The 144179-nt window shown below is 43.6% G+C and overlaps 1 protein-coding gene across 5 annotated transcripts; it reads right to left on the bottom strand.

The window, feature by feature from the left end:
* Nucleotides 1-37721: 37721 nt before the first annotated feature.
* On the bottom strand, nt 37722-139601 carry LOC117438190 (spindlin-Z). Of its 5 annotated transcripts, none has more exons than XM_034073665.1 (7): nt 139280-139601; nt 131515-131592; nt 111265-111487; nt 69470-69518; nt 43517-43770; nt 42350-42583; nt 37722-41396 (listed from the first exon to the last, which is right to left on the bottom strand). In XM_034073665.1, exons 3-7 carry the CDS (start codon nt 111314-111316, stop codon nt 41197-41199), a joined length of 789 nt encoding a protein of 262 aa, XP_033929556.1. In that variant the 5' UTR covers nt 111317-111487; nt 131515-131592; nt 139280-139601; the 3' UTR covers nt 37722-41196. The 5 variants fall into 5 exon arrangements, with proteins under 5 accessions (XP_033929556.1, XP_033929559.1, XP_033929557.1 ...); XM_034073668.1 differs by having other exon boundaries at nt 111289-111487; XM_034073666.1 differs by lacking the exon at nt 131515-131592.
* Between the last annotated feature and the right edge of the window lie 4578 nt (nt 139602-144179).

Raw genomic sequence — 144179 nt, 5'->3', positions numbered from 1 at the left:
TGGAAAATGATGTAATCCATACGTAACCTCATGAATATGTATGTGTGCCCAAGGGCTATATAAGGATGGCTTGTGTAGCAATAAGGGAGACACACGCTAGGTGGAGAGATCCCCCGTGTCTCTCGGCGCCGGAATAAGGAATACCTGCTTGTCAACTTGAAAACTTTGTTGGCGAGTTTGTTCCTGGAGTTTTCTCCGAATCAGGTGTGTCAGCCACTCCTCTTAATTTAGTGTCATCAGAGAACTTGCTGAGGGTACACTCATTTACCTCATCCAGGTTGTTGATGAAAATATTAAACAGCACTGGTCCCAGCACCGACCCCTGAGGGACTCCACTAGTCACAGACCTCCAGCGAGATTCTGCCCCATTGACTACAACTCTCTGCCTTCTTCCTTTCAACCAGTTCTTGATGCACCTCACTACCTGATCGTCAAGCCCACACTTCCTTAGCTTATCTCTGAGGATGCTGCGGGAGACAGCATCAAATGCCTTACTGAAATCAAGAAAAACCACATCTACTGCTCTACCATCATCCCTCCACCTAGTCACTTCCTCATAGAAGGCTATAAGATTGGTCAAACATGACTTCCCCCTCATAAAACCATGTTGGCTGTTCTTAACGACCCCCTCATCCTTGATATGCCTAGAGATGGAGTCAAGAATAAGTTGTTCCATCACCTTTCCAGGGACGTAGATAAGGCTGACCAGTCTATAATTACCCGGGTCCTCCTTCCTGCCCTTCTTATAGACTGGCGTGACATTTGCCTTCCTCCAATCCTCAGGCACCTCTCCCGTTTCTCACAACTTACCGAAGATGATGGAGAGTGGCCTAGCAATGACCTCCGCCAGCTCCCTCAGCACCCGTGGGTGTATTCCATCCAGACCCATCAACTTATAGATGTCCAGATTGCATAGCTGGTCCCTAACCCAATCCTCATCTACCAAAGCAAACTCCTCCTTTGTCCTGACTTCTTCTGGGGCTATAGGAATCTGGGGCCCCCAGGGAGAGTCTGCAGGAGTAAAGATAGAGGCAAACATGGCATTCAGCACCCCTGCCTTCTTTATATCCTCTGTCTCCAGGGCACCCACCTTGTTCAGCAGTGGGCCAGTATTGCCTCTTGTGTTAGTTTTATTCGCTATATATTTGAAGAAGCCCTTTCTATTGTCCTTAACCCGACTAGCAAGACTAAGTTCCAAGGAGGCCTTAGCTGTCCTAATTGCCTCCCTACATCCTCTAACAACTGTCCTATATTCCTCCCAAGTGGTCAGCCCCTCTTTTCATAATCTCCATTTCCACTTGAGTTTGCCCAGCAGCTCCTTGTTTAACCACGCTGGTCTCATAGATCCCTTACTTGATTTCCTACCCACTGGGACGCTCTGATCCTGAGCTTGGAAGAAGTAGTCCTTGAATGCTGACCAAATATCATGAGCCCCTTTACCACATAGTACCCTTTCCCATGAGACTTCCCTTAGCAATTGATTGAAGAGGCCAAAGTTGGCCCTTCGGAAATCCAGAACTGTGGCCTTGCTAGGTATTCTATTCCTCCCACATAGGATCCTAAACTCCACCATCGCATGGTCACTGCAGCCGAGGCTGCCATTGACCATCATCACTTCAACCCAACCCTCCTTGTTGTTGAGTATTAAATCTAGCAGCGCTCCTCTCCTAGTTGGTTTGTCCACCATTTGCATTAAGAAGTTATCGTCAATGCACTGGAGGAACCTCCTAGACTGTGAATGATCGATTGTGTGAATCTTCCAGCAAATATCAGGGTAGTTAAAATCCCCCATGAGGACTAAGGCATGTAGTCACGAGGCTGCTTTCAGTTGCCTGTAGAAAGCCTCATTAACTCCTTCATCCTGATCAGGAGGTCTATAACAGACCCCCACAACTGTATCACACGTACCAGTCTGTGCCTTAATTCGTACCCACAGACATTCCACTTTCTCCTCATCTGCCCCTGGACAGAACTCAATACATTCTAGTCGCTCTCTCACATAAAGAGCAACTCCACCACCTCGCTTTGCTGACCTATCTTTCCTAAAAAGGACATAGCCATCCATGACCACATTCCAGTCGTGTGAGCTGTCCTACCATGTCTCTGTAATTGCCACTAGATCTCAACCTTTAGACCGCACACAGACTTCTAAGTCCTCCTATTTATTTCCCATGCTGCGTGCATTGGTGTAAAGATATTTCAGGGAGCGAGCAGAGCACGCTGATGGCACTCTCGAGATGCAGGAGGCCTTCTGGTCTTCATTAATAGTAGAACAATGCCCCACTACTTCAGCTAAGACCCACTTGCACTTTGAATCTAACCTGAAGCTCTGTGAGTGAGCTCTGCTAACTCTTGTCCTAGCACCCTTTTTCCCCTGTGGGACAAGGTCTAAACTATCCTTTCCCACAAATGAACAATAGATTGATAGTCCTCCCTAGCCCGCCATCCTTCAAGCCCTAGCATGTTTCTCTTGGGCTTGTCCCTAACAGGCTCAGTTAAATCCCCTCCCCCCTTCATATCTAGTTTAAAGCCCTGTCAATAAGGCCTGCTAAGCCCTGCCCCAAAACCCTTTTCCCCCTCTGGGACTGGTGTATCCCACCTGCCACCAGCAAACCAGGTGTCTCATATAGCAGCCCATGACTGAAAAACCCAAAACCCTGCCTTTGGCACCAGTCACGTAGCCATACATTAATCTGCAGACTCTTCCTATTTATCTCTTCATCCTTGCTTGTAACAGGTATGGAGGCAAACGGCACTTGCGCTCCAGACCCTCTAACCAGCCGTCCCGGGGCCCTGAATTCTCTCTTCACTGCCCTTGCCCTCCTTGTAATAATTTCATCACTGCCAACCTGAAAAACCATCAGCGAATAGTAGTCAGAGGGCTGCACCAGATCAGAGAGTTTCTTTTTAACATCTGTAATCCGAGCCCCAGTTAGGCAGCAGACTTGTCCATACTATCCCACACACCCTGCCACTTATGACTGTACAGCATCAGGGAAAATCTATTGATCCTCCTCTGTAGTCGTCTAACCCTAGACAAGACCTATATCCGGCTCTGCTTAGCTTTCGAGATCAGACGGAATGGTCATGGATAAAACACACTGTGCATGCGTGACAACATGGTGATCCCCATCACAGTCAGCAGACAGGTCTCAAGGGTACCCAAAGGCCATTCAAAACCCTCGGAACTCTCAAATGATGCTGTAAATGTTTTGGCTGGGGAGCTAGGATTATAAAGGAATGTCTCCTTCATACGTTGACCACCCTAGGAGGAAAAAAAAGATGTGTAGTTGCTAAACACTTCCATTATATACCTCCTAAAGTATAGAGGTTGTGATCACACTGGGAACGCAAGACAGATCAGTTTCATGATCAATGAGTCTATTGCATTACAAGTCATTACCATAATGTACAGTGAAACAAGAACCTTAGTCCAAGGCCCCCGGCCGATAAACACTAACACAGCAAATACCAGCTGTAAATAAGGCATGACAAGCTGAAACTCCGAGATCAAGAGCAACAACTTTGAGATCCAATAAATCAGCATTGTGATCATAGAATCATAGAATAGTTAGGATTGGAAAGGACCTCAAGATCATCTAGTTACAACCCCCCTGCCATGGGCAGGGACACCTCACTTATTACAAATACAATTAGACACACTCTGCTCAAACTTGTCATTATCTCAATCCATCGTGCCCCAAGTGGGGCATCAAAAAGAACCGTAGTGGTTTAAGCTCAGCTGGCAACCCAGAACCATGCAGCCACTTGCTCATTCCCCCCCTCTTGCTCCCCCCACTCCCAGAGGGATGGGGAGGAGAATCAAAATAATGTAATTCCCATGGGTTGAGATAAGAACATTCCAGTAATTGAGGTATAATACAGAACTACTACTACCAGTGTTAGCGTAAGAATGCACACATCACCACCAGAATGGTTATATGAGGTGCTTTATTGCAGTGCTGGGAAACCAGGGGCACTTGCCCAAATCTGGCTTCGACCCCGTCACATTGCGCTTGCAATTTATACATCAAAATTTTTGCAATTAATGCATATTTAACATAAATTGCTACCTTAACTAATACATATGCATCACGGATTGCCTCATCAGTCTATTAGGACATCAGCCTCATCTGCGCTTGCGCAGTCCCCCTCTGGTGGTCGTCCTGATGAAGTAAGGAGTCTTCCTCAGATGAAGTAAGGAGTCTTCCTCGCTTTGTCCTTTTCACCTGTCTGTTCTTTGGACAGGCCCCAACCATCATGTGGATGCCAGTATTCTCTTGTTTTCATGCGGCTGCCTCTGGTCAATCTGTATGTTCTGCTGGGATAAGGTTTTACACTACTTTCTTAAATCCACCCATGCCTTAATTACAACTAAGGTACAGAACAGCAAAGTTACAACTAAGGTACAAAACGATTAACTGAGGTACAGAATAGCAAAATCAAAGGCCTACTATTGCCTTGCAAACTTTCAAATATAATTATTTCTAACAAAAGGCCTACTATTGATTTGCAAACTTTCAATATAATTATTTCTAACATTAAATTTCACCCTTTCTCTAACACCACCACCAATAATAATAATGATAAGGGAAATAACAAGGGAAGAGAATACAGCCACTCACCACCCACCGACTGATACCCAGCGCAACCTGAGCAGTGATCTAGCCCTTCTGGGTAACTGCCCCCAGTTCTACATCCTGGACATGACGTGCTGTGGTATGGAATACCTCTTCGGCTAGTTTGGGTCAGGTGTCCTGTCTCTGCTTCCTCCTGGCTTCCCCTGCTCCCTGGCAGAGCATGAGCTTCTGAAAGTCCTTGGTCAGAGTAAACATTACTGAGCAACAACTAAAAGCATCAGTGTTATCAGCGTTGTTCTCAGGCTGAATGTCAAAAACACAGCACTACACGAGCTACTAAGAAGGAGAAAAATGACTGCTACTGCTGAACTCAGGACAATGTCCTAATTCTTTTCTTCCTGCCTCAGATTCAGGATCAATAGTAGTATATTTATGCATAGCCTCTTTTAATCTTTGCACAAACACAGAAGGCGATTCATTCATTGCCCACAGCTTGTTTTAAAGGTGCAATCAGAGTTTCACTTTATTTTCCCCTAGTTTGCCCTGCTACAGGGCTAAATTCTTTAGGCCCCTCTAACATCTCCCTTTCTGGTGCCTGTGCCTGTGCTTGTGCTTGTGCTTGTGCTTGTGCTTGATTCTCATTGTCAGTACCTTCAGCAGTGTTATTCACAATACCCCTTCTCCAGGGGGGTTACCATCAAATCTAAATCCTTCTCCACATTCCTAAAAAGTTTAGTGCATAACTGTCCTATGCTGCATGAAGAGCAACAGCATTTAAGTAAATTTTTCAGTCTTTCTCCAAGGACAATACTAACAGGTCCTGGGGTGCAAGATTAAAAACGCAATCCTTTTGCCTTTGATTTCTCAAGGTGAAAACCATTTCCGCATAAGTGACTTCATCCCGCTTTCCTTCTCATCTCAAGAATAATTATCAATTGAAACAAAGTATTATAATTAATTGTGCAGTTCACAGGCCACTTTTCCCCAAAATCCAGTTTGTACAATGGCCACCACTGATTACAGTATTTTACCAGGGTCTCCCAACTAACCAAACCACCTGCGGATTCACCAATTTGTTTCCAGTGATGCAAAATGCAATCAAGTGGGGACCTTTTCAGGATCCCCCCCTTTGAAGGCAGTGTTATCCATGATCCTGACCTCCACCCAGATATCAGTGTCCAGACAATCAGAACCAGATTACCTTAACCACTGAACAGGGTATACCCTGCGACTAATGGGGATAAGGGACCAGAAAGAATGCATCTTTATAGAGAGTCTTACTGAGGTCCTGAGTTGGTTTTTAGATCTGGCCTTGAAGGATGTCAGAGATGGAGCATTTGCCACTTCTTTGGGCAACCTGTTCCAGTGCCTTGCCACCCTCACAGTAAAGAACTTTTTCCTTATATCTATTCTGAACTTCCACTGTTTTAGTTTGAACCCATTACCCTTTGTCCTGTCACTACAGGTCCTGATGAAGAGTCCCTCTCTTGCATCCATGGAGGCCCCCTGGCTTCCAGGCCTTCCTGCCCCATTTCCTTCTTGTAGGGATGAAATGCTCCTGAGCTTGGGGTAGGTGATTTTTGAATATCAGCCAGAAGTCTTGACCCGCCCTGCTTTCTAGGCCTTTATCCCATGGAACCTTATTGAGCAGGTTCCTGAAGAGGCCAAAGTCTGCTCTCTTGAAGTCCAGGGTACTGAGCTTGCTTCATGCCCTTCTCACTGCCCTGAGGAACTTGAACTACACCATCTCATGATCACTACAGCCAAGGCTGCCTTGGAGCCTCACATTCCCCACCAGCCCTTCCCTGTTGGTGAGCACAAGGTCAAGTGTGTCATAATTCCTTGTTGGCTCCTCTATTACTTGCAAGAGGAAGTTGTCTTCCAGACAGTCGAGGAACCTCCTGGATTAGATATTGAGGTGGTTGAAGTCCTGCATGAGGAGAAGGGCATGCGAGCGTGAGGCTGCTCTTATCTGTCTATAGAGAACTTAATTCACAGAGTCCTCCTGACCAAGCTATCATGGGTCCTGATGAAATCCACCCACAGGTTCTAAGGGAGATGGTGGATGAAGTTGCTAAGTCACTGGCCATCATATTTGAAAAATCATGGCAGTCAGATGAAGTTCCCAACTACGGGGAAAATGGAAATATAACCCCTACTTTCAAGAAAGGGAAAATGTAAAACCTGGGTAATACAGACCAATCAGTCTCATCTCTGCCTGGCAAAATCCTGGAGAAGATTTTCCTGGAAACCATGCAAGTGCACATAAAAAAGAGGTTGTTGGTGACAGCCAACATGGCTTGACTAAGTGCAAATCATGCCTAATTTGGTGGCCTTCTATGACAGGGCTACAGAACTGATGGATAGGGGCAAAGCAGTTGACATAGTCTACCTGGACTTGTGCAAAGCTTTTAACACTGTTCTGCATTACATCCTTCTCTCTAAACCAGAGGGACATAAATTTGATGGATGGACCATACGGTGGATAAAGAATTGGCAGGATGGCCACACGCAGAGAGTTGCAATCATGTCTATTGCTCAATGTCCACATGGAGACTGGTAACAAATGGTATGCCTCAAGGAATGCAGTTGTGATCAATCCTATCAGTAACATGGACAGTGGGATTCAGTGCACCCTCAGCAAGTTTCCTGACAACACTAAGCTATATGGTTCAGTTGATACGCTGGAGGGAAGGGATGCCATCCAGAGGGGCCTTGACACACTTGAGACATGATCCAGTGCCAACCTCATGAAGATAAGCAATGTGAAGTGCAAGATCCTATACCTAGGTCGGGGCAATCCCAGGCACAGCTACAGGGTGGGTGGAAAAGTGATTCAGAGCAGCCCTGTGGAGAAGGACTTGAAGGTGTGTCATGGTTTGAGCATGTTTTGAGGGTGTTTTTATTCAAGGTTTTTTTTTTCCAGCCAGGTGGAGGAGGGGAGGCCGGGAGGAAGGAGAGACAGGACACCTGACCCAGGCTGGGCAGTGAGGTATTCCATACCATAGCACGTGATGCCCAGGATGCATACTGGGAAAGAGAAGGCTGGAGGGGAGAGCTCAGGAGGAAAATGGAGGAAGGAGCACGCGGTGCTCAGCCGGGCAGGGTGGAGTGAGTTATGGGTCGGTGGCTGGTGGGGTGTTGTATTCTTTTCACTTGTTGTTTGCTGTATCATTATTATTTGTAGTAGTAAATGGCAGTAGGGGTTTTGTGTTATGCCTTAGCAATTAAACCGTTCTTATCTCAATCCGTGGGGGCTACATTCTTTGGATTCTCCTTCCTAACTCTCCGGGAGCTGGGGGACCTGGTTTAAACCACAACAAGGTGTTGGTCAAGGAGAAGATGAACATGAGCCAGCAGTGTGTGCTTGCAGCCCAGAAAGCCAACCGTATCCTGGGCTGCATCAAAAGGAGCACAACTGGCAGGTCGAGGGAGGTGATCCTTTCCCTCTACTCTCGTGAGATCCCACTTGGAGTACTGCATGCAGTTCTGGTGTTCACAACATAAGTGCCCTCAACATAAAAAGGACGTGGAACTGTTAGAACAAGTTCAGAGAAGGGCCACGAGGATGATCAGGGGACTGGAGCACCTCCCGTATGAAGACAGGCTGAGAAAGTTGGGGCTGTTCAGCCTGGAGAAGAGAAGGCTGCGTGGAGACCTCATAGCAGCCTTCCAGTATTTGAAGGGGGCCTACAGGGATGCTGGGGAGGGACTATTCATTATGGACTGTAGTGACAGAAAAAGGGGTAACGGATTGAAACTTAAACAGGGGAAGTTTAGATTGGATATAAAGAAGAAATTCTTTACTGTGAGGGTGGTGAGGTACTGGAATGGGTTGCCCAGGGAGGTTGTGAATGCTCCATCCCTGGCAGTGTTCAAGGCCAGGTTGGACGAAGCCTTGGGTGATATAGTTTAGTGTGAGGTGTCCCTTCCCATGGCAGGGGGGTTGGAACTAGATGATCTTAAGGTCCTTTCCAACCCTAACTATTCTATGATTCTATGATTGTAAGCTTCTGAAACAAGTCCAGAGGAGGGCCACGAGGATCATAAGGGGCTGAAGCACCTCCCGTATGAAGACAGGCTGAGAAAGTTGGGGCTGTTCAGCCTGGAGAAGAGAAGGCTGCGTGGAGACCTCATAGCAGCCTTCCAGTATCTGAAGGGGGCCTACAGGGATGCTGGAGAGGGACTATTCATTAGGGGCTGTAGTGATAGGACAAAGGGTAATGGGTTGAAACTTAAACAGGGGAAGTTCAGGTTATCTATTAGCTTTTTACTGTGAGGGTGGTGAGGCACTGGAACAGGTTGCCCAAATAAGTGATAAATGCTCCATCCCTGGCAGTGTTCAAGGACAGGTTGGAATGGGCCTTGGGCGGCGCAGTCTAGTGTGAGGCATCCATGCCCACGCTAAGGGGCATAAAGAGGTAGATGATCTTAAGGTCCTTTCCAAACCTCACCATTCTATGATTCCATGATTTTATGACTCCATGATTCTATGACTATGGCAAGATATTGCTGCCTGGGTGGAGAACCTGGTGATGAAGGTAGATGCTCACGTACCCAAGACTTGGGCCACTGAGGAGCACCAGAACAACCAACAGGTGCATCAAGCTGCTAAGATTGAAGTGGCACAATTGGATTTAGATTTGCAACATAAGGGTGAATTAATTTTACCCTGCTGAGCCCATGACACCTCCAGCCATCAAGGCAGAGATGCAACATATAGATGGGCTTGTGATTGAGGGGGGGACTTAACCATGGACACTGTTTCCCAGGTTCATGAATGTGAAACATGCTTCAATCAAGCAAGCCAAGTGATTAAAGCCTCTGGTTTACAAGTCTGAATTGCAAATATTTATAGGACTTGAAGACTGACTATATCACACTCCCACAAATCTGTCAAGGCAAGTACCATGTGCTTACAATGGTGGAAGCAATCACTGGATGGCTGGAAACATACACTGTGCTTTATACATTGCCTGGAATATGATCCTGGGTGTAGAGAAACAAGTCTTACAGCACCATGACACCACAGAAAGAACTGAGTTTGACATTTGAATGCATTTCCAGAATAACCTCACAGACACTTGGGCCACCGAGTGAGCGTATCACACCCCCTATCATGCACCAGCTTCTGGGAAAATTGAATGGTACAGTGGGTGGTTAAAAACTACACTGAGAGCAATGGGTGGTGGGACTTTCAAACACTGGCATACACATTCAGCAAAAGCCACCTGGTTAATCAACACTAGGGGATATGCCAACAGGTCTGGCCCAGCCCAGTCAGAACTTTTACATGCTGTAGAGGGGGATAAAATTCCTGTAGTGCACATAAAGCATCTGGTGAAGGAAACAGTCTTGCTTATTCCTGTTTCACGCAAAGGCAAACCCAGTCTTTGGATTCCTTTTGCTCAAAGAGCTGGATGTACTTGGTGGTTGCTGTGGGAAGATGGGGAAGTCCAGTATGTATGCCAAGGGGATTTAATTTTGTGTGAAAGCAGACAATGAATTAAATTATATACTTTCAAACTACTATATAACATTTCTATGGCAGCTAAATGACTATCTTTGCCACTCCTGACTTTGAAAAACACACTGTCATGACCATCAGCAGAGAGTCATGAAAAGTCAGCAGTGGGAGTCTCCCAGTACTGTCCTTAGATCACCAGCAACTGAACCTGACTTCCTTTCAATCATCATGGAATCATGGAATCATAGAATAGTTAGGGTTGGAAAGGACCTTAAGATCATCTACCTCTTTACGCCCCCTTCCATGGGCATGGATGCCTCACACTAGACTGCGCCGCCCAAGGCCCATTCCAACCTGGCCTTGAGCACTGCCAGGGATGGAGCATTTACAGCTTATTTGGGCAACCTGTTCCAGTGCCTCACCACCCTCACAGTAAAGAATTTCTTCCTTATATCTACCCTGAACTTCCCCTGTTTAAGTTTGTACTCATTACCCCTTGTCCTATCACTACAATCCCTAATGAAGAGTCCTTCCCCAACATCCTTGTAGGCCCCCTTCAGATACTGGAAGGCTGCTATGAGGTCTCCACACAGCCTTCTCTTCTCCAGGCTGAACAGCCCCAACTTTCTCAGCCTGTCTTCATATAGAAGGTGCTCCAGTCCCCTGATCATCCTTGTGGCCCTCCTCTGAACTTGTTCTAACAGTTCCATGTACTTTTTATGTTGAGGACACAGTACTCCAAGTGGGGTCTCACAAGAGCAGAGTAGAGGGGCAGGATCACCTCCCTTGACCTACCGGTCTCACTCCTTTTGATGCAGCCCAAGATATGGTTGGCTTTCTGGGCTGCAAGCACATGCTGCTGGCTCATGTTCAGTTTTTTGCCTACGAACACCCCCAAATCCTTCTCTACAGGGCTGTTGTGAATAATTTCTCCACCCACCCTGTAGCTGTGCCTGTGATTGCTGCAAACCAGGTGTAGGACCTTGCATTTCACATTGTTGATCTTCATGAGATTGGCATTGGCCCATGTCTCAAGCATGTACACGTGCCTCTGGATGGCATCCCTTCCCTCCAGCATATCATCCAAACCACATAGGTTAGTGTCATCAGGAAACTTGCTGAGAGCGCACTGTGTGGCACTTAGTTGCCATCTGGGTTTAAACCATGACACTTATTTTAAATGGATTCCCATTATCTAGCTTTGGTTGAGCTTTTAGATATAATTTGTTTCCCATAGTTCCTTTCCTCCAACTTCTCTTTCTTTAGTTTTCCATCCTTCACCTTCCCAGTACAGGAGCCACTGAGTAGCTTCAGCATATACCTGATAGAAGCTAGTATATATTGTGCCTGCGACCCACTCAGCAGGTAGCACTGCCACCAGAAGCTCAGACCACTGAGTTGACCCCCTGATTTCCTGTGTTTCAGCTCTTTCTGTCCTAAGGTCATAAGAGTGTTAGAAAAAGGGTGAAATTTAATGTTAGAAATAATTATATTGAATGTTTGTAAATCAATAGTGAACCTTTGATTCTGCTGTTCTGTACCTTAGTTAATCGTTTTGTAACTTTGCTGTTCTGTACCTTAGTTGTAATTTAGGCATGGGTGGATTTAAGAAAGTAGTGTAAAACCTTATCCAAGCAGAACATACAGACTGACCAGAGGCAGCCGCGTGAAAACAAGAGAATACTGGCATCCACATAATGGTTGGGGCCTGTCCAAAGAACAGACAGGTCAAAAAGGACAAAGCAAGGAAGACTTCTTACTTCATCTGAGGAAGACTCCTTACTTCATCTGAGGAAGACTCCTTACTTCATCAGGACGACCACCAGAGGGGGACTGCGCAAGGGCAGAAGAGGCTGATGTCGCAATAGATTGATGAGGCAATCCCTGATGCATATGTTTTAGTCAAGGTAGCAATTTAGGCTTAATATGCATTGATTGCGAAACTTTTGATGTATAAATTGCAAGCGCGATGTGACGGATTTGGGCGAGTGTCCCTGGTTTCCCAGCACTGCAATAAAGCACCTCATATAACCATTCCAGTGGTTATGTGTGCATTCTTACGCTAACAAGAGGACAGCCCTGCCCTTCCATTTCCCTTTAAGCCTTTGTGCTGATTCACCTGTGAACCAAAGATCAGACCAACCCTTGTAATCTTTGTGTAAATCAAGTGGGGGTGGTGCATCTTTAATGGATGAGGGTGACGTACCATATGGTTGTTCAGCACCCTCTTGCCACTGGATATTATAATCTTTTAATTTCCCTGTAAAACCAGATTTCCCCTCAACTTAGTCATGATGTGTTATGTACATTACAATTATCTGAATTGTTATAGAGTCTGCATTTCCCTGTGGAACAGGAATAGATACCTTTAAGAACAGGGAACAAAGTTTGAATTTCTAAGTGTGTGCCTGATGATATGGATTCAGTATCTAATAGGGCTGTGCCAATACAGCTGCTCACCACCTGCTGACAGATACCCATCCCATCTCCAAGTGGTGATTGGCCCTTTCCACCCATCTGCTGAGCATGACATTCTATGGTATGGAATTCTCCTTTGGCTAGTTTGGGTCAGCTGTCCTGGTTATGCTCCCTCCTGGCTTCTTGTGCACCTCATTTGCAGAGTATGAGAAACTGAAAAGTCTTTGACTTAGGATAAGCAAGTGCTACTTAGGAACAAGTAAAACATCAGTGTGTTATCAACATTATTCTCATCCTAAATCTAATCCCTGTAGCAGCTAGTAGATAAAAAACTTAACTCTATACCAGCTGAATCCAGGACAGACACATTGGTATATTGCTGGCTTGTTCAACCTGGTGTCTACCAGGACCCCTAGGTACATTTCTGCAAAGCTGCTTTCAAGATGGTGTGTCCCCATCATGTTCCTGAGGTTATTCCTCCCCAGGGGCAGGAGTTGGTATTTCCCCTTGTTGAACTGCATGAGGTTCCTCTCAGCCCATTTCCCCTGCCTATCATTGTCACTCTGGATGGCAGACCTTCTGGTATATCAGCTAATCCTCCCAGTTTTGTGTCATCACCAAACTTGCTGAGGGTACAACTGCCCCATCATCTAGATCATTAATGAAGATTTTGAACACATTCAGCCCCAGTATTGACCCCTGGGGTACATTGCTAGTTACTGGCCTCCAGCTAGACTTCATGCCACTGATCACCACCCTCTGGTACTCTGGGAGACAAGTTTCAAAGGCCTTACTTAAATCTAAGTAGATAATTTCCACTGCTGTCCCCTCATCTACCAACCATTCATTCTGCTAGCCAGGGAACGAAGAACTCATCTACACGAAGCAGATAAGCAGACACTTCTTTATTGCAGTGCTGGGTGTTAAGTGGAATTTCCACAAATCAAGCACACCCCATGCCAATTTCATCATTACATTTACACACAAAAAATTACAAGGTAGTACACTCCCAGTTACAATGATTGCTTAGTGATTTGCATATAATTATAATATCTACTGTGTCAGTCTCTTCTGTTACTACACTTACATGAAGTCTTCACCTGGGCAAGAGTCTTCTTGACCTATGGGTGTGTTTTTTAGTATTATAATGAAGGCACTTTACTTCAGGTCACCTTAACAGTAAGTTTTGTTGCCAAGTTGGCTGGCTAGTTATCTATCTTGCCAGGTTGTCAAATAACTCATCCTATATACAATAGACCCTAGGTGCTCTGGTTATGGTCTAGAGAGTAAGGACTAAGGCTAACATGATCCAGAGAAGAGAGACTTCAAGCAGTGCAGCGTCGGATTTCAAGCAGCACAGCAATCCATACATCATTGGTTAATAAATGCTAACATGATGCTAACTATCATGGTTTAAGGCCAGCCGGTAACTCAAAACCACACAACCGTTCGCTCACTCCCCCCTTTCTTCCTACCCGCTCCCAGAGGAGAATAGAAAGAATGTAAATCTCACGGGTTGAATTAAGAACAGTTTGGTAACTAAGGTATAATGCAAAACCACCACTACTACCACCACCAACAATAAAGATAAGGAAAATAACAAGGGGAGGAAACATAAAACTAAAAGGGGAAAAGGAAAACAATAAACACAAGTGATGCACAGTACAAATTGCTTACCACTCACCAACCGATACCCAGTCCAACTTGAGCAGTGATCTGGGCCTTCCGGGTAACTTCCCCAGTTTATATACTGGGCACAACGTGCTGTTGTACCTTTGGCTACTTTGGCCTACTTTGGGTCAGGTATCCTGTCCCTGCTTCCTCCCGGCTTTTTGTGCCCCTCCTCATTGGCAGAGCATGAGACTAAAAACTCCTTGATCAGCGTAAGCATTGCTTAGCAAGAACTAAAAACATTGGTGTGTTGTCAGCACTGTTCTCAGGCTAAAGTCGAAAGCACAGCATTGCACCAGCTACTAAGGAGAAAAATAACTGTTACAGATGAACCCATGACACTAACATAAAAGCTAACTTATTAAATTAAGATGTTCCTATAGCTGTTTCACAAACACACAAAATGTAGAAAGCTTCAGTAAAACTTAAGATAATCTGCAACATTTCCCCCCTTTGAAAGTTTTTAAAATAATTTCAATGCTTTCATTCTAACATTTAAATATTTATTTTTATAATTAGGGGCTGTAGTGATGGGACAAGGGGTAATGAGTTCAAACTTAAACAGGGGAAGTTAGGTTAGAGGTTTAGGTGAGGCACTGGAATGGGTTGCCTAAGGAAGTTGTGAATGCTCCATCCCTGGTAGTTTTCAAGGCCAGGTTGGATGGAGTCTTGAGTGACACGGTTTAGTGTGAGGTGTCCCTGCCCATGACAGGGGGGTTGGAACTAGATCTTAAGGTCCTTTCTAACCCTAACTATTCTATGATTCTACGATTCTATGATTTTATGGTTACTTGTTGTGAGTCATTATATGTTAGTGGGAGTCTTTGGAATTGATTCTTGTTCATCTTGTTGTCTGGGCACTGCTTGGATGATCATTCTATTAAATGCAGTCTTGCTGTTTATTTGCTTTTTAAAACAATAGAGGATCAAAATAATTTTAAAAAAAGATTATCAACAAGAGTAATGCAGTGCTAATCAGTGATTTTATCCATGAACTCAAATTCCATCCTAATCTCTTGAAGATTTTATCTCTCCAATTTTCTGTACATCTTGTTGAAGCTTTTGATTATTCCCTTCTACCTTTTCCAATAAGACCAAGTCATGCTCCACATCAAGTCACATTTGAAATGTGTATACAAGGATCAATTCTATCTTTCAAGTATCCACAAACCCCATGCTCTTTAAGTAAGAGCATATCCAAAGCCATTCTATTTTGTAAAGTCATCCTTGAAGTTGCCTGTAATTGTAAATTCAAGTCCTTAAATCCTTTTCTGGTTTCATTTGCTAGCCTTTCTACTTGTCCCATTAGTTGATATATCTATTCCCTGTACCTATATATTGCTAAAGGAGTCAGCAAAGACTCTAAAGCCCAACCAACTTTCACTCCAGTCAAAGGTTCATTCCATTCATCTATTTCTGACCTCTTCACCCTTACCAACTTTAAAATTTCTAATGCTCTTATAAAAATAGTTCTTTTCCAGATTGGACCTGCCTAATGTTATTTGGCTTTACCATCTAGAGGTAGATGAGTTGTCCAGGTCCCATCGCTCATTGTCCATACTAAGTGTCCTGGGCTTCGGAGTGCAGATTTTTTTACAACTAAATATTGTTTCTCTTTTGGGTATGTATGTCTCAGTCAATTTGAGGTCATTCCTAAGGCCCCTACATAAGCATCCATATTTTAAAGGAGCAGCTAAAGGAGGAATACCCTGTATTCCCATATCAGAGGTATTACAATTATATACCTGTCATGGTTTAAACCAAGTCCCCCAACTCCCTGAGAGTTAGGAAGGAAAATCCAAAGATTGTAGCCCCCACGGGTTGAGATAAGAACGGTTTAATAGCTAAGGCATAACACAATAATAATGATACAGCCAATAACAAGCGAAAAGAATACAACACCCCACCAGCCACCGACCCATAACTCACTCCACCCTGCCCGGCCGAGCACCGCATGCTCCCTCCTCCATTTTCCTCCAGAGCTCCACCCCTCCTGCTCTCTCTCTCTCCCAGTATGCATCCTGGGCATCACGTGCTATGGTATGGAATACCTCATTGGCTAGCCTGGGTCAGGTGTCCTGTCTCTCCTTCCTCCCGGCCTCCCCTCCTCCACCTGGCTGGAGCACATGCTCAGAAAAGGCCCTGAACAAAAACACCCCCAACACATGCCCACCACCAAGCAACCACTCCCAGCCCAGAAGTCAAAACACAGCACTGCACCAGCTACAAGAAGGAAACATGACTGCCATGGCTGAACCCATGACAATACCTTTTCACACTTCCACCAAAACACTAGGTTTCTCTTTTCTCATGATGAACTACTACTATCATTTACATTTGGCCAAGTTGCAAAAGTCATTCCATCCCAAATAAAACACCAAGGTGCCTTAACCATGTATTGATATTGAGATAAAATGGCCAAACATAGTCCCAATTTGCCTCACTCTTTCGTATCTGATGTGTCTTACTGCATTTCCATTCCATGATCATTCGACTCACTTTTTTCTTTCTTTTTTTCATCATAGGAGCACCAGTCTACAGTCTTATATCTCCCTATTTTGGTAAAAAAATAATTTAACAATTTTTCACAGTCAGCCTGATTACCTGGGGATTTCCATTGTTTCCGAATAATTTCCATTTTTTGTTGCCATTCAACCACAGATTTTTGCTCACAATGTGTAGTTTCATTTTTTCCTAAAATTGTCAGATCCATAGTTAAAATTCCCCATGGGATTGATTCATCTACTGCTCTTGAAATTAGTAAACAAGCAGTAATTTGTGACACATTTTGCAAATTAGTGAACTCTTTGATTAATCCTAAAATCAAATTTTTGTCCTGGGATTTTCTTGGGAGATATATCAATTGGTCTGTTTCTATTTGCCTTTTATTTCTTATTTTCTTTCCTCCCATCTTTTACCCAGTTCACTTGCCATCTCATCATGTTACCGTAAAAGTTGGACAGAGAAACTCTCTAAGACTCAATTTGGAGTTTTAGAAAGCAGGCATTCTTTATCGCAGAGCTGGGCACACAAGTGACTCGTTTCTCAAAAGTGAGCGCGCCCGTCACTTGCCAACAGTCGCTATGTATTTACCATACTCATATATATTCATAACTTTTCCAGGAACTAATAATATTTTCATCCTAATTACACATGTGCTTTCTTGCTTGAGGGGGGGGTCTGTCATGTCCGAGTGGACGGTATGTGAGAGAAACGTTGTTTTTGTATTATTGGGGATGGGGCTTTGTAATATTAGGGCTTTACAATATTGGAGCTTTAAGATCAATATTAAGGCTTTGCAATATTAAGATTTTTCAATACTGGGGCTGAGGCTAAGTCACTAAGGAAATGAAACAAAGGGTTTGAGATATAATTCAAAAAGGCACACTGTGGTTAAAGACTATCATGTTGTAGATGAAAGACACTAGTTTAAGACAATATCATAGAATCATAGAATAGTTAAGGTTGGAAAGGACCTCAAGATCATCTAGTTCCAATCCCCCTGCCATAGGCAGGGACACCTCACACTAAACCATATCACCCAAGGCTTCATCCAACCTGGCCTTGAACACTGCCAGGGATGGAGCATTCACAACCTCCCTGGGCAACCCATTCCAGTAACTCACCACTCTAACAGTAAATAATTTCTTACTTATATCCAATTTAAACCTCTGCTGCTTAAGTTCCAACCGGTTACCCGTTGTCCTATCACTACAGTCCCTAATGAATAGTCCCTCACCAGCAACCCTGTAGGCCCCCTTCAAATGCTGGAAGGCTGCTATGAGGTCTCCACGCAGCCTTCTCTTCTCCAGGCTGAACAGCCCCAACTTTCTCAGCCTGTCTTCATATAGAAGGTGCTCCAGTCCCCTGATCATCCTTGTGGCCCTCCTCTGAACTTGTTCTAACAGTTCCATGTACTTTTTATGTTGAGGACACCAGAACTATGCACAATACTCCAAGTGAGGTCTCACGAGAGCAGAGTAGAGGAGCAGGATCACCTCTCTCAACCTGCTACTCATGCTCCTTTTGATGCATCCCAGTATATGGTTGGCTTTCTGGGCTGTGAGCGCACACTGCAAGCTCATGTTAAGTTTCTCATCCATGCCCAAGTCCTTCTGCACAGGCCTGCTATTTTATTCTTGTCTTCAAACGAAAGAGTAACATCCCCAGATTTGGTCAATAATTCAAAAAATGAAGTATTTGAATTTATTCCTCTCTCTTCTGGGTCAGGGCAATCCCAAGCATAAATATGGGATGGGCAGAGATGGGATTCAGAACAGCCCTGCAGAGAAGCACTTTGGGATGTTGATCATTGAGAAGCTCAACATGAATTTGCAGTGTGTGCTTGCAGCCCAGAAAGCCAGCCATATACTGGACTTCATCAAAAGCAGCATGGCCAGCAGGTCAAGGGAGGTGATTCTCCCCTCTACTCCACTCTCATGAGACCCCACCTGGAGTACTGAATCCAATGCTGGGGCTTCCAACATAAGAAGGACATGGACCTCTTGGAACAAGTCCAGAGGAGGGCCACAAAGATTATCATAGGGCTGGAGAATCTCTCCTATGAAGACAGGCTGAGAGTTGGGCTTGTTCAGCCTGGAGAAGGCTCCAGGGAGACCTTATAGCAGTCTTCAAGACGTACAAGAAATCTGGAGGGGCTTTTTTATATGGGTATGTAGTGATAGGACAAGGGGTAATGGGTTATAACTTAAACAGGGGAAGTTTAGATTGGATATAAGGAAGGAATTCTTCACTATGAGAGTGGTGAGATACTGGAATGGGTTTCCCAGAAAAGCTGTCGATACCTCATCCCTGGAAGTGTTCAAGGCCAGGTTGAATGAGGCTTTGAGCAGCCTGGTCTGCTGGAAGGTATCCCTGTCCATGGCAGGAGGGTTGGAACTAGATGACCTTAAAAAGGTGTGGGAATTCTTAAAGAGCCAAGGCCACGTAATGAGCGATCCCGATAACCTGAGCCTTATTACTGTAAAGTAAGAAGATTCTTGGCAGGCATAAGCAAGGTCAATTGTCTTGTTATGCCTCTGTAATTTTCCACTGAAAACGTGCAGAGAATGATTTCTGCTGATTCGGAGAAAACTCCAGGAACAAACTTGCCAACAAAGTTTTCAAGCTGACAGGCAGGTATTCTTTATTGCAGCGCTGGGAGACACGGGGGATAACTCCTCCTAACGTGTGTCTCTCTATTACTGTCATGGTTTGAGCATGTTTTGAGGGTGTTTTTGTTCAAGGTTTTTTCCAGCCAGGTGGAGGAGGGGAGGCCAGGAGGAAGTAGAGACAGGACACCTGACCCAGGCTAGTCAATGAGGTATTCCATACCATAGCACGTGATGCCCAGGATGCATACTGGGAAAGAGAAGGCTGGAGGGGTGAGCTAGAGGAAAATGGAGGAGGGAGCACATGGTGCTCGGCCGGGCAGGGTGGAGTGAGTTATGGGTTGGTGGCTGGTGGGGTGTTGTATTCTTTTCACTTGCTGTTTGCTGTATCATTATTATTTGTAGTAGTAAATGGCAGTAGGGGTTTTGTGTTATGCCTTAGCAATTAAACCGTTCTTATCTCAATCCGTGGGGGCTACATTCTTTGGATTCTCCTTCCTAACTCTCCGGGAGTTGGGGGACTTGGTTTAAACCACGACAATTACTACATAAGCCATACTTATATAGTCCCTGGGCATACATACATATTCATGAGGCTACGTATGGATTACATTATTTTCCAGAAAGCTCCCCGCATGCATACAGAACTGTGGTGGTGGTCTCTGAGGGTCATTTACTTCTTCCAACAATCTTCATCACTTCTGGCAGCCTTTGAAGCACGCGCAGTAGATGATCATACCAGTTTAATTGGTTCACTAGCACCAGAGACATAATAATCCCCCTATCCTCCTACTTATCAGTTAGTTTACCTGTAGCCCATCCTGGACACCTGCTATTCCCAGATACTCCTTATCCCTGTGTCCTGTTTTTCTAGACTGTTTTTCTTAAGACCACATCAACTATAACGATTTATCTTGTGCCAGTATGTTCTCTATCTGTACTCTATTTTTTCTATGTATTATGCACCTCAGTAATTTTCCACTGCTACTGTTACAAAGCCATTGAACTTAACATTGCTTAAAACTAATTCTAAAGGTTTATAAATTCCATTTTGTGATTTTCTGTTCCCCTTGTTTCAATTCCCCCCTTTTTCTGTCCTTTTACAAATTCTTTTGCAACATCTTATATATTACCATTACCATCAAAAGTCCTTTGAAATAATTTCCCATTTCTACTCAGTGCTTAATTTCATTCCTTTTCCAATCTTCATAATTTATCATAGATAGTTTACAGCACCAGAGGGAACATTGTATCATACCACAAGTAAACAATATTAAAATAATTAACATCCATATTCTTGCAATCAGTTGCCTCAACCAGGAGAGATTAGGTAACCATGTAGTTAACTTTTTTCATATTTCTTCGAAACCATTGGAGGTGTCATCCATGGCCGTCCCATGAAATATCTTAGTTTGTTTCCAAATTTCCTCCAGATATGTTTCAATTCTGCCACTTTGGTCTATGTAGGAACAACAACTTTCATTGATTATGGAACAAACTCCTCCTTGTGATGCCAATAACATGTCTGGAGCCATTCAGTTTTATACTACTTTAGATAGGCTCGTTATGTTTTGTTTTTCTGCCTGCATTATATCAATATCTTTACTTTCCATTTCCTCTATGGTTGCTGAGATATTTACAATTGCTTTCTCTAATTCACTTACTCCCAAAGACGGAATAAGCCCTCTCACAAAACTATGAAATGGAGTGTGCCATTCAATAATAGGGTTAAACCTTTGCTTAATCCGTTTAACAAAACTTCTAATCCAGGTTCCGGAAGGATACCTGTTGATAATAGTAAAATTGGGTATTATAGCACCTAAGGTGCATGCACCCTTCCAGTTGGGGGTAAAGTTTTATAAGCATTTTTTCCACATAACCAATACCATCCTTTCCCTTTAGGAATGGGCCACCACTGAACTACGATACCATCTATATTAATAGTGTAATTGCAATTTGAATGGTGACCTACATCTGTGGCATTTAAGCAAGTATAGTCTCCTACCCTGGTTCCTGGTGTAATACATCTTTGTGCACAGGTGTAATATTTATTGCCTGGATTAGGATTAACTATTCCAAATTTTAACCTTTTACTTGAATACAGATTGCTAGTGTTCACCCACAGATTTGTCCACGAAACAGTGTTAGGAATTGGAACTCCAATTAATGGGAGTTCCAGGCTTTCTCTTGATTTAGGCAACTGTGCACACACCCGACAGTCACTACGATTAAAACTTCAGTAACATTTTGCGTTAATTTCAGGTATAAATTCTGGTCTCAAGCTTATGCACCAGTTATCATATGAGTCCAAATTATCACCGACGCAATTTCATACGTAAGAGTACTGAAGGTTCCATCTGCCACATCTTCTCTGGTTCTGGTGCTTTCTTTATTCTTGAATAATGTATCCAAGCAGGTTGTTCCTTTATCTTCACTGCTGTAAAGGTGGTCAGTAATATCTGGTACAGTCCACTCCAGTTCTCCTGTAGAGGATCTCCTGAAAAATTCTTAACATAAACCCAGTCTCCAGATCTGAAAGGGTGAATCGAATAATCCAAATCTCTTGCTCTTGTCCCTGCTACTCTCTTATTTATCTCCTCCAATTCCTTTCCCAGATTGACCAAAAACTGTCGGAGATAGCCTTCTGCCACTTCCTGAAGACTTTCTCCTTTAAACTGGGACTGTTATGGTCTTCCACATAGAATTTCAAATGGGCTAACCTCTTCTTTCTATCAGATGGTTTATCTTTTCTAAGTGCCCACTGGCCCAAAGCCTGTATGGAACATATACTTGCCAATCAATTTCCAATTTTTGCTAATTTCTTGTAACAAGTTTGCACTAAACTGCAAACCTCAGTTGGAAGAAATTGCTGCTGGTACTCCAAAGCAAGGTATTATCTCATTAAATAATGTTTTAATCAGTTGTCTTGCATTATTTATCCTACAAGGGAATGCTTCTGGCCAGCCAGAAAAAGTATCTGTTAACCTCAACAAATATCGATAACCCCCTTTTCTTGATAATTCAGAAAAATCTATTTGCCACTGCTGTCCCAGGCAACTTACTCTCACAATTGTCCCAATTTGATTTCTATTTTCAGTTTTATGCTTATTCTTAAGACATAGCTGACATTGTTTTGTCACTGATTGAACTGTGTTGTATAGATTTCTTCCTACAATTTGTTTGTCTAAATATTTATATAAAGGGTTGCTACCCCAATGAGTTTTATTATGTTCTCCCTGAACTAACTTCCAGAGTTGGTTATAGGAGATTACAATTCGCCCATCAGGTATCTGAACCCAATCCTCTTTATTTTCCTGTCCTTTTAGATCCTCAATCAATTTTTATCCTCTTTTGAATACCTAGGTTTAGATTTTTCAATTGTTAGTTTGCCATCACGGATTAAGGACATGATTTGTGATTGTTCAACTGCTCGTTTGGCTTCAGAATTGGCCAAATTATTTCCAATTTCCTGATCAGAGTCACCTTGTTGATGTCCTTTACAGTACATAACAGCTACTTCTTCAGGTAGCTGAACAGCTTCCAGTAATTGTAGAATTTCTGCAGCATGTTTGTTCAAAAGTCCTCATTCTTTCCAGATAGCACCATGTGCATAATCAGTCCAAATATTTATCCTTTTGTCTTTAGCCAATTCCAGGGCTCTCATTAATGTTATTATTTCTGCCTTCTGGGCAGAAGTGTTCGAGGGTAAAGGTTTAGACCCTGTTACCTGTGAAGTGGTGTTAATGGCATATCCTGCCTTTCTTTTACCATTTTTCATGAAGCTACTACCGTCAGTAAACGAAGAATCAGCGTCTTCCAGAGGTCTTTCTTTCAAGTCTGGTCAGCTCAAATATACAGTCTCTATGGTGGCCAAGCAGTCTTGTGTTAGTGGTTCTGTCGATTGTTCCTGCAAAAGGATGCTGGATTGACAACATTAGTGACCACACTTTCTATATCATCTTGTTCCACAAGGGTGGCCTGGTATTTAAAAAACATGAAGGAGACAACCAGTGGGCTACTTTCTGTTCCAGGACTGCTGATACAACATGGGACATTAGCACAGTAATTTTTGTCCCAAGGTGAATTTGCGAGCTTCTTCAATATTCATGACAACTGCTGCCACAGCCCTTAGGCATCTGGGCCATCCTTTGCTTGCTTCATCCAGCTGTTTTGAAAAACGTCACTGCCCTTCTGTAGGGTCCTAGTTTTTGAGCAAGGACCTCCAGAGCTATTTCCTGTTCTTCATAGGAATATAGCCAAAAGGATTTAGTTACATCCGGAAGTCACAGAGCTGCAGCTCTCATTAGCTCTGTTTTTTAAATTTCTAAAATCCCCCTCTGCTGAATTAGTCCATTCTAAAGAGGGAGGGTTTCCCCTCAACAGTTCATATAGTGGTCTTACCAGAATACCATAATCATGGATCCAAAGTCTGCACCATCCAGTCATTCCCAGTAATGTCCGGAGCTCCTTGCCAGTTGATGGTTGTGGAGTCTGACAGATGGCTTCTTTTCTAGAAGCTCCAAGCTCTCTCTGTCCTCCTGTTATTTCATTTCCTAGGTAGGAAACTAGGGTTTGGATTAGTTGGGCCTTTTGTCTGGATACCCAATAACCATTCAGTCCCAGAAAAGTTAATAATTCCACTGTCCACTGGATACATTCTTCCTTTATTTCTGTAGCAATTAATAGGTCATCCACATATTGTACCAGAGTCCCCATCTGAGCAGGTGGCTTCCATGATTCTAGTTCTCATGCTGACTTCCAGAAATTGCTGGACTGTTTTAAACCCTTTAGGTAATACCGTCCAAGTTAATTGAGTTTCCCTTCCTGTGTCAGTATTTTCCCATTCAAAAGCAAATAAATTTTGGCTTTCTTTGGCCAATGGTAAGCAAAATAAAGCATCCTTTGAGTCCAAGATGGCAAACCATTTCTGATTATTATTCAATTTAGTCAATAAATCATACAAATTAGCTACTACTGAATGAATATCCTATGCAGTTTTGTTGACTGCTCTGAGATCTTGAATCAATCTACAGCTTTTATCATCCTATTTCTTTACTGTCCAGAATATTATATTCCAATTCATATTCAATTAATAATATATTTTAAAATTTATCAATTACTCTTTTTTTTTTTTAATTCCCTTTGATCTTCTAATTTTCAGGGATATTGTTTTAATCTAATTGGGCAGGCCCCCCTTTTTATTTCCACTTTAACAGACAAAGCATTTTTCATCTTACCTGGAACTTCAGATGCCCATACTCCCAGATATACCTGATTAAGGATTTCTTTTATTTCAGGGAGGTCCTCCTGTTTGCTTTTCTGTTGAATTAAAGATAAACTCAAAAATGCAATTAACTGTTTGTTTGTAACTCTAAATTCCATTCTGCCTTCTTTAAATGTTGCTTCTCACCCTAAGAAAGATTTTAGAGAATTTTGCATGCATAAAAATTTATGCATTCCTATTTGCTTTCCCAATTTGTACTTTAAGGGTTTCAGAAAGAATGCCTCGGGTCGTTTGTGAGTTGGGTTTTTTTTTTCTGTTTTTCTTGGTGGCCAGTAGCTCCCACATCTGTAACAAATTCCTTTCTCTCAGATTTAACACTGAAAAAGTTGCTCCTCTCTCCACTAAAATTCCACTTTATTTCCTCTAGTTCCTACTTTTAATTTAACCAGTGGATCTGCTAGGGTAGATTCCCCAGGTCCCTGTCAGTCTAGTTCCAGTTCAGTCGCTGGAGCCACACCATGGCACTACCCCCTCTCCAAGGGCAGTCTCACTTCCAGCGTCCGAACTCTCCCCCCCAGTTTCAAAGCAACCACCGCAGCTGTGGCTATAGCACGACCCAGCTTTTTCTTTTCTACCTGTTCCCGATTACTATACGCTCTCCAGGCTTCCTCCTGTCCACATTTATTCAACAACCCCTCAGTCCCGTCCGTAAACATGTCTTTTCCCACTTGTTTGCCTGCACCAGCACCCAGTATCCCACGCTCAAACACAGGAGCTGCGCGAGCTCCCCCCTCCTTTCCCACTTGGGTTTCCTTTTTTTTTTTCCTCACAGTTGCTCACCCTGCTCTGCAGGGGCTGCAGATGCCTCTGCAACAGCACTGCTGGTTTAACCCTTTCTGAACTCGGAATGTGCATCTGCCGCTTGGTGCCAGTGACAGTGATCTCTTGCACCTTACAAATATCAGAGAGGAGAGATGCAGAGGGTGCTCCTCCCGAAAGTACATGTGATAGATAATTTTACAGCCTATCTTCCTGATTACTGTTTTTTAATTTTAAACATCTTTCCCCAGTATCACAGGCTGAACAACAGCTCTCCATCCATCTTAACTTTCAGTTTTTCCCTGTCCTTTTCCAAAGCCAAAATTAAGGGATCTGGCGGAGCCATATTAATTTTGCATTGCGTCTCTTAAAGTGAAAAACATATCGGCATACATTACTTCATGTCATTTTCCTTGCAGCCTCAAAACAGCATTAATTGTAACAATGTATTATAGTTCAGGTTCCATTTTTAGACCATTTTTCCTGATCTTCCAAAGTATACAAAGGCCACCATCACTTACAATATGTTTCAAAACAGCTGGACAACATTTTCTTATTTACCGAGCCCCCAGGAGACCCTCCCAGTTCTTTCCAGTGTGCCAAAATGCACCCTAAAGGACTCTTTTGCATGATCTCTTCATTTTCCATTATCAATCTCTCACTCACACACACACAGGATCCCACAGACACACTCCACACAGTTACAACACTTGAAACAGACAGAGACTAAAATTCTATCAAACAAACCACAATTAATAACACAGTTATAATATCCTGTCACCAATACCAAAATCACAAGACCAAAATCCTTAATGTCACAAGCCACAACAAGATCCAAAACCATTTCCACGAGGCACCCCCTGCATCTTGCAGGACCCAAACCACAAGAAGCCCCCTGCTTCTTCAGGGTGTATACCAGTAAAATCCAAAGCCTTTTCTACAAGACTCCCACTGCGTCTTGCAGGACCCAAACCACAAGAAGCCCCCTGCTTCTTGTGGGTGTATACCAAATGGACGCTAGCAGCCGAGTATACGCCTTTACCTACGAGATTTCTTATCTCGATTTACGGAAGGCTTTCAAACCTTGCGTACGCATACCAAACCAACCCAATTACCAACGTAGTCTTTATGCAAGATGCCCCGTGCACCTTACAGACTATAGAAAAGAAAAGAATACCTTTTATGAAGATGGTCCTTTTCTGCTCCCGCAGTGATCCGAATGAGTTGAGGGGTCCCTCCGGGAAAAATTCCCGAGGGCCCTAGGGAGCCCTGTCCTCAGCGGGTCCTGCAGCCGAGCAGAGAGGGTCCCATCTGGGGTGCCAAATTGATTCGGAGAAAACTCCAGGAACAAACTTGCCAACAAAGTTTTCAAGCTGACAAGCAGGTATTCTTTATTGCGGCGCCGGGAGACACGGGGCATAACTCCTCCTAACGTGTGTCTCTCTATTACTACACAAGCCATCCTTATATAGTCCCTGGGCATACATACATATTCATGAGGCTACGTATGGATTACATCATTTTCCAGAAAGCTCCCCGCATGCGTACAGAACTGTGGTGGTGGTCTCTGAGGGTCGTTTACTTCTTCCAACAATCTTCATCACTTCTGGCAGCCTTTGAAGCACGCGCAGTAGATGCTTATACCAGTTTAATTGGTTCACTAGCACCAGAGACATAATAATCCCCCTATCCTCCTACTTATCAGTTAGTTTACCCACAGCCTATCCTGGACACCTGCTATTCCCAGATACTCCTTATCCCTGTGTCCTATTTTTCTAGACTGTTTTTCTTAAGACCACATCAACTATAATGATTTATCTTGTGCCAGTATGTTCTCTATCTGTACTCTATTTTTTCTATGTATTATGCACCTCAGTAATTTTCCACTGCTACTGTTACAAAGCCATTGAACTTAACATTGCTTGAAACTAATTCTAAAGGTTTATAAATTCCATTTTGTGATTTTCTGTTCCCCTTGTTTCACTGCCAAGGTTGTCGTTTCCCACTGTATTTTTAGAGTAAGGTATTTAATTGCAATTATAACAAGTTATAAACATTAGCTTTGTAAATGGTAGTAACCTCTAGACTAACTAATTAGAGCTCAGTATCCAAGGCTGTTACATAAGAAACAGGATTTCATCAGGTGCCGCGGCCAGGTGGAGGGGAGAAAACACCGATACGATGTAGGTTCACAAAATGCTCCGTTTATGGATTACAAGGCTGCTCTTAATATACTGTCTTACACGCGATCACGCATTACTTGATTGGCTGCTTCGCTTTGCCCACGAGGGATACACGCTCCCCTTTACCTCTCCTGATTGGTTTCACACCTTCGCTTCAGCTTAGCGTTACATCATGCTTTTGCAATTACTGGCATCTTGTTATTGCGTTCCTGTTTTGCTGATCTTGACACTTCTTCTTCTTTTAACCTGGGGTCATAAGTTCACTTTCTCACAGCTTGCTGTAGGCCTGTTCAAGAGCCCATGCTCGACCCCCAACAATCAGGTCCCATGGACTTGTGTACATTCAGGTTCTTAAGATGGTCTCGAACCAGATCCTAATGTACAGTGGGCCCAAGGTCTAGGTTTTCACAGTCCCTACGTCCGCCTTCCAAGACTCAGGTGCTGCGGTCAGAGCCTTTGCCAGTGAAGACCGAGGCAAAGAAGCCATTCAGAACCTCAGCCTTCTACAAGTCCTGTGTAGCCTGTTCTCCCGAAAGCTTCCGGAGAGGGCCTACATTGTCCTTAGTCTGTTTTTTAGCCGCTACATACCTATAAATTCCCTTCCTATTATCTTTAACATCCCTTCCCAAGTTTAGCTCCAATTGGGCCTTAGCTTTCCTAATCCAGTCCCTAACTACCCTGGACAACATCCCTGTATTCATCCCAGGCCACCTGTCCTTGCTTCCACCTTTTATAAGCCTCTTTTTTCCTGTGAATTTTTCTCAGCAGCTCCTTATCCATCCAAGGAGGTCTCGTGCCCCTCCTGCTGCACTTCCTTCTGGTCTGAATGCAACATTCTTGAGCCTGTAGCAGGCGATCCTTGAATATTAACCAAGAGTCTTGGTCCCCCTTGCCCTCTAGGGCTATATCCCATGGAACCTTGCTAACCAGGTTCCTGAAGAGCCCAAAGTCTGCTCTCTTGAAGTCCAGGGCAGTGAGCTTATTGCATGCTCTTCTCATTGTCCTGAGGACCTCAAATTCGACCACCTCATGATCACTGCATCCAAGACTTCCCTGGAGAGTCACATTTCCAACGAGCCCTTCCCTGTTGGTGAGCACGAGGTCAAGCAGGGCACCTCTCCTCGTCGGCTCCTTTATTGCTTTCAGAAGGAAGTTGTCTTCCACACAATAGAGAAACCACCTGGATTGCTTGTGCCGGGCCTTACCGTCACCCCAACAGATGTCAGGGTGGTTGAAGTCCCCCATGAGAACAAGGGCCTGTGAGCGTGAGGCTTTTCCTATTTGTCTGTAGAGTTCTTCATCCACAGGTTCCTCTTGATCAGGCTGTCTGTAACATATCCCCACAGTAATGTGTCCCGTCACCGATTTCCCCTTAACCCTGACCCACAATCTTTCTGTTAACTGATCACCTGTCCCCAGACAGAGTTCCATACTCTCTAGCCTATCCCTAACATAAAGGGCAACTCCCCCTCCCCTCCTACCGGGCCTGTCTTTTCTAAAAAGCCTATAACCCTCCATTCCAACACTCCAGTCAAAAGAGCCATCCCACCATGTTTCTGTGATGCCTATTATATCATAGCCCCGTAGATGTGCCCACATCTCTAATTCCTCTTGTTTATTCCCCATGCTACGGGTGTTTGTATAGAGGCATCTGATCTGAGCTCCAAATGAAGCCGGCTCAGTGTCTGGAGCGGCTAGAATATTACTACATTGCTCAGACTATTTATTATAGGTGCTGGCAACTGACTGGGTGTGTTGGGATGGAATGATGCTCCCTTCCCCCAACACAACTAGTTTAAAGCATCCTTGACAAGTCTGGCAAGCCTCCCAGCAAAGCCACTCTTCCCTTTCTTTATCAGAGCAGTTCCACCAGTCCCCATTAGGCCTGGCCTACAAATGTTGGCCCCATGTCCAAGACACCCAAACCCTTGACTATGACACCACCCTTTTAACCATTTATTAACCTGGCCAATCCTCCTTGCCTTTGTAAGGTCCTCCCCTGTGTCTTGGAGAATTGTCAAAAAGACTATCTGAGCTCCAGAACCCCTGACCACCTCTCCCAGAGCTCTGTAGTCCTTCTTTATACTCCTCAGCCTACTACTATCTATATCCTTAGCACCCACATGTGTCACTAGAAGCGGGTAATAGTCCATGGGACTTACTAGAGCAGGCAGCCTCTCTGCAACATCCTTGATCCGTGCCCCAGGTAGGCAACACACCTCCCTTGCAACCGGGTCAGGCGGACAGATGAACGCTTCTGTCCCTTTCAAGGCAGAGTCCCCTACTACTACAACCCGCCGCTTTTTCCTGGCGGCACCAGTAGAGATCTTCTGTACCAGTGCACCAGCCGACTCTTTCTGATGCAATATTCCATAATGCTGGAAAAGATGCAATTTACAGGTTGAAGATCCTAAAGTACATAGACAGCCTTCTACCTGTGCCCAGTAGGAGCATTTTTGCTATCTTGCCCAAAGTAATTTTCCAGAAGGCTCTTAACTCTGATAACAGGCTGCTCCAACGATGATTCTGAGCCAAAGCCACAGGAACAGATTACTGCAAATGGAGCACAGTGAAGAGGCAGAAAGTCAGGTTTAGGATGCAAGGACATGGAAGCTCTACAGCAGAGTAGATTTGCTGTGTGCATATATAAGGAGTTAAGCTTTAAGGAATCCTCAAAACCTAAGTTTTCAATACTCACAGTGAAACCACATCACAATCTGCATTTCAGATTTTTCTTCTGAGATGGATTTTTACCTACTTTAAAAGAAATAAAAGACTTAGAATGGGATAGAACTCCCTAAGTACCACTGAGCATTGAGATAGAGCCTTCCTTACCTGTGGTTAACTCCCTTTCAAAGACTGAGCTATGCATGGGACAGGACCAATCATAATCTGGCCCAGGGATTAAAGGATTATTGTTTCTGAATTGAGCATTTAACTCTCCTTATATCTATGGTAGAGAGCCTTGTAAAAAGCCATCAGTCAATTCACTTGCCATTATACCTTGCTGGACACTGCTTTCTCACTGTTATCCCACTAGTGAGAAATATCCAATAGTTCTTTGACAGTTATTTCTGCTTGTTTATCCTGTCAAGTAGCCATTCAATGGCTAATCTCAGCCACAAAAAAACTACAACAAATAAGATAGACAAATAAACTTGAAATACCATTGATTATTTAGAAAATGTTTATCAGAGATATAACCAAATATTTTATGGGATAGTGGAAATATAGATGAAAGAAGAATCCATGGGATACAATTTTCTCTCTTTAACAGCACTGTGCAGACCTTCTCTTGCTCTTTAATGATCTCAGTGGAAAAAAAGTCATCATCACCACTTTTCTTTGCAATTTGGATCCTGTATTGTATGCAAAAGTTCTTACTCCATAAAGGAACATCTGAACATAATACAGGAGGTGAAAGATAATTGAGGGAGATGACTTCATGCATCACAAATTTACTACAGTGCATTTTTTTAGCAATGATCATGAATATTCCTTCCTTCCACACTGTCCTGGGTTCAGCTGTAGCAGTATTTTTTCTCCTTCTTAGCAGCTAGTGTAGTGCTGTGTTTTTGACTTTAGCTTGAGAACAGTGCTGATAACACACCAATGATTTTAGTTCTTGCTAAGTAATGTCTACTCTGATCAAGGACTTTTCAGTCTCATGCTCTGCCAATGAGGAGGGGCACAAGAAGCCAGGAGGAAGCAGAGACAGGACACCTGACCCAAAGTAGCCAAAGGGGCATTCCATACCACAGCACATCATGCCCAGTATATAAACTTGAGGGTATTATCTGGAAGGCCCAGATCGCTGCTCAGGTTGGACTGGGTATGTTGGTGGGTGGTGAGCAATTTGTATTGTGCATCACTTGTATTTATTGTTTTCTTACATTCTTTGGATTCTTCTCCCTATCCCTCTGGGAGTGGAGGGTCGGGGAAAGAAGGGGAGGAGTGAGCAAGAGGATGCATGGTTCTGTGTTACCAGCTGGGTTTAAACTATGACACACACATTACTATCATCTATAAATCTTAGGCAATTCAGCTCTCCCCTTTCACACTAACATTATTTTTGAACTGTAAAAATTCTGATATTGGAGCACATGTGAGGTTAATTTGGGCTATTTGCCTACATAGTTTGACTATTTTTTAAAATATTAGATGTTCCATATGCTTTACACTAATTCTATGGAAGCCAAAATGCTACACATATTCATCTGTGTATAGTCTTGGTTTTTAATATGAAGTTAAAGGACCAGCAGAATGTTATTTTGATTTATAGCAGTCATTCAGGAAATAATTTTATTAAGGGATGTTAAGAGCGTAGGCACCACCTCCAGCAGCTCTGGCCCAGGACTCAGGGCTTTCTCCATCCTGGCCAGTGAAGCCCAGCCTGGTTTGCCTGGGATCTCTGCCCAAGCTGGGGAATGCTTTCCCATTTGCAGGTTCATCCACTAGCAAAGATGAACACATATTCCAAAGACACACAAACACATGCAGACTGACACAAAGGGCACTGACACAGATGGTTACACAGGCTGCCACAGACAAGACACTGTCTTCAACAGCACCTACATACAGGACCCACATAAACCAAACACAGACAGCCAAGTCCCCTTCCTGCTCTTCGTCTGGTAGAAATAGAAGGTCACTAGTGAAGACACACACACGATGCTCTGTAGATTCACAAACACATGCACATTCACATGTCCCTTGAGTCCATACAGTACCCTTGCCCAGATCCCAGGCCCTCTTACCTGCTTCACAGGTTCAAATTCAATGGCAAGTCCACCTTGAAGTTTGCTAGGGAATTACACACACACATAACCATGCACACCAAGTTTGTGGAAGATAAAGACACTAGGCTCACACATGCTCTGACATGCAGTCCTGCTCCAGCTTCCAGCTGCTGATGTTGAGCCCCTCATTTGCCTCACTCATGATTTTTCATAGTAGCTTGTTTTTGGGATGCATCTCCCCCCACCAGTGGCTGGAGATTAAAGACCCCCACTCCAGTAGCTGGCCCTGAGACATTCACTTGCTCCAGTATCTGGCTAGTGACAGATACTGGTGACAGATGGTGTGACTCCAGTAGCTGGCATACAGTCCACTTACACCAGTTGCCAAAAAGTAGTTTGCACCCCAGGCACAAAGTCTGCAGGACTCTCCTTAGATTCGGAAATGTATGTCCCCTCAGCTACTGATGCTAGGACCCTCACTTGCTCCAGTAGCTGACACCACAGGTTGCAGGGTGCCTACATCCCCAGTCTGACTCCAGGAGCTGGCACCAAATTCCACTCACACACACACAAAGAGGTCTTACCAATAGCTGGCACTTAGTCCACATTCCTTGTGTTTGACCAACCTTATAGCCTTCTATGAGGAAGTGACTAGGTGGACGGATGATGGTAGAGCAGTAGATGTGGTTTTTCTTGATTTCAGTAAGGCATTTGATACTGTCTCCCACAGCATCCTCAGAGATAAGCTAAGGAAGTGTAGGCTTGATGATCAGGTAGTGAGGTGGATCAAGAACTGGTTGAAAGGAAGAAGGCAGAGAGTTGTAGTCAATGGGGCAGAATCTAGCTGGAGGTCTGTGATTAGTGGAGTCCCTCAGGGGTCGGTGCTGGGACCAGTGCTGTTTAATATTTTCATCAACGACCTGGATGAGGGAACTGAGTGTACCCTCAGCAAGTTCGCTGATGACACCAAATTAGGAGGAGTGGCTGACACACCAGAAGGCTGTGTTGCTATTCAGCGAGACCTGGACAGGCTGGAGAGTTGAGCGGGGAGAAACTTGATGAAATTCAATAAGGGCAAGTGTAGAGTCTTGCATCTGGGGAAGAACAACCCCATGTACCAGTACAGGTTGGGGGTTGACCTGCTGGAAAGGAGTGAAGGGGAAAGGGACCTGGGGGTCCTGGTGGATAGGAGGATGACTATGAGCCAGCAATGTGCCCTTGTGGCCAAGAAGGCCAATGGCATCCTAGGGTGCATTAGAAAGGCTGTGGTTAGTAGGGCAAGAGAGGTTCTCCCCCTCTACTCTGCCTTGGTGAGGTCACATCTGGAATATTGCATCCAGTTCTGGGCCCCTCAGTTCAAGAAGGACAGGGAATTGCTTGAAAGAGTCCAGCGCAGAGCCACAAAGATGATGAAGGGAGTGGAACATCTCCCTTATGAGGAGAGGCTGAGGGAGCTGGGTCTCTTTAGCTTGGAGAAGAGGAGACTGAGGGGTGACCTCATCAGTGTTTACAAATATGTAAAGGGTGGGTGTCAGGATGATGGAGCTAGGCTTTTTTTCAGTGATATCCAGTGATAAGACAAGGGGCAATGGGTGTAAACTGGAACATAGAAGGTTCCATGTGAACATCAGGAAGAACGTCTTTACTGTGAGAGTGACAGAGCACTGGAACAGGTTGCTGTCCTGGTTTGAGCAGTAGCAGTCATTTTTCTCCTTCTTGGTAGCTGGTGCAGTGCTGTGTTTTGACTTTCGGGCTGAGAACGGTTGCTGATAGCAAGTATGTTTTGAGTTACTGCTTGGGTGTTTGGTTTGTTCAAGGCCTTCTTCTGAGCTCATGCTCTGCCAGGGAGGAGGGGAGTTTGGGAGGAAGGAGAGACAGGACACCTGACCCAGGCTAGCCAATGAGGTATTCCATACCATCGCACGTCATACCCAGGATGTAACCGGGAGAAGACCCGGAAGGGCTGGAGCTGGGGGGATGGAGGAGGCATCGGTCGGTGCTCGGTCAGGCAGGGTGGGGTGAGTTATGGGTCGGTGGCTGGTGAGGTGTTGTATTCTCTTCACTTGTTATTTGCTTTATCACTATTGTTTGTAGTAGTAGTGGCAGTAATGATTTGTGTTATACCTTAGCAATTAAACCGTGCTTATATCAATCCGTGGGGGCTACATTCTTTGGATTCTCCTTCCTAACTCTCCGGGAGTTGGGGGAGCAAGGGGGGGGGAGTGAGTGAATGAGCTATGTGTGGACTTGATTTAAACCAGAACAGTTGCCCAGGGGGGTTGTGGAGTCTCCTACATTGGAGATATTCAAGGCCCGCCTGGACAAGTTCCTGTGTGATGTACTCTAAGTTACCCTGCTCTTGAGGGGGAGTTGGACTAGATGATCTTTCGAGGTCCCTTCCAACCCTTGGGATTCTGTGATTCAGGTACTGGAAGGCTGCTATGAGGTCTCCATGCAGCCTTCTCTTCTCCAGGCTAAGTAGCCACAACTTTCTCATTCAGTCTTCATATGGGAGGTGCTCCAGGCCCCTTATAATTGTCATGGCTCTCCTCTGGACTTGCTCCAACAGCTCCATGTCCTTCTGTCGTGGTTTAAGCCCTGTTGGCAACTCAGAACCACACAGCCACTTGCTCACTCCCCCCCCCCTTCTTCCTCCCCCCACTCCCAGAGGGATGGGGAGGAGAATAGAAAGAATGTAACTTCCATGAGTTGAGAACAGTCCAGTAAGTAAGATATAGTAGAAAACTACTACTACTACTACTACTACCACCAATAATAATGATAAGGGAAATAACAAGGGGAAAGAATACAATTGCTTGTGATCCACTGACCAATACCCAGCCCGAACTGAGCAGCGATCTGGGCCTTCCGGGTAACTCCCCCCACTTTATATACTGGGCATGACGTGCTGTGGTACAGAATACCCCTTTGGCTACTTTAGGTCAGATGTCCTGTCTCTGCTTCCTCCCAGCTTCCTGTGCCACTCCTCCCTGGCAGAGCATGAGACTGAAAAAGTCCCGATCGGAATAAACATTACTTAGCAACAACTAAAACCACTGGTGTGTTATCAGTGTTGTTCTCAGGCTAAAGTCAAAACCACAGCAATGCACCAGCTATTAAGGAGAAAATTGACTGCTACAGCTGAACCCAGGACACCTTTTGTTGAGGACACCAGAACTGCACGCAGTACTCCAAGTGGGTTCTCATGAAATAATAAACAATTTATGAATCACCACAAATTAAAGCACTTTATGCTACTTTAAATACACATTCAAGTTAAATCAATGGAAATTTGCATAGGCACTATTTTGGCAGGGGAAAGGGCTCTTTTATTTTTTACAATGTCCTGCTCAGGTTTATGAGCACCAGGCAGTCTTCTTCATTCCTTACCATCCTTGGAGGTTCCAGGTACCTGGCCAAGCAGATTGTAATGACTCTGGCACAGAACAGGGAAGTGTATCAGCACACAGAGCACAGTCTATAAATCAAACAGTTAAAAGTCCCATTGGACTTGAACCAGAATTGCTGCCAGAAAGCATAACTTGTGATCCTCCAGTGGTCAGGGATACCTCCACTGTCATCTGCTTCTACTAAGAATTGAGTGACTTGCATTATTTTGCATATTTTGAGTCTAGATTATGATTCTTATATTGATATGGCAAGTCACGTATTCAGATTTGACTAGATCTGCAGATGGTCCAGGTGATTAGAAACCATAAACTAAACTGTGCTATAAAATAAGTGCTACACTACTTATAAACTACTTATAACTACTTTTATACTATAAAATTGTGCTACACGGATTCTGGTTATTAAAACACATGTGCTACTCTGATCACAAGATTCTATGCTGATAAAAAAATTCTGCTAAAAATATAGCTTTAATTGTAACTACAACTTAGTGTCATCATCATTCTGCCAAGGATCCCCCAAAAAACTTGTCTGTCCCCATAGTGGATGGCTGCACACAAAGACTTGCGGTCAATGGTACAATGTCCAAATGGAGACCAGTAACAAGAGGTGTCCTGGTGTTGGAACTGATACTATTCAACATCTTTGTTGGCAACATGGACAGTAGTATTGAGGGGTGGAGGGAAGGGATGCCATCCAGAGGGACCTTGACACACTTGAGACATGACCCAATGCCAGCCTCATGAAGATCAACAATGTGAAGTGCAAGGTCCTACACCTGGGTTGGGGCAATACCATGCACAGCTACAGGGCGGATGGAGAAGTGATTCAGAACAGCCCTGCAGAGAAGGACTTGGGGGTGTTGGTCGACGAGAAACTGAACATGAGCCAGCAGTGTGCGCTCGCAGCCCAGAAAGCCAACCATATCCTGGGTTTCATCAAAAGAAGTGTGACTGGCAGATGGCAGGGAGGTTGGAACTAGATGATCTTAAGGTCCTTTCCAACCATAACTATTCTATGATTCTATGATTCTGCTGCTCTGCTCTGCTCTCCTCTCGTGAGACCCCACTTGGAGTTCTGGTGTCCTCAACATAAGAAGAACATAGAGCTGTTGAAGCAAGTCCAGAGGAGGGCCATAAGGATGATAAGGGGGCTGGAGCACCTCCCATATGAAATCAGGATGAGAAAGTTGGGGCTGTTTAGCCTTTAGAAGAGAAGGCTGCTTGGAGGTCTCATAGCAGACTTCCAGTATCTGAAGGGGGCTTATAAGGATGCTGGGGAGGGACTCTTCATCAGGGAGTTTAGAGATAGGACAAGGGGGTAATGGGTTCAAAAATAGGGGAAGTTCAGGTTAGATACAAGGAAGTAGTTGTTTATTGTGAAGGTGGTGAGGCACTGGAACAGGTTGCCCAAATAAGTGATAAATGTTCCATCCCTGGCAATGTTCAAGGACAGGTTGGATAGAGTCTTGAGCGACATGGTCTAGTGTGAGTTATCCCTACCTATAGCAGGGGGGTTGGAACTAAATGATTTTAAGGTCCTTTCCGACCCTAACCATTCTATGATTCTATGATTGTTTTCTTCACTTCTCATCACCTAGAGGTTTGGATAATTCTAGGTATCTTTTTTTTCTTAATTTATTAAAATAAAATTTAAATTTTAGTTAAGTGCATTAATTCAAAGCAGACAAATCTATCAGATAAACACTGACAAACACTTCTACTGTTCTTTGCTGCTGAACTACTACTAACAGTGTGAGATATAGTGTGTTCTGGAAATAAGAGGGTCCCTCACAGACTTGCATAAAGCTCTGAGGAGGAATTTTCCTGCTTTGGGTGAAATACAATTTAATCGTTAAACTTTACCTCAGTCAAATTCCATCTTATCAACATTGATATTTACTTGGCAAAAAAGAAAAAATTAAAAAAATTGTCATAGCAAGAAAACTTATTTCATAGGGGAATGTATTATATCAGCATACATAGCTCAACTTTAAAATACCAAGTTCTTTTTAATTAATACCAAAGAAACTGCTTCTTCACAATCTGAAGTCATATCACTACATTTTGCTCATGAGAATAAAATTTACAGTCATGAGTTGCACATAAAGGATTTATTTTAAATGCTTTAAGGATAGAGTTACATCATAATTATAAAAATTACTTACAGAATTAAGTAACAGACTTAAAGTGTTCATACTTCTATATGCAGAGAAAATTAAAATAATGAAGCCAAGCTCTAAATATGAAGTCGTTACCTAATTTTAAAATGTGAACACGAAGACCTTTGAACTATACACATACCAAGAACCATCCTAATTTCACTGATGTAAAATACAAAAAGCACAGCATTTTCAAGGAACCAAAAACTGCTTTTTCCAAAATTCTTTTCCCCTTAAGCAACTGCAGTCTATTGTATCTGAAGATAAAGCCTCCATTTAAAAATAATTAATTTAAAGATGGTTTATACCTATTGCAATAAGTAGAATTTTCCCCAAAGTATTTCAGTCTTTATGTAGTCCAACTTAGTTTAGGGTTTGGCACTCAAAAAAAACCTAAAATTAATGTTTTACTTATCAATTATGATTTTATTCTTGAACAGAATGCATGCACGGTCCCTTCAAATGCTGTATGACACATACAAGTGGAAAATTACCTTCCATTGGAACTATGTTCGCCTCACCAATGCATTTAACTCTACTAACAACCATTCAAACAGCATAATAAGAAATTTCACAAAAAACTGAACACAAAATAAAATCAGAACAAAACCCAAACATTATAACATGCAACTTCAGTTTGCTACATTGAACATTCTAACGTTCTAAGCATGCAAAAAAATAATGGTCTGAATTTAAGATTTATGGGTATTTTTGGGGTTTTTTTTGTGTGTGTTTGGTGGTTTTTTTTTTACCTTTTAAAAAGTTTTACATGGCAGCCTGACATCATGCACACACACAATATACAACAATACTACAGCAGATAAATGAGAAAGGCCAATAACCTTTATACAAAGATCCATGGCTTGTGCCATCACAAGACCAATGATAAATTTGAAAAGTAATTTGAACCCCTAGAACAAGGGACCAACATGTAGTAGTTTTTAAGGTAATACAAGCACTGCATGCAGATCTGAAACATGAGCCTAAAATAAAGCCCAAAGCAGATGGCAGGGAGTGGAATTAGTCTCAAATCTCAAAAAGGTGGTGTAAGCTATTAAAAAATAGCCACAAAACCAATACCACTCCCCTTAAGAAAAAAGATGAAAGGAAAAAAAAAAACCCATGCAACAGACAATGGGGACATCTAAAAACAAACAGAAAATTTGATCGTGTATAGATTATATTTCAATTGTGTATTAGAGTGGCTTGCATAAAACTCACAAATGCAAGTCTAATGCTAAAAATGTTCCAGTAGATGCAAACCTCAAATATTTCAAAACAAACCTTGTATTCTTTAGATGTAAACCCCAAAATTCATTGTACTAAGTTATTAATGTATGTTGTATGTAATCAATACACTCATTCTTGTGCCACAAATATCAACTTGGGCTCATGGAGCCAGGCTCAGCTTTGAGATTTACATGCAGGACTCTTAAGAGTCAATAGAAAGCACATAACAGATCTGCAGGATGAAAGCACTGTGTTGCAAATCTGCTCACTTTGTTCAAAACAATAAAAATTTACTGACTCAGGTACTTAGTGCTTAAAGACTGGATTGAGAAGCTGTGAACTGAAAGATAATAGCCTGCCTTTGGTTGCCCATGATGAAATACAGGACATACATAATGCAATATAGTAGAAAGGGACAAAGAATTGAAATACCATATTTACACAGTATTACCATTAACATCATAATGAGGCACAAGCCTTAAGGCTAAAATATGAAATCAAGGAAAAAAATGGACAGAAGGGGACTTAAACCACTGAGTCTTTGATATCAATACCCACAATAGAGGTCAGACCTCTGATCTCTGTCAGTACCTCTCCTGCATCCTTCCACTAACAGCATAAAGTTGGATATCTGTATTCCTTCTTTCCATCAATAGTGTTGACTATTCACATTCTTCACATATTGTATTTCTGTGAAGGAGTGTTTTGAAGCTTGTAGAACTCTCCTTTAACATGACAATTCTGTTGCTGTGTTGATCCTCATTACAATTCTGATGCTTTTGAAAGTTGCTACACTTAAAAAAAAAATACCCTAACCTTGATTTACAACTATCTTACAAGATTACAGTTGTGATTCTGCTATTGTGGGCTGCAATTTACATCCACATTCTAATGCAGATGAATGAATCACTGAGACTGTCGATAGCTCCCCTTAGTACACCACTGGCATGTAGAACTCTAGTGCTCATAGAATGAAATTCATGTTAACAGCATACCTCAAAGCAAGTACAACAGGTTTAAACTGGAGATTTGTCTGGACAGCCCTTACATGGAAAAGCCAGAAAAAGAATATATGGCGAAGATGCCTTCTTGAACCAAAAACAAAACCCAAAACAAAACAAATGAATACAGCAGACTGAGCAGAAGGCAATGAATATTTCTCCTCTAAAGAAGGTCTTCAGTGTAAAAGGACCCCCCACCCTCATAAGAGTGTATTTACCATGTAAAAGATTAACTACTATTAGGTTTTAGAGTCCACACTCAAACATCCAGGTTGCTAGGTTAAGTGAGAGACTACTGATTGCCAATGTGTAGTCTAAAATCTTAAGTAGCATATATACTGTTAAACTTGTGGCACCAAGCACTTGGGTTCTGCTGAGAAATGTGTATAACAAAACAGAGTACAACATTTGGAATTAAAGGCAGCTTTGTTGTGTATATTTTACTGGTTTCTACAACTTGTAAACAAAGGTCCTTAACCTGTATTTTCTAATTAACTGTTTATACAGATTAAATATATTTTTATAGTTTAAAGCCTTTTCACTGAAAGGTGCATAAATCAAACACTTGATATCCTACTGCCCTGTGAATAGTAAAAATGCACAAGTATTTCCATGTACTGGAAGCTCTTAAAAAGCTTAATTTGAAATAAAGCGTAGGAACACAGTAGATTGATGTTACTTGGGTTAGGCACTCCTTACTGCTGAACAAATTGTTTAAACCTTTCAGAAGAGTCACCTCTGTCCCAACTCAGAAAACAAGGACTGCCAGTAACCAAGAAATTAATGTTACAAAAGAAGGCATATCAAAAATAGCAAGCTACACTTGCATGTGGCAGTTGAATAGGTGAGTGCAAGGTTGAAGAAAATGTTAAAATATATAAGAAAATCTAGATTACAATACTAGATTGACTTCACACAGCTTGAATTTTCAGCTGTTCTTAGCTTTTAACTCCCTCCCACCCAAATATATCGACTTCCTTCAAGAAAAGGAGTTCTCTTATGCAAAATGTGTGATGTTCACATAAATTTGTATCATTCAGAACAAAATAGTTTTGCTGATAGAGATCATGGGTTCACAGGGACATTTAAGCTTTCATTTAACTGAAAAACAGTCAAGTCTTTGTGTCTACAAATTTTATATTTAATAGTTCCACAAATCTGGCAGAAGTTCATGATGATGTCTAGGATGTCTTCACCAAATCATAGACATAAATATGGAAATCATCATCAAACTTGATGAAATAGACAGATGGTTTGGCTTCAACTTGATGAATGACCATGCCAGTCCGTTTTGAGCCATCTTCTTTGGCATATTCCACTTGTTTGCCCACCAGGCTGTCCACAACTTCACCTGGTTCCCGTTCTGCAGGAGGTGAATCATCTGTAATATGAAAATACAATGTACTTTGGTAGATATTTATGGATTTTTTCCAATTTACAAAACTTCAGAGCTGCTTTTGAAAGTTAAGAAACAGTCACATGTTTAAAACACAGAGTATGTCTAAAATGAGCTGTTCAGACAAGCACCTAACTATTGCCATGCTTCCAGAAAGTACAGTCACAGATTTTTTTTTATTTTTTGGGGGGTAATACTGTCTTCAATTTTATGAAGTAAAAATATAGCATTTCAATTGGTTAGAAAAGTAAATATTTTGACATGAAGGTTTACACACCAGTTACAGAACGTTTGTAGATACTGAATTTAAGCCCCAGCAGAACAAGACACTGAGTCTGTTTAACAGAAATGCAGGTGTGCTAGAACTACTTCTCCCCGCACACTTTATCCAAAAAGTCAATAAACATTCCATTACAAAAAGAGCACATATTTTCCAAGCTAAGTGTAACCTCCTTAATCAATAATTCTGTTAAAAGGGTTTTGGATTTCACACTAGAATGGATACTATTGAGAAGTTTATATTATTTGCTTTTCTAGCAAAATCTACCCAGAAGTGTCCTTAAGGACACAGAGTAGTAGATAGTCTCAGGAAAAAAAGAGTGCATTAAAAACTTAATTCTTAAATATGAAAAGCATAAGCCTTTTTTCTGTTAAAAAATCTAAGTGTAATCTCTTCCACAATAGTATGCATATATTTATCAGAATTAGGAATTATTATGGAAAAGGATTTTCCAGTATTTACTGCATATTTCACCACTGATTCAAATAAAATATTTCAGAAGTTGTTTAATACAGATGTATTTTTTTTGGTGCTGTAACCTTTGATACTTAAAAAGATTCTTGTTTGTCAACTCTCTTTTCCATACATAAACCATAGGCCAAACAATAATACAAAGAGATGAAGCTTCCTAGAAGAAAAAAGTAACTGGCCTACTTACTGGAATCAGGCATAATGCGAAGGTCACCTTCTTTATAATCGTCTAATAGTTGGTACATGTACAAGACAGGATCTTTCTCATAGGTAATATAAAACCATGTGTTCATAATAGGAGCTCGAGCCAAGACCATCCCCCTCCATTCATCTTTTGAGCCATCCTCTGTCTCAAACATATGTTCCACAGCTTTGCCAATCATTGTGTCTGCCAGGTGGGCATCACTAATTCGAGATGAAGCTGAAATGGTAGCAGTTCATTATCATTCAGTATGTCCATTCAAAAGTACAGAAATAGTATTTGCAAAAATAATAATCTTTATCCAGATTCATGAATAAATTTGTTTGAAAGTTAGTCAATTCACATATAGAACAAATATTGCCCATTCCAGAGAGCTGAAGACCAAAGAACTGCATAACTTTAAAAATTATTTTAACATGTTAACTACCCTTATTGGCATTTTACATCATTGTACAGCCCCCCCAACAATGCAAGGTAAAGGGACAGTAATATAGGTCATAGCAAAGAACAGTGTCTGTATTTTAAATATAATATATTATAATATATAAGATAAGATAATGAAAGTGTTTGGTTTGGTTCCTCCTAACCCCATTCTAGAGACTGCTACTGATCTCTTTGCAGTCAGGAAAAACAAGAAGTTATTCCATTCAGAAATAAGCAATTACTAAGGAAAACTTTGAACTTTACCGTTTGAAAAAATCTGCAGTTTAAAAATTCAGTGCTAATTCTGAAAACAAATAAAGCCTTGTTACTAGTCAAGTTATTTCATTTTTTTCCTCTCCATTTGTATTAATACCTAGGGAAAGCACATGAAAAAATCTCCAACCAAACACAAAATTACTCTCTAACACACAAGACAGCACAGCTGGACATTTCTCAGCTGGCTCAGAATTTAAATTTTAATAGAAATATCAATGTTACATGTACATAAGCTTGTTAGGGATAAGATTCAGTAAGAAAAAATACAGAATTTACTGCATGCCATTTAAAGACAAAAGACAGCCCTATGCACTCTGGTATCATCAAATCTTTGCGTAATCAACAAAAATTAAACAGAACATTTAGATTATCTGCCATGTGATGAAAAGTAATTTAAATAATAAAATTTAAATGTTCTGACAACATTTGCGCACAAAAGAAAAAACCTCTTACCAACTCTGTCTGGAAGGACTTCAAGTGCTGAAACTCTTTCATCTTTGTGCAGTTCTAGTCCATATACACAATCAAATCCATCATACTTAATAAGATAGAGAGAGGGATTTACAGGAACTTGATCAAGAACTGTGCCCTTCCATTGTGTTACAGGTCCACTCCCTTCTTTCCAGCCATGCTGTATTCTGCAGCCTACAATGTTTCTTCGTGGCTGAGAAATAGGTTTACTTGGTCCAACATTGTTTCTATGCTTTCTGTACACAGATACAAACATAACATTAAAAAAGTACATACTAAAAATTTTACTTTGGACAAGAGCTTTACGCTGGCAATACATTATTATATGTTACTAAAGATACACCAAATTCTAACATGTACAGCTTTGTGCACATTATTCAAATTAGGTTATAAAGCATACACATTTTACTGGAAAAAGAAAACAAAACAAAAACACAATGAAAAGTAGTGGAACACTTATCAATATTTTGTATAAGCTTGCTTTCCTAATAGCAGTTTCTAAAACTAGCTTGCTTAAGCCAACAGGACTATTTTAGCCATTGATACACTAAACATCAAAGGTAAAACTTGTTAAAACCCTAAATCAGATCTCAAAGAGCAATGCTACCTAACAGTAGTATACTTTTGCTACTTTGCTGCTCTCTGCAGAACAGTAAACATAATTCCTTTACTCCAGGAGGAAGTAACCAGTGGAAACATTAATGGTTGTTGACTAAAATTCTTCAAAGCATTTGTTTTCCGTAACCTGTGTTGTCACCTGAAGGAAATTTCACTTCCCTCTGCACTTACAGGTATCTTTGACCTCAAGTGTTTTTAAAAACACATGATAGCAACAATATTCTTCTAACATTCCATTTTAATACAACTCAGGAAAAACAATATGCAAAGGTCACAGAAATAGAAGAGGTACTCCTTAAAGCAGATAATAAATTAAATATACTTTTTACTCTCCCTTTAATTCAACCTGCAGATTCCTTCTGGTGAAGGTCAGTTGCTCTGTTAAACAGTCATGTAAGCTATTTGACAGTTTTAACCCACTAGAAGAGTGTTACACAAGTTTTATTCTACTCAGTTAAAAAAACAAAAACCAACAAAAAAAAACAACAAATGGGAACTGACAGTTGTGAATACAACATATGAAGAAACACATGAACATTACAAAAGTACACTGGTGATAAATGTATATTATCTTTATCATGTTACAATATGCATATTAATTCCTAAAAGAATATTTAGAGGGTTGTCTGATAAAAATTCTCACGAATATTAGCTAATTCCAAACTAAATTTCTGGATTATTTACCAGTTATAGTACACTTCATTTAAATGGCAATAAAATATACACTTCACTAACACACTTAAAGTAACATCACTTGCAGAAAACAACAGCCATCCTTAAATTAGTGACAGTGACAAAAGAGAAATGTCTTCAGGAAAAAAGAAAGCTCACAGAGCAACCCATGTACGACAGAGATCCAAAGGACACAAATAGTAATCATATCAGTAAAGTATCATAATTAGTCTTAAAGTACAATAAAACCAGTATATAAAATCAGTAATGCTAAAGTTATAATCACAACTCTATTAAAACTAATATGTACGATTCCTTCAGCATTTTGTCCCAGCTCCAGACTTTCATTCTCCATGAAAAAAGTAGCAGAGTTCCACAGTATCTTTTGGCAAATTTAACTTTTGTGATGATTTAAACATATCAAAGAGGTCAGTCTGCATTCATAATCTGTGTTATCAAAGTTAGAAGTAATGTTAAGAAGAAATGTTAACCTCTCCCAGTTAAGAGGCACTCCCTTGCAAAGTTGGTTCTACTTTTCCACGGAAACTTGAACACATGATAAAATACTAGTTCTTAGAATAGAATCATAGAATAGTTAGAGACAAGGATGTCATGTGGGACAGTGTTGAACACTTTGCACAAGTCCAGGTAGATGACATCAACTGCTCTACCCCTGTCCATCACTTCTGTAGCCCCATCATAGAAGGCCACCAAATTGGTCAGGCAGGATTTCCCCTTAGTGAAGCCATGTTGGCTATCACCGACCACCTTGTTGTTTTTCATGTGCCTTAGCATGCCTTCCAGGAGAATCTGCTCCAAGATCCTGCCAGGCACAGAGGTGAGACTGACTGGTCTGTAGTTTCCTGGGTCTTCCAGTTATCCCATTCTTAAAAATGGGAGTTATATTTCCCTTTTTCCAGTCATCAGGAACTTCACCTGACTGCCATGATTTTTCAAATATGATGGACAGTGGCTTAGCAATATCATTCGCCAGCTGAAGTAATGAAAACAGTACAGAAATATAAAAATTTTTAGGTAATAGGAATAGAAATGGGAAATTACACAGGTGTACCATATTCAGAGAGTGATGGGTGGAAGCTCATTTTAATTATAGGTTTCAAATTTAGTCTCATGCTAAATAAAATTAAGTTTTGTGAAATTCCCTCCAGATTTCAGGGGGAGAAAAAACTACATGCTTGCAATTAAAAAACAAACATCACCACCACCCTAACAAAAAAAAAAAAGAAAAAAAAAGTCCTATTTCTAGTGTTTTCCCTTCCAGCAGTTGGGAAGAACTAGTGAAACATTTATCTATACACAAACCCTTAACACTCATGTAAATTATGTAGGACACAAATGATATGGAATAAATGGATGGAGATTGTGTTTATTCTGTCTGGGACTGAGTTAATTTTCCCCATAGCAGCCTTCACAGGGCTGTGCTTTGTAGCTTGCCAGTGTTATGGCTACTTCTGACCAGTACGTGCACTTGTCACTAGCCTTTACTTGGACATAAAGTAGTCCATCTGTCAAATCCACGACTCTCCAATTTAGATACAAGGATGCTGTTCAGGACAGCGTCAAATGCCTTGCACAAATCCAGGTAGATTACATCAGTCACTCTTCCCCTACCCACCAATGCCATGGTCTCATCGTATAAGGCCACCAAATTTGTCAGGCACAATTTGCCCTTAGTGAAGCCACACGGGCTGTCACAAATCGCCCCCTTATTGTCCATGTGCCTTAGTGTAGTTTCCAGGAGGATCTACTCCATGATTTTCCTGGGCACCAAGGCAAGACTGATTGGCCTGTAGTTCCCTGGGTCTTTCTTTTTTCCCTTTTTAAAAATGGGGGTCATGTTTCCTCTTTTCCAGTCAGCAGGAACTTCACCAGACTGCCACAACTTCTCAAATATGATGAACAGTGGCTTGGCCACTTCACTGGCCAGTTCCCTCAAGATCTGTGGATGCATCTCATCAGTTCTCATGGACTTGTGCACCTTCAGGTTCCTTAGATTGTCTTGAACATGATCTTCTACAGCAGGCAGTTCATTCTCCTAGTCCTTGCCTTTGCCTTCTGCAACTAGGAAAGTATGACTGGAGCTCTTGCCAGCGAAGACCGAGGCAAAAAAGCCATTGCATACCTCAGCCTTCTCCATGTTCCAGGTAACCAGGTCTCCCAGTTCCTTTCAGAGAGAATTCACGTTTTTCCTCATCTTTCTTTTAGGACCAATGTATGTATTCAAGCTTTTCTTGTTGCCCTTAACATCTCCAGCTAGAATTAATTTTGTCAGGGCTTTAGCTTTCCTCACCTGATCCCTGGCTGCTCAGACAGCTTCTCTGTATTCCTCCTATGGCACTTGTCTTTGCTTCACCCTATGGAGGCTTCTTTTTTGTGGTGGACTTTGTTCAGGAGTTCCTTGTTTTTCCACACAGGCCACCTGGTGTTTCTGACTGACTTGCTCTTTGTTGGGATGCATCACTCCTTAACTACACACAGTACAGTCAAGGTAAGACTGCACCAACACCAAATACAGTAAGATAATCAACTCCATTACCCAGCTGATGCTACTGTGTTTGATGCCCCCCAGGATGTGGACTGCCCTTTTGGCTGCCAGGGCACACTGCTGACTTATGTCAGCTTACTGTCAGCCAGCACCACCATATCCCTTTCTGCAGAGATGCTCTCCAGGCACATTGCTCCCAGTTCATACTTGTGCCCGTATCCTGGTTTCAGCTGTAACAGCTATTTTTCTTCCTAGTAGCTGGTATAGTGCTGTGTTTTGGCTTTAGTTTGAGAGCAATGCTGATAACACACAAATGTTTTTAGTTGCTGCTAATGAGACCAAGTCATTAGGCCTTAGCTGAAATAACTTCACTTTTTAGCATGACTCAGCACTTAAACACAACTGCACTTGCTTAGCAGGGGGCCCCTCTGCAGGTTCTTGCCAGCTTTTTACCCAGGAAAGAATTGGGTAGACCTGGCCCTTCTTGTAGATGGGCATCCAATTTGCCAACCTCCAGTCAACTGGGACCTGCCCTTCTGGTGAGGCATGATAAGCAATGCATTAGAACCTGGGCCTGTAGACAGCTTGCACTGCTTCTGTAAATTGCTTCTAAGCAGGGACATCCCTAACGGCAAGATGTGATAATTAAGTTCAAATTGGTAACTACCTTCTAAAATGCTTTGGAGAGAGCAAAAAACATAAATGCAGTTACAAGTCAAGCAGCAGATACATATACTTGCAGTTCAAGTTTTTCTTTCTCTGAAGGCTGTACTAATGGACAGCCACTCATTTCCAATTGTAGTGGTTCATATAAGCAAGAAATTTTATTTTCAAATTAATATTTTAAAAAAACCTTATTTTTGCTTGCATCTGAACATGTAATAAGAAAGAAAATATAGCTTTCTAACTGACTACAAATAACAGAATCAAAAAATGGTCAGCCTTTAAATATCATCTAGTTCCAACCCTTCCACCATGGACAGGGATTTTTTTCTCTAGCCCCTTTACCAGCCTTGTTGGTCTTCTGTGGATCCACTGCAGCACCTCAACATCTTCCTTGTAGTGAGGGGCCCAAACCCGATAACAGTATTCAAAGTGCAGTCTCACCAGTGCCAAGTACAGGGGGACAATCACTTCCTTCTGGCTACACTATTTCTGATAGAAGCTGGGATGATACTGGCCTTCTTGGTCACTTGGGCACACTGCTGGCTCATATTCAACCAGCTGTTAAATAACACCCCAAGGTCCTTTTCTGCCAGGTAGCTTTCCATCAGCTCTTCCCCAAGCCTATAGTGTTGTATGAGGTTATTGTGACCCAAGTGCAGGACCCAGAACTTAGCTTTGTTGAAACTTATACAGTGGGTCATTGAGCCAGCTTGTCCAGATGCCTCTATAGAGCCTTTCCACCCTCAAGATCAACACTCCTACCCAACTTGGGTGTTGTCTGCCAGGTTACTGAGAGTGCATGCAAACCCTCTCATGCAGATCATTGATAAAGATATTAAACAGAATTGGCCCCAGTACTGAGCCCTGCGTAACAACACTTGTGACCAGCCTCCAACTATATTTAACTCCATTCACCATAACTCTTTGGGCCTGGCCATTCAGCCAGCTTTTTACCCAGGAAAGAATTGGGTAGACCTGGCCCTTCTTGTAGATGGGCATCCAATTTGCCAAACTCCAGTCAACTGGGACCTCCCTGGTTAGCCAGGACTGCTGATAAATGATGAAAACTGGCTTGGTCAGCACTTCTTCCAGCTCCCTAGGTACCCTTGTGTGGATTCCACCTGGCTCCATAGACTTGTGTGGGACTAAATGGACTGTGCAAACTGCCATGCCATGCCCTTGCTGATACACAACACCCTGGTGTCATTGACTCACCCTGGTCATTAGCACTCCCTAGGGGCTTCTTTTATAAGTGAGGACAGCTTGGCCACCCTTGCTCTTGGCCCCACCCAGGTTTTTTCAGCAGCTGTCAGGTGAGCTGCAGGCTCCTAGCATCTCTCAGCTCCCCCTGAGGTTCCCCCAGTTCAGGAAACCCCACTGTGCACCACGCTAGAGTGGATCATGCTGACACCAGAGCTGCTTGCCTCAGCAACTATTTATCTTGAAGGCATTAAGCTGATAAGTAAAATCTTGTTACATGGAAAAGTTTTATTAGCAGATCATGGAAAGTTCAAAGAAATTTAGAAAATAGTCAAATGAAGCAGAGTAACAATGGTCAATATATTTTTTATATTTCATGGTGCCATGTAAAAAGGTTATAAAAAATAGAGCCTAAACAGTGATGTTATTACAGACTGCCACTAACAAGGAACTGCATGATCAGAGAACTGTTATAAACTATTTTTGCTCAATATTCAGACTATGAGGCACATTACTAAAGACAGAAATTTTAAAGTACTTTCTGTACTCCTTCAAAAGCCATCATTCAGTTGTAAAATTAATTTTCTTAGGATTACAAGTGTATTGGGTATACATGGCAAGGTTTGGTAGCAGATACACACACACAACTACACCTGCAGGGGTGGCCTCTATTTAAAGAAGTCAGGGGCTGCCCTGTGCCAGACACAAATGGTTCCAGCTGGCTTGGCAATGGCCCCATTGCAGGGCAAAGTTGAGCCAATTAGTGAAGTTGGCAGTGCCTTTGTGAAAACATTTAGGAAAGGGCAAAAAAAACCCACTAGACAGGGAGAGGAGGGAAAAAAAAAGAAGAGTAGTGTGTGTGAGGGGAAGTGTGAGAAACAGCAGAAAGAATACAACACCAAGTTCAGAAAAGGAGGTATTCCATGATGCTAGAGCAGATGCCCACACTGCAGCCTCTGTAGGACCCATGCTGAAGCAGTTGGATATTTCCTGAAGTAACTGTGACACATGGAGAACCCACAGAGAATGCATGCCAGAGCAGAGTTTTCCTGACAGGACTGTCTCCCCGGAAGAGCCCATGCTGGAGCAGATTTTCTTGACAGGAACTGCAGTTTATAGAGAACCCATGCCAGAGCAGGGGAAAAGTAAGATCAAGAGGGAAGGAGTGGCAGAGCACAACTGTTATGTACAGACTGTAAACTCCCTTCCCCGATTTCCCCTGCACCACCCTAGAGGTGGTGAGTGGTAGAGGAGTCTGGAGTGAAGAAGTAAAGTTGAGCATGGGAAAGGGGGGAGGAAAGGTGTTATCAAGCCTGTTTTGCTCATGACAGTAAATGGTAAGAAATCTCCGTCTTTATTTTGACCCATGAGCTTTTACATTCTATTTTCTCCCCCTGTCCCACTGAGGAGGGGAAGAGAGTGGGTGGGTGGGAGACTGGCCCATAGCCAAGTATAACTCACCACCAGAAGATAGTTTAGTGTGATTGAAAATTTACAGGGGATAAGTACAGTGGTAGTTAAACTGCAGATAAAAACTTCAAAGTCCTCGAATTGCCAGCTACAAGTAACTTGAAGAGCATAAGATTTTATACTTACGCTGTTTTGTGCATTCTTTTCTTACACACCAAGGCTGGAAAGGATGAGAGCCAGGAGACTACTGACTGATCTGATACAGGTCAGCTTCACATACACAAAGATCATCACTACCCACTGAACACTCAGAACTGCCCTTTTGCGTCTGACTTATAACCATGGAACTTCCTTCAAAAAGGGTCAATAGATAACTATAATTTTAGTTAAGAGTTCAAAAGATTAATCCACACAGTCCATCTTATCCCTTCCTCAGTTACTCAACCCTGTGTCCTGGTTTCAGCTATAACAGTTATTTTTCTCCTTAGTAGCTGGTGCAGCGCTGTGTTTCGGCTTTAGTCTGAGAACAATGATAATAACACACCAATGTTTTAGTTGTTGCTAAGTAGTGCTCACCCTGATCAAGGACTTCTCAGTCTCTCATGCTTTCCAGTGAGGAGGGGCACAAGAAGCCAGGAGGGAGCAGAGACAGGACATGTGACCAAAACTAGCCAAAGGGGTATTCCATACCACAGCATGTCATGACCAGTATATAAACTGAGGGAGTTGCTCGGAAGGGATTGATTGCTGCTCAAGGATGGGCTGGGTATTGGTCATTGGGTGGTGAGAAATTTGTATTGTGCATCACTTGTGTTTTCTGAATTTTCATTTCCTTTTTTTTTAATTTTTTGTTGTTTTCTATTATTATAATCAGCATTGTTATTGTTGGTATTTTATTACCCCTATAGAATCATAGAATAGTTAGGGCTGGAAAGGACCTCAAGATAATCTAGTTCCAATCCCCCTGCCATGGGCAGGGACACCTCACACTAAACCATATCACTCAAGGCTTCATCCAACCTGGTCTTGAACACTGCCAGGGATGGAGCATTCACAACCTCCCTGGGCAACCCATTCCAGTACCTCACCACCCTCACAGTAAAGAATTCTTCCTTATATCCCATCTAAACATCTGCTGTTTAAGTTTCAACCCATAACCCCTTGTCCTATCACTACAGTCGCTAATGAAGAGTCCCTCTCCAGCATCCCTGTAGGCCCCCTTCAGATACTGGAAGGCTGCTATGAGGTCTCCACACAGCCTTCTCTTCTCCAGGCTGAACAGCCCCAACTTTCTCAGCCTGTCCTCATACAGAAGGTGCTCCAGTCCCCCGATCATCCTCGTGGCCCTCCTCTGGACTTGTTCTACCAGTTCCATGTCCTTTTTATGTTGAGGACACCAGAACTGCACACAATACTCCAAGTGAGGTCTCACGAGAGCAGAGTAGAGGGGCAGGATCACCTCCTTTGACCTGCTGGTCACGCTCCTCTTGATGCAGCCAAGGATACGGTTGGCCCTCTGGGCTGTAAGTGCACACTGCTGGCACATGTTCATTTTCTCATTGACTAACACCCCCAAGTCCTTCTCCGCAGGACTACCATGAATTTCCTTTTTCCCCAACCTGTAGCTGTGCCTGGGACTGCGCCGACCCAGGTGTAGGACCTTACACTTGTTATGGTTAAACTTCATGAGGCTGGCATCAGCCCACCTCACAAGCGTGTCAAGGTCCCTCTGAATGGCATTTCTTCCCTCTAGCGTATCAACAGAACCACACAGCTTGGTGTCATCGGCAAACTTGCTGAGGGCACACTCAATTCCATTGTCCATGTCTGCAACAAAGATATTAAACAAGACCGGTCCCAACACCGATCCCTGAGGGACAGCACTTGTTACTGATCTCCAGCTGGACATTGAACCGTTGAAAACAACTCTTTGAGCGCGACCATCCAGCCAGTTCTTTATCCACTGAGTGGTCCACCTATCAAATTGATGTCTCTCCAATTTAGAGACAAGGATATCATGTGGGACAGTGTCAAACGCTTTGCACAAGTCCAGGTAGATGACGTCAACTGCTCCACCCCTGTCCATCACTTTTGTAGCCCCGTCATAGAAGGCCACCAAATTGGTCAGGCAGGATTTTCCCCTAGTAAAGCCATACTGGCTGTCACCAAGCAGCTTGTTGTTTTTCATGTGCTTTATCATGCCTTTCAGGAGAATCTGCTCCCAGATTTTGCCAGGCACAGAGGTGAGACTGACTGGTCTGTAATTCCCCACGTCATCCATTTTCCCCTTCTGGAAAATGGGGGTTATATTTCCCTTTTTCCAGACGTCGGGAACTTCACCTGTCTGCCATGATTTTTCAAATATGATGGCCAGTGGCTTTGCAACTTCATTCGCCAGCTCCTTCAGGACCCCCAGATGGATTTCATCAGGGCCCATGGACTTGTGTGGTCTCGAACCAGATTCTCTCCTACAGGGGCTCAAGGTCTAGGTTTTCACAGTCCCTACGTCCGCCTTCCAAGACTCGGGTGCTGCGGTCAGAGCCTTTGCCAGTGAAGACCGAGGCAAAGAAGCCATTCAGAACCTCAGCCTTCTCCAAGTCCTATGTAGCCAGTTCTCCTGGAAGCTTCTGGAGGGGGCCTACATTGTCCTTAGTCTGTTTTTTAGCCGCTACATACCTATAAAATCCCTTCCTATTATCTTTAACATCCCTTGCCAAGTTTAGCTCCACTTGGGCCTTAGCTTTCCTAACTTGGTCCCTAACTTCCTGGACAACATCCCTGTATTCATCCCAGGCCACCTGTCCTTGTTTCCACCTTTTATAAGCCTCTTTTTTCCTGTGAATTTTTCTCAGCAGCTCCTTATCCATCCAAGGAGGTCTCCTGGCTCTCCTGCTGCACTTCCTTCTAGTCGGGATGCCACACTCCTGAGCTTGTAGCAGGTGATCCTTGAATGTTAACCTATAGTCTTGGTCCCCCTTGCCCTCTAGGGCTATATCCCATGGAACCTTGCTAACCAGGTTCCTGAAGAGCCCAAAGTCTGCTCTCTTGAAGTCCAGGGCAATGAGCTTGCTGCACGCTCTTCTCACTGTCTTGAGGACCTCGAATTCGACCATCTCGTGATCACTGTATCCAAGAGTTCCCTGGAGAGTCACATTTCCAAAGAGCCCTTCCCTGTTGGTGAGCACGAGGTCAAGCAGGGCACCTCTCCTCGTCGGCTCCTCTATTGCTTGCAGAAGGAAGTTGTCTTCCATACAATAGAGAAACCACCTGGATTGCTTGTGCCGGGCCTTACCGTCGCCCCAACAGATGTCAGGGTGGTTGAAGTCTCCCAGGAGAACAAGGTCCTGCGAGCGTGGGGCTTTTCCTATTTGTCTATAGAGTTCTTCATCCACAGGTTCCTCTTGATCAGGCGGTTTTTAACATATCCCCACAGTAATGTGTCCCATCACCGATTTCCCCTTAACACTGACCCACAAACTTTCTGTTAACTTAAATATTTTAATTTATTTTAGTTATTAAACTCTTTTTATCTCAACCTGTGGGTTTGATTCTCCCCCCCATCTTGCCCAGGGTGGAGGGGTGGGGGGAATGAGCAAGTGGCTGCATAATACTTAGTTGCCAACTAGATTTAAACCATGACAGTCCTTTTTGACACCCAACATGGAGCACAAATGATTGAGATAATGACTGATCTGACCAGAGTGTGTTAAAACAAATTTGTTATAAACATTCACTGTATTAGTTTATTAGTCACTGGTCACAATGTTGATTTATTTCCTCTCAGAGTTTGTTGCTCTCAATCTCAGAGTTGGGTTATGTCATATCTTACTTGCAGTATGAATTCCCTGTTTTGATATTTATCACCCTTGGGATCAGGGCTAAAGTTTTCTTTTTGTTGTACTTAATAATAATGGTTTGTGATACGACAGAACTACTGGTCATGAAACTGATCTGGTATGTATTCTCAGTATTGCCATCCCCTCCATACTTTGGGAGCCATTTAATGAGGACTATTAATAATCATACCTCTCCCTTTTTCTCCTATGAGAGCCAACCAAAGGAGGACATATTCCCTCACATCTCATCCACTAGGCTATTTACAGCAGTGTTTGAGAATTTTGAAAATTTTGAATATTCTTGGAATGCTGAAACCAGCCTGGCCCTATTGCTAGGAATCAGGATGTTGTTGAATACGGCTCAGATCTTGCTTAGGATAAAAAACTACATGTGGATACTCCAGCCCATAAGAGAAGCACTGCGGCTCTAAGGAGAAAAAGAGGAACACAAACTCCAGTGACAAGCAGTTTGGCTACTTCAACCCCTGTGAAGCACACTGTAGCTACTCAAATTGCAGAGGCAAGCACTATGGCTACTCAAACCCCCAGCAACAAGGATTTAAGTCTGTGAGAGAGACTGCTCTGAAATCAGACTTCGCTGTCCATTGCCTTAAAGATTGGTTTGAGAAGCTGAGATGGAAACCCACCTATCTTTTGTCCCAGAGATAGGTGGGAGGAGTTAAGATTTCAATATCCATTGCCTAGGAGAAGGGTGTGAGGAGCTGAACTGGGACTCCACCATCCATTGCCTGAGGGATGAGTGGGAAAGAGCTAAGACTCTTCCATCCATTACCTGGAGGACTGGTGTGAGGAATTGCTACCCATTATCCCAAGAATTGCTGCAGACAGGTGCAGTTGAATTGCTGGCTGCAAGACCAGAGAAACTGGTTCACCAGGAACATGCAATAAATGACATGGAGAACAGAGGTACTCCCCCCAACTCATTATAAAAAGGGGAAAAGGTAGTCACCAAGAGGCACATCACCAGGGAGCCATTGCCATGAGGACACCTCCGTGAGGACATGCTCTACCGATGACTGCTACGGATCCTGAGGGACACCCTCCATGAGGCATCACCACGAGGGCAACTCCATCAGGACACCTTCATGGGGAACTTTTAAGGGGACAACTCCAGAAGGACACCTCCACAAGGACACCCACTTCCAATGACTACTATGGTCTCCTGGGGGACACTCTTCTCCGATACCAACTGTGAACCCTGAAGAACCACCACCACTGACAACGATGACAAAGGAACCCTGGGACACCACTGGATCCATGGTGGTCACTCTCTCTCTCCGCACCCCAAATCCTTGCTTCATTTTCCACCTTTTTTTCCAATCTGTCCTATTCCTGTCCCCTTCATTACAATAATTTCTCTTTTTTTATAATAACTGTCTTTTTGTAACTTACTAATAGATTACAGTACTTGACCTTGTTTGCATCTTAATTTCACTCTTGGGATAAAGAACAGGGCCTGGCATTGGGGTTTTCGCCAATCTGAGACAAGGAGGCACAAAATCACAAAATGAAATATAAACCTTTATAAATAAGTAGAAATGGTTTTAAGTAATGTTAAGTTTTATGGCTTTGTAACAGTAGCAATGGAAAATAACTGAGATGCATGATTCACAGAAAAAAAAAAGTAGAGTGCGGCTAGAGAACATACTGAGAATTCTTGTATAAGATAAACTGTTGTAGGTGATGTAGTTTTAGGTCCTCATGAACTTAGTACAAAATAAGTGTAAGAAAAACAGTATAGAAAAACAGGACATGTGGATGGGGAGCATCTGGGACTAGCAGGTGTCCAGGATGGGCTGCAGCTAAACTAACTGATAAGTAGAAGGACAGGATGGTTGCTATGTCTGTAGTGTTAACGAACCAATGAAGCTGGTGTAAACATCTACTGTTCATGTTTCAAAGGCTGCCAGAAGTGATGAAGATTGTTGGAAGAAGTAAACGACCACCACATTTTTGTACGCATGCTGGGAAACTTCCTGGAAAATGATGTAATTCATATGTAGCCTCATGAATATGCATGTATACCCAGTGATTATATAAGGGCGGCTTGTGCAGCAATACGGGGACACACGCTAGGTGGAGCTATCCCCCATACCTCCCGGCACCACAATAAAGAACACTTGCTTGTCAACTTAAACTTTGTCGGCAAGTTTGTTCCTGGAGTTTTCTCCGAATCAAATCGGATGCTGACAGAGCCACTTCAATCTCCACAATGTCCTGGGTTCAGCTGTAGTCATTTTTCTCCTTCCTAGTAGCTGGTGCAGTGCTGTGTTTTCGACTTTAGCTGGAGAACAAGGCTGATAACACACCAATGTTTTCAGTTGCTGATAAGTAATGTTTACTCCGATGAAGGACATTTCAGTCTCATGCTCTGCCAGTGAGGAGGGGCATGGAAAGCAGGGAAGAAGCAGAGACAGGACACCTTACCCAAACCAGCCAAAGGGGTATTCCATACCACAGGACACCTTACCCAAACCAGCCAAAGGGGTACTCCATACCACAGGACATCACGCCCAGTATATAAACTGGGGGGAGTTACTCGGAAGGCACAGATAGCTGTTCAGGTCAGGCTGGGTATAAGTCAGCAGGTGGTGAGCAACTGTATTGTTCATCACTTATGTTTATTGTTTTCTTTTCCTTTTCCCCTTTTAGTTTCATATTATATCCCCTAGTTACTTCCTTCGTCATTATTATTGGTGTTAGTAGTAGTAGTTTTGTATTATACCTTAGTTACTGGACTATTCTTATCTCATCCCGTGGGAGTTACATTCTTTCAATTTTCCTCCCCATCCCTCCAGGAGCAGGGTGGAGAAGGGGGGGGGGGGGGGGAGTGAGCAAACAGCTGCATGGTTCTGAGTTACCAGCTGGGCTTAAACCACGACACACAACAAACACTGTAGCTATTCAAACTCTGACAACCAGTACCACGGCTACTCAAACTACAGCAACAGGCACCACAGTTATTTTTATCTCCATAAAAAGCACTGCAGCCACTCAAGCCCAAGCAGGAAATATGGTGGCTATTCAACCTTCAGAGACAACTACTGCAGCTGTTATAATTCCTCTGACCAGTACTGCAACAACTCAAACCCCAACAACAAGCACAGCAACCACTCAGACCCCCGCAATAGGTAATATAACTGAAGCAGAGAACCAACCCATTTAGGTATCAGCTGCCCCTATATGCAAGAGGAAATGGAAACAAAAACCACTTGTTTAGTGAAGGAAAAAGAAGAAGGGCCATCAAAAGAGGAACCATCACAACAGAGGAAGAGGCAGAACAAGAGCTAACTTTTTGATCCCTGTCCTTGACTGAGCTGCAGGATATGCACAAAGATTTCAGCCGTCATCCAAATGAGCACATCATCATCAGCTCTGATGCTGGGACAATGGGGCCAAGAGTTTCGAATTAGAGGGTAGAGGAAGCCAAGGAGCTGGGTTCACCTGCTAGGGAAGGGGGAATTGACAAGGTGCTTGTGAAAAAGAAACAAAATCTCAGCCTCTGGAGATGGCTCATGTTAGCTGTGAGGGAAAGGTATTCCTACAAGAAAGACATTATATGTCATCCAGGCAGGTGAACAATGGTTCAGATTTGGTCGGACAGTGAAAAGCCACCCATAAATTCAAATTAAGACAAATGTACACAACCCATATGGCAGAAATTTACACTGAGTGTGCCATCACCATATGCCAACTCACTGGCAACAATAAGCTGGAAGGAAGGAGCAGCACCAACATTGGATAAAGCCAGTCGTCAACTCTGTGAGTCTGAAGACAATCTTGCCCCCTCCATCATTTCACCTATGGAAAAACTGTTCAAGGAATTCCAGCAATTCAGAGGTGATATATCCAGCTCTCCACTTATACAGTCCCACATCTCAGCTATTAACAGTAAGCCCCCCTTTAGTCAACAGGGAAGACAGAGAAGGTACAAGCCATGGGCTAACCTATGGTTGTACCTGTGGGATCATGGAGAAGACATAAGACAGTGGGGTGGAAAACCTACCTCAATTCTGGAGGAACGGGTCTGTGAACTATAAGGAAAAAAAACTAAGAAAGGGGATCCTCCCAGGAAAGTTGCTGCTCTAATTTCTGGTGGGCAGTTTCCCAGATGGAGTGGAAAAGCTGATTTTACTCCAACTACTACGATAAGGAATTCTAATCCTGTTACACAAGATGTAAGTGAAGAATCTTATGATCACTATTAGAGGGGCCTTGACTCCTGCCAGGTGGAGAGGGACAACTGGGTTTACTGAACTGTGTAGATCAGATGGCATGACACAGCAGACTCACAGAAGTATAAAGCTCTAGTAGACACCAGTGCACAGTGTACCCTAATGCCATCAAGCTATCAAGAGGAAGAACCCATTTATATTTCTGGAGTGACAGGGGGATCCCAACAGCTGACTATATTGGAGGCTAAAATCAGCCCCTCCAGGAGTGGGGGGAGGAAGAAGCGGGGTGAGGGAGCAAGCAGCTGCCTGGTTCTGAGTTAACAGCTGTGCTTAAACCACAACAGTTTTTTGTGGCACCCAACCTGACGCTCAAAGGGTTGAGGTAATGACAGATCTAAACAGAGTGTGTCTAATTACATTTGTAATAAGAATTTATTGTTTCAGATTAATAGTCACTCATCACAATGCTGATTTATTGGCTCTCTAAGTTGTTGCTCTTGATCTCAGAGCCTCAGCATGTCATACCTTACTTACAGCCAGTATTTGCTATTTTATTGTTTATCAGATGGGGGGCTTGGCCAAAAGTTCTTGTTTCACTGTACTTTATGGTAATGACTTGTAATACAATAGACTCGTTGATCATGAAACTGGTCTGGCTTGCATTCCTAGTGTGGTCATCACCTCTATACTTTGGTAGGTATATAATGGAAGTGTTTAGCAACTACACATCTTTTTTTTCCTCCTAGGGTGGTCAACCTATGAAGGAGACATTCCCTTATAATCCCAGCTCCCCAACCAAACTGTTTACAGCATCATTTGAGAGTTCTGAAGGTTTTGAATGGCCTTTGGGTACCCTTGAGACTTGCCTGCTGATTGTGATGGGGATCACCATGTTGGCACACATACAGAGTGTGTTTTACCCACAACCATTTCATCTTATCTCGAAAGATAAGCAGAGTGGAGTTTGGGCCTTGTCTAAGGTTAGACAATGATATAAGAGGGCCAAGAGATTTTCCCTGAGGCTGGACAGTCATGAGTGGCAGGGTGTGTGGGACAGTATGGGCAAGTATCTAGGCCAGTGGGTCCCTCCAGGGCTTTGGAACTTCACCACTGACAAGTGCAAAATCCAGAAAAACTAGTAAAACACTTAGACAAGGTGTGCTGTCATCCTAGCAACACCAGAGAGGGACAAATCATGGGAATGTGCTGAGGCTTGGCTTATGCTTACAGAGACTTGTTCAACAGTATCCAGCATCATCAAAGGGAAAAAGATGTCTCTGGATAAGATGGCAAAGCAACAGATAACACAGCTACTCCAGCTCCAAGCACAGCAGCTACACCAACCCCAGCGACAAGTACAGCAGCTACCTAAACCCCAACAGCAACAAACAACGCAGCTGCTAGTGCTACTCAAACCCCAAGCACAGCGGCTGCACCAATCTCGACAACAGATACTGCATCCAATCCAATCACAGTGATAATCACTGCAGCTAAACCAGAGGACCAATTCATGCCAATATCGGTTGAACCTGTACGCAAGGGGAAAAGTAAACAAGAGGCACAAAGAGCAACCCGTACAGTGAAGAAGGATCAAGAACTAATGCATGCAGTACACGGGACAGCACCTGATCAAGAGTTACTGCATGAATTAGAGGAAAAGAAATAAGAAAAGGTGACTTCTCGACCCCGGACCTCAACCGAGCTATGGAATATGCAAAAAGATTTTACACGTCAACAAGGGGAGCACATCATCACCTGGTTGCTCCAATGCTGGGACAATGAACTAGAAGGAAGCCAAGCATCTGGGATGACTTCTAGGGAAGGGGGGATTGATAAAGCAATTGCAAAAGAGAAACAGTCCCTCAGCTTTTGGAGGCAGCTCTTGGCAGCTGTGAAAGGTTTCCTTACAAGGATGTTATGAGTCATTCGGCCAAGTGGACTACCTTAGACAAAGGCATCCAGTCTTTGACGGAATCAGATAATCTATCACACAAAGCCGAAAGCTGGGGATGCACCCATAGATGCAGATGAAGTTGAATGTACACAACCCATGTTGCGGAAATTTACACGGAACACACCATCATCATATGCCCATTCATTGGCAACAATAACCTGTCATGACGTAGTACCACCAACAGTTGATGAACTGACTCATCACCTCTGAGAGTTCGAAGAGAATCTCATCCCTTCCATCATTTCAGCTGTGGAAAAACTGTCCCAAGAGTTCAAACAACTGAGAGACGATCTATCACATGCTCCTCATGTGCACCAACACGCATCTCAGATATTAACAAAAGGCGTCCTACTTCTGGAGAGAGAAGACATAGAAGGTATAAGCAGAAGGGCACCCTATCTTTTCACCTGTGGGATCATGGAGAAGACGTGAGGAAGTGGGATGGAAAATCTACCTCAGCTCTAGAGGAACGGGTGCATGAATTGAGGAAAACAAAGGTCAAGAATGATCATCGCATGAAAGCTGCAGCTTCAGTCTCTAGTGAGGAGGTTCCCAGATGGAGTAGAAGAACTGATTTTCCTCCAGCTTCTGTGATACAGAAGACTAATATCTGTCAACAAGATCTAAGTCACCAAATTGTGATAACTATTAGAGGGGCCCTGCCTCCAGCCAGGTGGAGGTAGGAGACAATAAGATATACTGGACTGTGTGGATCAGATGGCCTGGCATATCAGTCCCACAGAAATATAAAGCTCTATTAGATACTGGTGCACAATGTACCCTGATGCCATCAAGCTGTTGAGGGCTGGAATCCATTTATATTTCTGGAGTGACAGGAAGATCCCAAGAATTGATCCAGTACAGAAGGCTGAAATCAACCTGACTGGAAGGAAGTGGCAAAAGCACCCCATTGTGACTAGTCCAGAGGCTCCATGCATCCTTGGCATAGACTACCTCAGGAGAGGGTACTTCAAAGACCCAAAAGGGTACCGATGGGCTTTTGGAATTGCTGCTCTGGAGACTGAGGAAATTGATAAACTGTCCACCTTGCCTGATCTCTCAGAGGATCCTTCTGTTGTGGGGTTGCAGAAGGTCAAAGAACAACAAGTGCCAATCGTGACCACAACAGTGCACCAGGGGCAATATTGCACCAACCGAGACTCTCTGATTCCCATCCATAAGCTGATCTGTAGACTGGAGGGTCAGGGAGTGATAAACAAGACCCACTCACCCTTTAATAGCCACATATGGCCAGTGCAAAGGTCTAATGGAGAGTGTAGACTATCGGGGCCTGAATGAAGTCACACCACCATTGAGTGATGCCATACCGGACATGCTAGAACTTTAGTATGAACTGGAGTCAAAGGCAGCCAAGTAGTATGACACAACTGATATTGCCAATACATTTTTCTCAATTCAGTCCAGGTTCTCAATTTTCTCAATTCTCAGTCCAGATCTTCCTCCTCTGCCTTGCTGGGAAATGCTGCATGATCTCCTGCATCCTCCTGGGGCTGGGTGGGCGACTTCTGGGGGATGCTCTCGGCCATCGCGGGGCTGGGCTCAGCCGCGGGGCTCGGCTCCTCTGCTGCGTGCTCCTGCTGCTCAGCTGCTGCCTCTTTCCGCTCCTCCACCGCCTCCTCCTGCTGCTCTACTACTGCTGCTTGATCCCCGGGGCCGCTCTTCCGGGCCGCTTCGGCTTTCACCGGCTCCCGGGGCTGCTCCTCGGCTCCCCGCAGCCTCATGAAGATGGAGACAAGGACAAGGGCAAGGACGGTGAAGAGCAGTGGGACGACCAGGTACAAGTCCACGGCCACGTCCATCCCGCTCCGCTGCCGGAACCCCCCTGTATTACAAGTCATTGCCATAAAGTACAGTGAAACAAGAACCTTAGCCCAAGCCCCACACTTGATAAACACTACCACAGCAAATACAGGCTCTAAGTAGCTTAAACCATTCTGAAACTGTGAGATCAAGAGAAACAACTTTGAGAGCCAATAAATCAGCATTGTGACGAGTGACTATAAATCCCGTCAGATCTGTTGTTATCTCAGCCCCTCGTGCCCCACGCTGGGCACCAAAAAGAACTGTTGTGGTTTAAACCAATCCGCACAGCTCGTGAACTCACTCCCCCCCTTATTCCCCCAACTCCCAGAGCGTTAGGAAGGAGAATCCAAAGAAAGTAGCTCCCACGGGTTGAGATAAGAACAGTTTAATAACTAAGGTATAACACAAATCACTACTACTACTACTACTACAACTAAGTGAAGAGAATACAACATCTCACCAGCCGCCAACCCATAACTCACCCCACCCTGCCCGACCGAGCACCGACCGATACCTCCTCCAATCCCTGGAGTCCCAATCCTTCCGGGTAGCTCTCAGTTACATCCTGGGCATGGCGCGCTGTGGTATGGAATACCTGTTTGGCTAGCCTGAGTCAGATATCCTGTCTCTCCTTCCTCCTGGCCTCCCCTCCTCCCTGGCAGAGCATGAGGCTCAGAAAGTCCTTGGACAAACCAAACATTTTAGCAGTAAATCAAAACATTGGTGCTATCAGCACTGTTCCCAGCCCGAAAGTCAAAACACAGTGCTGAACCAGCTACCAAGAAGGAGAAAAAATGACTACTACTGCTGAACCCAGGAGGGCATGCTAGGTAGGGCACATGAAAAACAATAAGGTGCTTGGCGACAGCCAGCATGGCTTCACTAAGGGGAAATCCTGCCTGACCAATTTGGTGGCCTTCTATGATGGGGCTACAAAAGTGATGGACAGGGGTAGAGCAGTTAATAGACTTGTGCAAAGCATTCGACACTGTCCCACACAACATCCTTGTCTCTAAATCGGAGAGACATCAGTTTGATAGGTGGAACACTTGGTTGATAAAGAACTGGCTGGATGGCCGCACACAAAGAGTTGTGGTCAATGGCTCAGTGTCTGGCTGGAGACCAGTAAAAAGTGGTGTACCTCAGGGATCAGTGTTGGGACCGGTCTTGTTCAACATCTTTGTCAGTGACATGGACAGTGGGATTGAGTGCTCCCTCAGCAAGTTTGCCGATGACACCAAGCTGTGTGGTTCGGTTGATACGCTGGAGGGAAGGAATGCCATCCAGATGGACCTCAACACGCTTGTGAGGTGGGCTGATTCCAGCCTCATGAAGTTTAACCATGCCAAGTGCAAGGTCCTACACCTGGGTCAGAGCAATCCCAGGCACAGCTACAGGTTGGGCTAAAAGGAAATTCAGTGCAGCCCTGCGGAGAAAGAAGGAACTTGGGGGTGTTGGTCTATGAGAAAATGAACATGATCCAGCAGTGTGCGCTTACAGCCCAGAAAGCCAACCATATCCTGGGCTGCATCAAAAGGAGTATGACCAGCAGATCGGAGGTGATCCTGCCCCTCTACTCTGCTCTCATGAGACCTCACTTGGAGTATTGTGTGCAGTTCTGGTGTCCTCAACATAAAAAGGACATGGTGCTGTTAGAACATGTCCAGAGGAGGGCCACGAGGATGATCAGGGGACTGGAGCACCTCCCATATGAAGACAGGCTGAGAAAGTTGGGGCTGTTCAGCCTGGAGAAGAGAAGGCTGTGTGGAGACCTCATAGCAGCCTTCCAGTATCTGAAGGGGGCCTACAGGGATGCTGGGGAGGGACTATTCATTAGGGACTGTAGTGACAGGACAAGGGGTAATGGGTTGAAACTTAAACAGCAGAGGTTTAGACTTGATATAAGGAAGAAATTCTTCACTGTTAGGGTGCTGAGGTACTGGAATGGGTTGCCCAGGGAAGTTTTGAATGCTCTATCCCTGGCAGTGTTCAAGGCCAGGTTGGACAAAGCCTTGGGTGGCATGGTTTAGTGTGAGGTGCCCCTGCCCATAGCAGTGGGGTTGGAACTAGATAATCTTAAGGTCCTTTCCAACCCTAACTATTCTTTGATTCTATGATTCTATGTATTCACCAGCTAATAAGAAAGAAACACAAGCTTTCTTAGGTGTTCTGGGGTTCCGGAGAATACACATCCCAAATTGCAGTTTGATTGTAAGCCCTCTCTATCATGTGACCCAGAAATAAGAATTACTTTACATGGGGCACTGAGCAACAACAAGCCTTTGAGTAAATTGAGAGAGATAGTTCATGCAGTGGCCCTTGGACCAGTCCAGACCAGTCCAGATGTAAAAAATGTACTCTACACTGCAGCCAGGGAAGAATAGTTCTACCTGGAGACTCTGGCAGAAAGTTGCAGGGGAGACTCAAGGTCGACACACAGAGAATCTAAGACCAGCTATACCCCAAATGAAAAAGATACTGGCAGCCTATGAAGGGGCTTGAGCTGCTTCAGAAGTGTTTGGCACTGAAACGCAGCTCCTCCTGGCACCCCGTTTGCCCATGTTGGGCTGGATGTTCCAAGGCAGGTTTTCCTCTACACATCAACAAGCGATGCTACATGGAATAAGGGGGCTGCGCTAAATACACAATGAGCTATATCTCTATACTGACTCATGGATGGTGGCAAATACCCTGTGGGGGTAGTTGCAGCAATGGAAGCAGAGCAACTGGCAACGCAGAGGGCAACCCATCTGGGCTGCTGTACTGTGACAAGATATCGCTCCCCATGTGCAGAAGCTGGTGGTGAAGGTACGCCATGTAGATGCTCATGTACCCAAGAGTCGGGCCACTGATGAACACCACAACAACCAACAAGTGGATAAAGCTGCTAAGATTGAAGTGGCCCAGATGGACTTAGATTGGCAACATAAGGGTGAATTATTTTTGGCGTGGTGGGTTGATGACACTTCAGACCATCAGGGCAGAGATACAACATATAGATGGGCTCGTGATCAAAGGGTGGACTTAACAATGGACACTATTGCCTAGGTTTTTAATGAATCTGAAACACATTGCATTTATGCAAGACAATGGTTAAAGTGTCTTTAATATGGAGGAGAATGACTGAAGCACAAATAAGGGGAGGCCTGGCAGATAGATTACATCACACTCCCACCAACCATGTGCTTACCATGGTGGAATCAACCACCATGGCTGGAAACATACGCAGTGCCCCACGCCACTGCCCAGAACACTATCGTGGGCCTGGAGAAACCATTCTTGTGGCAACATGACACCCCAGAGAGAACTGAGTCAGACAATGGGACTCATTTTCAGAACAATCTTATAGACACTTGGGCCAAAGAGCATGGCATTGAGTGGTTATATCGCATCCCCTACTGTTGGGGGTCGAGCATGGGCGCTTTAACAGGCTTGCAGCAAGCTGTGAGAAAGTGAACCTCTGACCCCAGGCTGGAAGAGGAAGCGTCAAGGTCAGCAAAACAGGAGCGCAATAACAAGATGCCAGAAGCATGATGTAACGCTAAGCTGAAGCGAAGGTGTGAAACCAATCAGGAGAGGCAAAGTGGAGCGTGTACCTCTCGCGGGCAAAGTGAAGCAGCCAATCAAGTAATGCGTGATTGCGTGTAAGACAGTATATTAAGAGCAGCCTTGTAATCAATAAACGGAGCATTTTGTGAACCTACATCGTATCGGTGTTTTCTCCCCTCCACCTGGCCGCGGCACCCTACCATGCGCCAGCTTCTGGGAAAATTGAATGGTACAATGGGCTGTTCAAAACTACACTGAGAGCAATGGGTGAGGGAACTTTCAAACACTGGGGTACACATTTAGCAAAAGCTACCCGGTTGGTCAACACAAGGGGATCTGCCAACAGGGCCAACCCAGCCCAATCAGAACTTTTACATACTGTAGAAGGGGATAAAGTTCCTGTGGTGCACATAAAGAATTTGCTGAGGAAGACAGTCTGGGTTATTCCTGCTTCAGGTAAAGGCAAACCCACTCATGGGTTTCCTTTCGCTCGAGGACATGGATATACTTGGCGGGCAATGCAGGACTATAGGAAATTCCACTGTGTACCTTAAGGGGGTTTAATTTTGTGTGAATACAGCCAATTAAATCAATGATATGCTGTTGACTGCTATCTAACACTTCTAAGGCAGCTATATTCCCATCTCTGCCACTCCAGACTTTGAAAAACTATATACGCTTTCATGATCATCATCAGAGAACAAATCAGTGGAAAGCCAGCAGCAGCGGGAGTTTCCCAGTACTGTCCTCAGATCAGAAGCGATGGAACACAACTTCCTTTTGATTATCACCCTAACAAAGAATGAACTTTGATGAAACCAATCAGCTCAGCGCTGATGATTTCAGAACTGACATCAGCAGGCAACAGTACAACACCCTACACAATCTCTCCTTCTCTGATGGATTCTTATGACAGATGAAGCCTGATGTCATGGATTGAATGAAGTCAACAAATTTTATAGAGCTGGTTCATGGACTAAGGAATGATATGTGTTTGTGTGTGCATGTGTGTATATATATATATATATATATATATATATATGAGGAGACAAGAAAAGCGATGGTATATTTAGGAAGTGTGGGACCTGAGCATGACATAAATGGTATAGAATAAGGGGTGGATACTGTCTTGCCTGTAATAGTTATTTTTCTTCCTAGTAGCTGGTACAGTGCTGTGTTTAGTCTGAGAACAATGCTGATGACAGTGCTGCATTTGAGAACAATGCTGATGACACCCCAATGTTTTAGTTGTTGCTCAGTAGCACTTGCTGGGGGGAGTCATCCAGAAGGGATTATCACTGCTCCAGGACAGGCTGGGTATTGGTCAGCAAGTGGTGAGCAACTGTATTGTGTATCACTTGTGTTTCCTGTGCTTTCATTTATTTTCTTGTTGTTTCCTATTATTATTATTGGCATTGTTATTTTTGGTATTCTTTCTATTATCACTATATTTTACTTTATTTTAGTTATTAAACTGTTCTTATCTCAACCTGTGGGTTTTACATTCTTATGATTTTCCGCCCCATCCTGCCCACAAAGGGGGGAAGTGTGTGTGTGTGTGGATGAGCAAGTGGCTGTGTGGTATTTAGTTACCAGCTCTGTTTAAACCACAACACCCTGTTCCATCCTGTTGGCTCTTCCCTCCTTTATGAATTTCTGAACCTAGTTTAGAATCTCTCCTATGGCCCTTAAGTGCCAGTAGACTTGTTCTTCTTTTTCTTTAAGTGAGGAATGTAAAAGTCATCATAACTAAATCAATGACAAAGGATGCATTACTTATTCATGGTATGCTGTAACAGCTCATTGTAATATCAGCATACATTTTTAATTAGTGATTCATATCCCACTTGTTTACTATAAACATGTCTACAGCTCTACTTACTATTAATTCTCAGAGAAATCAGTGACAGCACACAAAGTCATCTTGGTTTGGTATAAAAGAAAACCTGTGGCAAACAATTCTTAAACAATTAAACTAGGCTAAATTAATATAAAACTCAGTTGGGGCTTAAGTGAAATGCCTCAAAATTATGTGACTTAGGACCATGACTTAACATGCCCCATAAAAGCCTTTATGCTAAAATATACAACCTATTTAGGTATTTAAATAAGTGTATATCAACACAAGAATTAAGATAAATCTAGCCACCCTCAAGTACAAAAGGCAACCCACCTCTGACAGTCTTCCCATCATATACTCCTTTCTCTGAACGATTGAAAAAGAACAAGAGAAATTAATTTTTAACTCTACCTGTCTCTAGACAAATAAATGTTTATCTTTGCCTTGTAAGGAGATAGACAAGACTGAATAGTGAAGAGTTTGTGGAAGGAATTAGAGTAGTTTTACATCAGGTGCTGTATCTGGGAAACAGTTAATACTAATTCAAATGTTAATCACAGAACATATTTTTGCCAGACAAATTGCTTTGGATCTATGCGTATTGTATATCACCACTATAGGACTTCATACTCAAAATATAACTAGTAGCATTTTAATAAATTTCACTTCCCCACAGCTTATTTTAGAGTTCACCTACCAGAAATGTAGCCAAAATGCAACATCTAGCTAAGGTCAATCATGTCTAAGCTATTACCTCTATGTTCTCACATTTACTCATAGCAGCATTTAGCTTGTACTATTTTGAAATGTAGTAGAGAGAATACATGCCATGAATGTATAGGATAAGCAAGTATCCTTCTGAAAGGAGTCGAACTGGCCTGAAAGGGTTAGTAAGATGAAGGCGAATATGCTCCTGGAAGGGAGAGTTTCGACCTCTCCCTGAACCTCCCTAAAGGAGAAAAACCAGTTTCTATAACAACAATAAAAGAACAGGTGGTGCAGTACATCTAGAAAGATCAGAGAACAAGAATAATTAAGAACATAATGCAAGATCAAATAACAATTGTCACGCATAGTTATAATGTAGCCAAGACAGATGTAATCAATCTTAGACCAGGATCCTGTAATGAGTGAACAGGATCTAACTTAAGTATAAATATAGAAGCTTGTTCAATAAACTTCACTACATGCCATCAGAGCTGTAGTCTGTCTGTTTCTTTCAGGCGTCCTTAATGAGCTGGTCTCTGTCATCCTTCAAATAGCAGCTGCCTTATACAAGTACTTCAGTATGTTCTTTATTATTATTAAAAAAAAAAAAGGTGAAAAATCCTCTTCCAAAACTAAAGCTCTAATGAATCCTAGAGTACATGTGCCCCAAAATTTCCAGCTTGCAACCTCTTGTCTCTAAATTATAAATTACAGAATTGTATCGACAGGATAATTTCTCTCAGAGTAACATTCAAAATTATGCTTAGAACTCTACCAATGGTGCATTCTTTCCCACAGTCCTCCTAAAAGAATTAACGTGTGACTTTACACACATATACTGAATACTATTCCACATGATTTTCAAGAGCAAAATGAGCGGGGAAAAAAAATATATTTCTAGAACAGTACCTCCAGTTACTGAAAATTATACTTTAGGAAAGATATTGGCAACTTACTTGTGGGAGGTTCTTTTCTTCATCATGCTCGCAGAGACTCCTGCATGACCTACAATATAAATGATGGAATTATTGAACAATGAAGTGTGTTTATACACAGTGTCAAAAAAGTTATCTTAAAGAAAAGTTCTCTTTTTCAAGTAAAAAAAAAATTAAACACTTCATGTTTTGATTGATCAATTAACTCCTACAATGGAAGGAGGCTCAGAGGAGACAAGCAAGGACTATATACTCACAAAGCTAAGTGAAGAATTAGGGAATGACTGATGACAAACTGTTTCAAAATGCTGAAATTATCTCAACACAAAGGAGACAAAGGAGGTAGTCTTTGTTCCAGATAAATGGCTACAATAGTTAATGGAAACAAATGGCTGTGCAATTGCCCTCAAGTTGGTAATAATAATAAGCAGCAGAAGCAAATACATATATTCCTGAGCTAGACAGGCCAAAATGGGTGGGTGTATATGTGGCTCAGCCAAACTGAGTATAAAAACTCATTATAGAGCCAAAACTGAGTATAAAGACCCAGTATAGTGTATATAGTATAAAAAGTGTACAAGTAACAGAAAGAACTTTGAAAAGAGCAACAAACTTGAGCGGGTTTCAACCCACATATTCCTTTCCAATGACTTCAGATGACCAGCATCACAATGGAGATCAATAATGAAATCACATTTGTACTGTGATTCAAACGTATATTGGAACTGCTATACTCTGCTAAATGTAACTTGTACTATGATTTAAGTAAAATCCTGTATCATTCTGCTAAATCAAAGTCCCATGTAATGTCAAATAAATTAAAAAAAAACTGAAGTTGGTATTAATCATTAAACCTTCTTCATATGGAATATCTAAATGAACTCAGACAGAGTGTTGGACACATGTATGTTATCACTAAAAAAGCCAGTCATATATCTGTAGAAACATGTTCAGAATTTTATCTGTGAATGTTTAAATTCACACCTATAGAGAAATACTTAATTGAGGTTTCTCTACAGATCCAAACAAATTATTTAACATTATGTGCATGCTTCAAGCATAGCTTTGGAATATGTATTTTGAAAATTAATTTTCATAATAGCAATAGTGTCACACAAGAATTACAGACTGAAAGTGCAATTAGCCTTAAAAGTTTTCATAAATATTTTAATTTTAGGATTTTTAGATGAAGAAATAAAGAGGATATATATCAGGTGACAGAAATGGCAGAATCAAAATAAGACTTCATATATATTTCTTCCAACACTCATGCTTGTACTGAATCAATGAAAAGATGCATTACAGTTTTAACAACAGCTGGAATTTTAACTTTTAAAATTAGGCCCTCTGAGAAAAGCTACAGCAAAGATTCTATTTGCAATTTTTTACTATTAAAAGACCAAATAAATAGAACTTCCCTTTGAACATGTTTATAATAACTATCAGCTAGAAATTAAAATAAAAGATATCACAAAAAGTTTGAATAGAAATCCCAAAGACATTGGGACTTGACTGCAACCACTAAACAAGCATTCTCACTATACCATTAACCACCCCTTAGCTATATAAGGAAAAAAAGTTTAGAAACATACTTAAATAAAATAAAAAAAAAACAACAACAAAACCCACCAAATCCGTTATCACAAAGTAAAAAAACTTGAACACAGATTTCATTATTTCCATTACTGGTTGATAAGACAAATAAAGATCTAACTAAATCAACTCAAGTAGTTAAAACACCATAGAAAAAAACCCACATGTTCAGCAGGGTGGTTCAGCACAAAACTTGTTCACTGTCCTCTGTTTGGACTTTGTACCCTATACATTGCAACACATTTAGCCTTACAAAACCAAAGGAACTCTACAGGTACACAGAAGGAAGATCTATTGGTTAAGCCACAAAAACCACAAAGGGGAAGCTATGAATGCTACTCAGAATGAGTGTTTGCCCTGTTCAATAACTGCTCACTTTAGACACCTCTCATTTTTTATAGGACCCAAGCTCTACAGCCAGCTAAAAAATTCCATTATATACCTACCAAAGTATAGAGATGATGACCACACAGGGAACTCAAGCCAGACCAGTTTCATGATCTACTGCAGTCAGTCTTCACTGGCAAAGGCTCTGACCGCAGTACCCCAGTCTTGGAAGGCGGACGCAGGGACTGTGAAAACTTAGACCTTGGGCCCACTATATATGAGGATCTGGTTTGAGACAATCTTAAGAACCTGAACACACACAAGTCCATGGGCCCTGATGAAATCCATCTGGGGGTCCTGAAGGAGCTGGCGAATGAAGTTGCAAAGCCACTGGCCATCATATTTGAAAAATCATGGCAGACAGGTGAAGTTCCTGATGACTGGAAAAAGGGAAATATAACCCCCATTTTCAAGAAGGGGAAAATGGATGACCTGGTGAATTACAGACCAGTCAGTCTCACCTCTGTGCCTGGCAAAATCTGGGAGCAGATTCTCCTGAAAGGCATGATAAAGCACATGAAAAACAACAAGCTGCTTGGTGACAGCCAGCATAGCTTTACTAGGGGAAAATCCTGCCTGACCAATTTGGTGGCCTTCTATGACGGGGCTACAAAAGTGATGGACAGGGGTGGAGCAGTTGACGTCATCTACCTGGACTTGTGCAAAGTGTTCGACACTGTCCCACATGACATCCTTCTCTCTAAATTGGAGTGTCATCAATTTGACAGGTGGACCACTCGGTGGATAAAGAACTGGCTGGATGGTCACACTCAAAGAGTTGTGGTCAACGGTTCAATGTCCAGCTGGAGACCAGTAACGAGTGGTGTCCCTCAGGGATCGGTGTTGGGACCGGTCTTGTTTAATATTTTTGTCGCTGACATGGACAATGGAATTGAGTGTGCCCTCAGCAAGTTTGCCGATGACACCAAGCTGTGTGGTTCGGTTGATACGCTAGAGGGAAAGAATGCCATTCAGAGGGACCTTGACACACTTGTGAGGTGGGCTGATGTCATCCTCATGAAGTTTAACCATGCCAAGTGCAAGGTCCTACACCTGGGTCAGAGCAATCCCAGGCACAGCTACAGGTTGGGCTAAAAGGAAATTCATGGTAGTCCTGTGGAGAAGGACTTGGGGGTGTTAGTCAATGAGAAAATGAACATGAGCCAGCAGTGTGCACTTACAGCCCAGAGGGCCAACCGTATCCTTGGCTGCATCAAGAGGAGCGTGACCAGCAGGTCAAAGGAGGTGATCCTGCCCCTCTACTCTGCTCTCGTGAGACCTCACTTGGAGTATTGTGTGCAGTTCTGGTGTCCTCAACATAAAAAGGACATGGTGCTGTTAGAACATGTCCAGAGGAGGGCCACGAGGATAATCAGGGGACTGGAGCACCTCCCATATGAAGACAGGCTGAGAAAGTTGGGGCTGTTCAGCCTGGAGAAGAGAAGGCTGTGTGGAGACCTCATAGCAGCCTTCCAGTATCTGAAGGGGGCCTACAGGGATGCTGGGGAGGGACTATTCATTAGGGACTGTAGTGACAGGACAAGGGGTAATGGGTTGAAACTTAAACAGCAGAGGTTTAGACTTGATATAAGGAAGAAATTCTTTACTGTTAGGGTGCTGAGTTATTGGAATGGGTTGCCCAGGGAGGTTGTGAATGCTCTATCCCTGGCAGTGTTCAAGGCCAGGTTGGATGAAGCCTTGGGTGGCATGGTTTAGTGTGAGGTGTCCCTGCCCATGGCAGGGGGGTTAGAACTAGATGATCTTGAGGTCCTTTCCAATTCTAACTATTCTATGATTATATGAAGTACAGTGAAACAATAACCTTATTTCAGGCCCTCCAGCCGATAAACACTAAACCAGCAAATACTGGCTGTAAGTAAGGTGAGATGCTGAGACTGAGATCAAGCGTAACAACTCTGAGAGCAAATAAATCAATATTGTGAAAAGTGACCATTAATCTAAAACAATGAATGCTTATCACAAATAGCATTAGACACACTCTGCTCAGATCTGTCATTATCTCAACCCTTCGTGCCCCACTTTGGGTGACACAAAGAATTGTCGTGGTTTAAGCCCAGCTGGTAACACAGAGCTATGCAGCCACTTTCTCACTCCCCCTGCTCCCAGAGGGATGGGGAGGAGAATCAAAAAAATATAACTCCCACAAGTTGAGATAAGAATAGTCCAGTAACTAAGGTACAATACAAAACCACTACTACCACCACCAATACTAAGGGAAATAACAAGAGGAGAGAATACAATTGCTCACCACACAGCCCAACCTGAGCAGTAATCTGGTCCTTCTGGGTCACTCCCCCCAGTTTATATACTGGGCATGATGTGCTGTGATATGGAATACCCCTTTGGTTGGTTTGGGTCAGGTGTCCTGTCTCTGCTTCCTCCCAGCTTCCCCTCCTCTGGCAGAGCATGAGACTGAGTTTATCAGAGTAAACTTTACTTAGCAAGAACCAAAATCATCGGTGTTACCAGCGTTGCTCTCAGACTAAAGTCAAAACCACAGCACTGCACTAGCTACTAAGGAGAAAAATGACTGCTACTGCTGAATCCAGGACAATCACTTATGTCCAAAACTTCTCAGCTATCCAAATACAACCTCCATTCATGAAATGATATGCACCAAACTAAGAAATACTTACAATACTGAACTAAGAGTTTGAGAGGAGACTATCCTTTTTTGCTGTCAAGTGAAAAAGAGCTTTAGAGCTCCTGAATGATTTCAAGAACTTGCTTATTTATGTACCTAGTTATAAAACCCAAATAATACTGCTCACTTTATTGTGTTGGTAGCTTAAGGTAGTGCCCAGTTTAATATAAAGTTATGGCATTTATATGAACAATACAGCCTACTTGCAAGAAGAGATGATAACAAGGTATAGAAAGATCCCAGGACAAGAACGACATGGAGCTGTTGGAGTGGGTCCAGAGGAGTAGAGCCACAAAAAAGATCAAAAGATTGGAACACCTCTTCCTATAAAAAAGGCTGAGGGAACTGGGATTGTGCAGCCTGGAGAAGAGAAGGCTCCAGGGAGACCTTACTGTGGTCTTTCAATATATAAAGTGGGCTTATATGAAAGATGGAAAAAGACTTTTTAACAGAGCCAACAGTAATAAGACCAAAGAGGGGTAATGGTTTTAAAAGGAAAAAGGGTAGATTTAGACTGGATAGAAGGAAGAAATTATTTATGAGAGTGGTGAGACACTGGAACAGGTTGCCTAGAAAAGTTGTGCATTCCCTGTCACTGGACCTGTTCAAGATGAGGTTGGATGGTGCTTTGAGTAACCTAATGTAGGCAAACATGTCCCTGGCAACAGTAAGGGGGGAGGGTGGGGGTGCGGGGTTTGTGTGTAAACAGGTGATCATTAAAGGTGCCGTCCAACCCCAACCATTTTAGGATTCTAACAAAATCATACTAATACTGACCACCAGCCTATTTGGCCATCATAAACATGCATTCAGTATTGACTGAATACATTAATGTCCTGAGGAAGTGCAAACTCCTTCAAACTAGAAGCAGGGACTATGAGAATGAAGACCTTGGGCCCCTGTACGAGAGGATCTCGTTCGAGACCATCTTAACCTGAACACACACAAGTCCATGCGACCTGATGAAATCCATCCATGGGTGCTGAAGGAGCTGGTGAATGAAGTTGCTAAGCCACTGGCCAACATATCTGAAAAATCATGGCAGACAGGTGAAGTTCCTGATGACTGGAAAAAGGGAAATATAACCCCCATTTTCAAGAAGGGGAAAATGGATGACCCAGGCAAATACAGACCAGTCAGTCTCACCTCTGTGCCTGGCAAAATCTGGGAGCAGATTCTTCTGGAAGGCATGCTAGGGCACATGAAAAACAACAAGGTGCTTGGTGACAGCCAGCATGGCTTCACTAAGGGGAAATCCTGCCTGACCAATTTGGTGGTCTTCTATGACGGGGCTACAAAAGTGATGGACAGGGGTAGAGCAGTTGATGTCATCTACCTAGACTTGTGCAAAGCATTCGACACTGTCCCACACAACATCCTTGTCTCTAAATTGGAGTGTCATCAATTTGATAGATGCACCACTCGGTGGATAAAGAACTGGCTGGATGGCCGCACACAGAGTTGTGGTCAACGGCTCAATGTCTGGTTGGAGACCAGTAACAAGTGGTGTCCCTCAGGGATCGGTGTTGGGACCAGTCTTGTTCAATATCTTTGCTGGTGACATGGACAGTCGGATTGAACGCGCTCTCAGCAAGTTTGCCGATGACACCAAGCTGTGTGGTTCTGTTGATACACTAGAGGGAAGGAATGCCATCCAGAGGGGCCTTGACATGCTTGTGAGGTGGGCTGATGCCAACCTCATGAAGTTTAACCATGAGAAGTGCAAGGTCCTTCACCTGGGTCAGAGCAATCCCAGGCACAGCTACAGTTTGGGCAAAGAAGAGGTTCAGAAAAGCCCTGTGGAAAAGAACTTGGGGGTGCTGGTTGATGAGAAAATGAACATGAGCTGGCAGTGTGTGCTTGCAGCCCAGAAAGCCAACCGTATCCTGCGCTGCATCAAAAAGAGTGTGACCAGCAGGTTGAAGGATGTGATCCTGCCCCTCTACTCTGCTCTTGTGAGAACTCACTTGGAGTACTGTGTGCAGTTCTGGTGTCCTCATCATAAGAAGGACATGGAACTGGTGGAACAAGTCCAGAGGAGGGCCACGAGGATGATCAGGGGACTGTAGCACCTCCCATATGAAGACAAGCTGAGAAAGTTGGGGTGTTTAGCCTGGAGAAGAGAAGGCTGAGTGGAGACCTCATAGCAGCCTTCCAGTATTTTAAGGGGGCCTATAGGGATGCTGGGGATGGACTGTTCATTAGGGATTGTAGTGACAGGAGAATGGGTAATGGGTTAAAACTTAAACAGGGGAAGTTTAGATTCTTTACTATTAGGGTGGTGAGGCACTGGAATGGGTTGCCGAGGGAGATTGTAAATGCTCCATCCCTGGCAGTATTTCAAGGCCAGGTTGGACGAAGCCTTGGGTGATATGGTTTAGTGTGAAGTGTCCCTTCCATGGCAGGGAGGTTGGAACTAGATGATCTTAAGGTCCTTTCCAACCCTAACTATTCTATGATTCTAAAATACATCTCGGCTTAAACTGTGCAGCACTTCACATCATCTGAAACTGTAAAATAAGTTCACTGAACTGTGAATATTTCTCTCCCGTAGCAGCTATAAAAGAGAGATTGAATCACATTAAATCCTTATGTTTAACATCCTGTAGTTTTATCCTTACAGAGTAAGGCCCAAACCATAATTACTCAATGAATCTGTCTGTCCGAATCTATCTTTTTTCAGGCAAACTACCTCATCAATGTAGTTTTTACAATGTAAATGGCAAAAAAACCACCAAACAACACACAAAACCCAAACACTCCCCCCCTCCCAAAAAAAAAAAAAAGAAAACAACCCAAAAAAAACAAACAACACAAGAACAGAGCAAGCTACTTGCATGGTCCAAGTTCTATGGCATCCAGATGATTGGAACTGTATTTAAACTTTAAAGGTGTGGAGGGGTTGGTGATTATTATGTCACCTATACTACTTTATTTCTCAATCTGGAAAGTATATTCATTACTAATAAAACAATATAGCAATAAGCCTTGAAATCATTAGTGAAGATTTTTACATCAAGACAAATCCAGTGATAAAGCATCATAAACAAAATGCTCACACAGTTCAAGCACATTTAACAAAGCATGTTAAACATTCAAAACAAAAAAATCTCCCTGGCTCATGCCCTTTTAAGTCACAAGAAAACTAACTATACAATTAACTAGGTTGGCAAAGACCTTTAAGATCATCAAGTCCAACCATAGCCCCAGGACTGCCAAGTCCACCACTAAACCCGAAGGGCCTCACCAACACTTCCAGGGACTTCCCTGGGAAGCCTGTTCCAAAGCATAATCACTCTTTTGGTGAAGAAATTGTTCCTAATATCCATCTTAACCTCCCCTGGTGCAGCTTGAGGCCATGTCGTGGTTTAAACCAAGTCCCCTAACTCCCGGAGAGTTAGGAAGGAGAATCCAAAGAATGTAGCCCCCACGGATTGAGATAAGAACGGTTTAATTGCTAAGGCATAACACAAAACCCCTACTGCCATTTACTACTACAAATAATAATGATACAGCAAACAGCAAGTGAAGAGAATACAACACCCCACCAGCCACCAACCTATAACTCACTCCACCCTGCCCGGCTGAGCACCGCGTGCTCCCTCCTCCATTTTTCTCCCGAGCTCTCCCCCTCCAGCTTTCTCTTTCCCAGTATGCATCCTGGGCATCACGTGCTATGGTATGGAATACCTCATTGACTAGCCTGGGTCAGGTGCCCTGTCTCTCCTTTCTCCCGGACTCCCCTCCTCCACCTGGCTGGAAAAAACCTTGAACAAAAACACCCTCAAAACATGCTCAAACCATGACATTATCCACCCCTGATTCCATACCATTCACGTCATGCTCAGATCCCACATTTTCAATACACCATCACTCTTAAGTCCACCCCTCGATCGTGAGACATCTCTATGTTGCATCTCTGGAATGATGGCCTGAAGTATCTGGGCCCACCAGGCTCAAAATCATTCACTGTCCCCTTCAGCAGTTCTACAGCTTGCTGCAGAGGACTCCATACAGCTGCCTTCCACTTCCAATGCTTCCAAAGCACTGGAGGGGCCCAGTGGATCAGATACCTGGCTATACTGTCCCACATGCCCTGCCAACCATGACTGTCCAGCCTTGGGGACAGTCTCCTGGTGTTCATATATCCTTGTCTAACCCTAGACAAGACCCAAACCTGACTCTGCTTAACTTTTGGGATCAGACAAAATGATTGTGGATAGAACACACTCTGTGTGTGTGCCACCATGCTGACCCCTATCACTATCAGCAGGCAGGTCCCAAGGGCACCCAAAAGCCATTCATAACCATCAGAACTCTCAGATGATGATGCTGCACTTGTCACTGGGGCTGATGTAGCTGCCCTGCTTGCCAGTTCTCCCACCACCAGCTTCTCTTCTCCTGAGTCCGGATCTTCCTTCTCTGCCTTACTGGGAAATGCTGCGTGGTCTCCTGCATCCTGCTGGGGCTCAGAGGATGACTTCCGGGGAATTTTCTCGGACGCTGCGGGGTTCGGAACGGCGGCGGGACTCGGTTCCTCCACTGCCTGGCTGGGAAGTGCTGCGTGGTCTCCTGCATCCTGCTGGGGGTCGGCGGGCGACTTCCGGGGAACACTCTCGGCCGTCGGAGGGTCGGGAACGGCCGCGGGACTCACCTCCCCCGCTGCCTGATCCTGCTGCTCAGCTACCGCCCTGCTCCGCTCCTCCCCCGCCTGTTCCCGCTGCTCTGCCACAGCCGTTTGGCTCCCCGTGCCGCTCTCCCTGGCAGCCTCAGCTGCCGGCAGCTCCCGGGGCCGCTCCTTCCTGGCTTCACGCAGCTCCACGCAGACGACGACGAGGATAAGGACAAGGACGGCGAAGAGCAGCGGGACGGCCTGGTACAAGTCCAAGTCCACGGCCACGTCCATCCCCCCCGCTGCCGGAGCCCCACCGTATTACAAGCCTCCGACACAAAGTACAGTGAAACAAAAGCTTTAGCCCAAGCCTCATGACTGACAAACACAAACACATCCAATCCATACACAAAGTACCCGGCAAAATCCCGAAACCGTGAGATCCAGAGAAAAACCTCTAAGAGCCAATATATCAGCATTGTGACAAGAGACTATAAATCTGCTCAGATCTGTTCTTATCTCAAACCCTCGGGCCACACGTTGGGTGCCAAAAATGTCGTGGTTTAAACCAAGTCCCCTAACTCCCAGAGAGTTAGGAAGGAGAATCCAAAGAATGTAGCCCCCACGGATTGAGATAAGAACGGTTTAATTGCTAAGGCATAACACAAAACCCCTACTGCCATTTACTACTACAAATAATAATGATACAGCAAACAGCAAGTGAAGAGAATACAACACCCCACCAGCCACCAACCTATAACTCACTCCACCCTGCCCAGCTGAGCACCGCGTGCTCCCTCCTCCATTTTTCTCCCGAGCTCTCCCCCTCCAGCTTTCTCTTTCCCAGTATGCATCCTGGGCATCACGTGCTATGGTATGGAATACCTCATTGACTAGCCTGGGTCAGGTGCCCTGTCTCTCCTTTCTCCCGGACTCCCCTCCTCCACCTGGCTGGAAAAAACCTTGAACAAAAACACCCTCAAAACATGCTCAAACCATGACAGGCCGTTACCTCTTGTCCTATCACTTGTTACTTGAGAGGGATCAGCCACCTCCTCGCTCCATCCTCCTATCAGATAGTTCTAGGGAGCAATAATGTCCCCCTGAGCCTTCTCTTTTTCAGACTAAGCAAACTCAGTTCCCTCAGCTGTTCTGTCAGGATCCGACTGGAGGAAACCCCAGTGTCAGACCCTGTTTCATTCATGATCCCAAGAGGGAAATTAAGAATCAAACAAGGTCAAGGACCTTAATTGATTTGTAAGTCTATTACAAAATGAAAATTATTATTAAAAAGGGAAATTATTGTAATAAAGGAGATAGCGATAGGACAGATTGTAAAAAAAGGTGGAAATGAAGCAAGGATTTGAAGTGCAGAGAGAGAGAGAGTCACCACAGCTGTGTCCCGAGGGTCCGTCATCATAGTCGTCAGTGGTGGGAGTTCTCCAGGGTACATAGTCGGTATTGGAGAAGAGTGCCACCCAAGAGTCCGTAGTAGTCATTGGAAGTGGGTGTCCTTGTGGAGGTGTCCTTCTGGAGTTGTCCCCTTAAAAGTTCCCCATGAAGGTGTCCTGATGGAGTTGCCCTCGTGGTGATGCCTCATGGAGGGTGTCCCTCAGGATCCGTAGCAGTCATCGGTAGAGCATGTCCTCACGGAGGTGTCCTCCTGGAATAATCCTCATGGCAATGGCTCCCTGGTGATGTGCCCCTTGGTGACTACCTTTTCCTCCTTTTATAATGAGTTGGGGGGAGTACCTCTGTTCTCCATGTCATTTATTGCATGTTCCTGGTGAACCGGTTTCTCTGGTCTTGCAGCCAGCAATTCAACTGCACCTGTCTGCAGCAATTCTTGGGATAATGGGCAGCAATTCCTCACACCAGTCCTCCAAGTAATGGATGGAAGAGTCTTAGCTCTTTCCCACTCATCCCTCAGGCAACCGATGGTGGAGTCCCAGTTCAGCTCCTCACACCCTTCTCCTAGGCAATGGATACTGAAGTCTTAACTCCTCCCACCTATCTCTGGGACAAAAGATAGGTGGGCTTCCCTCTCAGCTTTTCAGACTAATCTTTGAGACAATGGACAGTGGAGTCTGATTTCAGATCAGTCTCTCACACATTCCTCATAAGACTTGTGTTCCACGCCCTTCACTAGCTTCATTGCCCTTCTCTGGACCTGCTCCAGCAACTCAATGTCTCCTTTGTAGTGAAGGGGGCAGAACTGAACACAGTATTTGAGGTGTGGCCTCTCCAGAATCAAATACAGGGGGATTATAACTATCCTATTCCTGCTGGCTATGCTATTTATGGTATAGGCCAGGATGCCGTTGGCCTGCTTTGCTGTCTCAGCACAAGCTGGCTCATGTTCAGCGGCCATCAACCAGCACCCCTAGGTCCTTTTCTGCTGAGCAGCTTTCTAGTCACTCTTCCTCAAACCTGGTATATTCCATGGGGTTGTTGTGGCCCAAATGCAGGACCCAGCACTTTGCCTTATTGAACCTTATACCACTGGCCACAGCCCAACATAATGATACTAAATAACAATGGCCCTAATACTGCGACCTGAAGGACACCACTAGTGACTGGTCGCCAAGGAGATGTGACATCATTTACCACCCCTCTTTGGGATTGGCCATCCAGCCAGTTTTTAATCAGCAAAGATTAAGGCCATGAGAAGCCAATTTCTCCAAAAGAACACTGTGGGACACAGTGTCAAACACTAGTAAAGTCCAAATAGACAACATTTACAGCCTCTCACTCATCAACCAGAAGGGTCACCTTGTAATAAAAGAACATAAGGTTTGGTCAATCAGGACCTGCCCTTCGTGAACCTACGCTGTCTGGGCCTGATCCCACGGTTTTCCCACACATGCTTTATGATCTCATTTAGGCTCAACTGCTCCATGACCATCCATGGCACTGAGATCAGGCTGACAGGCCCGTAGTTACCAGGATCCTCCTGCTGTTTCTGCAGAGAGGCATCACATTGCCCAACCTCCAATTCTCTGGGACCTGACCACTAGACCAGAACTGCTGATAGATGACAGAGAGTGGCTTGGCCAGCTCCTCCACCAACTCTTTCAACAAGCATAAAATGGTTAAGTTTGGAAAGCACCTCAAGATCATCTAGTTCCAACCCCCCTGCCATGGATATGGATACCTCACACAAGACCATGTTGCCCAAGGCTCAGTCCAACATGGATGGAGACAGGGATGGAGCATTTATCACTTATTTGGGCAACCTGTTCTAGTGCCTCACCAATCTTCACAGTAAATAACTTCTTCCTTACATCTCACTTGAATTTTCTCTGTGTACTATTCACTACAGTCCCTGATGAAGAGTCCCTCTCCAGCATCCTTGCAGACCCCCTTCAGATATTTGAAGGATTCTATGAGGTCTCCATGCAGCCTTCTCTTCTCCAGGCTGAACAGCCCCAACTTTCTCAGCCTGTCTTCATATAGCAGGTGCTCCAGAGACCTGATAATCCTCATGGTCCTCCTCTGGACTTGCTCCAACAGTTCCATGTCATTTTTATGTTGAGGCCACCAGGACTGTATACAAGACTCCAAAAGGGGTTTCACAAGAGCAGAGTAGAGGAGCTGAATCACCTCCTTCAACTTGCTGGTCACACTCCTTTGGATGCAGCCCAGCATACAGTTGGCTTTCTGGGCTGCAAGCACACACTGCTGGCTAGTGTTCAGTTTCCTAACAACCATTATCCTCAAGTCCTTCTCCACAAGGCTGCTCTGAATTACGTCTGCTCCCAACCTGTAGCTCTGCCTGGAATTGCCCTGACTCAGCTGGAGGATCTTGCACTTCACTTTACTGAACTTCATGAGGTTGGCATTGGCACACGTCACACATGTGTCAAGCTCACTCTGGAAGGCATCCCTTCCCTGCAGCATATAAACCGAACAACACAGATTAGTATCATTGGCAAACTTGCTGAGGGGGCACTCAATCCCACTGCCCGTACTTCTGACAAAGACGTTGAACAGGATCTGTCCCAACATAGAATCATAGAATCAAAGAACAGTTACGGTTGGAAAGGACCTCAAGATCATCTAGTTCCAACCCCCCTGCCATGGGCAGGGACACCTCACACTAAACCATATCACCCAAGGCTTTGTCCAACCTGGCCTTGAACACTGCCAGGGATGGAGCATTCACAACCTCCCTGGGCAACCCATTCCAGTAACTCACCACTCTCACAGTAAAGAATTTCTTCTTTATATCCAACCTAAACTTTCCCTGTTTAAGTCTGAACCCATTACCCCTTGTCCTATCACTACAGTCCCTAATGAAGAGTCCCTCACCAGCATCCCTGTAGGCCCCCTTCAGATACTGGAAGGCTGCTATGAGGTCTCCACACAGCCTTCTCTTCTCCAGGCTAAACAGCCCCAACTTTCTCAGCTTGTCTTCATATGGGAGGTGCTACAGTCCCGATCATCCTCGTGGCCCTCCCCTGGACTTGTTCTAACAGTTCCATGTACTTTTTATGTTGATGACACCAGAACTGAACACAATACTCCAAGTGAGGTCTCACAAGAGCAGAGTAGAGGGGCAGGATCACCTCCTTCAACCTGCTGGTCACACTCCTCTTGATGCAGCCAAGGATACGGTTAGCTTTCTAGGCTGCAGGCACACACTGCTAGCTCATGTTCATTTTCTCATTGACCAGCATCCCCAAGTCCTTCTCCACAGGACTTCTCTGAATCTCTTCTTTGCCCAAACTGTAGCTGTGCCTGGGATTGCTCTGACCCAGGTGTAGGACCATGCACTTGTCATGGTTAAACTTCATGAGGTTGGCATCAGCCCACCTCACAAGCATGTCAAGGCCCCTCTGGATGGCATTCCTTCCCTCTAGTGTATCAACAGAACCACACAGCTTGGTGTCATCGGCAAACTTGCTGAGGGCACACTCAATCCCACTACCCATGTCACCAACAAAGATATTAAACAAGACCGGTCCCAACACCGATCCCTGAGGGACACCACTCGTTACTGGTCTCCAGCTGGACATTGAACCGTTGACCATAACTCTTTGCGTGCAGCCATCCAGCCAGTTCTTTATCCACCGAGTGGTCTACCTATCAAATTGATGACACTCCAATTTAGAGATAAGGATGTCATGTGGGACAGTGTTGAATGCTTTGTACAAGTCCAGGTAGATGACATCAACTGCTCCACCCCTGTCCATCACTTTTGTAGCCCCATCATAGAAGGCCACCAAATTGGTCAGGCAGGATTTCCCCCTAGTTAAGCCATGTTGGGTGTCACCAAGCACCTTGTTGTTTTTCATGTGCCCTAGCATGCCTTCCAGAAGAATCTGCTCCCAGATTTTGCCAGGCACAGAGGTGAGACTGAGTGGTCTGTAATTCCCCACGTCATCCATTTTCCCCTTCTTGAAAATGGGGGTTATATTTCCCTTTTTCCAGTCATCAGGAACTTCACCTGTCTGCCATGATTTTTCAAATATGATGGCCAGTGGCTTTGCAACTTCATTCGCCAGCTCTTTCAGGACCCACAGATGGATTTCACCAGGTCCCATGGACTTGCATACGTTCAGGTTCTTAAGATGGTCTCGTATCAGATTCTCTCCTACAGAGGGTCCAAGGTCTTCATTCTCACAGTCCCTGCGTCCGCCTTCCAAAACTTGGGTGGTGCGGTCAGAGCCTTTCCCAGTGAAGACCGAGGCAAAGAACTCATTCAGAACCTCAGCCTTCTCCAAATCCTATGTAGCCAGTTCTCCTGAAGGTTTCTGGAGGGGGCCTACGTTGTCCCTAGTCTGTTTTATACCTGCTACGTACCTATAAAATCCCTTCCTGTTTAACATCCCTGGCCAAGTTTAGCTCCAACTGGGCCTTAGCTTTCCTAACCCGGTCCCCAGCTTCCCGGACAACATCCCTGTATTCATCCCAGGCCACCTGTCCTTGCTTCCACCTTTCATAAGTGTCCTGGTTTGAGCCGTAGCAGTCATTTTTCTCCTTCTTGGTAGCTGGTGCAGTGCTGTGTTTTGACTTCTGGGCTGGGAACAGTTGCTCGATAGCGAGCATGTTTTGAGTTACTGCTCGGGTGTTTGGTTTGTTCAAGGCCTTTTCTGAGCTCATACTCTGCCAGGGAGGAGGGGAGGCTGGGAGGAAGGAGAGACAGGACACCTGACCCAGGCTAGCCAATGAGGTATTCCATACCATAGCACGTCATGCCCAGGATGTAACTGGGAAAGAGCCGGAAGGGGCGGGAGCTCTGGGGGGGAATGGCGGAGGTATCAGTCGGTGCTCAGTCGGGCAGGGTGGGGGGAGTTATGGGTCGGTGGCTGCTGAGGTGTTGTATTCTCTTCGCTTGTTGTTTGCTTTATCATTATTATTTGTAGTAGTAGTAGCAGGAGTGATTTGTATTATGCCTTAGCAATTAAACCGTTCTTATCTCAATCCGTGGGGCCACATTCTTTGGATTCTCCTTCCTAACTCTCCGGGAGTCGGGGGAGCAAGGGGGGGAGTGAGTGAGCGAACTGTGCAGATTTGGTTTCAACCACGACAATAAGCCTCTTTTTTCTTGTGAATTTTTATCAGCAGCTCCTTATGCATCCAAGGAGGTCTCCTGGCCCTCCTGCTGCACTTCCTTCTAGTTGAGATGCAACACTCCTGAGCTTGTAGCAGGTGATCCTTGAATATTAACCAAGAGTCTTGGGCCCCCTTGCTTTCTAGGGCTCTATCCCATGGAACCTTGCTAAGCAGGTTCCTGAAGAGGCCAAAGTCTGCTCTCTTGAAGTCCAGGGCACTGAGCTTGCTGCACGCTCTTCTCACTGTCTTGAGGACCTCGAATTTGACCATCTCGTGATCACTGCATCCAAGCCTTCCCTGTAGAGTCACATTTCCAACGATCCTATCCCTGTTGGTGAGCATGAGGTCAAGCATGGCACCTCTCCTTGTCGGCTCCTCTATTGCTTGCAGAAGGAAGTTGTCTTCCACACAATTGAGAAACCTCCTGGATTGCTTGTGCCGGGCTGTACGATTGCTCCAACAGATCCCTGTGGGACACCACTCATTACCAGTCTCCACATGGACATTGAGCTGTTGATCACAACTCTGCACGTGGCCATCCATACAATTCTTTACCCACCAAGTGGTCCATCCATCAAATTTATGTCTTTCTAGCATAGAGACACGGATGTTGTGCAGAATAGTGTTAAACGCTTTGCCCCTATCCATCAGTTCTGTAGCATCATCATAGAAGGTCACCAAATTGGGCAGGAAGGATTTCCCCTTAGTGAAGCCATGCTAGCTGTCACCAACCCCCTTGTTGTTTTTCATGTGCTTTAGCATGCCTTCCAGGAAAATCTGCTCCATGATGCTGCAAGGCACAGAGGTGAGACTGACTGGTCTGTAGCTTCCTGGGTCTTCCATTTTCCCCTTCTTGACAATGTGGGTTATATTACCCTTTTTCCAGTCATTGGAAACTTTATCTTAAAGCCATGATTTTTCAAATATGATGGACAGTGGCTTAGGAATATCATCCGCCACCTCCCTCAGGACCCATGGACAGATTTCATCAGGTCCCTTAGAGTTTTGCTCATTCAGGCTCCTACGATGACCTTGAACATGATCCTCTCTTACTGAAGAATGGTGTTGAAGAATAGGGTGGATTGAAGAATGGGGTTGATGGAAGAACAGGCTTGTAAATAAGTAAATTCAAGGACATTAGGCTGTCCTGGGTTCAGCAGTAGCAACCATTTTTCTCCTTAGTAGCTGGTGCAGTGTTGTGTTTTTGTCTTTCAGCCTGGGAAAAACTCTGATAACACTGATGTTTTTAGTTGTTGCTAAGTAATGTTTACTCTGACCAAGACTTTCAGAGTGTCATGTTCTGCCAGGGAGGAGGGGAAGTCAGGAGGAAGCAGAGACAGGACACCCGACCTAAACTAGCCAAAGGGGTATTCCATACCACCCGACCTGAACTAGCCAAAGGGGTATTCCATACCACAGAACGTCATGCCCAGTATATAAACAGGGGGCAGTTACACAGAAGGGACAGATCACTGCTTGGGTCAGGCTGGGTATCGGTCAGCACGTGGTGAGCGGTTGTATTCTCTTCCCTTATTATTTCCCTTATCATTATTATTGTTGGTTGTAGCAGTAGTGGTTTTGTGTTATACCTTAGTTACTGGACTGTTCTTATCTAAACCCATGGAAGGAAGTTACATTCTTTCCATTCTCCTCCCCATCACTCCAGGAGTGGGGGGGGGGGGGCGGCGGGGAGAGTGAGGGAGCATCTGCACGATTCCGAGTTACTGGCTGTGCTTAAACCACAACATAGGCTTTGTTAGCAACTATAGAGAAAAGGAAATTACTAAGATAAGATTTGCCAGAACCACCTAGTGGTTAGTGATATGACAATGTGATGAAGAAATACCCACCAAGACTCCCAAAGGCCACTACCATATTTTAGCGTGCATACAGGAAGCATCCTCTAAAAGTATGATGTAATGTATGTAATCTAATGAATATGTATGTTTAAGGACAATATAATCACAGCCTGGTTGATGCTTAGACGAGACACGCTAGGAGAGGCGATCCCCCATGTCTCCTGGAGCTGCAATAAAGAATACCTGCTTGTCACTTTAATCTTTGTTGGTGAGTTCCTGGAGATTTCTCTGAATCATTACAGTGGGCCTAAGGTGTTCATTCTCCCAGTCCCTGCGTTTGTCTTCCAAGCCTTGATCAGTGTGGCTAGAGCACCTCCTGGTGATGACTTAGGCAAAGAAGTCATTGAGAACCTCAACCTTCTCCAAATCCAGAGTAGCCAGTACTCCCATTTCGATCTGGAGAGGGCCCACAGTATCCCTAGTCTGTCTTTTGTTGTCAAAATACCTATACAAGCTCTTTCTGTTATCCTCGACATCTCTGGGCAGACTCAATTCTAACTGGGCCTTAGCTTTCCTGACCTGATCTCTAGCTTCCCAAACAATGCCCCTATATTTCCCCCAGGCTGCCTGTCTTTGCTTCCACCTTCTATAAGCTTCAATTTTTACTTTCTGAGTTTTCTCAGCAGCTCCTTATCCATCCATGGAGGCCTCCTGGCCTTCTTGCCCCACTGCCTTTTTGCCCCATTTCCTTCTTGTTCGGACACAACACTCCCGAGCTTGCAGCAGGTGATCCCTGAATATCAGGGAGCAGTCTTGGGCCCTCCTGCCCTCCAGGGCTTTATCCCATGGAACCTTACTGAGCAGATTCCTGAAAAGGAGAAATTCTGCACTGCTAAAGTCCAGGGCAGTGAGCTTACTTCATGCCCTTTTCACTGCCCTGAGGAACTCAAACTTCATGGCTAGAACCCATCTGGACCCATAGACTTTTATACGTCTAAGGGGAGCAAGAGGTCACTTCCTGAATTATGGGGCTTCAATCGGCTCCCCATCTCTGTCATCCAACTCAAGGAACTGAGTACCCTGAGGATGGCTGGTGTGACTATTAAAGACTGAGGCAAGGGCAGCATTAAATACCTCAGTCTTTTCCTCATCTTTAGTCACTAGGTATCCCCTAGTATACAGTAGAGGATGGCAATTCTCCTTGGCCATCCTTTTATTGCTAAATATCTGAAAAAGTACTTTATATTCCCTTTTATGGCAGTGGACAGATTTAGCTCTATCTGTGCCTTTGCCTTTCTAATTTTCTCCCTGCATAACTATACCTTGTTCTCCTCATTGGTCTACAGCCCCTTCTTCCAAAGGTGATAAATTCTATTTTTTTTTAATGGATTTCAAGCAATACCTCTGTTAGAATCATAGAATCACAGAATAGATAGGGTTGGAAGGGACCTTAAGATCATCTAGTTCCAACCCCCCTGCCATGGGCAGGGACACCGCACACTAAAGCATGCCATGCAAGACTTTGTCCAACCTGGCCGTGAACACTGCCAGGGATGGAGCATTTACAAGCTCCCTGGGCAACGCATTCCAGTGCGTTACCACCCTAACAGTAAAGAATTTCTGCCTTATATCCAATATAAACTTCCCCTGTTTAAGTTGTAACCTGTTACCCCTTGTCCTGTTGATACAGGGGTAACCAATGTACAGGGGGATAATACAGAGAAATTGTACAAGGGGGTTAAAGGAATTCCTTTGCTTAAACAAAAGCATTGTCTATCCTAAGTACCTAACATGCCAAGGCATTGACTACTGATGAAGGGGAGAAGCAGATGCTTAGTTCTACTGATAAGGGATAAAAGCAGATGCTTAGCTCTACTGGCAAGGGACAAAAGCAGATGTTTGGTTCTACTGAGATGCCGGGAAGAAGCACACTAGGCACCCACCAAACCCTAAGGCCATGTGTGAAGATTAAAAGGTGAAAAGTTTAAGAAGAGGAAGACTAATTTACTTCATCTTGAAGACCCCTACTCACAAGAGGAAGACACATTTACTTCATCTTGAGACCCCTGCCCATGAGCAGAAGGGGCACCGCGCAGGTGCAAAGGAACTTCTAGCTCATTATAATACGAAGCGGGGATAGATAATAAATATGTATAGGCGTATTGAGTAACCTAATGCATATGTATACCTTAAGAGAACTAATGTAAAGGGAGAAGAACCCTGAGGTGTGCATACTTTGGAAGAGCTATCCCCATGAACCTCAGCGCTGAATAAAAGCATACCTACTTCACACCTTTAACAAGTTGTGGAGTCTATCCGTGTATCACTGTCACTATAAACCCTAAGGAAGAGTCCATCCCCAGCATCCCTGTAGGCCCCCTTTAGATACTGGAAGGCTGCTATGAGATCTCCACGCAGCCTTCTCTTCTCCAGGCTAAAAAGCCCCAACTTTCTCAGCCTGTCTTCATATGGGAGGTGTTCCAGCGCCCTGATCATCCTCGTGGCCCTCCTCTAGACTTGCTCCAACAGTTCCATGTCATTTTTATGTTGAGGCCACCAGAACTGTACACAATACTCCAGGTGAGGTCTCACAAGAGCAGAGTAGAGGGGCAGGATCACCTCCTTAGACCTGCTGGTCACACTTCTTTTGATGCAGCCCAGGATATGTCTGGCTTTCTGGGCGGCAAGCGCACACTGCTAGCTCATGTTCATTTTCTCATCAACCAGCACCCCCAAGTCCTTCTCCACAGGGCTGCTCTGAATCTCTTCTTTGCCCAACTTGTAGTTGCAGTTCAGCTGACCTTCTTCTTGACTTATCTAAAGATTGAAAATTTAATCATTTCGTGATTGCTTTGCTGAAGATGGCTTCCAGCCATCACATCACTCTTCTGTTTGTGAACAGCCTATCTAGCCAGGCATCTCCCCTAGCTGCCTTACTCACCAGCTGGGTCAGGAAGTTGTCTTTCACATGCTCTAATAACCTGTGGATTGTTTCCACTCTGCTGTATTATACTTCCAGCAGATATCTCATATGTTGAAGTCCCCAAGAACCAGCACTAGGGATCATGAAATTATGATCATAGTAAGAGAACATTCAGGCAGCATTTCCCCTTCTGTTCCCATGTTCTCTGACAAGAGTTTGCAAAAACTTCACTTATATTGAGACAAGGAGGCACAAAAGCACAAAATGGAATCAGTTCTAAGTACTGTTAAGTTTGATGGCTTTGTAACAGAAAATAGCTGCAGTGTCTGAAGGTAGTTGACATAGTTTAAGATCCTTAGGACCTTAGTACAAAAGGTATAAGAAAAGCAGAATGGAAAACAGGACCTGGGGATGGGAAATATCTGGGAGTGGGGCTCCCAGTATCTGGGCTGCATCCTGGCTGATGGCCAGGATTTGGAGTATTTAAACTAACTGATAAGTAAAAAGGACAGGATAATTGCTATGCCTGTAATGTTAATTAAGCTGATTATGAAGATTGTTGACAAAAACGACTCTTAAGGACCACCATCACATTTTTGTATGCACGCCTGAAACTTTCTGGAAAATTATGTAATATGCCTAGTGACCATATAAATATGGCCTGTATAGCAATACGGGGATACACGTTAGGAGAAGCTACCCCCTGTGTCTCCCAGTGCTGCAATAAAGAATACCTGCTTGTCAACTTGAAACTCTGTTGGTGAGTTTGTTCCTGGAGTTTTCTCCAAATCAGTTTGGCACCCCAGGTGGGACCCTCTCTGCTCAGCTGCAGGACCCGCTGAGGACAGGGCTCCCTAGGGCCCTCAGGAGTTTTACTCGGAGAGGAGCCCTTGACTCATTGGGATCACTGCGGGAGCAGACAAGGACCATCTTCATAAAAGGTATTCTTTTATATAGTCTGTAAGACCCAAGGGGCATCTCAATTACGTAAATTGGTTTGGTAAGCGTACGCATGGTTTGGAAGCCTTCCGTAAATCGAGACAGGAAATCTCGTGGGGAAAAGGCATATACCCAGCTGCTAGTGTCCAGTTGGTATACACCCACAGGAAGCAGAGGGCATTCTGTGGTTTACAATCACAAGAGGCAGGGGGCATCTTGTGGTTTGTGTCCTGCAAGACACAGTGGGTGTCTTGTAGAAAAGGTTTTGGATTTTACTGGTATTTGACTTATGTTGTGGCTTGTTATAATTACGATTTTGGTCTTGTGATTTTGGTATTGGTGACAGACTGCTATAAATGCGTTATTAATTGTTGTCTCTGTTTCAAGTGTTGTAACTGTGGAGTGTCTATTTTGTGGCTTGTTATAGTGATGACGTTGGTCTTGTTATTTTAGTGTTGGTGACAGGTTGTTTCATACAATTTTAGTCTCTGTCTCCAGTGCTGTAACTGTGTGGAGTGCGTCTGTGGGACCCCATGTGTGTGAGTCAGTGAGAGACTGATAATGAGCAGAGACTGAAATCAGCAGAGTGGAGAAAAAGAGTCCTTTAAGGTGCATTTTGGCACATTGGAAAGAACTGGGAGGGTTTCTTTAGGGCTTAGAAAATGAGAAAATGTTGATAAAGTATTGTAACCAATGGTGGCCTTTGCATAGTTTGGAAAATCAGGAAAAATGGCCTAAAAATGGAACTTTGAATTATGATACATTGTTACAATTAATGTTGTTTCTGAGGTGGCAAGGAAAATGGAATGAAGTAATATGTGCAGATATGTTTTTCACTTTAAGAAACCACCCCAAGTGACAGATGGAATGCGAAATTAATATACCTCTACCAGATCCTTTAATTTTGGCTTTGGAAAAGGACAGGGAAAAACTTGAAAGCTAAGCTAGAAAGATGCTGTTCAGATCGTGATACTGGGGAAAGAAGTTTAAAGTTAAGGAAAACCAAGAGGGAAAGGAGGGGAGCTCAGGCAGCTCCTGTGTTTGAGTGTGGGATGAGTGCTGGGGAGACAGAGGCGGAGGGATGTCGGGCAGAGGTGGGGGAGTGTGTTCTTCTCCTGTGGGACCGAATCGGTGTGTGTTGTGGGGTGTTTGGACGTTGGAAGTGAGACTGCACTGGGGGGAGTGCATGGGGTGGCTCCGGTGGAATTTTAGTGGATACAGGAGCAGCTTATTTGGTGTTAAATCAGAGAGAAAAGAATTTGTTACAGATGTGGGAGCTACTGGCCACCAAGAAAAAGAGAAAAAAACCAAAAACAACCCAAACCATTCGTCTTGAAACCCTTAAAGTACAAATTGGAAAAATATGGGAATGCATAAATTTTTATGCATGCTAAATTCTCCGAAATCTATATTAGGGTGAGAAGAAGCATTTAAAGAAGGTAAAATGGAATGGAGAGTTAAAAATCAGTTAATTTCAGTTTTGAGTTTATATCTTCAACAGAAAAGCGAACAGGAGAACCTCCCTGAAATAGAAGAAAACCTTAAACAGGTATATCTGGGAGTATAGACTTCTGAAGTTCCAGGAAAGGCAAAAAATGCTTTGCCTGTTAAAGTAGAAATAAAAAGGTTGGGGCCTGACCAATTAGAATAAAACAGTATTCCCTAAAATTGCAGGGAAAGGGAACTAAAAACCACCAATAAATTTTAAAATATAAATTATTATTTGAGTGTGAATTGGGATATAATACTCCTATCTTGCCAGTGAAGAAATAAAGCTGCAGATTAGTTCAAGATCTCAGAGTAATCAATAAATTTGTAGAGGATATTCATCCAGTAATAGCTATTCCGTATACCTTATTGACTAAACTGAATAATAACCAAATGGTTTCCCGTTGTTCATTTACAGGATTCTTTCTTTCGTTCAACACTGGCCAAAGAAAAACAGAATTTATTTGCTTTTGAACAGGGAAAATCCTGACACAGTAAGCAAAACTCAATTAACTTGGACAGTATTACCTCAAGGGTTTAAAACCAGTACAATGATTTTTCAAAATCAGCTAACGCTGGAACTAGAATCATGGAAACCACCCACTCAGACAGGGACTCTGTTACATTATATGGATGACCTATTAAGTGCCACAGAAACAAAGGAAGAATGTGTCACCTCACACTACACCATATCACCCAAGGCTTTGTCCAACCTGGTCTTGAACACTGCCAGGAATGGAGCATTCACTACCTCCCTGGGCAACCCATTCCAGTACCTCACCACCCTCACAGTAAAGAATTTCTTCCTTATATACAGTCTAAACCTCTGCTCTTTAAGATTCAACCCATTACCCCTTGTCCTATCACTACAGTCCCTAATGAATAGTCTCTCACCAGCATCCCTACAGGGCCCCTTCAGATGCTGGAAGGCTGCTATGAGGTCTCCACACAGCCTTCTCTTCTCCAGGCTGAACAGCCCCAACTCTCTCACCCTGTCTGCATATGGGAGGTGCTCCAGTCCCCTGATCATCCTCGTGGCCCTCCTCTGGACTTGTTCTAACAGTTCCATGTCCTTCTTATGATGAGGACACCAGAACTGCACACAATACTCCAAGTGAGGTGTCACGAGAGCAGAGGGGCAAGATCACCTCCTGTGACCTGCTGGTCACACTTCTTTTGATGCAGCCCAGGATACGGTTGGCTTTCTGGGCTGTAAGCGCACACTGCTGGCTCATGTTCATTTTCTCATTGACTAACACCCTAAAGTCCTCTGCAGAGCTGCCCTGAATTTCCTTTTAGCCCAACCTGTAGCTGTGCCTGGGATTGCTCCCACCCAGGCGTAGGACCTTGCACTTGGCATGGTTAAACTTCATGAGGTTGGCATCAGCCCACCTCACAAGTGTGTCAAGGTTCCTCTGAATGGCATTCCTTCCCTCCAGCATATCAACCAAACCACACAGCTTGGTGTCATCGGCAAACTTGCTGAGGGCACACTCAATCCCACTACCCATGTCACCAACAAAGATATTAAACAAGACCGGTCCCAACACCAATCCCTGAGGGACACCACTCGCTACTGGTCTCCAGCCGGACATTGAACTATTGACCATAACTCTTTGCGTGCGGCCATCCAGCCAGTTCTTTATCCACCGAGTGGTCTACCTATCAAATTGATGACACTCCAATTTAGAGATAAGGATGTCATGTGGGACAGTGTTGAATGCTTTGTACAAGTCCAGGTAGATGACATCAACTGCTCCACCCCTGTTCATCATTTTTGTAGCCCCGTCATAGAAGGCCACCAAATTGGTCAGGCAGGATTTCCCCCTAGTGAAGCCATGCTGGCTGTCACATGTTAGGAGGAGCTAGCCCCTGTGTCTCCTGGTGCACCAATGCCTGCTTGTCAAGTTGAAACTTTTGGCGAGTTTGTTCCTGGAATTTTCTCCAAATCAATAGAGAGCAATGAGATCAACCCCTGAGCCTCCTTCTCTCCAAACATGACAAGCTCAAAGTCCTCAACTGCTCCTGATAGGATATCCCTTCCAGCCCTTTCACCAGATTTTTTGCTCTCCCCTGGACACATCAAAGGACTTTAACATCCTTCTTAAACTGTGGAACCCAGAACTGCACACAGTATTGAAGGTGAGGCCCCACAACCAGCTCCATACAGAAGGATAATCACTTCTTTTGATCAGCTCGTTATAGTGTGTTTGATGCAGCCCAGGATGTACTGGAATGGGTTGCCCAGGGAGGTTGTGAACGCTCGATCCCTGGCAGTGTTAAAGGTCAGGTTGGATGATGCCTTGGGTGATATGGTTTAGTGTGAGGTGACCCTGCCCATGGCAGGGGGTTGGAACTAGATGATCTTAAGCTCCTTTCCAACCCTAACTATTCTATGATTCTATGTGGACTGCCCTCTTTTCTTGTCAGGGCACACTGCTGACTCCTACTGAGCATTTTCTCAGTCAGTATCCCCAGATGGATTTCTGCAGGGCTGCGGTCCAGCCACTCATATCCAAATTTATACTTGTGCCTGGCATTACTCCATCCCAGGTGCATAATCTGGCATTTGGACTCCAACTGAACATTCCAATATATGTTCAACATTCCTAATTAGACAATAAATTAGACGCACACAATGTAAATATCATATTGGTGATAAAAACATGGCAAACCACCACTGAAAACACAAAGAAATAATTAATAACCAAAAAAGACCTCCATTGCTTTCACATCCTACTTATGAAATATTGTCTGAACCATGCAAAGGTAAAATGTTTGCATGTGAAGCAGTCTTTGAATGGCTGCAAAAACTGTTTCATTAAGTGGCAAAGCTCCTCAGAAAAAATTCACAACAGAAATGCTGTTCTGTTTTTCTTTTCCGTACAGAAATTTCAGGATGAATTGAAATACTAAAATTCTGATGCCTTAGAATATCTTTAGTCCTGTGTATTTATTCCCCACCCCCACTCAAGAGTAAAAGAAGAAATAAAGTCCACAACATAAGACAGAAATAAAACTTATCTTACTAAGTGTCTTGGGTTCAGCAGTAGCAGTCATTTTTCTCCTTATTAGTAGCTGGTGCAGTGCTGTGGTTTTGACTTAAGCCCGAGAACAATGCTGATAACACCAAGGTTTTTAGTTGTTGCTAAGCAATGTTTACCCCGATCAAGGACTTTCTGAGTCTCATGCTCTGACAGGGAGGAGGGGCACAATAAGTCAAGAGGAAGCAGAGACAGAACACATGACCCAAACTAATTCAAAGGGGTATTCCATACCACAGCATGACATGCCCAGTATATAAAGTAGGGGGAATTACCCAGAAGGCCCAGATCACTGCTCAGGTCGGGCTGGGTATCGGTCAACGGGTGGCAAGCAATTGTATTTTCTCCCCATGTTATTTCCCTTATCATTATTATTATTATTGGTGGTGGTAGTAGTTTTCTATTATACCTTAGCAACTGGACTGTTCTTAACTCATGAGAGTTACATTCTTTCCATTCTCCTCCCCATCCCTCTGGGAGTAGGGGGAGGAAGAAGGGGGGGAGTAAGCAAACAGCTGCATAATTCTGGCTGGGCTTAAACCATGACAGCACTTTTTGGTGCCCAACGTGGTGCTCGAAGAGTTGAGATAATAACAGATCTGACCAGAGTGTGTCTAATAGTATTTGTGACAAGACTGATTGTTTCGGAATAATAGTCACTTGTCACAATGTTGACTGATTTGCTTTCAGAGTTGTTGTGTTTGGTCTCAAAGTTTCAGCATGTTGTATCTTACTTACAGCCATTATTTGATGGTTTAGTGATTATCGGCTGGGGGGCCTGGGCTAAGGTTATTGTTTCACTGTACTTCATGGTAATGACTCGTAATACAATACATAGATCATGAAACTGGTCTGGCTTGCGTTCCCAGTGTAGTCATCACCTCTATACTTTGGGAGGTATGTAGTGGAAACTTTTAACAATTACACATATTTTTTTTCCTCCTTGGTGGGTCAACCTACGAAGGAGACATTCCCTCTCACCTCCCACTCCCCCACCAGGCTATTTACAACAGGATTTGATAATTCTAAAGGTTTTGGATGGCCGTTTAATACCTCTGAGATTTGCCTGCTGCTTGTGCTGGGGATTGGCATACTGCTACACATAGACTGGGTGCTTTACTGTGGCCATCCCACCCTGAGAACGCCCTATTTCATCTGATCTTGAAAGTTAAGCAGGGTTGGGTTTGGGTCTGCTCTAGGGTTAGACAATGGTATAGGAGGACCACCAAGAGATTTTCCCCAAGGCTAGACCATTATGAGTGGCAGAGTGTGTAGGATCATATGGGTAGGCACTTGGGCCAGTGGGCACCTCCAGTGCATTGGAACTCCACCCCTGAACAAGTGTAAAATCCAGAAAAATTAGCAGAATACTTAAACGAGGTGTGCTTTCATTATGGCAATACCAAAGAGGAACAACTTACTGCAAAATCCTGGGGCATGTAGCCTATAACTATAGAGCCCTTATAAACACTACCCAGTACCTTTAAAGGGATGTCTCTGAATTTGATGACATAGCAACAGACAACCCAGCTACTCAAACCCCAAGTACAACAGCTACATGAGCCCTGACAACAAACACTGAAGCCACTCCAAACACTGTTATAGACATTGCAGCTAAACCAAAGGAGCAATAAGTGACAATATCAGTTGACCCTATCAGCAAGGGGAAAAATAAACGAAAGGCACAAAGAGCAACCTGGGCAGTGAAGGAAGATGAAGACCCAATGCACTTACTACAAGGGATGGCAGCTGAACAACTTATTAAAAGTTATCTGAGGAAGTGGAAGAAGAACAAAAGGCAACTAACTGATCCCAGACTTCAAGCGAGCTATAGAATATGCAAAAAAGATATCACCCATCTTCCAGGAGAGCACATCGTCACCTGGTTGCTCCGATGCTGGGACAATGGGGCCAACAGTCACAAACTGGAAGGTAGAGAAGCCAAGCAGCTGGGATTACTTGCTAGGGAAGGGAGAATTAACAAAGCAACTGCAAAAGAAAAACGGTTGCTCAGCCTTTGGAGGCGGCTCTTGGCAGCTGTGAAAGAAAGGTTTCCTTACAAGGACGATGTTATGACTCGTTCAGCCAAGTGGACAAAGCCAGAGAAAGCCATCCAGTCTCTGAGGAAATCAGCCATTCTAGAGATGATCTACCACAGGCCGGATGTCAAGAGTGCATCCGTAGATCCAGATTAAACTGAATGTATACAACCCACTGGTGAAAACTCACACGGAATGCGCCATTATCAAATGCCCACTCATTGGCATCAATGACATGGAGTGAGGCAGAACCAGAACAGTCAAGCTGACTCATCATCTCAGAGAGTTCGAAGACAATCTCACCCCTTCCATTATTTCAGCTGTGGAAAAACTGTCCAGGTGTTCAAACAAGAGACGATCTATCACATACTCCTCATGCGCATCATTAACAGAAGTCACCCTACTGTCTGAAAGAAAAGATACAGGAGGTACACGTAACAGGCTACCCTATAGTTTTACCTGCAGTATCACGGAGAACACATGAGAAAGTGGAATGAAATCCTTCTTCAGTTCTGCAGGGTTGGGTGCGTGAACTGACGAGGAGAATAACAGTCAAGGATGATCCTCCCAAGAAAGTTGCTGCTCGCTCCAGTCTTTGGTGAGCAGCTTCCCAGATAGAGTGAAAGAGCTGATTTTACTCAAACTCCTGTTATAAGAAATACCAATCCCTTTCTACAAGATGTAAAAGAAAATCTTCTGATCACTATTAGAGGTGCCCTGATCCAGCTAGGTGGAAGAGGGGGACAACCGAGTTTACTGGACTGTGTGGATCAGATGGCCTGGCACACAAGTCACAAAGGAGTATAAGGCTCTAGTGTAGAGTGCACCCTGATGCCACCAAGCTGCCAAGAGGTTAATTCCATTTCCATTTCTGAAGTGACAAGAGGATACCAGGCGTTGCCAGTACTGGAGGCTGAAATCAGCATAACTGTGAAGGAGTGGAAAAAGCATCCTATTGGGACTGATCCAGACGCTCCATGAATCCTTGGCATAGACTACCTCCGGAGAGGGACCGAAAGCAGTACCGACGGGCTTTGGTATACCCTTCAAAAAGGAGAAAATAAAGTAGCTCTCCAACTTGCCTGGTCTCTCAGAGGATCCTTCTGTTGTGAGGTTGCTGAAGGTCAAAGAACAACAAGTGCCAATCCTGACCACAAGAGTGTACCGGCAGCAATACCACACCAACTGAGACTCCCTGATTCCCATCCATAAGCTGATCTGTAGACTGGAGAGCCAAGGAGTGATCAGCAGGACCTACTCACCCTTTAATAGCCCCATATGGCCAGTGCAAATGTCAAAAGAAGAGTGGAGACTAACAAAAGACTACCACGGCCTGAATGAGGTCACATCCCCACTGAGTGCTGCCGTACCAGACATGCTAGAACTTCAATATGAACTACAGTCAAAAGCAGTGAAGTGGGATGCCACAATTGATATTGCCAATGAATTTTTCTCAATTCCTTTGGCAGCAGAGTGCAGGCAACAGTTTGCTTTTACTTGGAGGGGCGTCCAATACACTTGGAAAAGACTGCTCCAGGGGTGGAAACACAGCCCTACCATCTGCCATGGACTAATCCAAACTGCGCTGCAACAGGGGCAAACTCCAGAACACCTGCAATACATTGATGATGACATTCTGTGGGGTGATAAAGTAGAGGTTTTTTAGAAAGTAAAGAAAATAATCCAAATCCCTCTGAAGGCCAGTCCTGTCATAAGACAAGGTATGGTCAAGGGACCTGCACAAGAGATTAAAGTTTTCGGAGTAAGATGGCAAGATGGACATTGCCAGATCCACACATATGCAATCAACAAGGTAACAGCAATGTCTCCAACAACTAATAAGAAAAAAATACAAGCTTTCTTAGGTGTTGTAGGGTTATGGAAAATGCAGATCTGAAATTACAGTTTGATTGTAAACCCTCTCTATCATGTGACCCAGAAATAAGAATGACTTTACATGGGGCCCTGAGCAGCAACAAGCCTTTGAGTAAATTAAAAGCTTATTTAGCTTATGCAGTGGCCATTCGACAAGTCCGGACCAGTCCAGATGTAAGATATGTACTGTACCACAGCTGGGAAGAATGCTCCTACCTAGAGCCTCTGGCAGAAAACTCCAGGGGAGACTCAAGTTTGACAGACAGAGGATCTGAGGCCAGCTATACCCCAAATGAAAAAGAGATACTGGCAGCCTATGAAGGGGCTCGAGCTGCTTCAGAAGTGATTGGCCCTGAAGCACAGCTCCTCCTGGCACCCCATTTGCCCATGTTGGGCTGGATGCTCCAAGGCAGGTTTTCCTCTACACATCATGCAAGCGATAATACAGAGTAAGGTGGCTGCACTAATTGCACAATGAGCTCAAATAGGAAATCCCAGTTGTCCAGGAATTCTAGAAGTCATCACGGACTGGCCAGAGGGCAAAGATTTTGGAATGTCACCAGAGAAGGAGCTGATGTGTGCTGAAGAGGCCCCATCATATAATAAACTGTCAGAAAGTGAAAAGCAGTATGCCTTATTTACTGATGGGTCCTGCCATGTTGTAGGAAAGCATCAGAGATGGAAGGCAGATGTATGGAGTCCCCAACAAGAAACTGCTGAAGGAGAGGATGAATCGAGTCAATTTGCCAAGGTAAAAGCCATCCAGCTGGCCCTGGACATTGCTGAACCAGAAAAGTGGCCAGTACTTTATACTGACTCATGGATGGTGGCAAATGCCCTGTGGGGGGGTTGCACCAATGGAAGGTGAGCAATTGACAACACAGAGGTAAATCCATCTGGGCTGCTGCACTGTATCGCTGCTTGGGTTCAGAACCTGGTGGTGAAAGTATGCCATGTAGATTCTCATGTACCCAAAAGTAGGGCCACTGAGGAGCACCAGAGCAACCAACAAGTGGATAAAGCTGCTAAGATTGAAGTGGCTCAGATGGACTTAGATTGGCAACATAAGGGTGAATTATTTTTGGCCCGGTGGGTCCATGACACTTCAGGCCATCAGGGCAGAGATGCAACATATAGATGGGCTCGTGATCAGAGGGTGGACTTAACAATGGACACTATTGCCCAGGTTATTCACAAGTGTGAAACACGCTGCAATTAAGCAAGCTAAATGGTTACAGCCTCTTTAGTATGGAGGACAATGGCTGAAGTACAAATATGGGGAGGCCTGGCAGACAGATTTCATCACACTTCCACCAACCCACCAAGGCAAGTGCCATGTGCTTACCATGGCGGATGCAAACACCGCATGGCTGGAAACATACGCAGTGCCCCACGCCACTGCCCAGAACACTATCGTGGGCCTGGAGAAACCATTCTTGTGGCAACATGACACCCCAGAGAGAACTGAGTCAGACAATGGGACTCATTTTCAGAACAACCTTATAGGCACTTGGGCCAAAGAGCATGGCATTGTGTGGGTATATCATATCCCCTACCATGCACCAGCCTCTGGGAAAATCAAACCATACAATGGGCTGTTAAAAAGTACATTGAAAGCAATGGCCAGTGGGACTTTCAAACGTTGGGATTCATATTTACCAAAAGCCATCTGGTTGGTCAACACTAGAGGATCTGCCAACAGGGCCAACACAGCCCAATCAGAACTTTTACATACTGTAGTGGGGGATAAATTTCCTGTTGGCACATAAAGAATTTGTTTGGGAAGACAGTCTGGGTTCTTCTTGCTTCAGGTAAAGGCAAACCAACTCATGGGACTGCTTTTTCTCAGGGACCCAGCTATACTTGGTTGGAAATCCGGGAAGATAATGAAATCCGGAGTGTACCTCAAGACAATTTAATTTTGTGGGAAAACAGCCAATGAACTCCAGAATATGCTATTACCTGCTATGCAACTTTTATAGCCCATCAGCTAGATACCCATATCCACCACTCTGGGCTTTGAAAAGAAGATATGTGTTGTCATTATCAACAGCAGAGAATGAAGTCAAGGGAAAAAGCTGGCAGCAGCATCAGAACTGTTCTGAGGTCGCCATCAACTGACCTTGACTTCCCTCCTATCATCACAACAAAGAATGAACTTTGATGAAACAAGATAAGCACAGCAGTGACCAGAAGAGTTCTACAGTGTTGTGAGCAGGCAACAATTCAACACTACACACCATCTCTCCTGCCTTGAATGACTGTTACAAGACATGGAACCTGACATCATGGACTGGATGGATTCAGCAACTTTATAGGGATTGGTCCATGGACAAAGGTATGATATCTCTCTCTCTCTGTATATATATGCGTATATATATTAGATAAAAAGCGATGGTTCATTTTAAAATATGGGATCTGAGCATCACGTGTATGCTATGGAATAAGTGGTGGATATTGTCCTGGCTTCAGCTGTAGCAGCCAATTTACTCCTTCTCAGTAGCTAGTGCAGTGCTGTGTTTTTGACCTTAGCCTGAGAACAGTGTTGATCTTGCTCTTTAATGATCTCAGTGGAAAAAAAGTCATCATCACCAGTTTTCTTTGTAATTTGGATCCTGTATTGAATGCAGAAGTTCTTACTCCATAAAGGAACATCTGAACATAATACAGGAGGTGAAAGATAATTGAGGGAGATGACTGCATGCATCACAAATATACTACAGTGCATTTTTTTAGCAATGATCATGAATTTTCCTTCCACACTGTCCTGGGTTCAGCTGTAGCAGTCATTTTTCTCCTTCTTATTAGCTAGTGTAGTGCTGTGCTTTTGACTTTAGCTTGAGAACAGTGCTGATAACACACCGATGATTTTAGTTCTTGCTAAGTAATGTTTACTCTGACCACGGACTTTTCATTCCCATGCTTTGTCAGTGAGGAGAGGCACAAGAAGCTGGAAGGGAGCAGAGACAGAACACCTGACCCAAACTAACCAAAGAGGTATTCCATACTACAGCATGTCGTGCCCAGTATATAAACTTGGGGGAGTTACCCGGAAGGCCCAGATTGCTGCTCGGGTCAGGCTGGGGTGGCTAGCAATTGTATTCTCTCCCCTTATTATTTCCCTTATCATTATTATTATTGGTGGTCATAGTAGAAGTTTTGTATTATACCTTAGTTACTGTTCTTATCTCAACCCATGGGAGTTAAATTCTTCTCCTCCCCATCTCTCTGGGAGTGGTGGAAGGAAGAAAGGGGGGGAGTAAGCAAACAGCTGCATAGTTCTGAGTTACTGGCTGGTCTTAAACCACAGCACTAATGAAACAAAAGAGCTGCACAGAGGATTTCTCTCTCTCAATTTAATATTTCAAACAGCTTGTACAGTTTTTTTGCAAATATATTTGTTTATAAATGTATGATGTCCTAAGTCTTACTATATCTTAATGACTTAAGACATGTGAGAGAAAATAAAAGTATTATATTAATTTTTAACACATATGTTTCTGATTTTTTTTTAGTAGAGAATGCCAAACATAACAACCTTGCTCACACAAATGATCCTGAAACCTCTAGTACCTCCTAAATGGCTTGTGATAAAAGCATGATTAGCTTTAGTCATTCCGTGTCAGAGTGCCCAATTCATAGAGACATTTAAAATTTTCTCAGCAATTTCAAGGGCAATATGTTCACACAAATCTTTCAAGTGAAAAACTAGTGCATCAAGTGTTTTGGGATCAAATATGGTTTGGTCTCAAGCAATAATGTGACTTCAAATATGTTAACAGTAATTGAAGAACAATATGGAACGACAAGTGCTACTGTTCTAATCAGCACATTCCATGAAATTCCATGTTATAGACACCATTCAAAATAAACTATGTTGCCATGAATATAAAACCAGAAGTTAATACCGAACAACAACAAAACTAAAAAAACTAAAAAGAAACCCCAAAAAACCCCAAAACACCCAAACTGGTTTGGTTTATGCTTCTTTGTAATAAGGAGCAGAGTCAAACTTTGATAGAATGAGGAAGAAGGAAGTATTTATGGCTCAATCTCTTAGGACTACAAAATGAAATATTTTCCATAATAAAAAGTCAACACAAAATCTCCACTCCCAGTCAAGAATGAAAGAATTAAGCATTTAATTGTCAGCTGGCCTGTGTTTTTTGAGCCAGAATTAATTCTGCCTAAAATTTCCTTAAAATACTGTTAAGTTCAATAGCAAAAGTAGGAGCCATGTTTCTGAATGCTTCTACCTGACTCTCACAGAGAAAGAAAAAAGGTAAGACAACACATAAATAAAACATTCTTTGAGGGTACAGAGCAGCTGGCTGATCTACTGAAACTATATCCTGAAAAACTACTCTCTAACAAAACCGACACAACTGCTGTGAAAAAATAAGAAACAGGTTTGGCTTTCCTTTATTTCTCCATCTCCAGTGTTATCCTTTATTTCTCAAGATGGAACTATTAAGTCTGTTTCCCCGTAGAGATAGACTTCAAAAACACAGATATTTTAGTAAAATGTATTCTTCTCCTCTTTAAACCTACTTTACAGCAAATAAAAGCCTTTCCCTTGTAGGCTGGCAGGAAGGTCAGAGGAAAACTAGCTTTTTCAAAGAAGCCACCACATCTAAGTCTTTATTACTGATTTGAATTTCTAATTCCAGCTCCTTATCACTTGACCTAGTTGTGCTTTTGTTAGCTTTTTCCCCTCCCAGTTTTTTTTCAAGAAAAATAAAAGACAATGAACTCACAATACTTTTAATTTATAGCACATTGAAAGATCTTTCTTTCAGCCTTCAAAACCTTAATTTTAAAATCTGTAATTAAATCACAATTACTGCTTTTGCTGTTCTTTTCAAATAATTTGACCACTATTTGTGAAACTATAATGATGAAAAGTGTTCTGTCTTTCCTGCTCAGTAGCTGCATATTAAAAAAGACAACAAACCACTAAACAAACAAAAAAAAAAACAAAAAACCCCCCCAAAAAAAACCAAATGCAATACACACACAAACGTGTGTTACTAAGCTGATTATGCAGTCTCCTAATAATGGCTATTTGGTACACTCTTTCCTAATATACATCTATAATTAGGAAACATATAGCAGATAATTCCATTACCAAATATGTTTGCTTGTTTCCCAAAAAGCAATAAAGGCCAACTACCCACAGCCTATGAAACAGGATCAGTAGAAGAAGCAACAACAGCAAAGTCAATATATATATATATATATATGTATAATTCTTTTTTTTAAGAACATGTATTCAGGCCTTGGAAGCTGGACACACCCAAGCCTAGACAACAACTATGTCAAGAGTTGAGACTGATCAAATGTATATACAACTTAGAAATGTGTATCAAAAAGTGATACTACATTAATCAGACATGAGGATAAATTAAGGACTTCTTAGTTAAGATTAAACAAACTTAATACAGAACAAATTAAAGATCTCAAGATTAACTTTAGTGTAGGAATATTGAAAGCAAAAATGGCATCTAAGGAAATCTGAGTGCCAATTACCACGATTTTGCACGGTGCAAAATGAAGGTGCCTATTATAGCATAAGAAAAAATAACAGTGAAAAGTCTGACCATCTAAAATGTCTTTTCTTTTTTAAGAGTATAAATAGTGAAATTTTCTACTCAACACGTAAAGTAAAATTACTTAATTTAATTCACAAAAATCACCCTCTATATAAAGTTCACATTGTGATACCTAAAATCTGCTGCAATGTTATTGTTCACTGTATGTCACAATTCAACTGTTAGACAAAATTATTCTAAAAGTTACTTTTAGAAACCTAATGTCTAATTTTATTTTTTTTTTAAACTCTCACAGTACCCAGCTAATGCTAAGAAGTGAACCATACTGATATTACATATCAGGTCAAAGCCTATTTTCTTTTCTATTACGAACAGAATTCTCCTTCCACAAATACTCTGGTGTTGTCAAGGAAGATGACAGATATCAGCTGGCTAAATTAAAAGTCATTGAAGCAAATGTCTAAAACTTTGCACTGGGTTTCTTCTTCAAAACTATGTATTAAAAAGACTTTCAAGAACTATCCTTGAAATAGCTAGATATTTCAAATGAGTGACAACAAATTAACATTAATGCAAGACAGTCACAAGTAAAAATGTTTCTGAATGTCTGGTTCTGAATCACAGAAACCAAAGGGCTAGAAGGGACCTCAAAAGATCATCTAGTCCAGCCCCCCTGCAAGAGCAGGGAAAGATAGAGTACATCACAAAGGAACTTGTCCAGGCGGGCCTTGAATATCTCAAATGTAGGAGACTCCTCAACCCCCCTGGGCAACCTTTTCCAGTGCTCTGTCATTCTCACAGTAAAGAAGACTGTCGCGGAATGGACTCAGTCAGAGATTAATGTGATCAGACAAAAAGCCATTTATTGCAAAGCATTAACTACTTATATACTATTGCTTACACACACCTACAGCAATTTGGCACATCATGACTGGATACTTGTCTTGAGGACCCTTAGTGACTAACATGTAATTGGTTAAGCACAGGTGTGAGAACTTGACCTCGAACGCTTGCCAACAGTCCACAGTTCTCATAACTCAGTGAATTACAGCTTCTTCTTATCTTGCTTGCTTAGGCTTCCTGGGGCCTCCCACGGCCTTGCTGTATCCCTTGGAGTTATTCAGAGCTCATGTACCAAATATACATTCTCCTGTGAGAACACTGTCTCCACAGAAGATCTTCCTGATGTTCACATGGAACCTCCTATGCTCCAGTTTACACCCACTGCCCCTTGCCATACCACTGGATATCACTGAAAAAAAACCTAGCTCCATCATCCTGACACCCACCCTTTACATATATGTAAACAATGATGAGGTCACCCCTCAGTCTCCTCCAAGCTAAAGAGACTCAGTTCCCTCAGCCTCTCCTCATAAGGGAGATGTTCCACTCAATCATCTTTGTGGCTCTGCACTGGACCCTTTCAAGCAATTCCCTGTCCTTCTTGAACTGAGGGGCCCAGAACTGGACGCAATATTCCAGATGCGGCCTCACCAAGGCAGAGTAGAGGGGGAGGGGAAACTCTTGTGCCCTACTAACCACACCCTTTCTAACGCACTCTAGAATGCCATTGGCCTTCTTGGCAACAAGGGCACATTGCTGGCTCATAGTCATCCTCCTATCCACCAGGACCCCCAGGTCCCTTTCCCCTTCACTACTTTCCAGCAGGTCAACCCCCAACCTCTACTGGTACATGGGGTTGTTCTTCCCCAGATGCAAGACTCTACACTTGCCCTTGTTGAATTTCATCAAGTTTCTCCCCACCCAACTCTCCAGCCTGTCCAGGTCTCGTTGAACGGCAACACAGCCTTCTGGTGTGTCAGCCACTCCTCTTAATTTAGTGTCATCAGAGAACTTGCTGAGGGTACACTCATTTACCTCATCCAGGTCGTTGATGAAAATATTAAACAGCACTGGTCCCAGCACCGACCCCTGAGGGACTCCACTAATCACAGATCTCCAGCGAGATTCTGCCCCATTGACTACAACTCTCTGCCTTCTTCCTTTCAACCAGTTCTTGATGCACCTCACTACCTGATCGTCAAGCCCACACTTCCTTAGCTTATCTCTGAGGATGCTGTGGGAGACAGTATCAAATGCCTTACTGAAATCAAGAAAAACCACATCTACTGCTCTACCATCATCCCTCCACCTAGTCACTTCCTCATAGAAGGCTATAAGATTGGTCAAACATGACTTCCCCCTCATAAAACCATGTAGGCTGTTCTTAACGACCCCCTCATCCTTAATATGCTTAGAGATGGAGTCAAGAATAAGTTTTTCCATCACCTTTCAAGGGACGTAGATAAGACTGACCAGTCTATAATTACCTGGGTCCTCCTTGCCCTTCTTATAGACTGGTGTGACATTTGCCATCTTCCATCCTCAGGCACCTCTCCCGTTTCCCACGACTTACCAAAGATGATGGAGAGTGGCCTAGCAATGACCTCCGCCAGCTCCCTCAGTACCCGTGGGTGTATTCCATCCGGACCCATCAACTTATAGATGTCCAGATTGCATAGCTGATCCCTAACCCAATCCTCATCTACCAAAGCAAACTCCTCCTTTGTCCTCACTCCTTCTGGGGCTATAGGAATCTGGGGCCCCCAGGAAGAGTCTGCAGGAGTAAAGACAGTGGCAAACATGGCATTCAGCGCCTCTGCCTTCTTTATATCCTCTGTCTCCAGGGCACCCATCTCGTTCAGCAGTGGGTCTATATTGCCTCTTGTGTTAGTTTTATTCGCTATATATTTGAAGAAGCCCTTTCTATTGTCCTTAACCTGACTAGCAAGATTAAGTTCCAAGGAGGCCTTAGCTGTCCTAATTGCCTCCCTACATCCTCTAACAACTGTCTTATATTCCTCCCAGGTGGCCAGCCCCTCCTTCCATAATCCGTAGATTCTTCTTCCAGTTTGCCCAGCAGCTCCTTGTTTAACCACGCTGGTCTCATAGATCCCTTACTTGATTTCCTACCCACTGGGACGCTCTGATCCTGAGCTTGGAAGAAGTGGTCCTTGAATGCTGACCAACTATCTTGAGCCCCTTTACCACCTAGTACCCTTTCCCATGAGACTTCCCTTAGCAATTGACTGAAGAGGGCAATGTTGGCCCTTCAGAAATCCAGAACTGTGGCCTTGCTAGGTATTCTATTCCTCCCACACAGGATCCTCAACTTCACCATCTCATGGTCACTGCAGCCAAGGCTGCCATTGACCATCACCACTTCAACCAGACCCTCCTTGTTGGTGAGTACTAAATATATCGGCGCTCCTCTCCTACTTGGTTTGTCCACCATTTGCATTAAGAAGTTATCATCAATGCACTGGAGGAACCTCCTAGACTGTGAATGATCGATTGTGTGAGTCTTCCAGCAAATATCAGGGTAGTTAAAATCCTCCATGAGGACCAAGGCATGTAGTCATGAGGCTCCTTTCAGTTGCCTGTAGAAAGCCTCATCAACTCCTTCATCCTGATCAGGAGGTCTATAACAGACCCCCACAACTGTATCACCTCTACCAGCCTGTCCCTTAATTCGTACCCACAGACATTCCAGTTGCTCCTCATCTGACCCTGGACAGAAAATACATTCTAGTCGCTCTCTCACATAAAGGGCGACTCCACCACCTCGCTTTGCTGACCTATCTTTCCTAAAAAGGACATAGCCATCCATGACCACATTCCAGTCGTGTGAGCTGTCCTACCATGTCTCTGTAATTGCCACCAGATCATAACCTTTAGAACAGTTAGGGTTAGGAAGGACCTGAAGATCATCTAGTTCCAGCCCCCTGCCATGGGCAAGGACACCTGGCACTAAATCATATCACCCAAGGCTCTGGCCAGCCCAGCCCTGAATACTGCCAGAGATGGAACATATACAGTTTCCCTGGGCAACCCATTCCAGTGCCTCACCACCCTCACAGTGAACAATTTCTTCCTTCTAGCTAACCTGGACTTTCTCCACTTCACTTTAAGCCCATCACCCCTTGTCCTCTTGCTACAGAGCCTGATCAAGAGTCCCTCCCCAGCATTCTAGGAGGCCCCCCTTCAGATACTGGAAGGCTGCTATGAGGTCTCCACACAGCCTTCCCTTCTCCAGGCTGAACAGCCCCAGCTTCCTCATCCTGTCTTCATACAGGAGCTGCTCCAAGCCCCTTATCGTCCTTTTGGCCCTCCTCTGGACTTGCTCCAACAAGTCCTAACTCCCTCCAGACTTCTTTGACCATCTAAAAGCTTTTCTCCTAAAAAGACTATGAAGACAGGGGGACTGATACCAAGGGGAACAACGAGACAGAAATTAAAAGGTTTCAAGGAAATCTTCTAATATCAGTTACTTCACTTCTGAATGAATTGGGTATTTAAAAGCACCATAATAAACTATCACTTAGGTATTTTAAAAATTAACTGTGGTTTCCCAATTTTATATGAAACTGCTTTGGTTTCATGAGGTATCTTGGAAAGCTACAATAAACAATAGTCAGGGTTAGATGATGTGCTACACCATTTGTCTACAAAGTTTTTCACTGTGCAGGTCACTAGTGAGTTTTGCAGTACATAACAGGAAGGGCATAATTTCCTCCAGGTAAAGAACATGAGGTAATTTCAGATGAGAGAAAATAATTACAAAGAAAGTTACATTACTCAGTTAAGTTCAACTAAAAAGCAAATCATTGAACAGATGAATGATTGAACAGCATTCACTTTCAACAATTTCATCCACAAAATGCCAGAATGTAGAATTCTTAATTTGCAATTGATAATTTCTACTCTCTGTCCTGCACACTAGTCCAAACAGAATGCACAGCTAAAAAAAGTCTGTTTCAGTTTATACAAGACCAAATACCAGCATACAGAACAATTCTTAACTGGTAACTTGATTTTTTGTTGTGTTGATATATGCTGCTTGCTATATCATGTACCTGTAATTGGTAGCCATAGTTACATAGCTACTGCAACTTGGGCCTGGGACAAAGTGACCCTCTTAAAACCATAAGGAACTCATGGGCACAACCAGATATTGTTTGTGTTTGAAGGATCAAAGGAGAACATCCAGGACTGGTGACACCGAAAGGATTAGTTACTTGACAGCTTGGCGAAGTGACCCTTCGATTACCTAATTTGGCAAAAGAACTAACTTTTAAGATGTCCTAAAGCGATCAGCATTCATTATAATACTAAAAATCATGCCCACAGGTCAAAAAGACCCCAACCCAGGTGAAGACCTTTCCCCTGAGCATGAGTAGTAGCTAGGATGACACAGCAAATATTACAATTATATGTAGAATACAACCAATCATTGTAATGGGGAGTGTACTACCTTCTAACTTTTGCATATAAATGTAATGAAGAAAGATAGCACTGGTCTGCTTGATCTGCAGAACAGTCCACCAAACACCCAGGCCTGAATAAACAATATCTCTCCTGAACATGTGGAAATTACTTTTAGCATGTTTACTGCACACCAGGCATGAATCCACTTTACGGATAAACAGTTGATTGCTGATAATTCTGACTACAAAGTCCATGAGATAGATTTACTGAGATTCGTAAGTCTATTGAGCTGTAAAACTTAGAATTAGCCTAACCACTCATAAAAGGCTAACTGGTTACTCATATTTTGAGTTTCTTCAAATAAAAAATTCTTTAAAATACTTTGACTAATTATTTCAATTTACAAAATGCACAATGTAGCAACAATGTCTGTGTACATTTAGAAAAATTCTTCGGAAGCGAGATGCTCTTTCACAATTACTACCTGATCAATTTCTATAAAATAATGCAAAAAATTACAGCAAGTTATAAATATATGGTGAACTGTTTATTTTCCAGCACTTCTGAGATGAGCAAAAGAGAAATTTTTCCCCTTTAAGTGTTAGTCTATGGTATGGAATACCTCTTTTGTCAGCTGGAGTAAGGTATCCTGGCTGTGTCTCCTCTCAACTTATTGTGCACCACTAGCCTACTTGCTGGGGGAAGGGGGGGAGGTAGCATGTTTGGCAATAACTAAAACATCCCTGGGTTATCAACTGTGTTTTCAGCACAAATCCACAATTTAGCACCATGAAAGCTACTATGAATAAATTTAACTCTATCCCAGCCAAAACCAGTACAATTTCTTATATATGTCTGTACAGCTTAGTTAAATTTATGTATATCCTTTAAATTCCAGTTTCTACAGTGTAAACAATAATTCTTATCTAAAAACCCCAAAACAAATACCCCTCCAACCACAACAGTAACAGCTTCATAAGGCCATGAGTACATAATAAAATCTATAAAAGAATAACACTTTTTTTACCCACTAAAAAACAACAAACCAACCTCCCAAATTCAGTAACACCTCACCTGCATCAGCTCTGGACCGCTGACCTGGTGATTTTCCAAATGGGGTCTTCATTCATCTGTATTTAAGTGAGCAGCAAAGCTGCTAGATTAGGGTGAAAATCAGGTTCTTCCCAACTCCCAAAATATCTTCTTATTCTGGCAATACAACAGCTACTTATTAATCCACCATTCAACCACCAATTTGTTCTTCCTCAAATATAGAAGCACTTTCAATTATATCACTCTGAAAAACAAACCAGAAAGCATAGTCTGATTTGAGACCTGGTTAAAATAAACATTGGAGTGAAACAAAATATTTTTTCTTTCATGCACAATGAGAAGTCTCTTCATATTCTGTTATTCTGGATGCATTCAGTAAACAAAATTAATACATCCAAAAAACACTATAATGGCCTTTACAAACTATCAGTATATTTTAGAAAAGCATCACAGCTGACCAATTAGGAACTGATCCTCCAAACCAGATTCTCCACTTGGGCAGGGATATCTTCCATAATCACAAAATCATAAAAATCGTAGAATCAATTAAGTTGGAAAAGACCTTTAAGATCACCAAGACCACCCCTAAACCATGTCACCAAGGGCCTCATCGACACAGTTTTTTAACACTTCCAGGGATGGTGATTCCACCACTTCCCTAGGAAGCCTGTTCCAATGCATGATCACCCTTTTGATGAAAAAACTGTTCCTAAAATCCAGTTTAAACCTTCCCTGGTACAGCTTAAGACCATTAATTCTTGCAATATCGCCTGTTATTTGGGAAAACAGCCACCTCCTCTCTCCATCCTCCTTTCAGGTAGTTGTAGAGTGATAATGAGCCTTCTTCAGACTAAAGAACCCCAGTTCCCTCAACCATTCCTCATAAGACCTGTGCTCCAGGCCCTTCAACAGCTCGGTTGCCCTTCACTGGACCAGCTCCAGCACCTCAACATATTTCTTGCAGCAAGGGGCCCAGAACTAAACACAATACTCGAGGTGCGGCCTCACCAGTGTCAAGTACAGGGGAATTATAACTATCCTAGTCCTGCTGGCTATGCCTTTTCTGATACAGGCCAGAATGCCACTGGCCTTCTTGGCTGCCTGGGCACACTGCTGGCTCATGTTCAGCTGGCTGTCAATCAGCACCCCCAGGCCCCTTTCAGCAGAGCAGTTTCAAGCCACTCTTCCCCAAGTCTGGAGCATTGCATAGGGTTATTGTGACACAAATGCAGGACCCAGCACTTTATTGAACCTCATACCACTGGCCACAGTCCATTGATCCAGCCTGTCCAGATCCCTCTGCAGAACCTTCCTATCCTCCAGCAGATCAACACTCTCACCCAACTTGATGTCATCTGCAAACATACTAAGGGTGCACTCAATCCCCTCATCCAGATCATCATGAAAGATATTAAAAAACATTTGTCCTAACACCAAGCCCTGAGGGACACCACTAGTAACCAGTCGATAACTAGATGTGAAACCATTTATCACCACTCTGGGCTTGCCCATCCAGGCAACTTTATATTCAGCGAAGAATACACCTATCCAGGCCATGAGCAACCAGGTTCTCAAAGAGAATGCTGTGGGAGACAGTATCAAACCCTTTACTAAGGTTCAAACAGACAATGTCTACAGCTATTCCCTCATCAACCACTCAGGTTGCCTTGTAATAGAAGATCAGGTTGGTCAAGCAGGACCTGCCCTTCATGAATCTATGCTGACTGGGCCTGAATCCCCTGTTTTCCCACACATCCTGAGTGCTCTCACTTAGATCTGCTCCATGACCTTCCTGGCACTGAGGTCAGGCTGACAGGCCTGTAGTTACCAGGATCCTCCTTCCTGCCCTTTTTGTAGAGAGGTGTCATGTTGGTCAAACTCCAGTCCCCTGGGACCTGCCCACTAGACCAAGAATGCTGATAAATGATGAAGAGTGGCTTGGTGAGATCCTCCACCAGCTCCTTCAGCACTCCTGGGTGGAACCCATCTGACTTGTATACATCTAAGCGAAGCAGGAGGTTACTAACCATTTCTTCCTGAATTATGGGGACTTCAATTGGCTCCCCATCTCTGTCATCCAACTCAAGAAACTGAGTACCCTGAGGATGGCTGGTGTGACTATTAAAGACTGAGGCAAAGGCAGCATTAAATACCTCAGTCTTTTCCTCATTTTTAGTCACTAGGTATCCCCTAGTATCCAGTAGAGGATGGAGATTCTCCTTGGCCCTCCTTTTATGAGAACACATGTAAACAGTAACTTTCAAAGACTGCATGTAAAGTTAATTATTTAAAAAAGTAGACAAATCCTGAAAGTACCATTTCTTATGTTTCCTACTGTACTTGTTCATCCCTTGAATTAGCAACATATGGTTACTAAGACAAGCAATATAGTTTGTTCTCTATTTGCAATAGATTTTCCTCATGATGTGCACCGATACAGCACTCAATCTCTCTCACTTCATTCCATTTACCATTTAAGGGGTCTTATTTTTGCAGTAGCTCATAGAATCATAGAATAATTAGGGTTGGAAAGGACCTTAAGATCATCTAGTTCCAACCCCCCTGCCATGGGCAGGGACACCGTGCACTAGACCATCTCACTCAGGACTCCATACAACCTGGCCTTGAAAACTAACAGGGATGGAGCATTTACCACTTACTTGGGCAAACTGTACCAGTGCCTCAACATCCTCACAGTAAAGAATTTCATCATTATATCTAACCTGACCTTACCCTGTTTAACTCTGGACCCCTTACCCAAAGGATATCGAAAATCTTTAGAATTCTCATATGCTACTGTATATAGCCTGGTGGGGAAGTGGAGGGAATGTCTCCTTCAAAGGTTGACCTCCCCACAGGGGAGGAAAAAAAAAAATAATATGTAATTGGTAAAAATTCCTATTATATGCCTCCCAAGGGACAGAAGTGATGACCACACTGAGAATGCATGCCAAACCAGTTTCATGATCAATTATTCTATAGTATTACACATCATTACCATAAAGTACAGTGAAACAAGAATGTTGCCCCAGGCCCCAAAGCTGATAAACACTAAAACAAAAATACTGGCTGCAAATAAGGTATGACATGGTGATACTCTGACAGCAACCACAAAAAATCTGAGAGAAAATAAATAAACATTATGCAGATAGAATCATAGAATAATTAGGGCTGGTAGGAACCTTAACATAAAATCATAGAATCATAGAATAGTTAGGGTTGGAAACAACCTTTAGATTATCTAGTTCCAACCCCCTGCCATAGGCAGGAACACCTCACACTAAACCATATCACCCAAGGCTTCATCCAACATGGCCTTGAACATTGCCAGGGATGGAGCATTCACTACCTCCCTGGGCAACCCATTCCAGTACCCCACCACCCTAACAGGAAAGAATTTATTCCTTATATCCCATCTAAACCTCTGCTGTTTAAGTTTCAACTCATTACCCCCTGTCCTATCAGTACAGTCCCTTATGAATAGTCCCTCTCCAGCATCCTTGTAGGCCCCCTTCAGATACTGGAAGGCTGCTATGAGGTCTCCACGCAGTCTTATCTTCTCCAGGCTGAGCAGCCCCAACTTTCTCAGCCTGACTTCATATGGGAGGTGCTCCAGATCCCTGATCATTCTCATGGTCCTCTTCTGGACCTGTTCCACCAGCTCCATGTCCTTTTTATGGTGAGGACACCAGAACTGTACAGAAGACTCCAAGTGAGGTCTCATAAGAACAGAGTAGAGGGGCAGGGTCACCTCCTTCAACCTGCTGGTCACACTTCTTTTGATGCAGTCCAGGATATGGTTGGCTTTCTGGGCTGCAAACGCAAACTGCTGGCTCATGTTCAGTTTCTTAACTAACACCATCCCCAAGTCCTTCTCCACAGGGCTGCTCTGAATCTCTTCTCCATCCAACCTGTAGCTGTGCCTGGGATTGTCCCAACACAGGTGTAGGACCATGCATTTGACTTGGTTGAACTTCATGATGCTTACATTGGCCCACCTCACAAGCGTGTCAAGGTACCACTGGATGGCATCCCTTCCTCCCAGCGTATCAACTGAACCACACAGCTTAGTGTCGGTGGCAAATTTGCTGAGGGTACACTCAATCCCACTGTCAATGTCACCAACAAAGGTGTTGAACAAGACTGGTCTCAACAAAAATCTCTAAGGGAAACCACTCATTACTGTTTTCCAAGTGGACATTGAGTCTTTTATCACAATTCTTTGCATGGAGCCATCCAGCCAGTTCGTTATCTACCGAATCATCCACCTATCAAATTGATGTGTCTCCAATTTAGAGACAGTGATGTCGTGCAGGACAATGTCAACTGCTTTGCACAAGTCCAGGTAGATGGCATCAACTGCTCTACTAATGTCCATCAATTCCATAGCCCCATCATAGAAGGCCACCAAATTGGGCAGGCAGGACTTACCCTTGGTGAAACCTTGCTGGCTGATACCAAGCACTCTGTTGTTTTTCATGTGCCCTAGCATGCCTTCCAAGAGAATCAGCTCCCAGATTTTGCCAGGCACATAGGTGAGACTGACTGGTCTGTAGTTCCCCCGGTCATCCATTTTCCCCTTCTTGAAAATAGAGGTTATATTTCCCTTTTTCCAGTCATCAGGAACTTCACCTGTCTGCCATGATTTTTCAAATATGATGGACAGTGGCTTTGCAACTTCATTCGCCAGCTCCTTCAGGACCCGCGGATGGATTTCACCAGGTCACATGGACTTGTATATGTTTAGGTTTTTTAGGTGGTCTCGAACCAGATCCTCTCCTACAGTGGGCCTAAGGTCTTCATTCTCACAGTCCCTGCATCTGCCTGGGTGGTGTGCTCTGAGCATTTGACAGTGAAGACTGAGGAAAAGAAGTCATTAAGAACCTCAACCTTCTCCACATTCTGTGTAGCCAGTTCTCCTGACAGCTTCCGGAGAGGGCCCCCATAGCCCTTAGTTTGACTTTTGTTTGCTACATACCTATAGAATCCCTTCCTGTTATCTTTCACATCTTTTGCCAAATTTAATTCTAACTGAGCCTTAGCATTCCTAACCTGGTCCCTTAGCTTCCCAGACAATATACCTGTATTCTTCCCAGGCCACCTGTCTTTCGTTCCACTATTTATAAACTTCTTTTTTCCCCCCCTCTAAGTTTCTACAGCAGCTCCTTATCCATCCATGGAGCTGTCCATGCCCTCCTGCTGCACTTATGAGCAAAGAGTGACTACTAATCCAAACCAACAAATGGTTATCTCAAACATGATTAAAAACACTCTGGTCAAAACTGTCGTTATCTCAACCCTTCAAGCCCCACTTTGGGCGCCAAAAAGAACTGACGTGCTTTAAGCCCAGCTGGAAACTCAGAACCATACAGTCGTTTGCTCACTCCCTTCACTTCTTTACCCTCCAGCTCTCAGAGGGATGGGGAGAACTGAAAGAACGTAAATCCCACAGGTTGATATAAGAACAGTCCAATAACTATGGTATAATACAAACCCACTACTACCACCAATAATAATGATAAGGGATATAACAAGGGGAGAAAATACAATTGCTCACCACCCGCCGACCAATACCCAGCCCAACCTGAGCAGCAACCTGGGCCTTCTGGGTAACTCCCCCCACTTTATATACTGGGCATGACATGCTGTGGTATGAAATACCCCTTTGGCTACTTTGGGTCAGGTGTTGTCTCTGCTTCCTCCTGGCTTCCTGTGCCCTTCCTCACTGACAGAGCATGAGAGACTGAAAAGTCCTTGATCGGGGTAAACTTTACTTAGCAACAACTAAAAACATCAGTGTGTTACCAGCATTGTTCCCAGGCTGAAGTCAAAAACACAGCACTGCACCAGCTATTAAGGAGTAAAATGACTGCTATAGCTGAACCAAGGACAATTACATATGGATATGTTTTAAGCTTTTGAATTTGGTACCCTGTATCTGTTGAACAACATCTGGAACAAGAAATAGTTATTGAACTATAACTGCATTATATGGAATGAGTGAACTTATGTATGAGCTGTACAATTAAGTACAAAGTGAGTGTGGAGTCCTGATCTATGTTTCTGTTATCCCACAAGCGAAACAGCCGGAGACGGATGAAGCAAAAAGTATATGACACTGAGACTGAAGCTTGTTTGTTTCATCATGGGAATGGATGTAAGCCAATTTCCGTTCTAAGTTGTCTCCAGTGTAATGAAAAGTTACGGGTAAGATTTGAATGGCATTTTTATTGCACAGGGTGCAGAGTTTGGACTGAGTGGGATGAAATGGAAGTAATTAAGGTATATTGCAGTTGAAAAAATTAAGCGAAGAATCAGTAAGGTAGGGAGTCAGCAAAGCAAGTGAAAACGGGAAACCAGGAAAGCTGAAATTTAATGCTTAAAAGTCGCCTGGGATGCATCTTAACACACTGGAAGGGAAGTGGGGATCCCCCAGGAGGAATTACAAGCAAAAAGACCTTGATAAAATACAGTAACCAGCAGTAGCCATTGTATAAATTGGAATGGGGAGAAAAATGGCCAGAAAATGGATCCTTATACTACGATACGATGTTACAGTTAATGCTTTCTTTATGAAGGAAAGTGGGATTAAGTTGTTTATGCAGATATGTTTTTCACACTCCGAGACCATCAGGAGTAGCAGAAAGAGTGTGGGATAAACATTTCACCCAAAGATCCATCTGTATTAACTCTAGAGAGAATAGAAAGCAAAGAGTAGGGAAGATAAAACGGTGTTGCTGATCATGCTCTATAGGACAGAGGTGTTTCAAATACGGGGGGGGCGGAGCTGAGGAAACAACAGGAGATTTTGTTAGTCCCAGAGAAATTGCAGAAAAAGCATTAACTCCTCCCCATTCTCCAGAGTGTGGGTGACGAAAGGAGAGGGGAAGAAGGCAACAAAACTTCCCCTCACCTTTCTCGCCACTAAGCAGGAGGATGTGGGCCAAGATGCAAGCTCAATCAGCCTTACCCATAATAAAAGACAAAGGCATGATATAAGCCCCCTTTAGGGAAGCTGCAGGACCTGAGAGACCCATGAGGCTAAAAGTTAATTCCTCTATGGGACATTTAGAAAGTTGGAAAGCAATAGCAAGGACCTATAGAAATGATCCTGCAGGTTTTAGATGGACTTTGAATGCCCTTGAAACCAGCCTGCTGCTTGCACTGGGGATCAGCATGTTGGCATACATACAGCATGTATTTTACTCATGGCCATGCCACCCTGAGAACGCCCTATTTCATCTGATCTCAAAAGTTAAGTAGGGTCGGGCTCAGGTCTGGTCTACAGTTAGATGACGATACAGGAGGACCACAAAGAAACTTTCCCCAAGGCTGGACAGTCATGAGTGGCAGGGTGCATGGGATAGTACAGGCAAGTATCTAGGCCAGTGGGCCTCTCCAGTGCTTTGGAAACTCACCACTGAACAAGTGCAAAATCCAGAAAAACTAGTAAAACACTTAAACGAGGTGTGCTGTCATCCTGGTAATACCAGCGTGGTACAAATCATGGCAATGTGCTGGGGTTTGGCCATGCTCAACACTATCCAACCTCAGGGAAAAATCTCTTGGTGGTCTTCCTATACTGTCATCTAACCCTAGAGCAGACCCAAACCCAACCCTGCTTAACTTTCAAGATCAGATGAAATAGGGCATTCTCAGGGTGGTATGGCCATGGGTAAAACACACTCTGTATGTGTGCCAACATGCTGATCCCCAGCACAAGAAGCAGGCAGGTTTCAAAGGTATTCAAATGCCATACAAAACCTTTAGAATTATCAAATGCTGCTGTAAATAGCCTGGTGGGGGAGTGGGAGGTGAGAGGGAATGTCTCCTTCATAGGTTGACCCACCAAGGAGGAAAAAAAAGATGTGCAATTGCTAAAAAATTCCATTATATACCTCCCAAAGTATAGAGGTGATGACCACACTGGGAACGCAAGCCAGACCAGTTTCATGATCTATGTATTGTGTTACAAGTCATTACCATGAAGTACAGTGAAACAATAACCTTAGCCCAGGCCTCCCAGCCAATAAACACTAAAACATCAAATACTGGATGTAAGATACCACATGCTGAAACTCTGAGATGAAGAGCAACAACTCGGAGAGCAAATAAATCAACACTGTGACAAGCAACTATTAATCCAAAAAAATTAATGCTTATCACAAACACCATTAGAAACACTCTGGTCAGATCTGTCGTTATCTCAACCCTTCTTTGGGGCGCCCAAAGCAGGGCATGAACTGTCGTGGTTTAAGCCCAGCCGGTAACTCAGAACCACGCAGCCACTCACTCACTCCTCCCCCTTCCTCCTCCCCCCACTCCGGAAGGGATGGGAAGGAGATTTGAAAGAATGTAACTCCCACGGGTTGAGATAAGAACATTCCAGTAACTAAGGTATAATACAAAACTACTACTACTACCACCACCAATAATAATGATAAGGGAAATAACAAGGGGAGAGAATACAATTGTTCACCACCCTCCAATCAATACCCAGCTCGACCCAAACAATGATCTGGACCTTGGATCACTGGACATCTTGGATCAAGTCTATCCAGGAGTGTGGGCTGATGGAATATTTGGTAAGGCAAAGCATGCCAAACCAATCTAAGTAAGACTGAAGCCCAGGACACAACTGGTGAGAATCAAACAATGCCCCCTCAAACTAGAAGGCAGGAAAGGAATTAAACCTGTAATAGATTCCTTTCTCAAATTTGGCCTTTTAGTAAAAAGTGAATCCGAATGTAACAGCCCCATTTTGCCAATCCGGAAACCAGATGGGAAAAGTTACTGATTAGTACAAGACCTAAGAGCTATCAATAACATAGTAGAAAATTTTCATCCCATAGTGGCCAACCCTTGTTTGGTTTACTGTTTTAGACTTAAAACATGCCTTCTTCTGCCTGCCCTTGGAGCCAGAGCCAAAAATTGATTGCTTTTGAATGGGAAAATCCAGAGTCAGTTCGGAAATAACAACTCACCTGGACTGTGTTACCCCAAGGCTTCAAAAAATAGACCAACATTATTTGGAAACCAACTGGCAAAAGACCTTGAAAACTGGACAGCACGCGCTGGGGAAGGAGTTTTGCTCCAATATGTGGATGACCTGTTGATAGCCACCAAAACCTTAAACAGCTGTAGGGAATGGACGGTAAGTCTGTTAAATTTTCTTGAACTTAAAGGGTATAAGGCATATCAACAAAAGGCACAAATAATGAAGCAAGAAGTCACCTACCTGGGATATGAGGTCTCAGGGGGGCAAGTGGAAACTAGGACAAGAATGCAAAAAAAAAAATCTGCCTCAACCCAGGATACCTAAGGAACTTTGGACATTTCTCAGGATGAAACGTTGGTGTCGACTCTGCCAATAGATTACAGTGGACTAGGGAAGCAAAAGAGACATTTAATGAATTAAAGAATGAATTAATGAGGGCCCCAGTCCTCAGAGTGCCAGATGTCACCAAATCCGCTTAGTTATTTTCACATGAGAGACAAGGCATAGCCCTCAGGGTCCTAGTTCAAAATATAGGACCCTATGTAAGAGCTGTACCTTACTTCTCAAAGCAACTAGATGAAGTAAGCAAAGGATGGACTGAATGCTTACAGGCAGTAGCAGCCATAGTCCTAAATATCCAGGAAGCTTGAAAATTCAAGATGACTGTCCTGGTATCACATACCATATCTGCAGTACTGAAACAAAAAAGGGGGTACTGGCTGTCTCCCTCTTGGTTCCTTAAGTACCAAGTAGAACAAGATGATGTAGACATAGACACTACTAATACTGTCAAACCAGCCTCTTTTCTCAGCAATCGGGGAAACTCATGGCTGCCTAGAAACCATTGAAGCCACTTACTCAAGCCAACCTAATTTAAAAGATGAACCCGTGCCAAAAACAGAAACCTGGTTCACTGACGGAAGCAGCTCTGTTAAAAATGGAGTTCGGAAAGCAGGATATGCTGTAACCACTACTCAGAGAACTGAGTAGTGAGGAACTGCTATTGAAGCCTGAGCCCTTCCAGCGGGAACATTGGCACAAAAAGCAGAAATTATTACTCTAACAAGAGCACCAGAATTAGCCAATGGAAGAGACATCAATATTTGGACAGACTCAAAATATGCAATTAGAGTAGTTTACGTCCATGGGGTTGTGTGGAAAGAGCGCGGGCTTTTGATGTCTCACGGAAAACAAATTAAGCACTCTGCGGAGATACTGAGGCTTCTTGAATCTATAAGATTACTGAATCGAGTGGCAGTGATGCACTGCAGAGGACACCAAAGGGGTGACACGGACCAGGAAAAAGGGAACCGACTGGTGGACTGTCATGGGTTCAGCAGTAGCTCATGCTCTGCCAGGGAGGAGGGAGAGATAGGGCGCCTGGTCTGGGCTAGTCGGGGAGGTATTCCATACCACAGCACGTCCTGCTCGGGGAGGGGACTGGAAGCTGGCCGGGAGGGAAGGAGTTAACACGCCGGGCTGGGCTCAGGGAGGCAACGGGAAGCTGGCTAGGAGGGGAGGGGGGAAGCTCTCTCTCTTCTTCCGGGCTGGCCTCGTGGCGGCGGGTGGTATTGTATTCTCTCTCCCTGTTTGTCTCCTCTAACATTGATTTGTTATTGGTACCGGTAGTTATTTCTGTTATACCTTGATTGCTGGACTGATTTTACCTCGATCCGTGGGAGTTGTATCCCTCCGGCTCTCTTTCCCATCACTCCGGGAGTGGGAAGGTGAGGGGGGGGGAGGGGAAACAAAGGGGGAACTGTGCAGATTTAGTTTAAACCGTTCTTATCTCAATCCGTGGGGGCTACATTCTTTGGATTTTCCTTCCTAACTCTCCGGGAGTTGGGGGACTTGGTTTAAACCACGACATGGACTTAGAGGCAAAAAGAGCAGTAGAAGAAGTAAGCCTATTGGCCGTAATACCAGATGGAAAGGTAGTAAGTACTATAAATTCTGAAATTTCTTACTCAAAGAAGGATTTAAAACTAGCTCAGGATTTAAAGGTTCAACTTAAAAATAAAATTAATCTTCTTTCTGAAGGACAAATAGTAGTGCCAGAATGAGTATTATGGAAAATAAAGAAGAACATAATAAGACATACTGGGGAGCAGACACCCTATATAATAGTTTAAGGTGATGAATAGTGGGACGTAACCTTTACACCACAGTAACACAAAAAACAATGCAAACTCTGTCTCCATAATAACACATAGACTACTAGTAAGCCCAATTTAGGGGTGATGGGGAAGGGCAATGGCCCTGGACAACAGTGGCAAATTGATTTCTCTGAATTACCCAGAAAAGAGGGGTACAGGTACCTTCTCTGGATGGCCAGAAGCTTTTCTAACCCAGAGCAACAAGACTCAAGAAGTAACCAAGGTGCTCCTTAATGAAATAATCCCCAGATCTGGAGTGCCAGCAACTATAACCTCAGATAGAGGTACTCATTTTTGTGCACAAATGGTACAGCGAATCAGTCAGATATTATAAACTGATTGTCAGTTACATACCCCTTATTGACCACAGGCTACTGGACAGGTAGAGAAGATGAATCATTTGATTAAACAACAATTAGCAAAGATTTGTCAGGAAACTAATTTAAACTGGATCCAAGCATTAGCTCTAGCCTTGCTGCAGATAAGGGTTAAACCATGATTAAAAGAGAAACTAAGCTCTTTTGAAATGCTTTATGGATGACCACATACTGTACGACATCAAGGGGAAGATTTAAATCAGGTGGGAGAAGGGTGAGAAATTACATTACAGAATTAGGTAAACAACTGTTAAATATAAAAACAGGTAATAGACACTTGATCAAGAGGTCTTGATCATCCATTATGTGATATTAAGCCAATAGATTGAATTTACATTAAATCCTTCACAGGGCATCCATTAGGTGAAAAGTGGAAAGGACCTTACCAGACACTCCTGATGACATACACCACAGTGAAAGCTTGCAGGATAACCACTTAGCTGCACTACTCCAAGATAAAGAAAGACCTTGCACCAGAAAAGCCTACCGCAACATGGAAAGCGGAGCTTATTGGACCCACTTCTGTGCATTTACAGTGATAAATGTATTTGCCTTTGTAATTGGGGGAACTGCCAAGACTTCCAAGGTATGTAAAAAGCATTTTGATATAGAATATGACTCACTAGATTGGACCAATGCATACAAAGGAAACACTGGACTGATTAATACAGATAACCAGGGTGAGGTCACAAAACCAGTATATACACTCCTGACCATAAACAGTCACTCAACCACTCAAAGAATGGGAAAACTGACAGCTCACCCCAATATCTACCAAAAGAGGTTCCCAACCTGTCACTCCGGCATGCCAATTTGAGCCAAAATCAATTGCATGGCCAGTTATTATGGTAAACCTTTTAAGTAATACATAGCCAAAATCCAGACTACACCCTACTTGTATCTTGCATAAGCACAGAGTGTTCATACTCTTTTAACATCCAGGAAGACAGTGCTTTATCCTGTGTAGGTTATTTAGTAGAGAACTGCAAATGGAGAAGACCCTCTAGGTAAATTAACATTAAAATACCACAAGATCAAACCACTACAACATGTCATTTGAATCTTTACCTCAGGGAGATGATAGAAGGTGGAATTTGTCTACAATATACAGACTGAAATGATACTCAAGAGGTACCTTGTCCTGGGTTCTGCAGTAGCAGTCATTTTACTCCTTAATAACTGGTACAATGCTGCGTTTTTGACTTTCAGGCTGGGAACAGTGCCGATAACACCAATGTTTTTAGTTGTTGCTCAGTAAAGTTTGACTAAGGACTTTTCTGAGTCTCATGCTCTGCCAGGGAAGAGGGAAAGCCAGGAAGAAGCAGAGACAGGACACCCAACCCAAACTAGCCAAAGGGGTATTCCATACCATAGCACATCATGCCCAGTATATAAAGTGGGGGCAGTTACCCGGAAGGGCTAGATCACTGCTCAGGTCGGGCTGGGTATTGGTCAGCAGGTGGTGAGCAGTTGTATTCTCTTCCCTTGTTATTTCCCTTATCATTATTATTATTGGTGGAAGCAGTAGTGGTTTTGTGTTATACCTTGGTTACTGGACTGTTTTTATCTCAACCCATAGGAGTCAGTTACATTCTTCTGATTCTCCTCCCCATCCCTCCAGGAGCTGGGGGGGGGGGGGGGGGGGGGGGAAGTGAGCAAGCAGCTGCATGGTTCTGGGTTGCCAGCTGGGCTTAAACCACGATACACCTGTAATAGCCCACTGGGGGGAATACTCCACAACAATATCTGTTAACACTGAAATCCTGATATGTTCACAAAGATATGGAAACATATCCTATCTGAAACTCCTTTAAGGGTCCTAAAAACTATACCCCTGAGTTTATGATATCCCAAATAGGACAAGATCAAAATCAAATTTTAATTAACTGTTCTGATAGGGAAACCTGCCAATTTAGTCTTGCAGTGACTGAACCAAATACTCTAGCATTTAACTGGAAATAAGGACTGGATAGAATAACAATTATGCTGAGAGCAAAAGTTATCACACCTACTCCCTTCTCCCTTACAGACTTCTCCCCTTCAAAATGCACAAATATCACCATCTCATTTGCAGGACCTTATGTGATAAGGCAATCAAATGAACACAACTTGATGCTAGACCCCCAAACACTCTTTAAAGAAAGTGGTAGTAAAGCTACAAGCTGATATCTCAACCATAAAATCATAATGTAAACCTTTTATTAACCAAAGCCTTATAGGATGGGAAGCCTGGATTCTGTCTAGAACAGCCCGTACTAGATATAGAAGGGATTTAACTGGATGGTTCGGATCAGGAATGGGAAATCTTAAAACTCCATTGATCAAGAAGACTTAGTAAATAAATTAAGAACAAGCACCTCAGAGTTAGGAAATCTAGAAATACTACTCAGATCATCTCTCCTTACCATTGCCGAAACACAGAAGTTGGTAAATGATCTTACAGTGTTAGCAGAACACACCTCCCAGGACCTGTATCACATTACTAACTTCATAGAGAATTTGAAAGGAAATGTCCCCCCAGCTTTAAACTGTATTCAGTCACAATTTTAGTTACAATCTATTGCAGCAGCTATTACTAGGGAAGAAGAAACAGAACTTCTGTCACAAGAGGTACGAGGGGTTAGTGCTAGAAATCATAACACCACTGATTTCGAGAAAACACATCAAGCATGGTGAAAGCTAGTAAACCAATTTCAGAGAAATTATTGGTTTTGTATTGACAAGTCCAGGTCAATGATGTCAACTGCTCTGCTAATGTCCATTAGTTCCATAGCCCCATCATAGAAGGCCACCAAATTGGTCAGGAAAGATTTCCCCCTAGTGAAGCCATGCTGGCTGTCACCAAGCACCTTGTTGTTTTTCATGTGCTTTAGCATGCCTTTCAGGAGAATCTGCTCCCAGATTTTGCCAGGCACAGAGGTGAGACTGACTGGTCTGTAATTCCCCACGTCATCCATTTTCCCCTTCTGGAAAATGGGGGTTATATTTCCCTTTTTCCAGACGTCGGGAACTTCACCTGTCTGCCATGATTTTTCAAATATGATGGCCAGTGGCTTTGCAACTTCATTTGCCAGCTCCTTCAGGACCCACGGATGGATTTCATCAGGTCCTATGGACTTGTACACATTCAGGTTTTTAAGATGATCTCAAACCTGACCCTCTCCTACAGTGGGCCTAAGGTCTTTGTTCTAACAGTCTCTGCTTCTGCCTTCCAAGATTTGGGCAGTGTGTTCAGAGCCTTTGCCAGTGAAGACTGAGGCAAATAAGTCATTAAGAACCTCAGCCTTCTCCAAATCCAGGATTAATTTTTTTCTTTAATAATAAACTATTTGAAAAAAAAAACCCTGCTTCTAAATTATTTTATTTATTGTACATGCAACACAAACAGAAAATAAATGGGAAAGTATATTCATCAAGATAAGACTTTAGAGTAAGAACTTTTAGCAGGGACAAGAGGTAGATCCTCCTCCTCTTAGCTTGAAAAAAAGTCTTTTCAGAAAGCTTTATGTCTGACCCAAACTAGATTATGTCTTCTATTTCCTGATTCGTTGCATAAATACAAATAGTGGTAATAAAATAAATAAATAAATAAATAAATAAAGTTGATGTGTTCTTTTTCTTTTGGAAATACACATACTTATTTGCCAAGAGACAGATCAAATTATCTTCTAGGACTTCAAATAAGGTTGAGTCTACTGAAGTGCAGAGAAAAGGAGAAAACAGAAACCCAGAAAAGGAAAAAGTCAGGATCTCTGAAAGCAGTGTATCCCTTATAAACAGGTGAGGCTTTCTAGAAGTCTATCCTATAGATAAACAACACACAAGAACAGACATCTCTATGTTTCATGGTGCATTGGGTTTATGTGACAAGAGGTCAAGGACTGCCCTGTGCCTGCCACAACCAGTTCCAGCTTGCTCAGCAACAGATCCACTGCAGGCCAAAGCTGAGCCAGTCAGCAAAGCTGGTGGCACCTCTATGAAAACATATTTTAAAAATGGGAGAAGACACCAAAGGGAGAGGGTAGAAATTAACAAAAAGAAGAAACAGAGGGAACACCAAGGTCAGAATAGAGAGAGCTCCATGGCAGAGCAAATATTCCTGAAGGAACTGCAGTCTGCAGAGGACACATGCTAGAACAGATATTCCTGAAAGGACTACAGCCTGTAGAGAACCCATGTTAGAACAGAAAAAAAGCAAGAACAAATTAGCAGCAGAGAGAAGCTGCTGTACTCTGACCATAAGACACCACCACACACACTACATCACAGAAGGGACTGAGTGCAACTTGCAGGCATAACAAAGGGCAAGAATCTGGAACGAAGCTCAGTCTGGGAAAATGGGTAAGAAAAGTGTTTTCCCTAAGCATGCTCTCCATAAGTCTAATGTTTGGGTTTTTTTCCATTTCCCAATATCTGAATTAGTAATTTATTTACACACACATATATATAGGTAATAAATTACCCAAGTTAAGTCTGTTTTGCTGTGACAATTAACTGGTAGGTTATCTCCCTGTCTTTATCTTGACCCACAAGTTTCCTTGCTCCTGTCCTTCCTATTTTCTCCCTCCATCCTGCTGGGGGAGGGGGTGAAAGAGCAGCTGGGTGAGAGTCTGGCTGGCAGCCAGGGCCAACCCACCACATCCCTGTTTCATATTTAAACTTGCTCCACCCAAACATACAATCTCACAGAACTATGGTTAGAAGCCTCAGTATGGCTGACAACTAGAATGTTTATTCACAGCAAAGAATCCTGTCCCAAGTCATTACCATCTAAAAATGTACTTTTCACCCAATATTGATAAATCTGTATTGCTAGTAATATGAAATATGTTTGCCTCATCATCCTCTCTATACAAGCCAACACTGCTATAACAGAGTAGGACTGAATACCCCACATACACACTTTAAACAAGTGAACTGTTAGGACAGCACAGGCTGGTATCTACCCAGCTAGAGAGCAGCTCTGTGGAAAGGAACCCAGGGTTCCTGGTGGACAACAGGCTCAATATAAGTGAACCACGTACTGCTGCAGCAAAGTAAGCCAAGAATGCTGGGTTACATCAACAAGGGCATTGTCAGCAGAGATAAAGATGTCATTATCCCATTTGGCACTTGTCAGGCCACACCTGGAATACTGTGTTCAGTTTTGGTCTCCATTAAACAAAAAATGATGTGGACAGGCTGAAGAAGGTCCAGGGAGGACCACAAAGATGACCAAAGGATTAGGAAGCCTGCCATTTGAGCAAAGGCTGAGAGAACTGTGTTTGTTCAGTCTTGAGAAAAGAAGGCTCAGGGGAGACCTTATCACAACGTTCCAGTATTTAAAAGGTGGCTACAAAGAAGATGGGGACTCCCTTTTCACAAGGAATAATGTGGAAAAGATGAAGGGTAATGGGCACAAGTTACTCCTGGGGAGATTCCGACTGGACACGAGGAAAATTTTTCACAATGAGAACAACCAGCCATTGGAATAATCTCCCCAGGGAAGTGGTGGATTCCCCAACACTGAATACTTTAAAGATTCAGCTGGACAGAGTGCTGGGCCATCTCATCTAGACTGTACTTCTGCCAAAAAAAGATTGGACCAAATGATCCCTTCCAACGTGGTATTCTATAATAAGTACTCAATGGTCTTCAGTTTCAAAATATGTCAAACACCTGCATACTCCCTAACTCTAAAAGCATTTAAGAGTCAGATTTTTTAAAAGTATTTGCACCACATGAAACAGAATTTTCTGTTGTTTTTTGAAGATACTCCTGTCAGGAGGAACAGGACAGGCAAACAACCATCCAGAAGCATTTAGATGTAGCTGACTGTCTTCTGAGTACAAGATGTATTAGACAAACTACATCCTCCAAGCCCTGTTTTCATTATTTGCATAATACCTAGAAAATTAAAAGAGACTTTACTTTCTAAACATTTTACAATTCAAGCTGAAGACCATAAAAAAGCTACAGACATACAGAAGAATAGACAAAATGCTCTTAAGTATGATAGGTAGCTATCTAAACAATACCATAGACCTAAGCACTGTACTGAATTTTAGTAAATATGTTTGACATGGCATTTTTAAAAGGTCAGCAAAAAAAAAAACATAAATGTGCTGTTGGCAAAAACAGTTTACTGGTTTTCATGGAATTTCAATCATTTTAATTAATTAGAATCATAGAATAGTTTGGGTTGGAAAGGATCTTAAGATCATCTACTTCCACCCCCCTGTCCTGGGTTCAGCAACATCCCTCTGCCATGGGCAGGGACACCTCACACTAGACCATGCTGCCCAAATTAACTGTCAATTACAAACTTCTAATTACAAATTTTGTTACTGAAACTTAAAAAAAAATAAATAAAATAAACCCACTCAGAAATCACAGAATGGTTCAGGATGGAAGGGATCTCTGGAGGTCATCTGGTTCAATACCCCTGCTCAAACAGGGACACCTAGAGACAGTTGCTCAGCACTATGTGCAGATGTATTTTGAGTATCTCCAAGAAGACTCCACCATCTCTCTGAGCAACCTGTTCCAGTGCTCTGTCACCCTCACAGTAAAAACAGTTTTTCTTTATGTTCAAATGGAACCTCCTGTGTTTCACTACGTGCTCATTGTCTAGTCTTGTCACACTGGGCACCACTGGAAAGGGCCTGGCTCACTCTTCACTACAGCCTCTCTTTGGGTATTTTTATACATTAATAAGATTCCCCCTGAGCCTTCTCTATGCTAAACATTCCCAGCTCTCTTAGTCTTTCCTCATAGGCAAGATGCTCTAGTCCCTTAATCATATTCACAGACCTTCACTAGATTTTCTCCAGTACGTCCATGCCTCCCTTGTACTGGGAAGGCCAAAACTGGACAAGGGAGTCCAGGTGTGGCCTCGCCGGTGCTGAATATAAGGGAAGGATCACCTTCCTTGACATGCTGGCAATGCTTTGCCTAATGCGGCCCAGGATACCATTAATATTCTTTGCCACAAGGGCACATTGCTGGCTCATATTCAACCTGGTGTCCACCAGAAACCCAAGGTCCTTTTCTTCAAAGATGCTTTCCAGATGGGTGGCCCACATCACATACTGGTGCACAGGGCTGTTCCTCCCCAGGAGCAGGACTTGTTACTTCCCCTTGCTGAAGTGCATGAGGTTCCTGACAGACCATTTCTCCTGCCTGTCCAGGTCCCCCTGGATGGTAGCACAACCCTCTAGTGTATCAGTCACTCCTCCCTTGCTGAAGGTATACTCTGCCTTATCATCCAGGTCATTAAAGAAGATTTTGAACAGGACTGAACCCAGTACTGACCCCTGGGATACACCACTAGTTACTTTTCTCCAACTAGACTTTGTGCCACTAGACTTTGATCACCACCCTCTGGGTCCAGCCATTCAGCCAGTTTTCAATCTACCTCATCATCCCTAGCCTCTACAAAATTTCTCCTTCCCCCATTCATTATCCAAAACCATCACCACACATAAAACAGTCTCTTAGATGAGGCAACTGGTTGTGTAGGAAGTTTAGATCAGTATGTGGTGGTTGCTCTACTGGTAGCAGTCCCTTTAGAGTCAAAACTCTTGGCCCCTGCTCAGGCTACCACTTGAGCTCCTGCTCCCCTGTTCCAACAATCTTCTGTTTCTTCTTTCCCCTTCTCTGGTGTCTGAAGTACACATTCAGAGGGAACTGTCATCTTAATAGGCTACACCCAAAGTTACATAAAGAACTTGGGACTCAGTTAATAATTCATCCATATAAGAACAACTGGAATATTGGTAAACAGATAACGTTATCCACTGTTCCAGCTACCACCTGCAACTGAAGGTATAAAGCTTAGCAGCTCATCTGCATGTTAAGCTTTGTTGGAATTCATAAAGCTACTCTTCATTTTCAGATCTACTCTCACCACTATCTACCTGTAAATGTTGACAGTACACTAATTCTTGTTTTACAAATATATCTCCAAGAAAATCCCATCATAAAAGATAATGTAACAATACATCTCAATCACCTTGCAATAACTGCAAATAGAACACAATTAGGTAACATTTAAATCTAATATAGTCACAAGTTAACGACATTTCGTAATGGTTCCACAACCTGCTGAAATACATACAATAAAGCTTCCAAGCAAGCAAGTCAAACAAGGCCTCACATAACATGGATTTACAGCAATTTTACAACATATATTACACAAAAAAAAGACAATCTCCAATTGTAGAAACATTCTCCTCAACCTCTCCGATAGCAAAATCAGTTCACCTCCTAAATTCTGCATGCTATTATTAAATTCACATTTTAGATTAAGACAAAGTTAAGTCCAACCACTGTCACATGCTGAAAACAGTAATAAGCACTGTATATTATTCAATTAAATAATTTCAACATTACTTGAAAATTACATTAGTGATCCCAGGCCCATTTTTCACTGCTCACAGATAAAATACAAATTACTTAACAATAGTTAAAGAGCAACTGAGTGCTGCACTATCCACTGACTTTTTCACCTAGAAGTATTACAGTCTGCTTAGGAGCCATGATGTGAATATAGATTCAAAAATGCAATTTGGATGATTCCACTCAAGTTTTACATTGTGGTAAACTCAGTACTATAATTTATTTTCTTCTCCAGTTAACCAAGACTTGTTAATGGAGGGTGGAAAAAGTGGGAGGAAAAAAAATTAAAAAACAAAACAAAACAACAGATTAAAGAAATTATTAATATATGATACTTAATTCTAGCATTAATATGCAGTACCTACTTGTCCTGGGTTCAGCAGTATCAGTCAGTTTTCTCCTTAGTAGCTGGTGCAGTGCCAGGGTTTTGACTTTCAGCCTGGGAATAGCGCAGATAACACCAATGTTTTTAGTTGTTTCTAAGTCATGTTTACTCTGACCAAGACTTTCAGAGTCTCATGCTCTGTAAGGGAGATGGGGAAGCCAGGAGGAAGCAGAGACAGGACACCTGATCCAAACCAGCCAAAGAAGTATTCCATACGACAGCACATCATGCCCGGTATATAAACTGGGGGCAGTTACCCAGAAGGGCTAGATCACTGCTCAAGTCGGGCTGGGTATCAGTAAGTGGGTGGTGAGCAGCTGTATTCTCTTCCCTTGTTATTTCCCTTATTGTTACTATTATTGGTGGTAGCAGAAATGGTTTGTGTTATATCTTAGTTACTGGACTGTTTTTGTATCAACCCATGGGAGTTACATTCTTTCGATTCCACGCCCCATCCCTCTAGGAGCAGAGGGAGCTGCATGGCTGACTGGGCTTAAACAACAGTTCTTTCTTGGAGCCCCACTTGGGGCATGAAGGGTTGAGATAATGACAGATATGACCAGAGTGTGTCTAACTGTATTTATAATAAACATTTATTGTTTCCGGTTAATAGTCACTTTTCACAATGCTGATTTACTGGCTCTCAAAGTTGTTGCTCTTGATCTCACAGTTTCAGCATGTCACACCTTACTTACATCCAGTATTTGCTGTGTGTTTACTGGCTGGGGGCCTTGGATTCAGGTTCTTATTTCATTGTACTTTATGGTAAAGGCTTGTAATACAATAGAATCATTGATCATGAAACTGATCTGGCTTGCATTCCCAGTGTGGTCACCACCTCTATACTTTGGGAGGTATATAATGGAATTTTTTAGCAATTACACAACCTTTTCCCCCTCCTCGGGTGCTCAGCCTATGAGGGAGACATTCTCACACACCCCTGCAACAAGTACAGCAGCTACTCAAACTCCGACCACAGCAGACAGCACAGCTACTGCAGCTCCAAGCAGATCAGCTAAACCAACCCCAATGACAAGTACAGCAGCATCATTTGAGAGTTCAGAAGGTTTTGAATGGCCTTTGGGTACCCTTGAGACCTGCCGGCTAATTGTGATGGGGATGACCACGTTGGCACACATACAGAGTGTTTTTACCCACGACTGTTTTGTCTGATCCCAAAAGTTAAGCAGAGTCAGGTTTGGGTCTTGTCTAGGATTAGCAACGATATAGGAGGACCAAGAGATTTTCCCTGAGGCTGGACAGTTATGAGTGGCAGGGTGTGTGGGACAGTATGGGCAAGTATCTAGTCCACTGGGCCGCTCCAATGCTTTGGAAGGATCAGAGATGGAAGGCAACTGTATGGAGTCCCTGAAGAGAAGTTGCAGAAACTGCTGAAGGAGAGGGTGAATTATTTTAAGCCTGGTGGGCCCAAGACACTTCAGGCCATCAGGGCAGAGACACAACATACAGATAGACTCATGATCAAGGGGTGAACTTTGCAATGGACACTATTGCCCAGGTTATTCACAAGTGTTAACACTGCACACAGCCTCTCCTGCTCTGAAAGACTGTTACAAGAGATGGAGCCCGACATCATGAACCGGATGGACGCAGGAGCTTTATAGGGATTGGTCCATGCACTAAGGAATTATATCTCTCTCTGTGCATATGAATATATATATGTATATATATGAGATAATAGTAATGGTATATTGAAAATGTGGAATCTGAGCATGACATGAATTACATGGAATAAGGGGTGGATACTGTCCTGGGTTCAGCAGTAGCACTCTTTTTTTTTTCCTCCTTCTTAGTAGCTGGTGCAGTGCTGCGGTTTTGACTTGAAGCCTGGGAACAGAGCTGATAACACCACTGTTTTTAGTTGTTGGCAAGTCATGTTTAGTCTGATTTTGTAAGTCTCATGCTCTGCTAGGGAGGAGGGGAAGCCAGGAGGAAGCAGAGACAGGACACCTGACCCAAACTAGCCAAAGAGGTGCTGCATACCACAGAATGTCATGCCCATAATGTAGAACTGGGGACAGTTACCCAGAAGTGCTAGATCACTGGCAGGGTCAGGCTGTGTATCGGTTGGCTGGTGGGGAGTGGTTGTATTCTCTTCCCTTGTTATTTCCCTTACCATTATTATAATTGTTGGCAGCAGCAGTGGTTTGTGATAAACCTTAGTTACTGGACTGTTCTTATCTCAACCCGTGGGAGTTACATTCTTTCGATTCTCCTCCCCATCCCTCTGGGAACAGGGGGAGGATGGGCAAGTGAGCTGCATGGCTGACTGGGCTTAAACCACAACACTACTTTATCTCAGTAAAACACTATGATTATGCTATGCCAGTGCTTCTCCAATAGAAGCTTACAAAGCAAAGTAACCAAAGACTTTGGACATTACTTTAGGGCACTGCTCTGACAGAAGCCATGAATCATAGAATCAACTAGGTTTGAAAAGACCTTTAAGATCAAGTCCAACCATTACCCCAGGACTGCCAAGACCACCCCTAAACCATGTCACCAAGGGCCTCATCTACACAGTTTTTTAACACTTCCAGGGATGGTGATTCCACCACTTCCCTAGGAATCATAGAATAGTTAGGATTGGAAAGGACCTTAAGAACATCTAGTTCCAACCCCCTGCCATGGGCAGGAACACCTCACGCTAAACCATATCACCCAAGGCTTCATCCAACATGGCCTTGAACACTGCCAGGGATGGAGCACTCACCACCTCCCTGGGCAACCCATTCCAGTACCTCACCACCCTCACAGTAAAGAATTTCTTCCTTACATCCAATCTAAACCTCTGCTATTTAAGTTTCAACCCGCTACCCCTTGTCCTATCACTACAGTCCCTAATGACTAGTCCCTCACCAGCAACCCAATAGGCCCCCTTCAAATACTGGAAGGCTGCTATGAGGTCTCCTCGCAGCCTTCTCTTCTCCAGGCTAAACAGCCCCAACTTTCTCAGCCTGTCTTCATACAGGAGGTGCTCCATTCCCCTGATCATCCTCATGGCCCTCCCCTGGACTTGTTCCAACAGTTCCATGTCCTTCTTATGTTGAGGACACCAGAACTGCACACAATACTCCAAGTGAGTTCCTGTTCCAATTGCTGAGCACCCTGTCTGTGAAAAAAAAATTCCTAATATCCAATCTAAACCTCACCTGGCGCAGCTTGAAGCCGTTACTTCTTGTCCTATGGCTTGTTACTTGGGAGAAGAGACTGACCCCCACCTCATTCCTTTTCGGCAGTTGTAGAGTGCATTAAGGTCCCCCCTGAGCCTTCTCCAGTCTAAACAACCCCAGTTGCCTCAACCATTCCTCATAAGACCTGTGCTCCAGGCCCTTCAACAGCTCGGTTGCCCTTCACTGGACCAGCTCCAGCACCTCAACATATTTCTTGCAGCAAGGGGCCCAGAACTAAACACAATACTCGAGGTGCGGCCTCACCAGTGTCAAGTACAGGGGAATTATAACTATCCTAGTCCTGCTGGCTATGCCTTTTCTGATACAGGCCAGAATGCCACTGGCCTTCTTGGCTGCCTGGGCACACTGCTGGCTCATGTTCAGCTGGCTGTCAATCAGCACCCCCAGGCCCCTTTCAGCAGAGCAGTTTCAAGCCACTCTTCCCCAAGTCTGGAGCATTGCATAGGGTTATTGTGACACAAATGCAGGACCCAGCACTTTATTGAACCTCATACCACTGGCCACAGTCCATTGATCCAGCCTGTCCAGATCCCTCTGCAGAACCTTCCTATCCTCCAGCAGATCAACACTCTCACCCAACTTGATGTCATCTGCAAACATACTAAGGGTGCACTCAATCCCCTCATCCAGATCATCACAAAAGATATTTAATAACACTTGCCCCAATACCAAGCCCTGAGGGACACCACTAGTAACCAGTCAACAACTAGATGTGACACCATTTACCACCACTCTCTGGGCTCAGTCATCCAGTTTCCAACCCAATGAAGCATCTTCCTTGTAGGCCATGAGAAGCCAGTTTTTCCGGAACACTGGGACACAGTGTCTAATGCTTTACTGAAGTCCAAATAGACAATACCTACAGCCTCTCCCTCATCAACCAAATGGGTCACCTTGTCATCACCATCATGGCTTGACTTCACAAACGAAGATTTGGGGAGGGTCACCTTGTAATAGAAGGACATCAGGTTTGTCAAGCAGGACCTGCCCTTCATGAATCTGTGCTGACTGGGCCCAATTCCATGGTTTTCCCACATGTGCTTTATGATCTCATTTAGTCTCAACTGCTCCATGACCTCCCCTGGCACTGAGGTCAGGCTGACAGGTTCCTCCTTCCTGCTGTTTTTGCAGAGAGCAAAATCCAAGTTCTGCATTCCCCAACCTCCAGTCTTCTGGGACCTACTCACTAGACCACAGCTGCTGACAGATGACAGAGAGCGGCTCAGCAAGCTCCACCAGCTCCTTCAACACTCTTGGGTATAACTCGTTTGGCCCCATAGACTTGTATATGTCTAAGTGGAGCATGAGGTCACTAACCATTTTTTCCTGAATTACGGGGACTTCAATCAGCTCCCCATCTCTGTCATCCAACTCAAGGATGTACCCTGAGGATGGCTGGTGTAACTATTAAAGACTGAGGCAAATATGGCATTAAGTACCTCAGCCTTTTCCTCATCCTCAGTCACTAGATTTCGCCTAGTATCCAGTAGAGGATGGAGGTTCTCCTTGGCCCTCATTTTGTTGCTAATGTATTTGAAAAAGTACTTTTTATGGTATTTTATGGCACTGGCCAAATTTAGTTCCATCTGTGCCTTTCTAAATTTCTCTCTACATAACCTAACAACATCCTTATACTTCTCGTGGGGTAACTATCCTTTCTTCCAGAGGTGATAAATTCCCCCCTCCCCCCCATGTTCCAGCACTATCTCCTTGTTCAGCCAGGCTGGTCTTCTTCCCCCCATTTTTGGCACATAAGGACTGCCTGCTCCTGTACCTTAAGGATTTCATTCTTCAAGAGCATCCAGTTTTCTTGGACCCCTTTGTCCTTCAGTAATGCTTCCCAAGGTATTCTGCAACCAGTGCCCTGAACAGGCCAAAGTCAGCCCTCCAAAAGTCTAAGGTGGAGGTTTTGTTGACCTTCTTCCTGACTTCTCCAAGGATTGAAAACTCAATCATTTTATGATTGCTTTGCCTAAGATGGCCTCCAACCATCACACCACCCACCAGTCCTTCTCTGTCTGTGAACAGCCAATCTAGCCAGGCATCTCCCCTAGTTGGCTCACTAACCAGCTGGATCAGGAAGTTATCTTCCACACCCTCTAAGAACCTCCTGGATTGTTTCTTTTCTGTATTGTACTTCCAGCAGACATCTGGTAGGTTGAAGTACCCCATGAGAACAAAGGCAAGCAATCATAAAACTTTCACAGTTGTTTGAAGCTTCATCTGTAACTTCATTCTGGCTGGGTGGCCTATAAGAGACTACTACCAGGATATCTGCTTGGTTGACTTTCGCCCTGATCATCACCCACAAACATTCAGCCTTCTCACTCACAATACTGAGTTCAAAGAAGTCAATGCACTCCCTGACTCCTGGCTATCAATGTGTACATGTTTTAATCAAAGACTGTTTTTAAATATAATCTTTGAAACATTTACTCTGAATTATATTAACATATGCTTAGAAAGCATCACATCCTTTGCGCCTTGAGCATTAACCCTTCTTTAGTACTCTAGGTTACCCTACTCTTGCAGGGGGGTTGGACTAGATGATCTTTTGAGGTCCCTTCCAACCCTTGAGATTCTGTGATTCTGTGATTCGAGATGTGGTTCCCCAACAGATCATTTGTATTTCTTGGGCACATCTAAAACGTTATTTTCACATTATATCATTAAAAAAATCCCAAACCAAAAAACAAAGCACACCAACACCAAAAACCCCACAATAAAATACAAGCTATTTTCATTGATGGGGGTACTCTGGATAACTGAGGCTGGGAGGTGCTGAACTGAACATTTGTTTTGTTAGGAGAGGACAGAAACATGCTGTCTTGTAGTTCAGTATCACACTTGAGTTCATGATTCTATTATTAAAAAAGAAAAGGTAAGAGCAAACACTCTGCTCCTTTTAAGACCAAAAAATCCCACACTTCTGTTTGTGCTATTGGCATCACAAGAATAAATTAATCTGTGACAAAAAACTAGCAACACAAAGAGATTCAGCAAATGTTAACTCCAGTTTTATATCCTGTGATCTGTGGAGCTATTTAAGATACTGACAAGGAGATACAAAGGATGCCAAGAACCCATTAAAAAATACCATACTATTTTTTCACTATACAATGCCTATTCTAACATAACTAGTTCAGGTCTTTTTAAATAAGACTGTGCCGAGTTGATACCTTATACTGAACTACATCCTAAAATGAAAGAAAAGGCACTAGATCATTTCACAAGCATAATACAGTATTTCTCTCTGCCAGCACTTCGGTGCACCCAGCCCCCTCCCCCAAGGAGATACACGCATTCCAATCAAGCCTCTCCCAGCAGGGCTCAATCAGTTCTCCCCCTCCATCCCTCCTTCCAAACCTTGCTAGGTTCCCAAACTCCCTCTGATTTTAGGTTTCATTTTGTTGTAAACAGCAAAACCAAAGGTGAAAGCCTCCAAAGAGAGGATCCTTACCCTTGAAATCCCGCCATGCGCACAATAAAGGTGAAAGGTATTTTTTTGTTTGTTGGGGTTTTTTAAATAGGAGAAAGGGGAAGAAACAAAAGCCTAAAATGGAGGAGAGGCTAAGCGGCAGAGACAGAAGGAGAAAGAGGAGAGCCTAGTGAAGGAACAGTGCGAGCGTCAGCCATGCTGTTTGTGTTGGTCCAGTATTTACAAATCTGCAGTCGCAGCAGCGTTTTGAGTCTGGGAAAAAGGGGAAAGGAGGGAGGGGAGAGAGGGAATAGAGGAAATGGAGGGAGGAGGGGAAAGCAGCAGCAGACAAAGGAACCCAGCAAAGCGCGCGCATATACACACGCAGTCCGAGTACCCCAGACAGCAGCAACACCGTGCGTAACCGCAGCGCTGGCAGCCCAGTGCGTTAACAACTCTCCCAGCTCCAGCCTTTGGCTACTGCGGTGCGGTCGAGCCCCGCCACCGCTCTCACATCCTCTTCACCCCATTTTCTCGGGAGGGGAAGGAACGGATGACAGGGCAGGGGCATATCTCCACTTCTCCCAACGTACATTATCGAAAGGCTTTTCTGCTGGGAGCCCCTCGGCGGGCCCCAACCCATAGTACAATAGCTCCACAGAGAGAAGCAGAAGTACAGCTGCGATCCCTCCCCTCCAGCAAGGGACTATATGGAGGTGGGGCAGATACCGAGAGGGACCGTGCCAAAGGCAGACAGCAGTACCCCGGAACCCGGCAGAATGGGAGTTACTAAGGAGCCAGGACGCTTTGCGGGAAGGGAAAATAGAAACAGCAACACAAGCCCAAAGGTTCCCACTCTCATCCGCCTCTCCCACTTTGCGGACGGTCCCCTGAGGTAGGCAATGAAGAAAAGGTAACTGAGACAAAACGCTGCAAGCATATAAATAACGTCAGCCTTGGGGGAGGGAAAGGAAAGCCAAGAGCAGCAGCTTCAAGCTCATTCCACAGCGCCTCCCTCCGACTCTACCCGGTACTAGGCTAAGCCAAGCCAAAGGCGGTGCGACAGACTGCGCTTCCCTCCCCCCTCCCGCCCGCATTCGCTACTCACCTGCTGGGGGGATGGGCGCTTGGGAGTACCACGAGAATGGTCTAGGAGCGTTAGAGATACAGCTGCAACAGTCCTCTCGTCTCAGTAGGCCACTCAGATTCTCTGCGGCAGCAGTAGGTACAGCTGCTCGTCTCGTTTGTCCTACTTCGCCGTCACTACTGCTGACTCCCGTTCGCCTCTGCCATATTTAGACCTTCCTCTCCGTACACGAGCTCCACCACCAGGATAGAAGCCTTCTCACCTTCCTGCCAAATAGTGAGCTTACCGCATCGAGACGTTCAAAACACAGAGCCGGACATCGCCCTCCTCCCCTACACAAACGCGCAGGCGCACTGCAACTTCCGAACTGCGACAAGAGCGCAGGAAACGATCCTCCACCCAATCCACCGCTATTCGGTAGTGCGCAAGCGCGCTCGTAGTTGTTGCCACTCCTCCTCCACGGGCGCCTCCCGGTGTTCCGTAGGTGGTTGTAACGGAGGGTGGTGTAGGGTCGTCCGCAGATGGCTGACTGTTGGCCGTAGTCCAAAAGCAAGCCATTAGGCCCTGGGGTAGTGAACGTCTGCTTTTCCCCTCCTGTCCACTTTTTCCCTCTCGGTACACACACTGACATACAATGCTAATTTACTGAGGGTGCACTCGATCCCCTCATCCAGATTGTCAATAAAAGTACTAAATAAGACTGGTCTGTCATGAAACAGAGTCTTTAGGGTGGCTAAAAGAATCACTGTCAGAGTTATTAGCAAAAGTAATTTTAATAGAAATTTATGAATGTGTAATTCAGCAGAGTTTGATGGCAAGGTTGAAGCACAGAATCAAACTCTACAACTCAGAGTTATAAAGCAGGTATGTTTATTACAGCGCCGGGTGCAAGGGGGATTGCTCCTCCTCCTAACTTGCACCCCGAGGGGTAAAGCAAGCAGATATTTATTACACACAAACATGCATATTCATTAGGTTCCTGAGAGTTTGGAGGGTATATTACAATTAGTTTAGGTACCCATTATCATAGGTCTTCTCCCTTTTGGCGCTTGCGCACTGCCCTCCAATGGTCGTGGGCAGGGGTCTTCAAGATGAAGTAAGTAGTCTTCCTCAGGGTGCACTTTTCACCTTTGGCACAGTTGGATGCCCAGTAATCACAAATTAGCTGAAACCAACCATATCTGCAAGTTTCTGATAGCTGGCAAAGATTTAGAACAGTGTGACCTTCGTAACAGGATAGGGCAGACAAGGAGTATCCTAAGCTAGCAGATGTTCTGGAGTCACTATCTTCAAACCAACTGACAATTAGAAGGATAGTCACTCATTAGAAGGATGGAACGAAATAAATTGCTATTGTTAGTAAGACTACTAAATTCTGTTATCACACCACAGACTTACAACACAAACATAGTTCTGTATCTTAGACATAAGTTAAAAGTATCTTAACCCTATGTTTTCCAGGCACTTGCTTTCCTTATATCAAGACCTCTCTATTACATACAAAAGAAGATTCTGTCACAACTGGAAAATTCTTGTACAAGATTGTGTTAAAGTGATTTATACAGAATTGAATTGAAATAATGTGTATAGAAACCAAAAATGCAAAAGAATAAAGGAAACCTTTCTGTTCAGTCATGAGGTTCAGGCTAGACCATCCTTGCTTTCTAAACTCTTGACAGAGCCTAGTTGTGGCTGGATCTAGTCCTAGTCTCAGACATGGACAATAGCTTACATCAAATGGAATTTAAAAGGAAATCGACTTAGAGGGATTAAAGGTGAAAATGATAAGGGAAATCCTCCTGTTGAGTCATGAGGTTCAGAATGGATCCCCTTGCTTTCTAAGCTTCCTCTCAGAGAAGAGTCTAGGTGCAGCTGAATCTAGACTTATTCTTAGACCTGGTCAATGATATTCATCTAAAGGATTACAAATGTAATTTAGCAGCATTTTGTATTTTTTAAAGTGAATCACAGGACTTCTTGATTATTAAAGCTAATATACATGAACTTTAAAATTAAGTATCTAAACTGACACGACATTAAGATGAAGATATATGGATACATAGATGTACGTACATATATACACATACGTATGTTAAAAATTGGCTAGGGATGTTAAGGGTAACAGTTAAGGATAACAGGAAGGGATTCTATAGGTACTTAGCAAATAAAAAACAGACTAGGGACAACATAGGCCCCCTCCAGAAGCTATTGGGAGAACTGGCTACATAGGATTTGGAGAAGGTTGAGGTTCTAAATGACTTCTTTGCCTAGGTCTTCAATGGCAAAGGCTCTGACCGCAGCACCCAAGTCTTGGAAGGCAGACGCAGGGACTGTGACAATGAAGACCTTGGGCACACTGTAGGAGAGGATCTGGTTCAAGACTATCTTAAAAACCTGAACATACACAAGTCCATGGGACCTGGTGAAATCCATCTGCGGGTCCTGAAGGAGCTGGCAAATGAAGTTCAAAAGCCACTAGCCATCATATTTGAAAAATAATGGCAGTGAGGCGAAGTTTCCGACAACTGGAAAAAAGGAAATATAACCCCCATTTTCAAGAGGGGGAAAATGTATGACCCAGGGAATTACAGACCAATCAGTCTCACCTCTGTGCCCGGCAAAATCTGGGAGCAGATTCTCCTGAAAGGCATGCTAAGGCACATGAAAAACAACAAGGTGTTTGGTGACAGCCAGCATGGCTTCACTAAGGGAAAATTCTGCCTGACCAACTTGGTGGCCTTCTATGATGGGCCTATGGAACTGTTGGACTGGGATAGAGCAGCCGATGTCATCTACCTGGACTTGTGCAAAGCATTCAACACTGTCCCACATGAAATCCTTGTCTCTAAATTGGAGAGACATCAATTTGGTAGGTGGACCACTCGGTGGATAAAGAACTGGCTGGATGGTCACACGCAAAGAGTTGCGGACAACAGCTCAATGTTCAGCTGGAGACCAGTAACGAGTGGTGTCCCTCAGGGATCGGTGTTGGGATTGGTCTTGTTCAACATCTTTGTCGCTGACATGGACAGTGGGATTGAGTGTGCCCTCAGCAAGTTTGCCGATGACACCAAGCTGTGTGGTTCGGTTGATACACTGGAGGGAAGGAATGCCATCCAGAGGGACCTTGACATGCTTCTGAGGTGGGCTGATGCCAGCCTCATGAAGTTTAACCATGCCAAGTGCAAGGTCCTACACCTGGGTTGGAGCAATCTCAGGCACAGCTACAGGTTGGGCGGAGAAGAGATTCAGAGCAGCTCTTCAGAAAAGGACTTGGGGGTGTTGGTTGATGAGAAAATGAACATGAGCCGGCAGTGTGTGCTTGCAGCCCAGAAAGCCAACCATATCCTGGGCTGCATCAAAAGGAGTGTCACCAGCAGGTTGAAGGAGATGCTGCTTCCCCTCTACTCTGCTCTTGTGAGACCCCATAGAATCACAGAATCATAGAATAGTTAGGGTTGGAAAGGACCTTAAGATCATCTATTTCCAACCCCCCTGCCGTGGGCAGGGACACCTCACACTAAACCATATCACCAAAGAAACCATATCACTCCACTTGGAATATTGTGTGCAGTTCTGGTGTCCTCAACATAAGAAGGACATGGAACTGTTGGAACAAGTCCAGAGGAGGCCACGAGGATGATCAGGACTGGAGCACCTCCCATATGAAGACAGGCTGAGAAAGGTGGGGCTGTTTAGCCTGGAGAAGAGAAGGCTGCATAGAGACTTCATAGCAGCCTTCCAGTATCTGAAGGGGGCCTGCAGGGATGCTTTAGAGGGACTATTCATTAGGGACTGTAGTGATAGGACAAGGGGTAACAGGTTGAAACTTAAGCAGCAGAGGTTTAGACTGGATATAAGGAAGAAATTCTTTACTGTGAGGGTGGTGAGGTACTGGAATGGGTTGCCCAGGGAGGTTGTGAATGCTCCATCCCTGGCAGTGTTCAAGACCAGGTTGGATGAAGCCTTGGGTGACATGGTTTAGTGTGAGGTGTCCCTGCCTATGGCAGGGGGGTTGGAACTAGATGATCTTAAGGTCCTTTCCAACCCTAACTATTCTATGATTCTATGATTCTAATTTCCCTCAGGGATAGTGAAAAGTAATAGTACAATATGTCAGCTTTCTCAGCACTCCTCACCAGTTGAAAGTCTGAGTTTCAGTGAGCAACAGTAACAGCACAGTCAAATGGTTCCCCTATTTCTTAAACTTAAGAGTTTACAGACTCTGAGAGTTGTTTCACTCAGAGAGAGATAACTGATTTCAGCTCACTGCAGTCCAGGAGAGCTCAAAGGGTCTCTCTCTTGGGTCCACTGTTTATAGGGTTGTAAGATGATTGGCTGTAGTCAGTAGTGAATTTTCATCCTGGCCTCAGTTCCATGTTGGATGTTTCAGGTTGTCAGGGAATGATTCATCATCTTAAAAAAAACTCCTATTATGTTCAGGGAGTATCTGAGTGCCCCTTCCCGTCTTTGCTAGGTAATTAGAGTTCATGGTACATCCAGGGAGCACCCAGCTGTCCAACACTTTGCATCTGTGCAAAGGCTGGGGCCTAACAGGAATTCTTGGAGAAGCAGAGGGGTCCAAGAGAGAGGTGGGAATGTACCACCACATGGCCCAAATACTGAGCCCTTGGGGACCCACTAGTGATTGGTTGCCAAGTAGTTGTGACACCATTCACCATGTTTCTGTCATCAACTTCTTCAAAGTTATTAGGCATCAGTAATTAGTGTTTCTCTTAGATATGGATCCTTCAGTTAAGGAAACCTCTGTTCTCGCAAAATATCATCTTAGTTGTTCATTTGTCCTTAGCAGGGGTCTTAGGTCTCCAGATGATGCAGCAATTATATGCTAATAATGTTCTTAGATCCTAATGACTGTGTGGTCTCAATAATTTTTATCACACTAAAAATGAAAATACAG

The sequence above is a fragment of the Melopsittacus undulatus genome (genome assembly GCF_012275295.1).
Source record: "Melopsittacus undulatus isolate bMelUnd1 chromosome W unlocalized genomic scaffold, bMelUnd1.mat.Z SUPER_W_unloc_1, whole genome shotgun sequence".
Taxonomy (NCBI): Eukaryota; Metazoa; Chordata; class Aves; order Psittaciformes; family Psittaculidae; genus Melopsittacus; species Melopsittacus undulatus.
This window is presented reverse-complemented; position numbering and strand designations above follow the sequence as displayed.

Excerpts from the sequence above, each read along its gene's own strand:
- LOC117438190 (XM_034073665.1), bottom strand. The coding sequence starts at position 111,316 with ATGAAGACCCCATTTGGAAAATCACCAGGTCAGCGGTCCAGAGCTGAT. Across the intron at positions 69,519-111,264 it reads GCGGTCCAGAGCTGATGCAG|GTCATGCAGGAGTCTCTGCG; the intron begins GTGAGGTGTTAC and ends TTTATATTGTAG. Across the intron at positions 43,771-69,469 it reads AAGAAAAGAACCTCCCACAA|AAAGCATAGAAACAATGTTG; the intron begins GTAAGTTGCCAA and ends ATCTGTGTACAG.